Consider the following 144,179-nt stretch of genomic DNA (forward strand, 5'->3'; position numbering starts at 1 on the left):
TTCATGTCATATCATCCCTCTACAAACAAAAGTGGTTTGGTTCTATTTATTCTTTAAATATGCGCATGTATTCCATTTTCTCTGTTAATATACCATTTATATTCGTTTCGGTATCAGTATTATATCTAATGAATCATAAAAATAATCATGCATGACAGAAGAAACAGACTGCATTATTTCCTGGGAAGAACAGCTGAAAGAGGTCGGAATACGGTCCTAAAGCAGCGCAGATGATAAGCGCACTGCTTTGATGCAATTTATGTTTGTACCGATGCCAAATAATATGCACCACCCTAAACTTTATCATTATGCAGCTTGCTCTTAAGGACTTCATCGTTAAGATTTTGCAGTGCGATCCGGTGAAAATACCATCTGCAAAACTCCCTACCCGCCCCCACTAATATAACGGGACCGTGCACCGTAAAACTGCTGTTTTCAGGACTGCTATAGACAAACAGGGCAAATGCAAAGTAACAAGTTTGACAATGATCACACGGGCGCGGAGCACCGTTCCGCATTTCTCTCCACGCCGGACAAACGAGTGCGTACCTTGCACTTTAGTTAAGGTGAGCACCGGGCTGTTGCACGCAGTCAGCGGCGCCACCCTGGCTGAGTGCTTCTTCATGGTGGCGAGCTCGGAATGGCTGAGCTCTCCCCGCTTCGGCTACATCCCTGAAGCTGATGTTGCAGCAGTCACTTCGTCCGTGTTAAGCTTTAAACGGTTCTCCTGCTCTGCCTCACACTCCCCAGTCCGTCTTCCCTCACGCGCCCTCCCTCCCTCACGCTCGTGAATTCCATCCCCTCCCTCTGTCGCGGCTTTCTGCAGTACCGTTCGCGGGGGGTCGGCCAGCAACACTCAAAACAAGGGACTGCTGCAATTTAAGCGAGATTTGGCATACAGCCGCACTCCCCGCCCCAAAACAGGCCCCCACCCATTTCGGGCTACCTTACATCCAAGGGTAGAACTTAAGAATTTTTGCTACTAGCCAGCTGGTCTAGTTCAGTAAAAAACACATGTGCTCTGGTGTGAAAAATTTTAAATAGCAAGTGGGTTAGTTACTTGTATTCGCCCTTGGTCTAAATTACTCACCTGCAGGGGAATGGATAAGCTTAATTTCCAGCTGCTTACAGCTACTTGAATCCAGGTGCAGGGTGCTTTCCTCCCTGGGTGTGCTTGGGGAATGTAGCCCGTAAAGACACTGCAATATGCAGTGAGCAGTGTGACAGATCTGAGGGGCACCACGAGGGTAACACAGGGACAGGGCAGAGCTTCTAATCAGGCATATGAAATAATGTCACTACCAGTCCATGCGTGTGCCTGGTATAGTTATATTTGAGGGTGCAGGTGGTTACAATGTCAATTTAGCACTATACTGTCTTTAAAAAAAGACGTTATTTTCCCAGAGGAACCAAACAGCCACTGTGACCCAAAGATACACTCCGTGAGTGTGTGTGTTTCAACATAGCCCAGTGCAGTGCAGCCATCTGTTTCAACACAGGATGGTGCCAGGATAACAAGTCTGAAAATTGGGGAGGCTTAATTAAATAGGGAAAAGTAAGTCATCCACTTCCACAGAAACGTTTGGTGGTATAATGTTAATTTGAAGTCTGATACCTTCATTGAGTGTGTGCCACTACTTAAACCATTGGGACTGAATGATTGAGTGTTGGGGAAATGGTGATGATTCCAGGTGTGCTTAGGTCCCGAAGGTTAAAGGCAATGAGAGTGCAGGGGAGGGGGGACAATCAAGCACAGCATGAGGCAACAAAGCCAAGTGTGAATACACACTGAGTGTCAGAGTGCGTATCTCTACACCGACAGGACTGACTCCCTCTTAGTCTGTCAGAGTGCATACCTCTGTGCAGTTGAATGTGTCAGAGTGAGTACCTCTACTCTTTCTGAGTGTGTAGGTGTGTGAGAGTGAGTACCTCTACTCTTTCTGAGTGTGTAGGTGTGTGAGAGTGAGTACCTCTACTCTTTCTGAGTGTGTACTGTAGGTGTGTGAGAGTGAGTACCTCTACTCTTTCTGAGTGTGTAGGTGTGTGAGAGTGAGTACCTCTACTCATGCCAATGGGACTGAGTCTCTCAAAGTGTCAGACTGTATTCCTCTACACAGGTCAGTGGGACTAACTCTCTCAGAGTGTCAGGATGTGTACCTCTGGCCAGTGGGACTGACTCTTTCAGAGTGTATCAGAGTGAATACCTCCATTCTGGCCAGTGGGAGTGACTCTCTCTCTGAGTGTGTGAGTGTGTCAGAATGAGTTCTTCTAATCTGACCAGCGGGTCTAACTCTCTCCGATTGTCAGAGTGAGTACCTCTACACAGGCCAGTGGGACTGCCTGTCTCTCTGAGTGTCAGAGTGAGTACCTCTACACAGGCCAGTGGGTCTGCCTGTCTCTCTGAGTGTCAGAGTGAGTACCTCTACACAGGCCAGTGGGACTGACTCTCTCTCTGAGTGTCAGCAGGCAGACCTCTATTCAGATGATTTTCCTGAATAATTCAGAAACCAGAAAGTGGACCAAAGAGCTCCTTAAAAGGTTCTACTCCTCCAGTTTCAGTCTGTTTGCTGCCATTCCACCCCCCATCCCATAATACATCCAGTGAGAGCCCCTTCCGCTGCTCATCACACCTTTCCCTCTCAGAAGTGGCCATTGTTTAGATGACCCAATGTAGATATCACACAGGGAAGTGAAATAAATGAGGTGAAAATCTGGAAAGTGCCCAGACACCCTGAGTGTTTCACAACAGAATAAAAACCAGCCAATCAGAGCCAAGATCACAGTATTTTCAGTCAACAAGAGACATTTTACTCAGTGCTAAGACAGTGCTCTACACTTTACATAATTAATAGCAAAAACATATTGGGTTTTTATTGTTTTGTTGCATCTTTTCCTTTATAAGTATTCCTTCAGATTTCACAGGGAATCTCACTATATGAAAGTTCTTTATGACCTCCGTGCACCTTCGTATAAACACTCGCATGGATGCTCATGCATGGAGGAGCCCCAGAAAAATGCAGGACTCATTATGAAGCATATGGTGGCAATTACTTGGGACCAAAACTCCGACCCCACGTCATTTTTGTTCAGACGTTTTAAAGACCGAGTACTATAATTGTGACATCCCTCTGTCCAGCCCTCTCGTGGACCACGCCCACCTCATTAACCCCGTGTTTATTCCCGATTGTGATCAGCTGTTTGGTGTTGTTTCCGGATTGTCCAGTGTATTTCAGTCCGCGTTCAAGTCTGTTTGCCCAGGTCTGTCATTAACGTAACATGTCTGCCTGCTTTCCCCGAAATAAACCCCGTTTGCCCATATTCACAGCTCCCTTCGCCTACTTCCCCGTCCCAACGTGACAATAATTAGAATCTGCAGTATCTTTCATCCATCCATTTTCTAAAGCGCTTACCCTACTGGGTCGCGGGGGGTCCGGAGCCTATCTCGGAAGCAATGGGCATGATGCAGGGAACAACCCAGGATGGGGGGCCAGCCCATCGCAGGGCACACTCACACACCATTCACTCAAACACGCATGTTTTTGGACTGTGGGGGGAAACCGGAGTACCCGGAGGAAACCCCACGATGACATGGGGAGAACATGCAAACTCCACACACACACGTGACCCAGGCGGAGACTCGAACCCGGGTCCCAGAGGTGTGAGGCAACAGTGCTAACCACTGCACCACCATGGCGCCCCCAGTATCTTTCATACGGAATAAAAACTCCATACAATGGCAAAATCCCACCTTGACTGATATTTACACAGATAAATGCTAAGTGAGGTTCATGCTGGAGTGTTGTGTCAGTATGTTAAAGTTGAGTGGCTGCCAACACCAATTTCTTAGTAAACCATCCAGGTTCAGGTTGCAAAGTTGTTCTGCTGTATTTTTTTAAAGTGAATGTAGCATGTTTCCTAGGAAGTGCTACACCTGGACAACGGAGCCAGCACAGTCAACACTGAGCCTTTGGGACCATTTGTGGTCATGGTGGTCTGTCAAATATTTAGCACAGGGAGAGAGAGGAAGACCAGACCAGTTTCTGCAGAACCCACTGACATGCACTGGCATTTAGCTACTGAGCTGATTCTCTTACCTGAAGCTGCTTGCAATTTTCAGACAAATGTGCAGCTGGAAGATCATACTGCAGTTACTGAGCCGAAGTAGCTGGTCCAAGCTTAGGCTCCTGGGGAAGACTGAACCAGCGGCCGTGTGATTAACAGTTCCTGCACCAGTAACCCACACACCAATGGATGTGGATTTAGATCCTGGTTACAGACCATCTCCATACTAGTATTAATTTACAGAAGTGCATTTTATTGCATCTGGGAAGAGGGAAGGATAGGGAGCAAAGAAATCTAAATTAAACTAGAGTGTAAACTGAGCTTCATGTTGCTGACAAGACTTGAAACAGTGCATTTAAATTGATTTCTATATTCGTTAGGCTAGAAAATGGCCTAATAGTATATTGGCAAATAATGCAGCCTCTATGTTGTATGTTTCACATCCTTGAAGTTTTGGAACATTCCATAATTCACAGAGGAAATCTACGAAAGCACAATAAAGATTACTTTCTGGGAAAAACAGGCCAGTGTTGTCGCAATATATTTATGTTAAAGGATAAATATGTGGGGCGGTATGGTGGTGCAGTGGTTAGCACTGTTACCTCACACCTCTGTGACCCGGGTTCGAGTCTCCGCCTGGATCACATGTATGTGGAGTTTGCATGTTCTCCCCATGTCGTCGTGGGGTTTCCTCCAGGTACTCTGGTTTCCCCCCAAAGACATGCTGAGGCTAATTTGACTTCCTAAATTGCCAATAGGAGTGAATGGTGTGTAAGTGTGCCCTGCGATGGGCTGGCCCCCCATCCTGGGTTGTTCCCTGGCTTGTACCCATTGCTTCTGGGATAGGCTCTGGACCCCCCGCAACCCAGTAGGGTAAGCATTATGGATGGATGGATGGATGGGTGGATATTTTCTGCCATTCCAAAAATATGTAACATTGTAGGAGAAGATTCATGTAACTGTGCAATATAACAAAACATTAGAAGAAGCAGAAGGAACTCCTTCCCTTTATTATTAATTATGCAATGCAGTTCTTAGGCTCAAAATGATTTGGTGGGGGTGGGGGGGGGGGGGGATTGTCTCCGGTCAGGGGAGCGAACTGAACCATGTGACATAGGAAGCTGACAGCAAGGAACAGGTTTACAAAAATGTCCCCTTTAGATGGAGACAGGACAGGATCGGGAATAACACAGCACAGATGGAAACAGATAGCTGGCTTTCTGCTCGGAGAGTACGGAAAATAAACCAACTCCGGACTCATGCATCCGGTCTAGAAAGGGAAAGGGGAGAAAATGACAGGTCTTAGGCCTGGCATAGATGGGCGTCCAGCGACTGTGAGTGAAACAGAACAGGACACACCGATTTATACATATCCAGCAGAACAAGCGGAAATTAACATCGGAATAACCTCTTTGGGGGCTCTCTCCCCCAAAAAGGTGGGAGATCACACTCCTCCCACCCCACAGACCCTCAACCTAGATCCCTACATTGGTTCTGTACTCTTGAAGTTCCACAAAATTCAGGATTCAATTCGTAGTCCGTGCTCTGAACATCAGTTTACATCCATCACTTACAGCAACGTTTCTTAAACTTATTTGTCCTGGGGACCAGTCATGTCAGGGGGCTGTAGGGCCCAGCAGAAATGACCCCCCCCTCCCCCACCACCACCCACGGATGCATATCCGAAATAGATAGATAGATATTATTAGTATAGATAGCTAGTATTATTATTATTATACCTGACCTGATCTGACTGAATTTGATTCTTCTGATTGGTGCAGAAGCCAGATACCACCAAGACTTGGTGAGCCTGGGCCATGCTGCCCGCCTCTTCTTCAGGGTCTCCACTACAGGGAACAGTTTAATTAAAACTCTCCCGAGTGATGAGAGAGTCCTTGTGAGAACCAGGTGTTTAACACACATTATCTGGGACTCCAGGGAGCCGCAGAGCTCATTAGAGGCCGGAGAAACTGCCTGGCTGAGTGTGAGTGAGTCTCCAGCCAGCTGATAGGACCTCAATACCTCCAGCTTGCAGGGCAGCCAAAGATGGGGAGTGCTGAAGTTGGCATCAGCTGATTATCAAGGTGAGCATCTAATTTTACAAATAGATATTTAAAAACCATTTAGCAACAGTTATTAGTAGTAGATCGATGAAAAATTAAGCTGCAAACAACTTAATTTTGAACCATTCTGGGCGATGTTTTCTCTGCGTGTTTCTTTTGACTGTCATCTTCTATGACCGAGGGTGATTTTGGCTACTTGTGCCAGAGCACCGGGAGCTATGTGGGCGGGATTTAGAGGGACAGCAAGAGAAGGACAAATTAAAGTCAAAACAAGTGTAAACAAACCGGTGTGTCTGGGCTGCAATTCAGCCACGTCAACTTTGTTTCCTCTGGGAAACGAAGTGGACGCAAAACAAAAACCAGCCTGGCATCAATATAATAAGGTGATGCTAAACCAGAGAGATGTACTTATTGATTGAGCTTTCCCTGAAAAGGGCTGATTTTGTGTGACAAAGAGACACCTACGGCGGACCTCAGCAGCACACAGAAAGGATGAGCTCTGGAGAAACTGGCAAATGACCCACATTTGGAGAACGTTGCCTTAACAAAGGAGTGACCTTGATTACAGTCCGGTTCGGTTTCAGAAAGGAGGGAACGTGGAAAACGTAATGAATCATATTCTCCTCCTTTAAAACATTTTAATTTCCCAGAAATATTAATGAATGTAGCTTGTACTGTTCCCCACCCCCTCCCCTTTGAATGTAATTACACACCTGATGGAGCAGATTAGATATTAATTCACAGCAAGCCCATGCTGTTCTTTGTAAAGGGTGTTTGCTTTGACCGTTTTGCTGTCGTAAGTATTGTTTGTTTTAAAAAATAAAGAAGACCCAAGAGTATAAATCTCTTAACTGTTTTCTCATTGACTTACTTGTGAAAAATAATAAGGTAAACATACACATTTGCAAGCATGCAGATAAAGAATTAAAGCTAATTGTACAGCGTATTTCCCCAATCCACATTTGGTACAATCTGAAAGAGCCGGTCTGAGCTGACAGCAAATGCGCCCCCCCCCCCCCTTTTCAAGGGTCAGTGTTCTCACCCCTCCTGAACATGCTGTGACAAACTGGCTGGCAAGCAAGATGGAGAGATGGGGGGGGGAGACAGGAAGGACCTAGAGAGGAGTTCAGAGCAAAGAACAGCAAGGAGGATGGTGAGATCGCAGGAGGAGAGCATCCCAGAACTTCCACAAGTGTCACGGCAACAGACGGGAAAGTCATCGGGGTCACACCGTCCACCATCTAACGTTCATTGTTTAGAGCCACAGCTCAGAGGAAACCAAATGCTCTCAGCAGCTTGACGGCACTCAAACGCGACCGTGGCCAACATGAACCTTCCTCAACCGTAGGTCAGCTCGAGTCGATGGATTAAAACTGTTGGTGAGAGACACTTCTAATAAAAAAATGTCTATGCAAACCTAACCTCTTAAAAAACAACCCACTGCATGAAAATAAGAGTATATATGTCAAGTCTAAACATAGAAAATATACCCCATCCAGACATGCTTTTGTCCCTGTTGCAGAGACTTATTGGTCACTTGATCTCTTATGACCGTTTTACCCACTTGGTCTCAGTATAATGATGTTTTGGTATGTTGTTGCAGATTTACCATTAATTTGTTTGTATACTTCCTGCATACATTACATGCACAGCCCAAAATCGCAGCCAAAAGTCACATTTTGCATTTAACGCTACCTTCACATTACCAGGCTGAAGTGATGCAAATCTGATTAATTTTGCCTTTATGTGATACAGATCTGATATTTTCAGGGCTGTGTGAACACAGATATCCGATCGATTTGTGTCAGTATCATATGTGGTCCGAGACCATATATTTATCAGATTCATACCTATGCACCATAAATGAGAATGCTCAGATCAGAATTTATGGGATTTTCTGCGAGCATGCATGCCTTGAGCATTTTCTGTTGGTGGTAATGCAGACTCTTGCAAAAACATATCAGTGAACTCATGCGTGTCCTTTCAGAGGGCAGATGACACATTACACTTAGATACAGGTCACTAGTAATTATGAATGTGAATTGTGAAGATCTAAGCATAAAAAATGAGACATGAACAATGATGCTTGTATTATGAGCATAGCTAATGTGGCATCTTTTAGGAAAAACGTCTTAGCCAGAAATGGAGTTGGTTTTACAGAGTGCACATACTCCAGCGGAGGGCACCATGTGGATTTCAGGGGGACTAGGTGCTGTTCCTGGTGCTGAATCCCGCTGTGTAATCCGAACAGAGCATCTGCGAACACCTCAAACCACCTGGCCTCCATTAGTCAGAGCAGTCTGGTAGGATGCGCCCTCCCGACTCACAGTGAGCTGGTAGGATGTGAACCCCTGACTTATAGCGACCCAGTAGGGTGTGACCTCCTGACCCATGGCGAGTCTGTAGTATGCAACCACCTGACTCATAGCAAGCCAGGAGGATGCAACCATAGTGAGCCGTTACTGCGTGACCCCCTGACCTACAGCGAGCCAGAAGGATAAAATCTCCTGAGCCATGGTGAGCCGGGAACATGCGATCCTTTGACTTGCAGTGAGCCAGTAAGATGTAACCTCCTGACTCATAGCGAGGTGGTAGAATGTGATCCATAAAAAAGAAAACTAACATCCAGCCCAGGAAGAACAGTGCTGGGAAAAAGCGATCTAAAGACACCAGGTCACCTAATAACTGCATATATTTGGACTGAGGGAGGAAACTGGTGTCGCCTGAGAAAATAACTACAATACAGAGAGAGCATGCAAGCTGTCTCCATACAGAGAGAGCATGCAAGCTGCCTCCATACAGAGAGAGCGTGCAAGCTGCCTCCATACAGAGAGAGCGTGCAAGCTGCCTCCATACAGAGAGAGCATGCAAGCTGCCTCCGTTCAGAGAGAACATGCAGGCTGCCTCCGTTCAGAGAGAGCATGCAAGCTGCCTCCATACAGAGAGAGCACGCAAGCTGTCTCCATACAGAGAGAGCACGCAAGCTGTCTCCATACAGAGAGAGCATGCAAGCTGTCTCCATACAGAGAGAGCATGCAAGCTGCCTCCATACAGAGAGAGCATGCAAGCTGCCTCCATACAGAGAGAACATGCAAGCTGCCTCCATTCAGAGAGAGCATGCAAGCTGCCTCCATACAGAGAGTGCATGCAAGCTGCCTCCATACAGAGAGAACATGCAAGCTGCCTCCATTCAGAGAGAACATGCAAGCTGCCTCCATTCAGAGAGAGCATGCAAGCTGCCTCCATACAGAGAGAGCATGCAAACTGCCTCCATACAGAGAGAACATGCAAGCTGCCTCCGTTCAGAGAGAGCATGCAAGCTGCCTCCATACAGAGAGAACATGCAGGCTGCCTCCATACAGAGAGAACATGCAGGCTGCCTCCGTTCAGAGAGAGCATGCAAGCTGCCTCCATACAGAGAGAGCATGTAAGCTGCCTCCATACAGAGAGAACATGCAAGCTACACCATTCTCACTGATCTTAAGAATGGTGAGGGCTAACCCCAGATGGGAGGAGTTTGTTAACGATCCGAAAGCAGCAGGGACCACAGTCATCAAGAAAACCACTATCTTTTGCTGTTTAAATAAACATACCAGTGAAATTACAGACTTCTCAGTTCATTTATTAATTCTTTATTGATGGGTCAACTTAAGAATTCAGCAAGGGGTCAAATACTTATTTCCATCACTGTACATAATGGAAGCTTGTGTGCAGAATATATGCACATTAATAATGCTGAACATTTAAGCCAAGCCCTCTTAACGCAGCATATCTACTGGGATTGAGCAATAAAACTGAAACTCTGGCCAATATACTAATTAAGGTTTCACTCCTATATATGCGCGGTTTGGTGGTCAATCTTCACTTCAGCAGAGCATGAAGGTTGAATTAACAGAGCATTAGTACAGCTGTGCCTAAAATATTGCAATCCACGCAAAAAATGGGAGACATATCGGAGTCCAAAAGAGGACAAATCTTGCTGGCACATCCGTACTCAGGACAGCAGGTCCATGTGGTGCGTGGAGAGCCACATGTAACTGTGGACACAAGAGGAAGCCGTCTGAAAGCGATGTCCAGGTACTAACCTGGAATGTATCCAAAAAACACAAAACCACAGCTGCCCAACTCACTGCAGAATTAAATGCGCACCAAGGACTGCCAAACTATTCTGGAGGAACATGTTCACTCAATGCTTCGAACATTATACCCTAAAGGTGGTGCCATATATCAGTGTAATCATGCACCAATACACACAGCAAGCTTGGTGACAGAGTGGTTTGATGAACATGAAAGTGAAGCTGAATCTCACCTGCTACCTGCACAGTCATCAGATCTAAATATTATTGGGCCACTTCAGGTGGTGTTTTCCACGGCAGAGTGCTGGCTTTGATGCTAGGGATCTGTCCCAGCAATTGGAAAGTTGCTGGTTCAAATCCAGTGAATGCCAGGAGTGATCCTACTCCATTGGGCTGTTGAGCAAGGCCCTTAATCTGCAACTGCTTCATCCATGGTATGATGTTAATCTACATCCAGCCCTATAAGGAGGTCTTCCAACTTACTGGGAAAATTTGGCGGTTGGAGGCAGGATTGGCACTCCAGCCACTGGGGGGTGCACTCGGGTTCTCATCCCGAGGTGGTCCGTTGTGTGGTGAGTGCAGCGACGTGCTGTATCAGTGCGTGCTCCTTACCACTCTCTACCTCAGGGTGTTTTGGAGGAGAGAGTCAGGAAACACATCGCGTTGTGATCTGGCCACTGTTCTGCAAGATGAATGGCTCACAGACACTGAACAGGACTTGTATCTGTCATTCCCAAGATGAACTGATGCTGTGTTGGCCACTAAAGGAGGCTCTAGTCTAGTCTACACCATACTAAGAAATAATTGAGGTCTAAAACCAAGTGTTTCAGTTTCATTGCCCAACCCCAGCATATATGAGGTGTACCCAGCAACATTTATAAAAAGAAAAATGGATTGCAATTGGAATTGCAGTGAAGTTTGTCAGAGGGAGCAAAAAAATTTGCATAGCATTAAAGGGAAGGAGTAAAAGCGTGTTTTCAGAATAAATGTAGCAGGAAAATGAGCGTTTTCCCCTCTTCACCTGCCGCAGAGAAGCAATTAGTGTGTTTTTGTTGTGTTTCCTCTATCGTTGCACTCATTCTTTTTTTGGATATTTGCCCTTCAACATCAATACTTTCATTTATATAATCTATGGTCATTATGGGTCACTGCATTAATCACTGCCAGATACGTGAACTAAAAACGCAGCTTTATATCATCTTTTTAAAGGCGCCGGACCCATTAGTCTTTCAGAATGGATATTACTGTGTTAAAGGCACATGATGAATAATCACGCTAAAAGCTCAAAAACTACTCAGCTGCTCAGAGAGAAAAAACATCACACCAGGTTTTATTTCACATTACCGGTCCATTGGAAAAGCTTTTCAGAAGCTGCAAAACAAAACTGAATGGCCTGTATTTTATTGGAAATCTTGTTTCCCTGTTTCCTGACTCTTTCTGCTGTAAATGTTATTCGCTTTTCTGTCTGGACCTGACATGTATATTTGCATAATTTATACAAACATAATGTCAAACTCTGTCTGGATGCAATTGCATGATGATTGCATAATTCTAACTTGATTTACTACTAATATAAAACCAACAAATCACAAAGTTCCTCTAATCTCTGTTTTCCTCTCTCGTTTCCCTTTATTTTTATTACTACCTTAAGATTTAGGCATTTAATGTGGGGAATTTGACCTCTTTTAATCTTAAGTGGGAACACTACCCCACCCCTCCCAAATGAAAACAGCAGGCTAGACTGCAGCATAAATGTAAGCCTCTTGACATGTTTTTTGGTGCCATGCTGAACCCTGCTGGTAGAAATAGGAAGTACATATACCAAACATTTGCCTGCATACTGCCACAGCCAATAGTACGACAGACTATGTCGCAATTCTTGGTGATTCCACGCACACACACTTTTCTGCTCTGTGTCAAGGTTTTAAGAAACCTTTAGAGAACAAGACGATGTTAGATGAGTACGGCATGAGATACTAAAACAAAATAAAGGATCATCTAAGCAAGTGCAGCCTCCGAGTTTGCTTTTATTAACATCACTGTACCGTTGTATTACTCTAAGCAGCTCCAGAGATGCTGGATGCCGGGTCACCCTGCTTCCTGATGCCAGGCTTCCCTCGCTTGTATGTTTCATTGGACAGAGGCATCTACCAATTATGCAAATCTAAATCCACCAATCCCAGACGGCACCCATTCCCCTTCTTTACATTTCCTTGCCTGCAGATGGCGCTGACCACCCACTTTGTAACACCAAAACCCCGTGAAAGCAGTTCCCCTTTGGCTTCATTTAATGGTTTGACCAGAAAGTAGGTGTAAGGGTTTCATTACAGAAAAATGTGTAGACCTAATTACTGTCATCATAAACTATAATTAGATGGTTTGAATGTTATTTTTCCCCTTGTTTTATGATAAATTGAAAGGATGCATATTTATCCGAATGTCAGAGTCGTGACTCTTTACTGTTGTGAATCCGTTAATCAGTGTGTCTATGGAGCAAAAGGGGAAACAAAGGCCCTGCGACCTGTGAATCATCACAATTAACATTCCCAGCATCCGCGTGTCGCCCACCCAGATGCACCTGAGCTGTCATTAGAGGGCGCCTGTCGAGACAAAAAGCCCTGCTTCACAACAACCAATACCCATGGCCAAAAAAAAGGGGAGTGAGGCTCAACCCTCAGCACGAACAGCCACGTCTGTCACTCTAACGCACCAAACGTTAATGCACTGTGCACCACGCTTTCTGCTCTCGCACACGTGTGCTTGGCGCACCCCGGGAGACCGAGTTAGGCGAGAACAGGAGGCTCCATCTTCCACCTCCAAACAACCTGCCGCAGGACGTGCTACTGAGCCAGACCAGAACGTCGTGGCCTGATAACGGGTAATGGTTTGAAATGTGAACAGGAACTATTGGAAAGAGGTGCATTTGTTAAACCAATTAGCGACATGCGACGCCGGCATCCAAATCTAGCCATTGGTTTGTCCATAATTAACCAGCAGTGTGCCTTGAAAGCCCAGGGATAACTGATCATCTGTTGTGCAGTTCTGGACAACAAAGGAGGATGCTGACCCATCTTCCAGCTACAAAACGTGTCACTTCCTCTTTCCAGAAGGGCGGGCTAATTGTCTCCCTGCCCCAGTGGTACTCTGATGGTACGAGACGGTGGCTGACTTTCCTCTTGCTCCGCGGTGGCACGGTTTGATCTGGTGTCCCGGCCAATTAAATCAGGGTGGGGAGGGAACATCTTGGAGTTCTTAGTAAGGGCGAGAGGCCAGGAAGCCCACCTTGGTTTAGTGTGGAGTGTTGTTTGGAGTTCAGCCAGAGGAAATCTGCTGATCCGTAATGGTACAGCCCAGTTTGGACACTGAATTGAAGCAGTGAACCCATCCATCCATTTCCTTAACCGGGTCACAATGAGCCAGAAAGCACAGGGCACCGGCAGGAGACTAACTCAGGGAGAGGGCGCTAACTCCACACACACAGAACCAGGCTGGGAATCGAGCCTAAAAAACATGCAATTGTGTGAACGCTGCCAGCCACGGGGACACCGAGCCCCCCCCCCCCCCCCCCCCCAACGTCAAACCAACCTCCAGAAATTATTTCAGGTCATTGATCTAAAAGGTAAAGATAAAGACTAAGCGGTTGATTCTCCCTTATGCTTAAGTTAAAAACCCAAGTAGCTGTGAGTCTTTTTGATTTATGCATACTCTCCCGTCAGCAAGTCTGTGGCTTACTCACAAACCAGACATGAACTTTGGGCAGAAGAACAGCAAAACGTGGGTATGTCACATGTAAATGAGCCTTATTAAGCGCATTGAATTGTATTTTTCCCTACATGCTCAGGAGGCCTGTATTCATCGACCAGTCATTTAACACAAATGATTCGCTAACTAAACGTGTTCACAAGGCAGATGCCACTTGAATCCTGCCTAATGACAATATATTTGTATAGGTCTATACTTATATATTGTAATGTACTATTGTGTTATATAATACCTACATAATTTCTAGACGTATACTCGCCTCACTTAATGTCCAAGTTCCGTTCCTGCGACTAGTTCGTTAAGCGAATTGGTCGATAAGCGAGGAGCTGCCCCTACCGATATTTCAAGCATACTGGACTGGTAGTGGGTTTATGTCAACCATCTTTAGATATTGTTTTAATGTCACCTTTGCAGCATTAATAACACTTTTAGTATATTTATAAATGTTTATATAGTAATGTACCGTATACTCTAGTAAACAGAATAGAGGCAATCAGCTGTCATATAAGCTACATCAGGTGTGGACAGGTATGTGCCATCGAGGACCCCCGTCCAACTGCAAATCTCATGTGTATGCATGCAAAACATTTGTAAGAGTTAAGGTGCTGATGCCATGCATATTACAAAGATTTGTGACATGTTATTTTTAATTTTTTACGTATACAATCTTATGTTGGGATTCATAATATAAAAATACTTCGAACAACTTTGAAATTTGTAGCTGCGCTCTCCGGGGCTGGGGTGTCGGTGACTTTTGTTGGTCTTTTGTTTCTTTTCCTTTGAGGTGCTGTGTCAGGGTGTATTGGGGGGTGGGGTGGGGGGGGTGGAGAGTGTTCTATTCTGTTCCTTCTTTGTTAAAAAACCTCGAATAAAAATTTGGTCACAAAAAAAAAAACTATTTTGAAATGTAATAGTAATGTTTTGTACTCAAACTCTGTTGTCGAGGCGTGTCTAACAAAAATAGCATGTTTGTGGAATTTTCTAACTACTGCAGTGCATGATGGGTATGATATTTGGAGGCTACTTAAATTTCATCATCTACAGCTGCTGCAACTGGCATAGGCAGGTGCTAGGTGTAAATTTGGAAAGGGGGGGGGCATGGTCCATGTTTGCCCCAGGGCCTATTGTACATTTGTTCCACCACTGAGCTACATTACTTAGGTTTGCATATTGTAAATACAGATAATCAATATCGACTGGTCAGAAAGCTAGTCGTAAGTCCAGCTGGTCATTAGTCAGGTAGGTCATTAAGTAAGGAGTGTGTGTAATGTCAAACACTTCATTTCGTTACATGTTCAGCTTTCCAAAAAATACAATATCCTGTATGGTCACATAGAGTCGCATCGCTTTGCTTAAGTGCCTGGTAGGAGAATAGATTCCTAAATGAACTTATGCGGTAAACAATGCGAGGGGCTGCTCTCTAAATATTTAAAATTCTTCCTCCCAAGCAGAGACTTTGGCAGCATCATAAGAGACCGTTTTCAAGGCACAGACCTTCATCTCTTCTGAACAAGCGAGCCTGCCTTTAATCCTCGGCCCTTAGAGGCCTTTTGTGAGGATTTCAAAGGGAAGGTATTAGACAGGGCCAGTCCATAATGGGGGAACCAGAAAATGCTCCAGTACAGAGACTCCCGAGCTCCCCTCGTCCCCTGCCACCGACAAAGGACAGCTAAGAAAATAGGACTGCTAGCATGACCTTTTCTAATATCACTGGTGGGAAAAGTAGAGAAGCTTGGCTGCCAGTGTCTTTGAGCTCAGAGCTCGACTTGTGGAGGATCCAGCATCCGACTTCCCTCCTCAGTGGCTTTCATCCGCAAAGCCACATGCTCTGACGTACACTCACTTAGTCAGGAATGAATAAGACTCCAGAACAGTCATTTTTCACCTGCTGCTGCTATGAATCAGTGTTGACAGCCATCAGTGGCACCAGTACAAAGCAGCTTAAAATGTAGAAACTGGTTCCAGTACTATAGAACCCATTAAAGGATTTTTGGTATTAATACCACAGAAATCAAAGAATTCTTAGATGAGCTGTTTTCACTTTCTCCTGCTCCTTCAATCCTCTCTCTCTCTCTCTCTCTCTCTCTCTAAAAACTGACAGATGGAGGGCCCACAGTCAGATGTGATCTTCCCTTGCTCTACTGGTTAAGAGGGACACTGTCACAGTTAACATTTTGTCACTAGAACATTTTGTTTCTGTAAATGCCAAAAAATGTTTTGTATATATATGAACAAATCTGTAATAAAGTGCTAAGTGTTAGCCTGCCAATAAAGGAGCACCCAACCCCTTGACAGATCTCCTCAATGGCTGTCCTACTGCATAACTCTCCCCTGTGCTCCTAATTGTAATGCTCCCTGACCTGTGCTGCTCCGCTCTGCTCCGCTCCTGCGGCTCCCATGTTAAGCCACGGCCCTGACTAATGCTGACACAGGACTGGAGACACTTCTTGCTGCCCACTTCCTGTTTGGCCGCCCCTCACTGTCGTCCCCATCACAGCTGCTCCGCCCAGGTCCAGCCTACTCCCCCATTTCCTGCTTGCTGTTGTTCCTGCCTCCTTCGCTGCTTCTCCCTTTCACCCCCACCTCCTCCGTTCCCCAAATCTCTCTTCCTAATTCCTCCCTACTTCTCTCAAGTCATTCTATTCTCCTCCACTGTCCAATGTACTTCCATAGTACCTTTCCTACCTCCACAAAACCTACCCTTCACCCCCAACTCCCTGTCCACTTCTGTCTACTTGACTTCCTACTTTATATCACTCTGTTGTCTTTATTTTCTCCAAAGATCTAACACATCTTCACCCGTAGGGGCATAGCTCTGTGGAGTATTACTCAATCAGCGGCTGATTGTCATCTAAAAGAGTGAGCAATTAAGCTTCTCATTCAAATCAGTAAAACTCAACTCTGATTGGCCCACCGATTCAGCCATTCAACAGGACTTTAGACACCCGGAACGTACGTGAGGGTCAAAAATAAACCTTGATGCTCTCCAGATGTTGAACTGATTTAATCTTGAGGTGGGCTACTTAATATGAGAAGTAAACTGTACCACACCTGTGACCCCAAGGACCATGTGGTGATGTCATTCCACCCACCTCAAGTTTGATCATTTATTATTCACGAAGGAAGTCTCACCTCCATGCTCCACATAGTTATGGTATGTTAGAACCAGCAAATAACACGGCCCTTGGGGGGGGGGGGGGAGCTAATTCCATTAGTCAGAGCTAATTCCATGGCTTTGCATAAAATCCATAACAGATGGTCAAAGGTGATCAAGAATGCAGAATGTTTGAGTGGAAAAACTGAACAAACAAAATGAAATTAGATTATATTACTAAAGCACAACATTAATCTGCCATATGAATTATTCTTCATATATCTTTGTTAATTCTATGTAAATGTGTGTGAATGGGAAAGAGACAACAGTTTTGTATAATAATTAAATTCCTGATTATGTAGATTATCTTACAAACAATTAATGGGGGGAACGACACCCCACAAGGGGCCGGAGTTGGGTGGCCATATGACTCAGAATCCCAATAGCAAGCCGTTGTGTGAATTTCCCTTAATTTCTCAAAACTGCTCATGCACTCCAGAGCGCTTAGCGGGTAGCTGTGCTCTACTGCGCTGCTCTAGTTTCCCAGGCAACCAGCACCCGCCATCCCACAAGCCATGGGGGCAGTCCCAATGGTGCACTGGAGAGAACACTTCCCGCTGTACAACATACGTGTTTAACCATGAGCTTCCACTTAAGATGGTCACCGGCTGCTCACAGCTCCCTCCATCTCCGGCATCATTATCTGTTACTTTGCTAAACCAAAGCTTGACATCATTCACCCCACGGAAAATGAGGCTTAGAAAATCAAATTCAACTAGACGCCAAGACATATAATCTGACAGATGGATCTGTTTACAGCTTTATTGTGTCTAGAGCACAGGTTCTGTCTATCAAACAAACAGTGTAGCCACTAGAACCCTTACCTGTCCCTGACCGGCTCTCTGGGGAAATCAAAAGGTTCTGGCTTTGACAGGATTCACAGGGAACATGGTGGGAAGTTTGTTTTATTCCCAGAAGCAGCACAGCAAGACAAAACATAATGCAAGACATCTCCCCAAGACCACTCGATTTCTCTATTTTCTGTTAAGGTCTGTTCATAGGTCTGTTCATCTCCACTAACTTGGAGCCCACATTCATGTCAACTTACAACTTGATAATGTGCTAGAATGAAAAAATCCATCCATCCATCCATCCATTCATCCATCCATCTGGTTATAGGATATTGCCATAGAATGGTTACCAATTAGGCGAGTATCCTGGTATAGGGTTATAGCAAAAATGTATTTCTTTTCTTAATATGTAAAATCTTAATTATAAATTATTCAATTTTTTTCTATGTAGAATAAAACTTTGAACACTACAGTAAATCTCAAATATCCTAAAAGAAGATATAACTTATATTTATTTTAAGACTGTGATAGACTACCATCGTGGCTGTGGGTATTACATATTCAGCACAATTTCATCTGTTCACGGTTTCGTTTGCCTGCCAAAAACCTCTGCATTTTGCAGACCATTTCAAATAGTGTCTCTTAACAAAACAGTGATTCAGGAAACATGCAGATTCTCAGATCAATTATTGGAGAAGAGAGTATAGTTTCCCAGAGACATCATCCATTTGGAGAATGGTCTCTTAAAGGAAAAAAAAATCACTAAAATGTATGGTTTCATTTCTTCTCCCATCTCCTCATTCTCTCCCCGAGTCACGCTCCCATATCTAACAGATCTCCCCTCTTTGTCAGCTTCATGGAGAGGATCCTGACCTTTCTCCAGCGACTCCCCCTCAAGCCATCAAACTCTCTCTAAGCTGCAGCCTATGCAGGAGGTGTGAGTGTGTGCGTGTGTGTGTGTCTGTGTGCGCGCGTGTGCCCACACAGGGCATGTGAGCAGAGAATTCAAGGTCCTTAAAATGAAATATAAAGAACAGACGCATGTTTGCTACTTTCCTCCCTCATCCATCATAGCCACATGCCCATCCAACAGAACAATCTGAACCAGTCTGAGCACGAGATTTCCATAGCTGGTGGAGTGGAACCAAGACCTCTCCTTCCCTTTCTCTGTGCCGTGGTCGTTTCCTCAACTGGTTCGCTCCATTCCTCATTTAGCTAAATATACAGTAACTCGTAGCGATGACTGTAAGAAACAGAGATGATAAGTAGTGTAACGTGAGACCCTGAGCAGGTCCAGCTGAAGTATCGGATGAGGAGGTACAGTAGAGACAGGTAACTAGGGGGCTATGAAGGTGGCTGACATGACGGAGAAGGAGGTGACCTGATTTCAGCGTGGGAGCTGAGCAGGGCAGATAGTGGGAGACCGGTCGATGGATCACGTCGCAGCCGACGTGGGCGGAGGAAGGAGTAGATCATGGCTGCAGGACCTGAGTATCTGTTGTCTTATGAATCCTTCTCCACTAACTCCAGGGCTTTACCTTCCAGATTTTCCCACAGTGACTCTGCCTCCACCGTCTTTTTCTGCATCGTCCATAAGGTTCATCGGGGATGGAGATCAACCACCTCGTCTCTGTGAGTAAATAACTGCCTACAGCATCACGACACCAATGATCTTTTTTCCGAAATCTTACCAGGTACCTGAAAAACAAAATCACCACAAACGCTCTTACTGCTTAACTGAAGCTTTTTAATGAAACTGACTTTGAATTTTTCTCCAGCTGGATATTGTGAAGCTTCGAGGTAACAGAGTAGGGTGCCTGCTGGGTTGTGATCTGGCAAATCCAGGTTGTGGGACTGTGTCACCTGCTGCTCAGATCTCTGCAAGAATAACAGAACTAATACAACCACAAGTCCAGAAACCTACAGGACTGTTTCTGGGTTTTAAGAGGTTGGGAACATTGCAATTCCCTCAACCTCTTACCTGCTACATCAAAAACATACAAGCATAATCTGAATCAAGGGAAGTTATATACAGTGTACGGTCTTGATTAATATTTAGCTAAACAATCAATTACTATTAACAAAAACACAACCAATATTATACCAGATGACAACTAAACTTTACCACTGACCGACAGTATGGCATCTATCCGGCATCAGTTAAAAAGGAACCATTGCTTGCATACCCCCCACCGCTCTTTGGATTACTGGCAACAATCCTAACATCTACTATAAGCTGCAGTCCGCATCATCAACCCAGTGTGTTCAGCACCCCGGACAGCAGCCTGCCTCGCTCAAGCCCCAAGGTCCCTGCACATTAAGGACATTCTCCGCTGCTGTGTACCGCCTGGTTTCTGTAGGGGATTTAAAGGAGGCTGAGGACTCAATTCAGTGCTAAAACTCTTCTTTTTTCCAGCCCCACGGAGGGGGCCCTCCTGTCCTGTCCTGCTTTTACTCTTTGGATGCAGGACCCCCACTGGACTCGCTCTCGTGCCGAGGACGTCACATTAATGCCATTTCGTCTGTGACAATGAAAGGCTGCTCGGTGGCAGTGCGCCCCCTTCTGGTCTCCTTGAGTAGTAGGTGCTCAGACACTGCAGTAGTCCATCTGTAAGCCACGCCTGCCTTACCTGTACGCCACCATGGCTTTTGTAAAAATTTCATACATGCAAGTAATTAGCAGTAATGTTGCATTTTCAGCTGTCTACACGGTTAATTTCCCCACATAATGGAGCTGTTTGTTTGAAGTCCTCGTGCTCATTGTTAGGCCTCTTTGTCTCTTTTCCTTAGCACTGACTGTCAGCCTTTCATTCTCGCACACACCTACTCTTCTGTGATAAGCTGTGGGAGGACGGGTAAGCGGACCAATCACAAATGCTGGGCACTGGAGAGGATTGTTGGCTTTTAACCAAGGCTTCAGGATTAATTTACATGCATTCCAACAGAAACAACTAATTATAATGGAAAATGTCAGATTTCTCTTTAAAAGTAATGAATTTAAATGCTCGACATCTATTTCAAAGAATATGTCACAATCCATGGATGAATAATTAAATATATACAACAATTTTTCTGGTAGATTTATATAGATACTATTTTCTCTCAGTGCCAGTGTAAATCATCTTCGTCAACATCCAGAATGAGTATTGTAGAGTATGAATCGTGCCAAAGAGTAACATTAAAGATGAAACATCTTCCCGCTTCTCTCATTAATACTTCATAAATAAATATGAATTGAGGAGAGGACTCAAAACATCCACAGTATAGATAAAGAAAAATCTCCGGAGTTCAACAAGGATAGTGTTTCTTAATCAATGTATGGTCTAGACTGGTCAAAAACACTGCACAGGAGACCAGAATAAGCTCATCCAAAATCTGAGGAACTAACATGTAATTCTGCAGTGAAACCTTGAAAGGTTTTAGTCTTTTGTAACCACTGTTTATATGATCCACTTGGTAGAGACACAATCTAGAGAGATCAATAAAACATCAATGTGCTTTTCCTCTTATAATAACTCAATTTATTACAGGATATTATCCTTCGTTTGTGTATCTGTAGGTGTGTCGAACCCCTTCTGCTACCATGAGGCTGAAAACAGCTCCCCTACCCAGCTCCTCACGTCAGCTTTACAGAGGCGTCAGAGAGATTTTAGAGAGAGACGACGCAGCTGACTGAGTTCCTGGGTTCCGTGTGTGGAGTTTGCATGTTCTCTCTCTGCTGTTTCCTCCGGTTCCCCCCCCACAGTCCAAAGACATGCCGAGGCCGACTGGAGTTGCCAAATTGTCCGTAGGTGCGCTTGGGTGAATGAATGGTGTGTGAGTGCGCCCTGTGATGGGTTGGCGCCCCTTCCTGGGTTGTTCCCCTAGCCTCTCGGATAAGATCCGGATCCCCCACGACCCTGAATAGAACAAGCGGTCACAGTAAATGGATGGATAGAGGGACCAGGAAAAACTGTAGGGATTGTGACTGGGGACAAACCTAAGCGAACACAAGGAGCAGAACAGTATGAGCAGCACCACCGGCTGGTCAAACAGCGAACAACAACACAGGGCTTAGACACTTGGAGAATACAAGGACAGGAACTACACTAAAACACTAGGAAAGACCAGCAACATGTGCTGGTGAACCTGGAGAGAGCAGGAATCTGGGGGAAACGAAGGAAAGAATGTGGCAGGACATGGACTAATCCTGACAACAGACCCTGTGAGTATGAAAAAAAAAACGTATTTATGGATGTGTTTGCTTTGGACATCCTTGACAGATACGCTACAAGCACAATAAGCAAACTAAGTTTTATATTTGAATAATTTTGTATTTCGCGTGTCTGTACAGTTAGGTGTATTTTTTCTGTGTTAGCTGAATCGGAGGGTTTGAGAGGTTCAGGCATGTCTGTATGACCAGTCAAAGCTTTCAACTGTATCACCTTACAAACCCAAATGCCAGTGGGGTAGAGGCTCTGCGGCTTTTTCTACTGAGGATGGGGCACCTTTAATGCAGCTCCAATAAAAATCATTCCATATTATCAACAACTATTAACAATCTCCTGTCTTCGGCTATTTGAAAAAAGAACATTTTATGGGACTGATGCAAATTGCCTCGGTGAACGAAAAGCCATTAAAACAGTACAGAACATCATTATGTAAAATCCTTGTTATCTTCATCATTAACTACAAACGCAAAAGCATTTCAGACCCGAAGCAATTCTCCCCCAACACAACTGAATGGTCACAACTTACAAATGATCAACACTATCTTGTGTTTCTCCCTGGGGTGCATCTTCACAGTGATTCAGACACAGAAATGGGGAACGCATACATTGAACTGTGCTAAAGAAACAAAGAAAGAGTTTTAATATACAGCCAGGCTAGCTGCCAGGTATCGACAGCAGCATCTGAAATGCCGATATGGGATTCAGGAGAGAAGCATATCATGTGATCTTTATTTCCTCCCGGAAAATTCATTTATGAATTTATACGGCCTATGCAACAAAATCCCTTTCCTGTGTCAAAAGGAAAAACATACTTTCATGTATTTAGCAGAAAAGACTTCTTTTGAATGCCGCAAATCACATTTTACATTTAAAAAGACAAACGGGAACAGAAAAGCACAGATGACCCACCGACGCATGGTCACATTGACTCATCGGAAAAATAAATTGGAATGAAAACATTTAAGGCAAAAAACTGTCCCCAGATTAAAAATGCACCTGTTTGAGTTGGCAGGACAGAATAACCCCCCGGTGCATCTGCTCGTCAGACTGGCGTTCCACGTAGCCGTCCGGATGCCCCCCCGCTCCTGCTGGAAGTTTGCTCTTGCAAGCCCACCCCCCTTATCGCCTTAATTGGCCCCTATCTCCAGTCGTTAAGATCTGAAACTTCATTAGCAAACCATGCCTTCAAAATCACTGTTCAGTGCCAAACAAAGCAGAAAGCTTTTATGTTTAATTAATCATAAATGAATAAGATCAAGATCAATCAGTCTGAACAACTGAACCACTAAAGCAAACCCTATTAAAAGACTCTTGAGTAAATTAGAAAATATGCTATAATAACCACAAACACACAAGCACAATTCATTGTGCTCCTACCATTTCAAATCAATACTGCTGCAGGTGCATCTAAGTAACTTGTATGGTCAACTATTATGCTTCTCTGTATTTTGTTAGAACAATGTTATCAACGATTAAAAGGGATTTTAAAGCACTTTCCTTTCATGACTGTGCTTGACTGTCTATAATTTGCTGTGAGAATGGGGGGTAAAATGGTGTGGATCTGGTGGCTGATGAGCAGGACTTATAATTATATAGGCCGCCTAGGGCGCCAACTTCTGGGGGGCGTGTCAACTTGCAAGTCAATTTTACTTTGCCTCCGACAGGGGGCACCAGTGGTGGCGCTCGATTAGGGTGCCAACCAGTGGCAGAGTGGGCGGGCGGGGGGAGAGGGGCGCCTGGTAAAAATTGCCGACCCTGGGAGAGGGGCTCCTTGGTAAATTGTTGCAATTTTTGCGTTATCGTTTGTAATTAAAAGTGGCACTCTGTAAAATGTGCAGCGCAGAAGGGGGTGGGGTGGCCCCCCCTTAGAAAATCTTGCCGTAATGGGCCCCCACCTCCTCCACTCCTGGCACCAACTTCTGAGGGGGCACCGACTTTACCCAGTCTGTTTGGCTTCATCTCGGACAATGACCGCCTTGCTGTCACTGTGAAATCAGCTGGCTAAGTGGGCACCCCTAGAAGCCCTCGCGCTCTCTGTAAAGCTGGCACAGTACACCTAGGCCATGTGGACCACCAGCTTCCGAGGCGGCGATGACTTGCCAGCCGGCGGCGCTGGCTTAGGTTGCCACATGGGGTGGAATCATGGCTGGACTGAGAATAAAGTCCCTGGACTTTGAGGTTCCCAAGAATAATTCTTGTTGACCCAAAAACCCATCAGCCCAGAGTGTCAGGCGGCCAGTCCAGCCGTGGGCCGGACCGGCGCCGTTCGTGACAGATTTCTTTGTAGAATCAAACGGGACCAAGACAGACCTGCATTAACTCAATGTAAACAGGGGTGAGATTAAAGCAAAACTAAAAGAGTATAAGAAATAATTTACTAAAGATCGAAATTAACATTTTGGGGTTCTACAATTGTTTCCAGATTTCCCAAAACAAAACATAATGCACCAATAAATGCATATTAATCTCCCTATGCCATAACACCACCTCATCACACATGCGCAAATTTTGTGAATTCCAGGCGGCTGCCAAAAGACCCTGTGATTTCCATGATAGAGGTAAAATGTACAAGAATCAGCATAGAGACGTACTGACTGCCAATCCTTGCAGTGTCATGACCTGTGTGTGCTACGCCCCCTCATCATCCACGTGTGCTTCCCCGATTGTGCCCAGCTGTTCCCTGTTATTTCGCCCTGTCTTGCCTATATCAGTCCATGTCCTCACTTGGGTATCCGTCATTGATATTAGTGGACGTTATGTGATGTTTGTAGCTGTCTCCCGTTCAATAAATCCCCGGATTTCCCCATATTTTGCCTGCCTCCCTGATCCTTCCCTACTTCCTTCCTGCCTGTTTGTCCATCCAACCCTCGATTCATAACATGCAGTCTATTCTCCATTGCGTGTTCTGCCTGTGTCTCATTCAGCTTACTCACAAGAAAAAACATTTTGTAAGCCACGTATTTACACTGTGTCTGTAGTGTTATTTTCTGTTATTCATTTATTGGTATACACTGTTGAGTGTTGTTTAATTTCATATTCATACAGGCTCATATTTGTCTCTGTTACTCTATGGTTGAAGATAACTGGGCAGTATGTTCAACCCATTATTCCTCTTTATTCAATGAACACCAAACACCTCCCTCCTGCCACATGTTCTGAATCGGGGGATGTCGATCAACCACAGGGGGGCCGTTTGTGACTTCAATGTTGAGCAAAAGATTTGAAAGCAAAAGTCCATTGAGCTCCAAAGACAACAGGAGTACAGAAGTAGAAGGACGCGATTACAAATCACTTCATTATTCACCGTTACTTAAAAGTGAAATATTTAGGCTGTGCATTTTAGTTCAGTTCCTGTTCGTTCTGGTTAATATCAGTCACATTGAGGATTGTGGCCTGTCGGCTTGATGAGGTAGCGCGGTTCTGGCTGAAGTCTAGGAGACCAGTAGGTGACACAACTAAGCGATGTGCCGAGATTTGTTCTCACAAGTGTAATAAACACTGGCACAGTGTCAGAAGCCCCTGGCAGAGACTTACGGACTCCGAACATATTTAAGAATAAGTTAAATTCTAGATTAGTTCCTGCATAAAGATCATCTTTGGGTATCAAAACGATAACAAAAGCTGAGATGAGGAATCCCTAAAACGGCATTAAAGGGCTTCCCTCACATTTTAAAAATCCCCCTGACCCCATCACCGCAGAACTATTTCACACAGTGGGAATCCGTATAGATCATCTTCCAGTGCCTGCTGTGGCACGATTAAAGGCTGTCTTTCTGAAGAGACCAGGAGCAAATCCAGGACTCAGCGTCTGACAGTTGGAAAGGTCAGGTGTGTCTGCAACTGTGTGTGTCATGCAAAATACCCATGTAGAGTAACTGAAGAGCAGGGGCAGAGGACTGGGCACAACCCAGCTCAGGGTTTACTCGGGCTATATGTAAATCTATATGTGAAGGAGGCAAGAATGTTCCAGTTTGTCCATGCCACCCCACTCTAGATCCATCATGGAAAGTGAAGAAATTTTGTTACAGCGTCCAGCCTCACAGCCCCTGACCCTAACCCCCCCCCGAATCGAACAAACAACCGGTTAATCTGGTAAAGCCGTGATGGTCAAACAGATTTCCATTCCCGCTGCTTTTCCTTCATTAAGGTGCCTAATACAGATTACTCATCCTAAATCACTTACCCACCAAAGGATTATGGAGAGCCGGGAGCCAAACCCAGGCAGCACAGGGTATGCAAAGCAATTTAGAAATACCAGTTCACTTAAATTTGTGTTTTCGGAAAATCCGCAAAAAGATGGGGAGAACTAACAAGCACCACAAACAGACACACACAGACAAACACAGACACACACACACACAGCCAGTTGAGGGCTGATATAGTATGAATCTTCAAGCCTTAAGGTCTGTGGCTACAGTACTATAAGCAAGCCTCACATGAATCATTTTCATGAGCTAAACGCCCTCAGCGTGTAGGCAGATTTATAGATGATATTAGCACAGTAAATGGGATGCTACAAAAGGCAAAGAGCACAGTAAAAAAACTGGGATATATGTTCAGCAAAGAGACAGAAGGGATAAGCATCAGTTTTAGACTCCAAGCACACCTGCCCTCATGAGGGTGATTCGGTTTAATTGTTGATTTACCATTGCTAATATTGTAATGTTATTAAAGTCGAAATGAATGTAGATAACCACACAAGCTCTGACTCCTCGACTGAAACAATCAGAAACATCAGTCTTTTCGTCCGCATAGCAAAGCGGATCAGAGGGAAAAGCTGCCGTTGTGAAATGGGAACGATATGCGTGGTTAGTACGAAGTTAACGGTGCCGGTTACGTGAGCTTGGCGGAGCAGCAAACTGTTCTGCGATCAATGTAGCTTTACCAGCTAACAGAGCAAAGACCATGCACTGCACGTATACACCTACTGAAACGTTTCATCAGACTATTTGGAAGGACCAAGCTCACTCAAGTGTTTCAGAGCAGTTATGTATTTTTATATATTTCGCTATATCTATAATATATTCAAGAAACACCACAGTGCGATCACTATTACTTGACACGAAAATAGAGGATCAGAAAGCGCTTATACTGTTGACTAAGGCTGTATTATATACAGTGTATGGTAGCCGGGTAATTTACAGAACCCTATATAAAACATAGTCTCAAACAATATTAAAATTCAATTAATATTAAACAGTTTTCTCCCTCTAAAAAGACCTAGACTGTGCTAAGGCGTGAATAATCAGATACAGCCTTAGTCAAATTCCTAAATCTAATATCTACTGGGATCAGTTTAAAAAATCGACACAGGACTGTGCTAGACATACTTACTGTTATAAACTGCATTCCACGGCTGGTACCCATAGTATCCTGTGATCCTAAGGATGCGCTCCTCGATGGACGCGCTGTTGATGTCCTCGACTGACCGTGACGATTTCAGGTCCTCTTTGATCGATTCGTCCACAACCAGGTACTTGAGCTGTCGGAGTTGGGGGCTGATGTCCGACAGCCGCCTGGGGCTCACGTCCGGCGATTTCCGCATCCCGCTGCAAAGACATCACACGGGGAGTCGGGCTCGGGCGGCCGGAGGGGCTATGACCCACGGCGCTTGGATAACACGCTTTGGCCATGAGATGGACAGATAAGCGCCTGTGGCTGACAGCGATGAAACCACCAGCACTGGTAGCTGGCTCGACACCCCCGTAAAAACAAATCTATTCTCCCCTCTTTTGTGGTGATTGACACGCATCAATCACACTCAGTGCTCATATGCTGAGTACGGAGTTGCAGATTATGCAGGTGCATATTATCATGGTTACTATATTCTTCAGAATCATCGATATGAGCAGTAAATATGTAATTCGGCCTGTGGGTTATGTCCACTAATTAGCTAATTAAGTCGATTAACACAACGCCATTAGCGTTTGTTACATCGAACAAACAGCTCGACTGGTATATGATCAACAGGACAAAACATGGTCGCATCTTAATCTAATTTATTTTGCGTTTCTGCTTTTGACAGGCGTCCTTTGAGTTTATACCGAATGAATGGATATACACTCCTTAATACTGCGCGTACGCAGTTAATTTGAACCCTTTGTGACCGTCATCCAATGCACCTATCTAGTAGTTCCCGTGTTCTTCACCAGTAGGTAAACCGCGCTGTGCATGAGATCCATTTTAGAACCCACTGTTATATTGGCTACACGAGAACGTGAATTAATCGAGTGCTTTTACTCTCTAATCATTTTCAACGTTTTTGACTTCCAATGTTCCTCACATCTCTATTTGACTGCTACTTGAATAACTTTCAGTACGTGCCATAGGAAATAAACGCGGAACAGCCCGTATCCAAAGTTTTTTTATATATGCTGGAGCAATTTCTGCGTCGAATTACATAGCAAAGTGACACGTCCTTTTAAGAAAGACGAGGACTGTCATTTTTATTTGTACCTGTAGTTTTTAAAGAACTAACGCGCTGGAGACACCTGATGCTGAGTTTGTAAGCCACGACAAATCACCGCTATAAGCTCAAATGTGCACGATTTTGTGCAATAACATTACGTAACGCACATTTACAGTATGCAGGACACAGACATCGATCTACCATTCAAAAATAATAATCTCTTTCTATATTAAACGACCCAGAAAAATACATGTGCTTATTGTTTTTTTTCATCTTTATTTTTTGCAATGGCAAAAAATAAAGGCTCATTTGACCATGGGCAAAGGTGAAATAACTAAATAAATTCTTTAACTTCCTATCAATTGCAAACGAATGTCAAACATCAGTAAATAAAGAGTTTAAACTTTATTCTTACATAGGCATTAGAGTAGTCGGGGGTCCCAAGTAGCACATGCATTCCCGCCGTGGACGTCCAACTCGGTCCCACATGGCCGCTTCTCCATCGCCGTACATATTACTCGCACACAGGATTACAGCCAAGTGCTACGATATTTCCACCGCTCCCGCAAGACGGCCGGCAAAGAAATAGCATCAGCCGCTTTCTCTCTCACTCCCACACATATAAAGCGGTGGCATTTACATATTTCAACACAGATAGGCTATCGCGCCCTTCAACTTACGCCTCACACTGATAGCGCCACCTGCCGGCGGAAGGGGGTATGGCGATTTGGCTCGTACTGCAGGCGTAAAGTGGGTTGTGGTAATCGTGCTACATTAGCTACAGTAATAAATAAACCAGAAGCAATAACTGATGTTTTAATGTAGAGGGAGATGTGCGAGTATAACAGAGAAGCTCTGTGTTAAAACGGGACCGGAGGGATGTGGATCAGGTCAGAAAACCTGCTGAGAGACTAGTTACATCTGTATCAGAAAAAGACCTCTAGCTACCGACCAGCCCCTCCCCACAACCCTGAGCAGGATAGGCAGTTAGAAGATGGTTGGATACTTTTCAGTTATTAGTAAACTAATAACAATTATCTAATGGACCAACACTAATTATTAACGTTACTATAACACCCAGCCCCTAGTATAGAGAAACCAGAAGAAGACAATCTGTAAATAAACCCTCTGTGTTCCCTCTGCCTGGCTTGGCACTGTGTTATCAGAATACTTATCCTGATTGGCTGTCCTGCTTTGAACATGTGAACCAATCAGAGGGGCAGGTAACAGGAGAGTTTTGGGGTGGATGAGGCTGAGTGGAAACTCAGGGCAAACTCTGACATGTTTTCATTTTGCTGCTGTGGGGCACATAAAACCTACATTCAAGCTTTCCCATTGCAGGGGGAAAAGATTTAGAGAGTAAAATACAGGGCAAGTGAGAAGCATTAAAAAAACACTATTTGAAATTGCATTAATGTTAGTGCATCTGGTCCCTGGGTGAACTGGGGTAGTTGGCTAGCTGATGTCCCTCATCAACAAGTCCACTACAAGCCTCTGTTTAAGCAGGTCCCCCCCCCTCCCAAAACCTAGCCAAGCTGTTCCTCCTACGCAGTGCAGCCCGAGGGTCAGATAGGTAGAGTAGGAGTGAAGGGGCCAGGGGAGCAGGGAATACAGGTGTGTAGAGTGCAGAAAGGAAAAAATACACATAAACAGGCAGACAGAGAGGCTCACACACACACAGGTACACAGACAGAGAGGCTCACACACACACAGGTACACAGACAGACAGAGAAGCTCGCACATACAGATACAGACAGACAGACAGACAGAGAGGCTCACACACACACTCACAGATACACAGATAGACAGAAAGGCTCACACACACACACTCACAGATACACAGACAGACAGACAGAAAGGCTCACACAAACAGATACCGACAGAGAGGCTCACACACACACACACTCACAGATACACAGATAGACAGAAAGGCTCACACACACACTCACAGATACACAGACAGACAGAAAGGCTCACACAAACAGATACAGACAGAGAGGCTCACACACACACTCACAGATACATAGACAGACAGAAAGGCTCACACAAACAGATACAGACAGAGAGGCTCACACACACACTCACAGATACACAGACAGACAGAAAGGCTTACACAAACAGATACCGACAGAGGCTCACACACACACTCACAGATACATAGACAGACAGAAAGGCTCACACACACTCACAGATACACAGACAGACAGAAAGGCTCACATACACACTCACAGATACATAGACAGACAGAAAGGCTCACACAAACAGATACCGACAGAGGCTCACACACACACTCACAGATACACAGATAGACAGAAAGGCTCACAGAAACAGATACAGACAGAGAGGCTCACACACACACTCACAGATACACAGACGGACAGAAAGGCTCACAGAAACAGATACAGACAGAGAGGCTCACACACACACTCACAGATACACAGACGGACAGAAAGGCTCACAGAAACAGATACAGACAGAGAGGCTCACACACACACTCACAGATACACAGACAGACAGAAAGGCTCACACACACACTCACAGATACACAGACAGACAGAAAGGCTCACAGAAACAGATACAGACAGAGAGGCTCACACACACACTCACAGATACACAGACAGACAGAGAGGCTCTCACACACACTCAGAGATACACAGATAGACAGAAAGGCTCACACACACACTCACAGATACACAGACAGACAGAAAGGTTCACAAAAACATACAGACAGAGAGGCTCACACACACACTCACAGAAACATAGACAGACAGAAAGGCTCACACAAGCAGACACTGTACAGACAGAGAAGAACATGCACACAGAGACACACACAGAGTCTCACACACACATGCACGCACACACACAGTCAGACACACTCAGAGGAACTGGCGGTCCTCAGTCTTATTTCGAATCCTCCTTCTCACAAAGTCTTCTGTTTAATTTTTAACTTGGCTCACTCCTTATAAGGGTCCTCGTTGCATTTCTGTAATCAGTGGGGATGTGTGCACTGAGTAACATGACAGCTTCACTTATCATTATTCAGTTTCAGATATTTCTGTTATCGAGCTTGTGTTTATTTGAGGATGGCACCCATGCACAAAGGTGGAGGACAGGCTGGCTTCAGTGTGGGTGGAGGCTGACAGGCGGAAGCTGGGGCTCGGGTTGAAAGATGGAGAATGCACCATTCCCATATGCGAGACCTGCACTGCGTATTTATAGGCTTCCCGAAACATGCAAATTCCCCATTACATGGATTTCTATGATATGTGAGCCGAGTCTGATACAGGAACTGTGGGGATATTTTGCTTTCTCTAACCCACAATCCGAAGTCAAATTCCCTGCACTGCGAAAACATGCCATCTCCTAGTTGTCCCACAAACCTGAAAACATGAAAATTTCAATAACTGAATTTACCAAAGGAACAGGTTCACTGCAAGAAACAGATGTTTATGGTTTTCCAGTTTCAGTGCTGATCAGGTCACTGTAAAATTACCGTCATGCTAATCCAGCACATTATTCACTGACTGACACGTTTCAGCAAAATGTTTACCGGTCACTGCTCTGTGGCATAGAGTTCAGTGCATACCCATTTTCTGACTTGCTTGCCCATGATACAAGAAAGATTTTGGGGGAAAAATATAACAGGCTGAAGGTAAATATCTCCTCAAATGAGCCTCACACAGGAAAAAAAAATGACACCAGATATTCACAAGTTATGGAAAGGCAGGCAATGGATAGAATTCTGCAAGCTCATGGGTTCCCTGGCCATTTTCAAAAATCTTTTAAACCCACTTACCTAAAGGATGACAATAATAGAAAGCAAATGGTTGGTTTTTAAACTTTAAAGAAAACTTTGTCTCTGATTGTACAGAATATTGAGAATAAATGACTACTTGCTCATCTGGAGAGTGTAGATGAGAGTGATGTTAGGCGCGAGACCACATACCTTGCAGATGCAAGTGATGTTAGGCGTGAGATTACATACCTGGATGGCTTGGCGTGTCGTTGCTCCTGGATGCCTGTGCTTTGAGCCGGTCCCCGCATTGCACCGATATGGTGTGAGCTCTCGTGCCTGCAGTAGAGATGCGTTTAGCATCGATCAGGAGGCTCTCAGCACCTTGTGTCCATCACACAGACCTGTGCTTACTCTAGCGAAAAAGCGTGGACAGCGCCCGTCGATATCCCGGGCGACGTATCTCAGAGTGAGAGCGGGGGGGCGGGGGGGTACAGGGGATGGAACCTGCTCCACATCTGCAGAAAGTCCCACCTCTTGAAGTGTGTTACACCCAGTTTGCTGAAGCTTCACCACAATTCTTTGGCCTGTTTTCAGATAATAACCTGCAGGGCTGGTTTTCCTCTCAGTGAATCTGCACTTTGGCACGAACGATTTCCCGTCTCATCAGGGGCCAATGTTCCTGGAGGTGCGACTGCAGCAAATTTCGGAAAGCTGGGAGGGGGCACTTTCCGGAATGTGTTCGAGCCACTAACAGCCAGTCAGTAGTTTGGATGAAGGCCCCCCCCCCCCCCTCCTTCCACAAACTCGTTAGGGTGCTCTTTGCACTTGTCTAAATGGCCCCAAAATCTGACACACCGCTGCTCTCAGGTACCATGAGCATGATGCAACAACCTCAACCTGGGGCACCAAACTATAGAAGCTCCAATTGTCCCCCACGCACCAGACAGGCCACAGAAATGGAGCCCAAAGATCAAGTGAACTTGGCATAAGATGAGAATTGCCAACTGCTTTGAAGCACGGATCCATTGAAAGCATCTGAAACAACCTTCAAAAGCAGCTCTCAGCTTTTGCCAAATTTTTCATTTCTGGTAGCATGACAGAAAGTAGGACTTGCCTTGAATATCCAACAGCAGGGTCAAACATCACAGACTGCCAGAATCTTTGTCCAGCGATACGGAGCTTAGGACGGCTTAAAAATATTAGCATTTACTAAGACAGTAGAGTGAAAGGAATTCGAGGAATCAATACAGATGTTGTGGTTGCCAAATTTTTCATTTCTGGTAGCATGACAGAAAGTAGGACTTGCCTTGAATATCCAAATGTTTTAATTTTAAAACATTTGAAAATCTGTGGAGCTATAAAATAAAATGTACTGTTTTCCCTGGAATTGGCTCTTTTCCTAATTTAGAAACAAACTGTTTTATTGGTCCAACAAGCCCTGTTAAGACCAAATCACTAAGGAAACTGGACACTGGAATTAAAGTGTATTATTAGATGTGAATAATGTAACCATATTTATGCTTGGGCCATTAAAACAAACAATGTGAAACTGTGTGTGTGTGGGGGGGGGTGCAGAAAAATGCACAAAATTATTTACACTCATTAATTCCCAAGGGGCTCCATGACATAATTCCAGAAACTGGCGTTAAAGTGTAGCTCAGGCATGAAAACAGCATGTCAGGCAAACTCGTCAATGATCAAATAAAGTAATGAAGGCAATAAGACTGCAGATGCAAATGCTTCTATTTTTAACTTGTCTTTGTTGCTGGATGCGCACAGCAGACATCTGTGCTCACCTAGCGTGCGCTCTTCATGCTCCAGGGAAGAAGTTTACGTTCATGTTCTGTCCTTCTGCTAACCCTTAACCAAACGCACTTACGATGCATGGCTGTGTGGGTATCTTTATGCCTCTGAGGGGTGTGGGTTTGAATCCTACACCTGGCTTTGTGAGTCTGCAGCTTGCATGTTCTCTCTGTGTTTAGGTGTGTTTTCTGCAGGTAATCCAGTTTCCTCTCGCAGCCATAAAACATGTGTTCAGGGGAAATACAGTCTTGGAATGACCCCAAATGGGTGTGTTGCCTTGTAATTGGTTCCAGGCTCACTGCCACCCTGTACTACATAAGTGGTTATGATTGGGCAAAAATGTTCTGATACAGGTCAGCCGGATTTATTCAGCCACTGTGACTAATCAAAAAAATGATCCTAAATGGTTTGAAAGATGCGCTATTGAACTGGAGAGGCTATTATACAATAGTGGTAAGAACTGCAATAACAGCAGGAAGGAGTTTGGTTTTACATAATGGGTGGCCAGAGGCAGTGGGCATATGAGGGAGGGGCGGCCAGAGGCAAAATCACAGGAGGGAGGCGTGGCCAGAGGCAGCGGGCATAGGAGGCAGTAGGTATAGGAGGGAGGGGCGGCCAGAGGCAGCGGGCATAGGAGGCAGTAGGCATAGGAGGGAGGGGTGGCCAGAGGCAGTGGGCATAGGAGGCAGTAGGCATAGGAGGGAGGGGTGGCCAGAGGCAGCGGGCATAGGAGGCAGTAGGCACAGGAGGGAGGGGCGATCAGAGGCAAAAGTACCGGAGGAAGGGGCGACTGTAGGCAGCGGGCATAGGAAAGAGGGGCAGCCAGAGGCAAAATCACAGGAGGGAGGGGTGGCCAGAGGCAGCAGGCACAGGAGGGAGGGGCAACTGGAGGCAGCGGGCATAGGAGGGAGGGGTAATAGACACAGGAGGGAGGGGTGTCCAGAGGCAGAGGGCACACAAGGGAGGGCCTGCTAGAGGCAGCAGAAACAGGAGAGAGGGGTGATTGCACATTTTGATCACATGTTTTTATAAAATTAAGTTTAGTCTTGTGAGGACCGGCGTCTAACCTGGTGTTATGTCAGGATTTGCTGTCTTGTGAGGTCCTTTGGTCCTCACAAGTATAGCAAAACCAGGGCACACACACACACACACACACACACACACACACACACACATCTCCAGCTCTGTACTCCAAACCAGTCCTCTAACATACATCTTCTAACTGTCACATAGGCCTCAAGACGGCGGATACCATGTAAAGGACACCGGTTCAAGGGTTTGAAGGATGCGCTATTGAACTGGAGAGGATATTATACAGTAGTGGTAAGAACTGTAATAACGGCAGGAAGGAGTTTGGTTTTACATAATTAAAGAGAAAAAATGAAAATGAATGAAAATGGAATGTGATGGTCTAGGTCCTCATGGCCCTGCACAGAATTAGCAGCTGGGTTAATGGATGGAGGTTCAGCATCATGAACATCAAACATTTCTCAGGCAAAGAAATGTGCACATATTGGGCAGAGTGTGCCTGAGAGAGAGAGGGTCTTGTGGTGAATGTGTCTGTGCGTGGAATTGGGCTGGCTTCCCGCCCAAAGTGTCCCCGAAAATTGTGCCTTGTTCTTCCGGGGATGGGACAGACTTTTCAGGATCAGCACAGCCAAATACAAAATCTGAGGTTATGGGAGATGGGATAATGCTGCCTATTGAGACTATCAGCACAAGTTCCTCAGAGGTTTTTAATATTCACGATTGGGAACTCGATCGGGCACATGACTAAAAAGAAAACAAGATAACTATCACTTGATACACCAGACTATATCTCGGATGTCCCCGTTTTATCTAAGGGCAAATTCTGCTTGTTGACCTGTAGGCTCATCAATCTGTGTGTTTATTGTAAATCTCCTTTGCTTCCGGTAAAACAGCAGATTACTTGAGCAGCTCAGTTCATTTCAACAGTAAAGTAACGATTAAATTCGCATCCTGTCCCTGAGGCGGGGAGCCGCACTCTGCAGTGACTGTTTAGATGCCTCTAATTGTAAAGCAGGCTGCAGCCGGCTGCAGGGAGCTGGGGCTGAATGTCACAGATTTCCGTCTTGCATCTCTGTGCCACAGCAAGCCAAGGGATAATTGGCTGCCAGGCCCAGCTGGACCAAGAGGAGCGTGAAACAATAAACACCTACCCTACAGGTCATGTGCCGAAATGTTTTTGTCCTCCAAATATTCACGCAGCACCGTGAGAGCTTGTTAATGGGGCAGGGAGGGATGGAGGACAGAATGCAAATTATGAGGGGAGTGAGAGCTGGGCAAGAGGTATTTTCAGGCACTACAAAGTAGATAACAGGTGGAAAGCACTGAGACTGACAGGATGGAGAGGTGGCAAGAGGCAGTGAGCATTGGAGGGGCGGACAGAGGCAAAATCACAGGAGGGAGGGGTGGCAGCGGGCATAGGAGGCAGTAGGCATAGGAGGGAGGGGCGGCCAGAGGCAACGGGAGTAGGAGGCAGTAGGCACAGGAGGGAGGGGTGGCCAGAGGCAAAAGCACAGGAGGGAAAGGTGGCCTGAGGCAGTGGGCACAGGAGGGAGGGACAACTGGAGGCAGCGGGCACAGGAGGGAGGGGCAGCCAGAGGCAGCGGGCATAGGATGCAGTAGGCATAGGTGAGGAAGGCGGCCAGAGGTAGCGGACACAGGAGGGAGGGGCGAAAGGAGACAGCATGCACAGGAGGGAGGGGCAACTGGAGGCAGCGGGCATAGGAGGGAGGGGTAATAGGCACAGGAGGGAGGGGTGTCCGGAGGCAGATGGCACACAAGGGAGGGCCTGCTAGAGGCAGCAGGAACAGGAGAGAGGGGTGATGATGCTGCATAAATCAGGAATATCTCTTCTTTCAGGGGGATATGATGTTATGTGACTCAGATCCCAGAAGGCAAAAATGATGCCCATAACAAAATAAACCAAATAGCAATAATCCACATGGTACTCGTGCAGTTTGGAATTAAAATAGAATAATCTGAAGGATAAACTCACTATTAAATTAAAGAGCAAATGTCAGGAGATGGAGCCTTTTTCACCTTTATGTCATTCCAGCTGTCTTCAGGAGACTGAAGGAATTAATATTTAAAGTATAAGCCTCTCATTAAAGGGCAGACATGCCAGCAAACACTCTTTTAAGTCCAAAATTCACAACTCCTCCCCATTAGCTCGCATCTGCATCTATATAGATATTCTCTTCCAACTGAACTATTTTTTATTTTCCCTCATTAAATTTTCTTGTTTTTTTTAACATCATCTGTAAAAATCACTGAAAATCACTGCAAAGTTCACTGTAAAAACATTACAATAGCAGAAATTAAAATAACCAGTAGATTAATCTTAATCCGCATGTATGTCTTTACATCAGGTAACACCTGATCTCTCTGGGCTCCACGTTGGCCTCCTTTCCCTTTGTGACCCTCCTGCTGCTCTAGCTAAAGCTGTGTAACTTCCTCCTACCTCAGCATACCCAAACAGAAGGACAATCGCAGGGAGAACTTGTGTGCAATATTATCAATCTTCTTTTCCTTTTTGGGAGTTAAAGTCTATATAGTCAGGTGTGTGCGTGCCTGCGTGTGTCTATATATATCACAAAAAACAATGCCGACAGTTATTGCGTCTGCTAAATGAAAGCAATGTCATGCCCCAGAGGAAGTGCCCTGTTCCCTCGCCACTGTTTCAGCAGTTGCCATGGAGGGCGGGGGGGCTGTAAGAAAATGGTTTTGGGCAAACTACAGTCACGTGTCCCCCGATGGAGCCAGGGGCAGCTGCAGTGGCCAGGGGGGAGCAGAATGGTGTTTGGGGGGAGACAGGAGGTGCACTGCGTCAAAGATGGCGGGGATGATCACATGCAGTGCCAGCATCTCACTGCACAAACAGCGGCTCACAGGAAGCCAGAGGGATCTTCAAAACGGTGATAAGACGTGGGAAAGTGTCACCTACAAACAGAGTTGAAGATCTGATGCACAGCTGGCTGGTTGAAGACGCCCTGTCCACAAAAACCCCGCAGCTAAAACCACATTAGTCCGTTACCTATTACACTACACACAGAATACATAAGCTGCTCACCGTTGCCACCCTGTGGCCTTCAGAGATAAGCTCACCAGGAGGCCCGTCTCCGTCTGACGCATTTCGAGGCAGCGAGCCTTACAAATACATATGACTGCTTCAATCTATCAAAAAGGGAAATCGGTGACACCTCCCCGCATGATTCCTGGGGGCCTTGCCGTATCGTTTTCTGTAGCAGCAATTTGTCATTGAGGGTGCAGTGCCGATCACTTGTTGCTAGGCTCGCTGGAGAGTGTGTGGTTGCTAGGCAACCATAAGCAGGAGGTGTATAATGGAAACTGAAGCACACTGCATCTCGGAGGCATACAGTACTGGCCAGTGGCAAGAAGTTGGGTCACAGGTCTCCGCTGGGTGGGGCTAAGTTTTAAAATGCCTCGTGTATTTCTGCCGGTTCAAAACGAAACCAGAAACAGGAATTGTGACTGTTTCACGTAACACACTCACCCAACACTCATACACAACTGTTTTCTTTTTTTTTATCATTATATACTATAAAAACTAAAAGGAAAAAATCTGGGGCCCTCAATTAACTCGAAGGTCTGGGTCACAGGTGCATAAACATGAATTGGCCATCTTGCTCATTTGACTTTCTCCGAAACCCCTGGTAGCCCTTGGAGTTTGGTTCCTCCCAAGGCTTCTTCCTTCTAGGGAGTTTTTCCTCGCCACTGTGCCTCTGGCTTGCTCACTGGGACCTTTGGGTGGGGATCCTGTAAAGCGCTTTGTGACAATGTAATATTGTAAAAATGCGCTATACGCAATAAATTGAACTGAATCAAATAAGTATGGCCTTCGTCATACCACATCTTTTTCCAAATACCCATATACCCAGAAGTAAATAGAGAAGGGAATCATTAGTAAATATTCACAGTTCTTTCTTTTGCTTATTAGCCTAGAGCAGTCACAGTGGTCGTCTCATGTCAGAACACCCTCCGGTTGAAAATCGAAGTGGTGGGATGTCTCAGGGAGCCACTAGGGGGCTTTTGGGAGGATGCAGGCGTCACAGAGCCTTTCACTCACCTTTCTGTCTGCAGGCAGTGGCATCTGTCTAGCAGTGCGTTGGGGTGAATTCCTGGCCAACACAGAACAGCCGGAGATTATACACTGCGACTCCGCCCATCGGACCTGAGCCTAAGTAAGCGAGTGCATACCAGTACAGCAGTAACTCCCAACTCAGAATGTGAAACCGATACCGCATTACCATATCCTGTGACACATCTCACACCACAAGGTGCGGGTCTGGCTTAAGCAATATCAGCTTCATCTCTTGTTGTTTCAGAGAGAGAAAGATGGAGGGAGATAGAGGGAGAATGAGAGCTAGAAAGCTTGAGATCTGCACGTCCGGCTGCAGCGCAGGCCCGTTCGCCACGGCCGCAGTGGTCTTCCTGTTGCTTGATCACATAAAAACCATCACTCTGCGCTGGGGGAAGCTGCTAACACCCAAGATTAGATTGACGTTCCCTGAGGTTTAAGTTTTTGTTCATTTACTGTATGAGAAACTCAACCCAGTTATGGGCTTTTTTCATTGTGACATGGGAGGGGGGATCTTATTATTGCTGAAGCCTATTTTTGGGATTACAGAGACTGCCTGAGAGTGACAGGCAGGAAAAAGGGGAGGGTCAGACGTGATGTTAGAGACACAGCCGGGGAGAGAGGGCCACTCATCTTGGGGGCTTTAGTTAGTGTCAGACAAATTAAAGACCGTGCAAAAACCGCCAAGAGCAGTGGCCACTGTGGTCCTCCTGCATCTATCATTTCGGACAATATAACAGCCAGATGAATGAGTTTGCCACTTAAAATAAGACAAAGGTACGGTAAAAAGAGCAAGACAAAGGAGCTGTCAGATCACAAAACAGTGCGCATTCGTCACTGCCCTCATCAGCCTTTCCTGTAATAAAAAACTGTACAGGTCTTTATTCCTTTGGGTGTGCACAATATAGCACACAAAGAAAAAAAACACTCACAAAACTGAACTCATCTTTGCATGACTGGATGATGTACAATGATACAATGAACAGATGGAAAGCAGGCACTCGGTGAGTACATTAATGACTCAGACTGGCCCAGCCCTCAGAAGTGAAAAAAAAAATGATTACAGGTTCAGAATGTACCATTAGCAACCTGCGAAAGGAACAAATAAAGGTTTTGAGGTTAGAATGAGCTGCCGAAACCATGTCCATTTACCAGAATTCCACTCCAGCTTCAAGAAACACCTCAAGACACATCAGTTCCATGCATTCCTCTACTAGCCTGATGCCTCTACATGTTCCTCGAATGTTCATATGTTGCACTTCTGGTCCTTGAATTAGGTTCTTGCTTTTGAGTTGAGTCCTGCTCCTATATTGCTTGCATTTGTACCTGGGCATTCACTGGAAGCTCAGCCTAGTTGTACCTATACTACCAGTTTTTGAACACACTGAGATCTTCTACATTTGCATGTTACTCATTTACTAAAAATATATATTTTTTAATATATAAATTAATATTCTTTGGCAACAAATACATTTACAGCATGTTCACCATTAGAGTTCCTTTATTAGCAAGAAAATGTCATATCTTTGATTCATCAAAGTAACCTCCTCTAGCAGTTATAACAGGAGAGAAAATTCAAGGCCTTCTTTCTGCAAGGGACATTAAATACTGCTCTGTTTCATAGGATGAATCAGATAACTAGTGCATTTAAAGCTAAAGGATGGCCTGGAATTTGACTATGCCATCACCACATAACCAGTTAATAGGATGTCAGACACGCACTGTTACATACCCTTTCCATGTTATAAAGGGAACTTGTTTTGACATATTTTCATTTATACTTGTTCACTCAACTTTCCAATGCTTAACAACATTCAACAATCTAGTTTATAAAATAAATGAAAAAACCTGTGCTGTGCAAAAACGTTTGACTGGTAGTGTAGGCCTGGTCGATTACTTGATAGCACGTATGTTTTTAGCGTATTATTTGCCTCACATGTACGTCACTTTGGGCAAAAGTATCTGTTAAATATATAAATGTAATTTAATGTAATGGAAGACGCTGGTGAAATGTGTCCCTATTCTGGCATCTTGATGTGTGTTTTTCATTATTGATTATGAAGCCCAGTGTAGATCGGACAAAACCAGGTCACCCAGCCACAGGCTTAAACTCGCCCCCATGAAATCAGATGTAGATGAAATCAGTATCGGCAGGATCAGATTTAAACCTCTGTCTTGAAAACGTTGGGAGGCTCAGGTAACATTTCCTATGAAACTGAAACCCCCGCTGGCACCTCCGTCTGTCATTGTCTTCCAAACCCTTAAACATTCCCCACAGGCACAGTGCTGGTGTGGTAACATCTGTGTACACTAATGGGTAAAACAAGGGCAAACCTGAATAGCACTGCATTAAGATTCGGGCCATTTTTAGATAGTCTAAGGTGTAGAGAGAGTAAGGAAAGACTACGTGAATTAGTCACACTTTAGATTAAACCTATTTAAACTTTTTTTTTTTGTGGGGGGGGGACACACCTCTCGCATTTAGACTTGACGCTGAGCTAAAATCATTTATTGCCATCTGTATGTATAATTCTGATTATTATAATCCCGTACATTTTGCTCATTTCCATTGTCTCCTTTTGCTGGACCTTAAATTCATTCAGAATGTATTTACTGGTGAGGAGCCCACAGCCAGATACTGTACACTGTCTTGGGGGCTTAGGTGTGCAGGTTACTGAAAGTCACGTTAATGCTCTGCCATTCTCCCCTGCGTCTCCCTCCGCCCCCATCTGACAAGGTGTCATTAAGGTGGCACAAAGTTGGCAAGATGAAAGTGGTTCATCTCTTCCCTCTCCCCACATCCCCACTTTCTATTGCCACTTGTCGGCATGGAGATCCATCCTAAAGGTGGCCAGGTCCCTCTCCTCCCTACTGCTGCAGAACGGGTAATATCAAACCCTGACAGTATCTGAGGAGCAGAGCAAATGTGACAGGCATCACAATAGCAAGGGGTCATGTGACCGAAGAGAGAAGAAAGGCATGAACTTAATCTTACATAAACCAAATTTAGACTGGATATGATGACAAGGTTCACTAACAGGAACCAGTCCCAGAGGAAAACCAGTAATATTAAAACCGAAGTAAAACTGACAACTTCTCCCATTTCAGAATTGAAAAAGGCAACGGAGACAAGGCTGGCTATTAAATTTAGTCACTAGGAAATGTCAGAATTATTTGTGTCGTGTTAAAAGCAAAGTAGCCAAATTAATTACAAGGAGGGCTATAGTGCATGTCCTAATTACTATATGAGCACAAAAGAAATGATGAAGAGACTGTTATTTTATAAACTGCGTGTGCTGATTGCAGCCCTTTTCATCAATACAGTGATTTGGGACAAGGATACAAACTTTACATTTCATTCCGGAATACACAAATTAGGAGAGTCATAGAAACGAAAGCCAGTATACATACAGTTCGAGACCTCGTGAAATGAACACAAAGGCTTTAATGAAGAAAGGAAAAAATTCAAACACGCTGTTTATGTTTAAGAATGCACAGAACACCAGTGGGATATAAAAAACAGTGGTTTATTTCAAAGACACAGAAGTTTAAAATGCATCAATTTGCTGCATTTTCATTGAGATATTTACGGACCCCTTTGTGCGGAGACTCACCCTATAGCAAATCAGTACAATGCTGAAATCGCTCAAAGCATGCCTGCCCAAAGGCAGCTATGGCCTTGCCAGTGGAAGCAGAAGATCCAAGTGTGCCGCCCATCTGTCGCATCTACTGCACCAGAGCTTCGCATGCTGCTCACCTAAGAGTTAGAATCTCTATTTCCTACGTTAAACACCTAAAGTAACACCTAAATACTAAGGAAAAAATAACTCCTTACTGAATACGCAAGTTCACGTTGGATGGTGAAGTCTGGGACAGCGCATGCATTATCGAAGCAGACAGTCACAGATGTGTCGCATAAAACACACATGCTCTGCCATTTCCATGGTAATAAATAGGTCACAGTACAAGAGACTCAAGTTTCCCAGGACTGGGTCGCAACTCCTCACAGGTCATTGACACAGTAATATAACAGCAATCAACATCAAATAGCGATTAAATTACGATCACTCTGTCGACTTACTCAACGGATATACCAATACGTACACAATACCAAATGCTGCAAACTAAAAAAATATCCTGCATTATTTCACTGCATAAAGGAATGAGACTGTATTTTATAACAGATACTTTATTGGGATTTGTTTAAAGCAGCAGGACCGGTCCCGTTGAATGTCACAATGTTAATTGTATACCCAATCTTCACTCAGTAGAGTCTACTATACACTAATATCAGCGCAAATAAGCACGCTCGAATTGCGCTTTAGACGACCTTTGAAGCAAGGACGTAGGTTTGGTTTCAACATTGATAGAGACCAAATCAGCCCTGAACCCCCAAAATACACACCGTGCATCTAAAATATGTCACTACCATCCACACCCAAATCTACGCTCTTGCTGTTAAAAGCTCTTATAAGTCAACTTACCCAAGGATGCATAACTATATTGTAGACTGACTGTCTCTTCTTTACATTAATGTTAATCAATGAACAAAACACCAGCATGGCAACAGTGTTCCACTGAGGTACCCATGTACTGGTGAAATCTCCCATGCGGACACCCGCATACGTACATGCAGGAGGTCGACTGTCGTGTAAACAAGGACCTGCATCTTGGTTTTTTTTTTCGTCCATGTGAAGGTTTGCGTTAATTATTTATCAGCGGCCCCAAACACATCCTAGAAACCCACGACCTGGCACAGATCGTTAATGGGTTAATTAACACTGTTGCTCCTGCACGGCATAGATGTGAAAAAAAGTGAACTGGTCACTAAAAACAATGGTTGGCCACAAAGTGCTGTTGTTCCAAAACGTTCCCCAAGTCCTTCAGGGATGCATCCGCTTTACACCAGTGTCAGTATTACATGCTTATCGTGTACAAGCTATGAAGTTGGTCAAACTCCAGCACTGAGCTTCCGTTTTTAGGTGTCTTAGTGATTCCACACACTGCAGTAATAACTTGTATAATAAGTCAAACTAACAAACTAATCCCGAATTTTCATTACGAAAAAAAGATCTACCGGACAATTCTCAATTCTTTTGGCCGATGTGAAACCCTTACAACCCTGACTAATCGAACTTTTATTTTCAGTTCATCTAAATGCAAGAATCTCTTTAAATTTACAAATATACGAACTCACAGACATACGTTAAACTGCTCCTTTTGCTCTATAGACACGTTTTAAGGGGCCAGCCCCTGGGCCTTAATGATAGATAAAAAAACACCAATGCTTCTCTATTGTTTCAGAAAGAAAGAAAAGAAGCTGGACGCCTAGAGGCATCGGTGTAATGTTAAATACAGTGCATCTTACACATCGCTTAACTGTCAAGAACAAGGTAAAAAAATACCAAACCGAGATGAAATTCAATCAACCAGCAGCTTCAAGTGCACAGCTACTATCTGACTGCCCTGAATAGTAGGATGATCGGTGGAAATCCACACACTTTCCGCCAGTACAAATCCTTTAAAGAATCAAACCTTCTGCTTTCTGGTTGCGAGGCGACTTTAGACCGTTTATAATAAAGTCCACAGGCAGAAGCACTAATTAGAGCTACGTATTACTACACAGACAGAAGTGAGAGCTAGCGTTGTGCTATATCTATCCCGATCGTCTACCGTTAAGTGGACCACACAACTAGTGAGGACAAAAAAATAAAAAAACGCTTTATGCTTTGAGTAAAAATGAAATGAATCTCTGAACAAACCTTCACTTTAACGGATACCAGTGCTCATCTGCTCCAATGCATCTCTGAGATCACATGCAAAGGTCACCAGTCATGTAATGCAACCAGCTCCCCTTGACCCCCCTTATCTGATCATAGGGTCATCCCCAGCTGGGGAAGTGAGGACCGGTACATCCACAAACGGCTCTGTCTTGTCCTCCTTGAGTGGGTTCCCGTGCTCAGCCACTGAGGTGAAAGATAGGTGATCGTGGTCGATGATGTTCAGCCGGTCTTGTGGTTTCTCCTTCTTCAGGTAGAACATCTTCCTGAGCTGTTTCAGCTGCTGGAGCTCACAGAAGGTCTCCAGGACAACCAACATAGCGATGAGGCCCAAGATGAGATAGACTGGGTAATACAGAGAGAGAACGAGAGAGAGAGAGTGAGTTTCACTTCAGAAGCCAGAGAAGAAAATTTAAGCTTCCCACAAAGCACAGGACGAACTGAAATTTACAGAGAAGCACATCATGATGCTACTAACAGAAAATGACGTGCAAAGACACTCATGCTATCTTTATAAAACAGGCAAAAATCACAAATCTGCTTGGTGCTTAATTCTGAATTACTACTGCGATCACATGTTACTGGTAGGTGTCTGTTGTCATTTGAGGGTCCCTGGTTTAAGAAAGGGTTAAAAACCACTTTAAAATCCTTATTATCACCAAATAGACTCAAGATTTATCAACAGCTCTACTGGATGGGAAAATCAATCAGAGAAATGACAGCAGAAAGCCAGAGGAGTTATGTGACATATCACTAACAATAATGGGCTACAGTCTTTCGTATTTTTAGCAATAACATCAACCACTAACATTCTGTGAGAATTTGAATATTACAAAGATATATATATAAAAAAAACAGCTTGGCATCAAGAAAGACATATTTATGTGAGCGTCAGCTGCATATGAAGTGCATTTATAAAAATTTTTTTTAAAAATCATGCTATTTCTGGCCACTGCTGAATTGAACATTCATCACAGGAACTAGGAGCAAAAATGACAGGCAACAGAAGACAGCTGCTTGGAATGAGCTGCCACCTTTAACAACAAGGCTCCATGAGACACACAATTACACAGATGGGTTCTTGGAGGAGTGGTGAGTACAACTTGGGTGACCAGCTGCTGTCCTGAGTCGGACGGCTTCAGAGAAAAGGTCAACGGAGAAATGACCCCGCCCCGTTCGGGGACTGTTCAAACTGGCTGACGAGAGAAGGGATGGGTGTTACTGTCTGCCTTCTGCTAACGCTGACAGAGAGCAGGTGGTATATAGAAGGGCATAGTGTACTTACCGGCTACAAGACCAGCTCACTGTACACATCTTCTACCATGTACACATACTCTTAGTATTTGATTTGGCTTTGCTTATAATTCATTCAGATGTGTTTATAAAAATGAACAGATATAGCATTAATAAGTACAGGAAAAAAAACACTCATTGAAGAGATGGATGATGGGGTCTACAGAACCCAGGAGACAGACAGCAAAAACGTCCTGTCCTAGATTTCACTGGAAAATTGGTTGTGCTGCATATAGCTGTGGAGTACCACCGGGTTCTGTGGTTTACTTTATTAACATTATGTATTATCATCATTATTATTATTATTATTATTACTCGAATATGATTACAATTCTTTTTACGCCTCCCCCAACTGCAAGTTGGCCATGAAGGGCGGCCACCCATAGCAGCACCCAGGGGGCGGGGGCTTCAGGGCCTTGCTCAAGGACCCACACATGTGCCGAGGCCAGACTGGAACGACTAGAACCTTCCGATCACAGGAACAGAGGGTTAGCCCACTGAGCCACACGCTGTTAATAAAAGCTGACAAATTTCTACAGAAGGCAAGTCAGGAAATGCCTTTCATTTGCTATATTAAAAATGTAACTGCAACATTTTTTAATCTGCTTTGGATTAATTTCTCCATCAGCATGGAACAAGGCGGCCAAATACATTAATTATAATAAAATTAATTAATAATAATAACAACTGATACTGATAAGTGTAAGTTGGGGGTTAAGGGCCTTGCTAAAGGACCTGCAGACGTGCTGAGGCTGGGTTTGAACTGGTGATCCTGTGATTACAGACACACAGGCTTAGCCCACTGAGCCACATGCTGCCTCCAATTACCTGGAAGGTTCTTTTCAATCAATACTTGCACTAAATGAGGGAAAGACAGAACTCGCAAGATTGTTGGTTTAAAAAATAAAAGGCCCAGTATGGAAACTAAACTGTGAATGTGTTTAACGTACCGAGGGCAGCTCCATAAAATATTGAAGCACCCATCTGAAATAAAAATGTGTCTCTTCAGAGAGGACAGGCAAATCCCACATTATTTCTGAAGACTATAAAAAATTTTACTGAGTTTGAAAGTATTGTTTGATAGAATTGATTTAATATAAAATATCTATTAAAATGAAAATATACAATGTAAACCTTAGGCCATTGAATCGCCCTAACAATATATGTGAAACATACAGGTAGCACAAAAACTATAATTTGTCATATAAAAAATTCCATAAACTCTGTATATTATCATATTCTGTGCGCGTGAATTTCGACTCCAAATCCATCACAGTTTCTCAGCACTAACTCCCTCGCCCAAATATACTTACCAGTGATGCCCACTTTGTAGAGTTCACGGAATTTCTGATTGTACCCCTCCCCCGGCACGTAGTCGCCCAGGCCTATGGTGCTCAGGGAGATGAAGCAGAAGTAAAATGACTCCAGGAAGTTCCAGTCTCCCTCCAGGGCCGAGAAGATGGCAGCGGGGATAAGGAAGAAGCAGGAAGTGATGACGACGGCCAGTAGGGCGGCGTGGACGGCAGCGACCAGTGGCTTGGACAGGCCCCAGCGTGTGTGCACGTACATAACAGGCCTTCTCGTACTGAAGACCATGATCCTCTGGACCACGGCCGTGAGGAAGAGGAGGGTGAATGGGATCCCAATGACAGAGTAGACGATGCAGAAGGCCTTGCCCCCATCTGACAGCGGTGCCGTGTGACCATATCCTGCAGGGATATACAACATCAGCACATTAGTCATGTGTTCTCACACCGTAAGAGATCCATCCGAACTCCTGAAAACCTGGATGTTACCGACTAACAAACTGCTCCAATCAACACCTCAATGTTACTCCTCTGTAAAGTCCCTACCCTACAGAAAGCTGCCTTACAGAATTGGGGTGCGTTTAGTTATGTGATATGCAGAGAAAATAAAATGATAATCTTAATGAAAAGTACTTAAAGAAAAGGTGCTATTCGCTATAATGGTTGGCCTTAATGCATAATTACACAATAAAAACAAAAAGAAATAACACAACTATGGTTCAACAGATCAAAAAATCCATTAGAAAATCCTCTGTATAACATTCTGAGCTGTAATACCTTTCTGGGATACAAAGAATTAAAAAAAAATCTGATTAGCACATGAGCTTAACTGGGGAAAAACAACTTCCAATTTTATCCATTCCTTATTCATGTTCGCTGGAAGTGCCGATATAACCACAGCGGACAAGTGCGGCCAGTTTATTTATGAAACACCAGGCCAACCCTTAATGCCCAATTATACGTCCCTGTAGTGATAAAGTTCAGTCTGGAGAAACGTGACCCTGAGCCATCAAGCACCAGAAGGTCATGAATTTCTAACAGGCTCCTGTTAATGAAAATAAGCATTAAGACAAGCCCCACGGCAGAAGGGCAATTCCAGCATTATGGATGTGACATTGAGCCTGATACAGACAACCAAAATGCCTCAGACAAGCATGGTATCAATGACTCAATTCACATATCGTTTCATGTAACCACAGACAAATCCTCAAAATGTATATTTTATTTTACATATTGGAAATAGCTGGCATTTAATCAGTGTTATGGATGTGGAAAACAGACACAGATGTTTATGGGAGACTACAGGTTTTCTAAAATTGTTGCTGTTTTTTTTTAAAATATATATTAAGGAATAACTGGTGTTATAGATGTGACTAGTCCTCCACAGAGTAGAAACCACATGCTTGCATGCGTAATTTTAAACAAAACAATTAAAATAAATGTAAAAACTGAACATTGAAACGAAAATACTGTTGCATATACACAGTTGCCCTTCTTTGTCCAATGATGTTCCATTATATACTCACGTGATACAACACAATAGTAAAGTTAGAACTCCTGTTCCTCTGCAGCAGAATGCTTATTTGGTTAACCACATAAAGAGACATTATTAAGAAGAAAGTTTCCTATTTGTTAAATATGGTTTGGCAGTTCCTAACCTCAGCCCATGAGTTCACCCTGTATTATTGTTCCAAAAGCCGATGGATCACATCGGTTTTGTTCAGATTACTGGCAACTAAATGCTGTCACTGTCCCCGACTCTTTTCCGATGCCTTGTATGGAGGATTGCATTGACAGTGAGGGCGGGCCCTCAATACATCACAAAACTGTCTCTGTTAAAGGGTCACTGGCAGGTAACTTTGACTTCATCTGCGTCAGATCTTTCTGCTTTTGTTATGTCCGACAACTTCCTGCAATATGCAGTGATGCTCTTTGGCCTTCGAAATGCGCCTGCATTTAGTGGAAACGGTACTTTCCGATGTACCAGACTGTTCGGCGTACCCGGATGACCTTATTATATGCTCTCCTGATTGGTGCAGCAACATGCACACTTTGAGGGAGGTTTTTGAACGGTCGAAAAAAATGCTTCGCTGACAATCTCGCGAAATGTGAATTTGCCAAGATGACGGTTACGTATCTGGGATATCAGGTTGGTCAGAGTCAAAAATAGAGTGGACCATCCGATGTGACGTTTATCTCAGAAGTTTAATCAGCATCATATAACTACTTGGTAATCGAGAAGGAAACCCCTGCTTTACTGGGGGCTTTGCAACATTTTGAAGTTTATCATGGTTCCACCCACCTTCCTTTTGTTGTATATACTGATCACAACCCACTTGTTTTTCTGTCCCAGATGCACAACCACAATCAGAGACATTTTGGACATTACTCACACAGGACTACTACCTTAATATCAGGTACAAGAAAGGGTCTGATAGGCAAAGCATCTGCAATGATGTTAAGGCGTGAAGGACTCTCTTTTGCCAAATGCGCAAACACATTTGTTTGTTTGTGGGAGGGAGCGTGTTACGTTTCAGAACGTAAAGACAGAGAGACGTGTCTCGTAGGGTGGTGGTTGGGTGGATCAGTTATATACGTTTCAGATTGCAATTGGGAAACCAGAACTTGGATGGACCAATCGGGTGGGAGTGGTTTTGACAAGGTAGACAGGGTTTACCGTATTTCCCCAACTCAGTCACATGCTTGGCTGAGTTGGGGATATACTGCCATCATCGCTCTTTCTGGAGACGTGTGAATGCCTTATGACACCCTAAGGTTGTGGAGGAAAGTCTAGATGTGCGTGTACCTACACCCACCCATAGGAAGCCTTTGTTAAGCACACCAGGGTAGAAGGCGAGCACCGACCTCTGTATGTTTTCGAGGTTAGCCTAACCATTGGGGGGGAACGGGAGGGCATATAAGGAAGCAGCGCAGGTTTTATTTAGTTCATTCCATTGGCACTGTCCAGCCTCCTGTCCTTAGCGGACGGTATCATGGTCGCCACTGGGTTAATAGAACTCTCTCGTTCTGTAATAAAACTCTCAGTGGGTGATCTTTGAGTCTTTGCATGTGTTGCTTGCGGTTCATGGCACAACTTACAGGAGATCATACCATTTGTTCAACCCTGACCTAGACCAGGGGGTTGTAACAAATACCCCTAAAATCCAAACTCACACCATCATGAACATTTATTCATATGAACAGAAAAGCAGAATAAATTAAAAATATAAAATGCATCAAATATTTCTATGTATGGGTGCACTGCTTCTATAAGATGCAAATTATGCAATATTCTTTAGATCAGAGCAGTTACACACAAGAAAATACAGAAAACATTTTTAAAACAGTTCTGTTCCTGTGCTCACAACAGAATTACCCAGAAACTGCCCCTCTCCGGTTAACCGCGTCATATACTTGCCATTCATAATATGGGGGAAAAAAAATGCACTATACTACTACATTTTAGGGGTGGCATAACGGGTAGCATTGTTGCCTCACACCTCCAGAGTTCACAGTCCGAATCCCAGTAACGCTGCGTCTGAGGAGCTTGCATGACCTCCCTGAGTCACATGGGATTCCTTCTATAGACCACAAACATGAAGTTAGTCTAATTGGTGTCTTTAATTTGCCCACTGCATGCGAGCCATATACTGGCATCCCAACTTGGATGTGGCCTGGTCTGGGATAATGTCCAGGACCACCGAGACCCAAACCAGGATCAGCGAAGGTGATACAGAGAGATATTAGACATTTTACATACAGTATATGTTGTGTGAACCTGTATGTGTGTCAGCCTGGGGGAGATATCTGGGGGAGGGGGCTCTCTCTGGGGAGAACTGGACTGCAGTTGAAATAGGGGAAGAGCCTCAAACACACCACATGCACAGCTGCCTACATGCCTCAAACCCAGTGGCCAGGCATCCTCTGCCAGGGCACTAAAGAAGCATCACCTTAGCAGGGAACACAGGTCAGGAGTTCACAGCCCAGACATTTGCTAGGTTACCCGGTTGGATTAAGGATGCACTAAAAGGTGCTGCAGTCACACTGCATTACCACCATGATAAAGAACGTCTGACGGGGGACTGACCGCTAACGAGCGCTCCGCATGACAACGGACTGTGATGGATACAAGCATTATGCAAATTGGGGACCAAATTCAGCATTTAAGTAATGCTACTGCATCAGTTGAAGTATATTGTGTGTGTGTATATATGTGTATATAACACTAAAGATAGAGAGAGAGAGAGATAGAGAGAGATAAATAGACAAAGTGATATAAATATTTATATGAATTGTGTGCATATATATTTTTAAATTCATCTTAAATGTCCTGTGTTAAAACGAAAGGCATACAATTAAGCATTACAACGATGGTTCAAAAGATTAGACAACATAGGTAACTAAAAAACGATTCTCTCCACTGGTAAAATTTAGGTCATATTTCCTGTTATTGCCCCAATAAGACGACAGGCACAAAAAATGTGGTCTAATTAATTTTCATTTTCCAATGTGGCTTTACTGTGGTAGGAAAATAATTTTATCTGTTTTTGTTATATCGGAAATATTAGGCTATAATTAAAAATACGACCACCAGACATGCCCAAAAATAACCACTGACAAACATGAAATTACTTCGGCGCTGGTGTTTAATCAGGTCATTTGACAGCAATTCGGGGGTCAGTTATTTTTAAATTTAATTTAATATAAGCAAGTTCTTATTGTGTACATAGACCCGATGTGAGTAGCAAATGTTTTAAAACACATTTTTATGCACTACATTGAACATCGGAAAGCTTTATGATGAAAATTGTGTTTAGAAACTGATAGATGACGTTTCCGAAGGACTGCTGTACGTTTCAATACAATGGAGCGCACAGAGCAGAACATGACATGAACTTAATCTCGTTACAGGGTCTTTCACCTGCGGGCCAGGTGGGTCTCTATTATTTTTCAAAGTCATAAAGGCGCAATTTATTTATATGTTGATGAAAATCGCGTAACGGAAACGGGCCCGATTCATAAGTAGGGCATTTCAGACAAAGCCAATGCTAACGTAAACGCGCCGTGTGTGTAGGATAATGACGCCGAAACGTGGGTGATTTTCAATTCGCGCGTCCGCCGATCAGCTCGCATGCGGAATGGACGCCCTTTCAAGCATTTACCTGTGGTGGAGAGCACGGTGCTGGCGAAAAATAATGCGGAGGTGAAGTCCCAGTTCCAGTTGGCAGACGCGTTGTTCAGGATCGATACACCGTAGTTGCTGGCATCCAGCGCCTTGGCCAAAAACTCCTCAAGCCTCTCCTCCGACAAACACTCGTTCTCCTGTAGAAACTGCCGCTTGATTGTCCGAAGCTCCTGCCGCAGGAGATCCTCGTAGGGCAGCTCCACGGAAGAGAAAACCACAGCGCCGAAGATGAGGTAGAGGACGTAGCCTAACACCAGGAACAAGAAGTACCACGTTGATCTGTTGCTTTGTATCAATCGCACACAGGAATTGCTGGTGAGAGACTGCAACATCTTCCAGGAACCGTGCCTACGTTTTTTCCTGTAGACGAATAGGGTTGTTTTGACCTTCTGTTATAAATATATATAAAGCGATGCTGTTTGAAGAAAAACGTTTCTATTTCATGGTATTTTGTCTCCTACTCGAAGAGTATCAGATGTAAAATTAGGGCCTTTTCTCCCTTTGTCGCTGTGTCTCTTCACTCCTCGATCTTTCTCCGAGGTTGATCGTTAAGCCAAGTACCGAGATGATGTGGCAAATGACTTCAGGGGTGAACGAGTGACGTCGCCCGGTGTGTGCGGTGCGGTGTGTATGTGTGTGCGCATGTGCGAGCGTCTCTTCTCCCAGGTAGCTGTTTAGAAGGAGAATTAACAGTAGGAACATGGTATTCCGCTTAACATTGGCACCTGTAAACGCGTAATAGCGCATTTCTCTGTTATTATTACTGTGCAGATACCGCTGTGTATTTACTTAATTTAAATACGTCTTTCTTACTTAAAGCGAAAGTACTCCGCAAACAATGGATCTTCGTTCTGCTCACTAAAGTGACACTTCTCAAATATAGCAGGTATTGCTTCAACAGCTAAATTAGTTTTTAGTAAGTGGCAACCCGTTTATTAATAACAACCAATTAGGAATGTACGAATCCACTTAATGCGCAGAACTAAATTAATGTTCCTGCTACATTTATTGCCGAGGCCTAATATTTCCGAAGAGATAAAATAGATATCTATTATTAAATATCCCATCCGTGATGAAAGACTTTTGATTATTGTCGTGATTCATGAGAATCATTGTGGGAAATAACGCTTACAGGATGTTCAGACTTATCGACATACTACATTACGTGTGAAGTACTCTGCTTTAAGGTGGGTTTGTGCTATTTTTAAAGCAAATATTGGTTGTCCTATTCCCCAGTGGGACCAGTAATGCAGGTTTTAGTCAGTGAGTGGTTTATCACTGAAATGCCAACTAACACGAAAAAAGACCTGAATGACCTGCGTAAGGATCGCACCTATACAAAAAAACTAGTATATCCTGTTTTTAAGGATGACAGATTTCTTATTGTTAATGTCCCCACCTCTCTGAAACAGTAGCCTGTCTGTGGATTGACGCAATACTGGAACTAGAGTAGGAGTTGCGGTTTGATACCGATTTCCTGGCAGGTCAAGTGTACTAAGCCGATTAGAGGAATGGCTGAGGAACCCAGATTTTGTTCCTGGGTGCTCAATCATGATCCCGACATGTTTTCTGGTGCTTCCTAAGCTTCTGAACAATCACTGTACTGGCTGGAAAGGCAGGGTAAATACGTACACTAGGATTAGGTTTGTGTTTACTTTGGATGAATGGAAACCAAATATACATATGGGACTGAACAGATTTGGGGAACCCTGATTTAGTTAATGCTACAGATTCCCTTGAGCTATTTGCTATAGGAATAGGGTAAGTATAATTGCCTCCCCCCAATAAATTCCCACACGTAGAGGAACAGAGAAATACATACTTCCAGGTTACATCAAAGGTAAGGCTGTAAATCTGCAAATAACGCCAGTATTTTTGCTGTATGATGAAATAGCCATCATTATCCTCCACATATTATATTCTGACCGCAAACTTGTTGTTGCTACTCTGAAGAATGAACTTAGGTCCAATAGGCTACCACCTACCAAGAGAATGAAGCTGGACCTGGCCAGACTCCAAGATCAAGCTGTTTCTAATGAGTTTGCACACAATTTGTGTGAGAAACTTGCAGACTGCCAATTCTAATGTGACGCGAGAGACCTTTTGTGACAAAACCCTGAAGATTGCTGAAGGTTGTGTTGGTGTTGCCAGTGTTCCCAGGGGAAGGTGTTTCATCTCGCTGGATATTATTGAGATGAGTCGCAATATGTGGTTTGATGGCAGCTCCAGTGTGTACTGGCAACTAAGAAGGACGGCTGCGAGGACCTTAAGGACAGATAAGAAGGTGTTTGTTAGAGGAGTCTATGAGCAAGTGACACGCCATCTATGGTCTAGCGACCCACATACTGCTTACAGAAGAACTCAAGCATTATGCAAATCCAAATCGGTTCCCCAGAGAGTTGCAGTCAAGGCGATCTTCTGGGTTGTCTACTTTGAGCAGCTGTTTAAAGCTGATCCTCCGGCTAGGACTTGGACATCTCAGAGTCCACAGCTCTTGAGGTTGATCTTCCAATTAGCTGTGAATCGCCCAGTCTCATTGAGATGCTCAGGTGGTGAACCAGCTGAGGGTTGGGAAGGCTGCAGGAATCTGTGGTATCTGGGGTGAATTTCTCCAGGCTAATGGTAAGGCTGTTCTCCTGGCATTGCAAGCAATCTTTGCTTCTATTTGGGAGACGGGCATCATCCCAACTGACTGGAAAATGGGACTTGTTGTACCTATTTGGAAAAGGATGGGTGATCCCCTGGATTGCAGCAACTACAGTGGTTAACACTGAACAACACCCCTCAAGAAACTTTAGGTCAGTGCTGGGTATGGTCCTTGCTAGGGTCATCCTCAAAAGAATCCATGATTACTTGCTCAGCTATCAGTGACTGGAGCAGTCTGGTTTTATGCCTAAGAAGTCTACCGTCGACTGCATCCTGGCACTGAGGGTTCTCAGCAAGCATAAACTCGAATATTGGCAGAGTATCTTTGCAGCCCTTGTCGATTTTCATGAAGCGTTCGAGTCAATTGATCGAGCTGCCCTGTGGGACATGCTGAGACTTTGCGGGATCCCCCTGAAGTTTGCTGGATGTCACAACTGGCCTGTACACTGGTACTGTGCAGAGTGGAGGCAGAATCTCTCCATTCTCCCAGTTGATTCTGGGGTTCCTTAGGGGTGTGTTCACCGCTTGCATGAATTGGGTGTTGGACAGGGTCGTGACTGCAGCAACTGTGGGGCAGCTGTTGGTGAAGAAAGATTCCCTGATTTTGACTTTGCCAATGATGCTGTGATCCATGGAGGCTCTGATCAGGGCTCTCGAGAGAGAGACTGAGTGAGGAGTTTGAGTGTATGAGCTTGCAAGTTTCCTGCATAAAAACTCCAGGCCTTTACTAACGTCTTGGGCACAGCTATTAGCAGTGTGTCTGTCTATCGAGAGAATGCTGACCATGTCGAAAGGTTCACTTACTGTACGTTAGTAGCGACATTCATGTCAGGTGACTCTTCCAGTAGATGGATTGGGAGACCATGGGGGTGATGAGATCGCTGGAAAGAGGTGAGTGTCTCTTTTTTGCTGTTTGACGGCAAGACATGGATGCTATCCAGGGACCTGAGACGAAGATGGGACTCGTTTGGTACTGTGATTTCGAGGAGTCCCCAATGAGGTTCACGGTTACGGCACTACGGCCATGTGGCGTGGTTCCCTGAGGGTGATCCAGCTTGCAGGATCCTCATTGCTGAAGACCCGGGCAGCTGGACCAGGCCTAGGGGAGGCCCATGTAATACCCGATTGCGGTGGATAGATGGCCATTTTCTGAGGGTGGGACTGGATCGTGAGTTGACCTGGGGGGCCGCCAACTAGGATCCCATGGTGTTTTACCACGTAAATGGAGTGGCAACACGCTATACCAGTGCATGCTCCCCAAACTGACCTGACCTGTGAAATGTCTCTCAGTTCTTTCTTTGATATTTCATAATGTATTATGCAAGGTTTGGAGCACTTTCATTGTGCATCAAAGCATTATTTTTCTCCTTCAGGAACTGGGATTTTGTTACCTGCGACAGCCCTAGAAATAACTTTTTTGTGACTATGGGGAATATATAGTCTAATGCAACATGATGTAATGTCTGTACACAATCCATGGCCCAGCTGGTTCTCCCTGCCATTTTCCCGCTGTCCTGATTGCCATTTCCATGGCAACTGGCTTTACAAAAGCATCATTATTTTTTGCTGATGTTTTGAACATGATTGAGGTGAGTTAATCTGTTCCCTTAGCTATAAAACCAATGACCCGTTACAATTTTTGAGTAACTGACTGCAGTTTTATCAATTGTAATCAAAAACAAAACATCTTCCCTCAGCCATCCCCTATCCTATCCTGTCCTGTCCTGTACTATTTCTGTGAGGCGTCTCCCAGTGGCTGCAGTACTTGTGAAGGCAGTTTAATTCTAGATATGAAAATCTCTGTTATCAGTGAACCTGCATATCTGAGGCCAGGGTGGGTCCCTTATCTCATGTTTGCCGTCAGAAATGACACACAGAGCAGCTGGACGGGGTATTTGCATAAAATCCACCTCCTTCTCCCAGTTATTAGTTCTACATTGCCCTGGTTTCTTTTCTCTGATCAGAGGAGAATCACTTTGTCGCGATCACGATGAATCCTCATTCAGAAGGACGACTCCTATTTTTTTTTATATTGGGAAAACTGGAACGGGCCACTTTTTGGATATGTGGGTAGGTTAAAATTGATTTTATTGGAAGAAAAGCACTGAAATGTATAGGTAGGTATACGTACGTGGCATTGAAAGTTTGAAATGTAAATTGGGCTTCCTGCCTGAATGAATGATGTACAGCAGAGTTCACTATGACACTCCAGCATGAAACAAACACCATTTTCATGGGGAGCACTGTAGTGATATAGTGATCAATGATGTGGGGGCAGGGGGATTATAGTGGAATGCAAAGCTTGTACACAGTAGCAAGGACAAAACCTGCCGGAGGCCTTTAAAGCAGACAAATGAAACTGAAGTGTGATCACAGAAAGACATTGTGCATCATCCAGTCATTGTTCATTATCACTTATCCAGGGCAGGGTAGCCGATCCCAGGAAGTACATACAGGGCACAAGGCAGAGGGCACTGTGGATGGGATGCCGGTCCACTATGGCACACACTCAGGAACACATGATGGGCAATTTGCAGATTCATGTAAACTGCATTCCGTTGCACTTCAGGTGTTAGGCTATAGCGGCCCACTGTTAAATCTGCCATGCTGACTACATTAAAATGTTAATCTGAACAGATACACTGGATTTCATTTGTATTTTGTTTGTTAAAAGCTATTGTCTAGTTTCCATTCTATTAGTGGTTTCGGCTGTTGTTATAGGTGCCGTTTTTGCTACAAACGGCGCAAAACACATATACTGACCGGAGAACAAGTTGACCTCCTGAGAAGTGAAAAATCACTGAAACTTTTTATTTATATAGTATGAGACAGAAACAAGGTAGCTGGTTGCCTCAGTGGCTGCGACAGCCATGATTAGCAAAAAGGGAAGCCTGACACCCCCACGTTACCCCCCTCCCAGGCCTGCCGTTCCTGCTTCTCCCTGCCTTTTCCCCTAGTCCGGCTCTAGCTCCTCATTAAGAGACCTGCAGAAGAACAGACATCACTCATAGGCTGCACACCCACCCCCGTCCTCAACTCCAAATGGGTTTGTCTCTATTAGGCAGAAGAGGAAGTGAAGCCACGAATCTGGACCTCAGAGGACAGGAGGGAAGAGACTGCTGGACATGTAGGTGTTTTATTTAGGAACTGTTGCATCTACAAATTATGACATTAAATCATTATGCATTGGCTCTGTGGCCTCATGTCTCCTTTATTGGGGGGTGGATGCCACCTCTGCTCTGTGTGTAGGTGGAGTTTGAATCTTCATCCTGTGTTTGCAGGGATCTCCTCCCACGGTGTAAAAGCATGTGGTTCGGACGACCGTCGCATCTACATTTCCCTCACTCTGAGGACTGTGATGGACTGGCATCCCATCCAGGGTGTGCCCTACTTTGTTTGCTGCCTGGGATGGACTTGGGGCTCAGCTTGCTTCTCTAGTCGATAAATAGTTATGGGTGATAGATAGATATTTTGATGATGACACCCAAGACCATAATCATGTGGATATTGCGCAGAAAAAAATGAAACTGCACTCTTAGCAGCAGAGAGCCTACACTCCCCTCACCATCAACGGATCTCCTGTGGAGAGGGTGAGGAGTTTTAAATATCTGGATGTCCACATTTCTGAGGATCTGAGGTGGACTGTTCACAAGTCCAGTCCAAAAGGGCTAAGCAGCACCTTTACCACTTGCGACAGCTGAGGAAGTTCAAGGTCTCTCCAACAATCCTATGGACTTTCTACTCAGGCGCCATGGAGAGCATCCTGACTCAAAACATTACTTATTGGTTTGGGGATAGCAGTGTTCAGGATCGCAAAGCCCTCCGGAGGGTGATCTGTGCAGCAGAACTTCCATCTCTTCAGGACATTCACATTATGAGATGTAGGAGCAGGGCCTTCAGGATCATGAAGGACACATCCCACCCCAATAACAGCCTGTTTCAGCTTCTGAAATCAGGAATGAGACTCGTGAACATCATGGGCAGGACTGAGAGGCTTAGGAGGAGTTTCTATCCCCAGGCCATAAGGCTTCTGATCCTGAACATGCCACTGCACCGCACACCGTGATGTACACTGTGCTCTTTTACCCCTCACCATATCCGCACTGCCGCACTAGTCACTGCACTGTGCTTGCACTTTTATCTTGTATTTTAGATTTTTGCACTTTAACCAGTTTACATAATTGGATTTTAACTTGCACAGTTTAAAAAGAGCGGTTCAGGATGCATTTCACTACGTGTTGTACTTTGTATGATTATGTATGTGACAATTAAAGAATCTTGAATCTTGAATAAATATCCTTCTATTTTCCTCAACTTCCGTCACCAAAATGTGCGTCATAGCTGATGGACACCTAGCTTGTAGATGACTAGAACACTAAAACACATATTTTAGGTTTTCAAAATATCCCTAATGTGTTTTTTAAAAATACACCACTTAGATGGTCCATGTTTAAGATAATAAATGCTAGTTCATATTAAAAATTCACCTGGTTGAATGTTTTTATGCAGGGTGGTGTGGTGGCTCAGTGGGGAGTCCTGTTTAACTGGGAACTTCAGCAATGGGGGGTTGAATTCTGCTGCATCATGTGTACAGTTTGCTTGTTCACCACGCGGTTATGCTAATTGCTATCTCTAAATTTCTCAGTGTGTATGGAATGGCATCTTACCCAAGGTGTTCCGCTACCTGCGACAGACTCTGGGCTCTGCACATCCTTGATCAGGATAAGTGGTTAGAAGATAGATGCACCAATAAATTTCTGCACAGTCTAGCCCATCATCAATGCCGCCATCATTCTGGCTCGAGTGACATTTTGACATCGGAACATAAGCATGAGCCTTTAGACAGTGACAGTGGTCTGGACTTTTTGAAGCAGTTTCCCTTTAAGGGAATCATTTTTTTTCCGACACGCTACCTGCTCATCCTGATGTCCTCTGAGGTCTGCAGCCTATTTTCAGCCTCAGTGTGTCTCGCCCTAAGGTCACTGCGGTAATTTCAGCGCTTCTCTTTCACACAGGCGACGGTAAGGAGCCCGTTCCCTGGAAGCACCATCTATTTCACATGCTTGAACATCACAGTTACTCCCCACTAGTGGCTGAGAAGAACTTGCGTGATTTTGCACCGGGAGTGCTACACAACATTCTTTCAGTTCTTGTATTACGTCATAAGAGTTACGTTTGGGAATTTGTGCTTCTGAAGACTGGTGTTTAGTGAATGTGACTTCTTCTTCCCCACACTGTGGTAGCAGCAGCCCAGAATAGACACTATTCTATTGCAGGGTGTTATTTCTAGATGCAGCATTGGGAACATGAGATTCCTAACAGGACTTTGGCAATTAGAAGTCAGTCCAAGGTTGTCTACTAAATGTTTCCATTCTGTTGAGCAAGACGACAGCATGGTGAGAGGGTGGAAGGACCCAGAAAGCTATGGTTAACCAGAGAAGCAGAGATTAGAAAACGAGCACAGCCAGGTTGGGTGGGGCCAGTCATGCCAATGCTATCTTTTCCTTCTCCATCAGTCACGAGCGTAAACAGACTGAGCATGTCGTGAGCAGGGCTACCACAGTCTGTGGTTAAACATTCCTGTAATTTTCAGCTCGGCTTTTGCGTCGTGATAGCCGGACTGAGAGGGAAAGCCGACGAGTAATAATGACAACCTGATAGCTTGTTGGGTTTATTTTTCTTTATGTTCTGTAGGAAAAATTGGAGGGGAAGTTGTCTAAGTCACCATCTGATCATCCATAATTCAATAAGTGTGTCATGGTTATGGAATTTACTGTAGCCCAGTGAGAGCCATGTTCCTCCCTTCAGAGCGGTTAAAAATAGAGGGTACATGAGGCCTAGGTGACATCAAATTTTTCTACTGGAAGTTTAGTTTTTTGCAGAAAGGATATTTAAAGAGAGGCATTTTATTCGTGAGGAAACAAACGGGAAGACCTAGCTGTGGGTGATGGTGAGTGGTAATGGTGAACTTTGGGGAATTACTGGTGTTTAGTTTTGTTCAGAAACACAAACACATTTTATTATTATTATTTTAATATTTCTTTAATAACTATTTGCAGGTACATCCATTTGAGGTTCTGGGGAGCCTGGAGCAAATCACAGGAGGCATGCTGTTTCCCCTTCTAAATTTAAAATTTCACTGTCCTGCGCACCGCCCACAATTTGTTTGCTAAAGCGTTTAAAGTGCACAGGCACAGAGGTGTCTCAGCATATGCAGTAGGACCCCCAACCATGCGGGTGTGTGACCACGGTGCTGTCACATTCAATATATGCTTGCTTTTCCTTCCATTTGACTGCCTTATCATTTAGAATGAAGCCTCCATCTAGAGGCATTGAGTAATTTGTGTTGTTTTTTAATAAGGTAACATATAACCAGCCTGTTGTTGGCGTGTAGGTAATATTCATATGGATCATCTCATCAGCTGTACAATATAGGGTATGTTATGAATTCCAACACATTGGTTTAACTCTAATCGCTACTTCTGCCTGGGCAGCAGTCCAGTCCAAAGCACTGCATGAGACCATTTGATAGGGAATAATTGGGTATCAGTGGTGAACTAGTGTATTCTGGCGGCTATCCATTTAAAGTGTGGGGACACGTTGTATTGTGTGGGTTGCGGCTATCAATCCAGGTAAGTGTGGATGGGAGAGTCCATATATTACTATGCTGCCAGACTGTAAATTGCTACTTGGAAATGCCTGATAGAGGGAGGGGAGGAGAGGAGAGGAGAGGAGAGGGAGTCTGCCTCTCACCAGTCAGTTTGTCTCTCCCTCACCTTCATCACTGGACATCACTGGCAAATCCATAAATACACCGGAAACTATGAAGCATCCCATAGGTATCTCAACCCCTGAATATCATTAACAGCGCATAATTCATATAATATTACTGTATTTCCCCACCATAACTACCACCTTCTGAAGGCCACAGACCTTCACAAACACTGCAGATCTTGAATATCCTGATATTATTCACATCAATCTCCAAGGTGTACCTCTCTTCATCAGTGCACGATTAGCAAATCAGTTCTACAATCAGTCGCAGGACAGATGCCACCTAACTCAATGTTTCGGTGGTTTAAATATGTTTCCTTTAAGTATGTATGATAAAGTGTGTTGAATAACAACTATTTGAAAAGTTCAAGGTATGTCCTATATCTTTTACAGAGACCTTTACCATCTGGCTTTTGCTGGGACAATATAAATAGCTTGTAGGCTCTTCCAAGCCCAGAAACAGGCTATGGTGTTGTGGAGTCTTATGGGAAAATAGGGACTAGACCAGGGACAACACATTCCTTATAGGTGTGTATGTGCAGTAGCAGAAATGCTTGTGCATTGCATGTCCTTTGTAGAGTCTGAGAATGTTTTGGTTAGGCTCATCCATCTTTCTTAGCAGGCCTCAAGCCATCCATATATTCTCCATCAAATCACTTTTATCTATGTGTGATGCTTCCAGATCACAGGAATGGGCTAAATCAATGGCATCGTTAGTCACTAACTACATGGCGTCAACAATGGAGGCTGAAGATTTTGAAGGCACTTCAAATCCCCACTCGTGATGCATAGCATCTTCTCCTCATCCTCCTCATCATCACCATCAATATGTGTGATACAGCCACAGACTCCAAGCCAAAGCAAGTACCTCTATACGGTATATTGGCATGATTACGTGAAACGAAACTGCAAACTACCTGGAACCTTAGAGACACCCGACTCTCATTTTCCTATGAGAAAATACACTATATGGACAGAAGTATTGGGACACACCTCTTAATCACTGAATTGAGGTGTTTCATTCAGACCCATTGCCAGAGGTGTAAAAAATCAAGCACCTAACCATGCATGAATGGGTCATTCTGAATAGGTCAGTGAATTCAAGTGTGGTACTGTCAAAGGATATCACATTTGCCATAAGTCAGTAAATGAAATTTCTTCACTGCTAGATATTCAGCTGTAAGTGGTTTTGCAAAGTCGAAGCGTTTAAGAACAACAGAAGCTCAGCCACGATGTGGGACCACGTAAAGTAACAGACGGGGTCACTGAGTTCAGAGGCGCATAGTGTGTGAAAGTTGCCAGCACTTTGTTGCAGTCCAGACTTCCTCTGGCACTAACCCCAGCATAAAAACTGTGCACCGGGAGCTTCATAGAATGGGCTTCCATGGCCGAGCAGCTGCATTCAAGCCTCATCAAAGTGCAATGCCAAGTGTCAGATGGAGTGATGTAAAGCACACTGCCATCAAACTCTGGAGCAGTGGAAATATGTTATATGGACTGAAAAACCATACTCATCTGTCTGGCAGTGTGACTGATGAGTCTGGGTTTAGCAGATGCCAGGAGAACATTACCTGCCTGACTTCACTTTGCCATCTATAAAGTTTGGTGGCAGAGGGATAATGGAATGGGGTTGTTTTTCAGGGGTTGGACTACACCCCTTAGTTCCAGTGATGGGAACTGGGTTAATGCTTCAGTGTACAAAGACATTCTGGACAATTCTGTGCTTCCAACTTTGTGGGAACAGTTTCAGGAAGGCCCTTTTCAGTTCCAACATGACTGTGCCCCAGTGCCCAAACCAAGGTCTATAAAGACATGGTTGGGTCAGCTTGGTGCAGAAGAACTTAATTTGCCTCCCTAACCTCAAAACCATCACACACCGCTGGGATGAATCAGAACAGAGATTACGAGCCAGACCTTTATGTTCAGCATCACTGTATGACTTCTCAAACCTCTGCTGGACAAATGGGCAAAAATTCCTACAGACATACTCCAAAATCTTGTGTAAATCCTTCCTAGAAGACTGGCAGCTGTTATAGCTGCAAAGGGGAGATCAACTCCATTTTGATACCTATGTATTTAGAATGGGATGTCATAAAGGTTCCTGTAGATGTAATGGCCAGGTATCACAGTACTGTTGTCCATACAGTGTACCTTTCCTGGGAGAGCCACTTAGAGAGGTTGTGACCTTAGCGCAGCAGATTCCCCAGCAGATCTGTCAGTGCATGTGTCTTATGAAAACAACATTTTAAAAATTAAATCCAGGATGCACACTTTTTTGAAAGTGTATGTGGACAGAGGATCCGTGTAGCCAAGGAACTGCTACTGCCAATATACTGCTCAGCATGCCCACTGACTTTGGTAGGGGTTTAAAGGGGGGGCGGTCTGCAATTCAAGATCATTACTTATACAGCCCCGTTTCTGAAAAAGTTGGGATGCCGTGTAAAATGTAAATAAGATGCAATGATTTACAAATCATATAAACCCATATTTAATAGGAAATAGAACAAAGACAACATATCAAATGCTGAATGAGAAATTGTATTGCTTTTTTGACAAATATATGGTCAATTTGAATCTAATGCCAGCAACGTTTCAAAACAGGGGCAAGTTTAGCACGGTGCTGCATAACCTCTTCTTTAAACAACACTCTGTAAAGGTTTGGGAACTGAGCAGATCAGTTGCTGGAGTTTCGAAAGTGAATGTTGTTCCATTCTTGCCTGATGCAGGATTTCTGCAGGTCTGTACTGCAGGCAGGTCAGTCTAGGACCCAGAAGCTTCTACTATAGTGCCATGCTGTTGTAATACATGCAGAATGCAGGTCTGCATTGTTTTGCTGAAATATACAAGGTCTTCTCTGAAAAAGAAGTCCGTACGGCAGTATATCTTACTCCAATACCTGTACATATTGTTCAGTATTAATGTTGCCTTCCCAGATGTGCAAGCTACCCAAGTCACTAATGCACCCCCACACCATCATGGATGCTGGATTTGAACTGTCCACTGATGACATGCTGGATGGTCTCTCTCCTCTTTAGCGCGGAGGTCATGGCGTCCATGATTTCCCAAAAGAATTTGTAATTTTGATTCGTCAGACCACAGGGCAGTTTTCCATTTTGCCTCAGTCCATCTTAAATGAGCTCAGGCCCAGAAGTGTCAGCAGTGTTTCACAATCACGTTTGAGATGTGTTTCCTTCTTTGCATGGCAGCATTTCATCTTGCATTTGTGGATGCAGCGATGAACTGTGTTAACAGACAGTGGTTTTCAAAAGTGCTGAGCCCATGCAGCGATTTCCACTGTAGAATCATGTCTTTATGTTTATAATGCAGTGCCACCTGAGAACCTGAAGATCACAGCTATCCAATATTGGTTTGTCGCCTAGCCCTTGTGGAATGTATTGCTGGCATCAAATTATAATTAAACACATATTTGTCATAAAACAATATAATTTCTCTGTTTCAACATTTGATATGTTGTCTTTGTTCTATTTTCAATTAAATATCGGTTTATATGAGTTATAAACATTGTACTCTGTTTTTATTTACATTGTACACAGCATCACAACTGTTTTTTGGAAATGGGGCTGTATTTTAATTTTATTACCCATTTTACCCGTAAGCATGAAGTTAGACTTCCTGGAACTGTTCTAAGAAATTTTGATGTGAATAATAACATAACAGAGGGCAACAGAAAGAACTTCCCCTAAAAAGTCAAACATTGTCTGTAATTCACACATTATGCTGACACATTTACATAATCCTGGAGGGGACTCGAAGCACTGGCTGCCAGACCCGAGTCGTAGGGCACGTGGCACACTGCCAGCACCGCAATGACTCAGCGCCAGCAGACGTCAGCTTCTCAGCGGGCTTGGCATCCATGGCATTCCGGCACCTTCCGTGGAGGGGGCTTCACCTGCTGTCTGTTCATCTGGGTCCAAAATTAAGAACATTACTGTAAAAAATGTAGCTACACAAGTTTCATGTTTTACATTCATTTTTTTCTCTGTGTATTTACCCTCAGCAATGAAATAGGTAAAAACAAAAAAATCTTGTGAAGGATGAATTGATTAAGTTTAGAATATAACAGGTTATTTAAAACAAAATACACAAACTCTTCACAGTAGTTATCCTTTATTCTAAAGCAGTGTTTCTCAACCTGGTCCTCAGCGACCCTGAGACAATCCACATATTCCTTCCCTCCCAGTTCCTGGTAGGAAGCAAAAACCTGGACTGTCTGGGGGTTTCTGAGGACCAGTTTGAGAAACTCTGGAAATAACAGGTTCTTATGATTACATGTTTTAGATGTGGCCATAGTAACCACCAAATTTATCCATGCTGCTCTGAGAGGTGATGGCATGACATCGGTGAGTCTCTCTACCAGACCCATTCTCAGCTGAACAGAGCAAGGCATTGTGGGAGTGCCCGGTGCCCTGTATCATTAGCATGCATTCTTGGATTGACGCCATGATGCTTCTGTTTCCAACGCAACCAGAACATGCTCCGTAAGTGTGGCACAGTGTGGGTTGCCTGGAGACAAGAAAATAGTGAGTAGGTTTCATGTTTGGTTTCAGAACTGAAATTATCTTCTCCCTTGTAGATTGATACAGGACATTTATATGGGAATTTACTATTTTATATTTACTACCTTTTATATTGTCTTGCTGAAAACTGGAAACCTGGAAAGTCACTAATGTGTCAAGATGTGTCAATTTTGTTAAAACCATTTTAATTTGCATTTTCCAAGGTATTGTCAAAGTAATCAGATATAAAATTCACACATTTCTGTCTACCAAATCACACCTGATCCTATTGTTGCAAACATGACCTCATGTGTTTTTGTATTAAGTGTGAGAGAAGACACTCACTCACTCCTGAGTATCAACTGAACTTGAAACTGTTGTTCAATCCCAACTCAGGCTGAAGTCCAGAGTCCACTACGCCTGGTGTTATAATCACTACAAACAATTAAAAAGATCGGCTTCTTTTATAATGTCATGTAATAAAATACTAGGGGAGCCAAAATGAATGAAATTTCAGTGTATTCCAAATGAGCATTACAGGTAGGTGAGTTGGTGAAAAACACTTGCATCAAAACAAAACACGTGACACTATTCAGCCTTTTACACCCTTCTTTATGTTATAAGCTGTTTCAAAATCAGTCTTTTGTACGTAAATGCTTGGCTTGTAATTAAAACGCTTGAGTCCCTGCTAAAACGTGCCTCCATAGACGACTTTTTTTTTTAAATGCCTGTTTATTCTTTAATAACACGATTATCAGTAAATAAGCATCTTAACCTGCACAGATCCGATTGCAACCCCGACACCAGCGTATCAGTGACACCTAGTGGTTACACTGTAGAACTTTTACAAAGTAATACAGAACATTGTAAAATTAGGTTGCATACAATTATCATATATTGCTAACAAATAAACCACAACTATTAGATGTATAAGGAAAAATAATTCTTGCTGTGATAATCAAGACACGTTTATGTTCCAGTTCACAGTTGAATTCACAAACCTATCACGGTGTTGAAGCAGTTTTATGTCACTGTCTCGGCACTCGCATTACTGGGAAATTAACGGCGTTACAGTAAGGAATTTATTTTCCTTTGCGCTCCCAAAAACGAGGGCAAGGTCACGCAATGCCTTGTTATATTTGATGAAATACGGAGACTGCAGCTGCCCAGTGAGCTCTTGAAGGTCTGGCCGCTCATCTCTTTGCCAGCCAGGGTATCAAAAGAAAAACAGGAGAAATAAATTCAACCGGCCTGTTAAAGGTGCAGGGTGCATCCCAAGTACATTACATTTGCTGCTCAGCCAGAGGAAGCACGGGCTGTTTATCTTTGGACTTGAGACTCAAATATCATGGTTGGAATCACACGTCTGACTCCATGCTTAATAAATGCAAGCAAAACACGGATCCACACTCCTTTTTTCTGAAATATAGAACTGATTATTTAATTAGTATATGGAAAGACATTTGTCAAAATATAGGCTTATTCTCCGAAATTTGAACACTTTAGATTAAGACATCACGAATTTAGGATTTCTGTGTGATCATAATAACTCCAGTCTTATCTTTATCAATTGGCATTAGCGAGCCACAAATTTATTTTCCGCAGTAAACATGATGCTACTGGGCTGCGTCATGCTGCCATTTCCACAATGACGCAGCAAAAGTAACATTATGACTTATGTAAAACACTAAATTGTTAAATATCGAACAGTATAAACGTTTAATATGTAAGTGTAATACCATATGCAACACTATAAGCTCCTTTATAGTTCCCTTTATTTCACCTGAGACAAGTGTATTCGGTGTAAAGATCTGCTCGTGGTCGGAGTTTGGGGGAGGGGGGGGGAGCGGCAGTGGATGGAAACTGTAATTAATTGGCAAGACCCACATGTTTCATGCTAGCACAGAGGCAGTTTATTGGTACTCTATAGGTATACAAAATAATAGGTCATAAATATATGCATCAGAAAGGTGCGTTAACACATAAGGTAAGCAAGATACCCCTTTTTCCACCCAGGTGCAAACACTAACTTATGCCTATGGATTTGCCCTGTCACTCGGAAACCAATTTGAACCATCTGATTATGAATGTAACGTGGCATTCGTTTTATATTTGGGGGACACTGCTGCTTACTATATTTATGCTTAAATGGTTAACATGTTTAGACACATTTCATCACATAGGCCTATATGGAAGGTCCTGTTAAAACGGCTATTTAACAGTCTTAATTGATGGCTGTGAAATACCAAGGAATTATTTCCCATAAAGGAATGTGGTCTTTTCCGACAATTGGTGCCCTGCATCGGAAACGCAGTTTGGAGATTCTTATTACTGGCATGTGAACAGAGACCCCAGTGACCTCAGATGACTGGTCCCATTTGAAAGACCCGTTGTTCTGGGCGGCCCTTTCCTGGGAGTTTACCGGAAACGTCCCAATCTGCCCAAGCAGTCGGTCTACTTGCTGTGACAGAGCGAGATCTGTTCCCACTTCTGCAGCTGGACTGACCACTGACCTGGCAGGAAGCAGAATGATCTGAGAACGAGTGTGATTCCCAAGATGAAAAGGACATTTCCGTATTACGAAATATGAAAAAGAATCCTACAGACTCAACTGTACAATCTGCAATGAATGGTTCAGTTTAAGTGATTTGTAGTTTTTACTTTTATCCACGGGGGTAATAGGCTACTAAGTACTATTGTGCTGCATAAATACAAAAGTTGTATTAATATACTTTAATAGTTTTATATGTCACAAATCACGCAATTGAAGTTGCTTCAATGTATGGAAAATTAAGTATTAACATTAAAGCTATACAATACCCTTGGAGTAAGATGGGTCTGTCCAATAAAGTTGTAGACTTTCGTTGTACATTAACGTGGCACTTTCACATTCCTGAAAATACCTGGAGATATTCATCAAATTTTGTAAAGGGAAAGCATGCTAATGCTTGTGTTCACGGATGCATGTCCCCTGCTTTTATGAGAGCGTGACTGCTTTTCCTCCTGCCCCTTTCCTGGCATGCTGATATCGCAACCCGGTCATGCAGGGCGACACCGCGGGTGTTAATTTCCTGGGGGCTTGTTAACATGGACTACATAGTAACTGAGATCAGACTTCAGCGGCAAAAGCGGGGACAAACAGTCAGCTCTGAAACGATATTAGCTACTACTACACTCACTAAACTAACGGAATTGGATTTGGCAGTCGATTTAAATGCACCCTCAAGCAAAAATTAGGTCAATTACAATGTTCAAAGTTAAAAAATGACGCTGCAATATTTTTTGTGTTAACATTTTGTCACATCTATTGAGAAAAAAAATACATGGGCATTCATTAATCACTTTTGTCTGAATTGATACAATGACGTAATCGTTTTTACATGCCAGAATGACATAATCACTTTGTTAAATTTATGGTACTGCATGCATTGCAAGTTGTGTGTAGATCTAGAATTTTAAAGCATATTTTCTATTAGTCCTAAATACGGCGTTTTCCTACGTTGCAACCTCGCGCCTCTTTTGGTTAACAGGTCCCACGCCGTAATTGGAGACTGCAGCAGTTCAGAAGTCGTCACGGCGGCTGGCTGATGTACTGCTCGGGTTGCCGTAGCAATGATCTCTGTCACTCTCTCAATGAGCGCTGGTAAGATGGCGTCCGCAGGCACACGGACGAGCTTGGACTCTGCAGGCGGCTAGGGAAAGCAAGCAGCCAAGCAGCCAATTTATCCAGCTCTTGCATAAAAAACAGTGCAGATCGAGGTAGTCTCTGGTCCGTCATGGCGGGTCTTGTGCACGGTTAGATCCGAGCCTACCTCGCATCGGTATGGAGCCCCCGGACAGCGGCGAGCCCAGCAGGTAAGCGGATGGGAGTAATCGGTGCGGTTTGCGAACATGAACTACACGGCCGGGACCTGACAGCTGCCAAATAGTGAGCCGCAGGTGAAACGAGGCCGAAGAGGTTGCTGCGCCTGCGCATTGCATGGCTATTGTCTTCCTGCCAAATAGTGGTCTGCGTGCAGTTGCAAGCTCAAGTCAATTTGTGGTGTTGAAGTTTGTGAACTTTTGGAGGAAAATCTGCATCCGTGTGCACATTTGCATGGGCGTAAAGCACTCTTGCGAGTAGAAGGGGAGCTGGCGAAAATGCTTGTCTTTTGAAAAAGGTAAAAAATACTGCAGAAAGCACGCTTGACACATTTCAGCACCGGTAAGCCGATAGTTAGCCGTTTAGTTAGCTACTTCTCGCCGTAGTGTCTGCACTATATTCAGAAAGTTTGTAGAGCAATCAAAGGCGATCTGACGGTGAGGAAGAACAAATGCATTCGCATCCTGTACTCTGCGATTGCAGACACCTCTTTCAAGGCGATCCAGATGTGTTTGCACGCAACAGTTGAGTGCCACCGCTGCCTGGTGCGACTGCTGGGTTTTTATTGCCAGCCGTGCGTCTTTGTCTGACTTTCCGCTGCGCTAGGTGGGCAGAATGAGAAGAGTTAAAGTTTGCAGGGTAGTTTACAAACGTTCAGTTTGTCCCGGCTGATGCCTGAAACATCACGCCGTGTGCGCAAATGGTGCTGGTGCGGCAGCCTGGTTATTTTTATACTTTTTTTTTGCAACTGCGATCTGACTGCATCAGTTAACTGATTTGAATTGCAGGTCAAGTGTGTTGTGTATTTTCACCAAAGCGCAGTCCACTGCTCCCAGCGTCCAGTTTTAAATAAACTAGATGGTCTCGTTTTTTATTCTAAGAATTTTCGGACTGGAAATGCGGCACAACGGAGCGGGTCTTTTGTCCGATTGATACAAAACTCGTTGTGTGATAACAAAACCACCTAGCAAACTGATCAGAAATGAATTTATTCGTGCAGTTTTGAAAAGCGTCGAAAGTAGTTAAACGTGATTTAAAAATGCATCAGGTTGCCCCAGAATTAAATCGCGTCAACATATTGGTTTAACAGTTTAGTAATGGGGGAAACACCGCTTTTTGTTTTTTGATTAAATGCATCTCATGTTTAAGTCTGTGGCTGATTACTCATGACCTACAGATTGAAGCTATTGGTTTGTTTAGTTATCATCAGTGAAAATGTTATCCTTTTGTTATGAACAGATCACCGTGCATGAGTGTGTTTCGACGTTCCTCACGTTTCTCATTTGTATTTTTGTCAGTGTTTTGCTTGATCCTGTCACTACTTGCACGTGCCCTAGACTTATAGCGAAACTATCTGCACATCCGTTCCTCGAAAATGCGAACGTTAGCTTTTAATGTGCATGTATGTTAAAACTACACATAGATTAGGTCCCGTGTTGTTGTTTTTGCTTCATGTGTGGTTAACTGCCAAACCTCAGTCCTATACGGCAGCAGTGTGGTATGTGAGAGATGCTAACTCCCTGGCAGAGCCACTTCAGTACGATGGATCCTCAAAAGGCTGCTGGGAATTTGGGTCATGGCGTGTCTAAAGTCTCCTTCTGGAACCGCCTTTGTTTTGTGTGTTTGTGCTTGCACTGTGTGTGTGTGTATGTGTGGGTGGGGGGGGGGTGAATACTTAACAGATGATGTGACGATAAGCTCACTCGCATACTCCAGGAAAACGGGGCCTTCCTGTAACACTCAGGAATGTCACAGGCGACGCTACGGAAGGAGGGCAAACAAAGCGCACGATTGTGCAACTACCAGTGCCTCGCGGCATCTGCGCGGCCCGTGAAACTCTCAGTGTTTACTGTACGGATTGACATCCACGGCTCACGCCGGTGTCGCATGGTGTCAGAGTAACGGTCTTACAGCCCCCCCCCCCCTGGCTGGTGTGCATTTGCACGTTCGTTCGACCCCAAAGAACCTGGGGACCCTGAAGTTCGTAGCTGTTGATTCTGCCCGGGTCCCCTTTAGCATGCACAGCATGTAATCACTTACGATCCAGCAGAACATGCTGTCTGGTGCTCTTGGGGTGGGGGGTGCGGTCACGATTAACCGTGCTGTGATTCTCAGTCCACTCCTGTGGTTATGATGTGTACTTGGGGTAGGGACATGCAGGGTGTTTTGTTTTTCTTAAAGGGAGAGACCCATTTTCAGCGATTGGGGGGTTCCTGGCTCGGTGCCTGCAGCTGGCAGCCTCCGATAGTGACTTGTCGTCTGTGTCACCCTGGACCTGGGAGGTGTTACACTTGTGCTGACTTGGGAAGGGTCAAGGTCATTTTGAGGATGGGGAAATTACCAAGAAGGAAATCTATTGCCTGGGACTCCCCCCCCCCCCCCCGCCCCACCCCCCACGGCCACTGGGAGGGGCCAGACCGTCTATCAGTCTGTCTATCACCAAAGCTGCCTGATACCTCGCGCCCTGGTTTACTGTACATTTGCTGTCTGGAATGCTTGGGAATTGGCCTGCAGAAGGAGACTTCTGGCTGCCGGGGGGTGTTAACTTGTGCTGTTGCACGCCGTGCCTCAGCACTGTTATATAAAGGGTCTGACAGGCTGTGCCTTGCTGGAGTTAGTGGGCTGTTTTTCTCCTGGAGACATTGCAGACGCACAGGCCGGCGGTGCTCGGCACTGGGAGGAAAACCGGCTGTCCCACGGCCGGCGGTGCTCGGCACTGGGAGGAAAACCGGCTGTCCCATGGCCGGCGTGGTTCTGCACTGGGAGGAAAAACGGCTGTCCCGTGGCCGGCGGTGCTCGGCACTGGGAGGAAAACCGGCTGTCCAGTGGCCGACGGTGCTCGGCACAGAGAGGAAAACCGGCTGTCCCATGGCCGGCGTGGTTCTGCACTGAGAGGAAAACCGGCTGTCCCGTGGCCGGCGGTGCTCGGCACAGAGGAAAACCGGCTGTCCCGTGGCCGGCGGTGCTCGGCACAGAGGAAAACCGGCTGTCCCGTGGCCGGCGGTGCTCGGCACAGAGGAAAACCGGCTGTCCCGTGGCCGGCGGTGCTCGGCACAGAGGAAAACCGGCTGTCCCGTGGCCGGCGGTGCTCGGCACAGAGGAAAACCGGCTGTCCCGTGGCCGGCGGTGCTCGGCACAGAGGAAAACTGGCTGTCCCGTGGCCGGCGTGGTTCTGCACTGAGAGGAAAACCGGCTGTCCCGTGGCCGGTGTGGTTCTGCACTGGGAGGAAAACCGGCTGTCCCGTGGCCGGCGGTGCTCGGCACTGGGAGGAAAACCGGCTGTCCCGTGGCCGGCGGTGCTCGGCACTGGGAGGAAAACCGGCTGTCCCGTGGCCGGCGGTGCTCGGCACAGAGAGGAAAACCGGCTGTCCCGTGGCCGGCGTGGTTCTGCACTGAGAGGAAAACCGGCTGTCCCGTGGCCGGCGTGGTTCTGCACTGAGAGGAAAACCGGCTGTCCCGTGGCCGGCGGTGCTCGGCACAGAGGAAAACCGGCTGTCCCGTGGCCGGCGGTGCTCGGCACAGAGGAAAACCGGCTGTCCCGTGGCCGGCGGTGCTCGGCACAGAGGAAAACCGGCTGTCCCGTGGCCGGCGGTGCTCGTCACTGGGAGGAAAACCGGCTGTCCCGTGGCCGGCGGTGCTCGGCACTGGGAGGAAAACCGGCTGTCCCGTGGCCGGCGGTGCTCGGCACTGGGAGGAAAACCGGCTGTCCCGTGGCCGGCGGTGCTCGGCACTGGGAGGAAACCCGGCGAGGCCTTTCCTTGGCTCAAGTGAACCTGCAGCAGGTTGCTGCTGTGTCCCAGAGGAGGGGAAGTGAGGATTTGCTGGAGGTTAGGAGTGTAGGGGGATGGCTTTGAATCAAATTTGATCCTTGAAAGTGACCCCCTCTTGGTTCAAGCATGAGTGTTTGGGCCTGAAGTGGATGTAGGCCATATTGCTTTCAGGTATCTTGCCTTCATTGAAGAATGTTTGTTTAATTTTTGCCTCGTTAAGAGCCTCGCAATGGCTGTTGCGGTTAGACTTTCGTGTGCTGGGTGTCCTGAAAATGCAATGTCACCCAGACTGGAGTCACTTCAGTTTCAAAGGGCACTATGGGAAATGCAGGCAATCAGATTCCTTCCTGTTAAGGGCGTGCGGTTTCCTCTGGAGCAGGGAGCACTCCTCCCCCCGGCGATGGGAGAAGAGACCTGTCTGTGGTTATGGAGCAGGGAGCACTCCTCCCCCCGGCGATGGGAGAAGAGGCCTGTCTGTGGTTATGGTTACGGGCAACTGCACGTGCCAGCCAACCTCCTGGACAGGGTGGGGCTGCTTTTCCCGTTCTCCCTGAATTTCTTCACCCTCCCATGAAGACGGTGCTCTGACTGGCTCCCGGCTTGTCACTTTGCATTCTGAATGTGTATTATATGGGCAATAGGGGAGCTAGTGGGCAAGGCATCATGGAAAAGTGAACGGATCAGAGGCAGGAGGAGGGGAGGATGAGCAGCAAAGGGGTCTGCAGCTCGCATGGCTGACATGAGCCTCTGGGAGACGCCAGTCAGCAGAGAAACGGGGGCGAGGCCCTGGGGCTGGGTGATGTCATTCGGACCTTGACGTGTGCTCGGGGCTGTGGCTGCTTGGCATGCTGGTGGAGCCGGGTGGGTCAGGAGCCCGCAGATTCCCGTAAACGGGGGCGGCCTGCATGTTTGGGAGCGGGGCGATGCCCAGGAATGGACATGAAAAGCTTTTAACCACGATGGCTGGTTGACCGAACAGAAGCAATTATACAAGTTAGAAATGTCTAATAGTGAAGCAGTGTTTCAGTGAAGTGGGTGTTGGGTGCACCTTGGTCTCTTAGATACTGGGTGTGTGGAGATCCCCAATCTTTTTGCGTCCTGCCCGCGTTTGCGTTTAAGGCCTTGCGTGTGCGTGCTTGGGTGCACGTTCCTGCTGAGATGGACACAGTGTGAGAGTTAGTCATTAGTGTAAGAGGTGAAGAGTAACTCGTAGTTTGTTGGGCCGTCATCTGTGCCAGTTGACTTGCTCGGCCTGATTTACGTTCAGTTTAGTAGATTCTTTTGTAGCCGGTGGTGGCATTGGTCTGCCGGCCACGGGATTCGCACCAGTGACTTTGTGATCATGGACATATATTCTTAACCTGCAGAGCCACACACACGATCCCACTTTATTTATTTTTTAGCCCTCAATGTTTGGGAATGGCCTCCCGGATGCTATCTACCTAGCAACGGGCTTCTGTGGCAGGCCAGCGTGTTGACACGCTGTGTGCATGCACGCACTGGGCCTGGGCTGATGCATTGGAGCGTGCTTGGTTTGAGTCATAAACCGCCTGAAATCCCGCCCTGGTGGAGTGTCACCTTGGTGCTTTGCATGATCATGAGACGTGTAACGTGAGATTGCACCAATCACTGGATATAAAACATGCCCGGTTTTGGAAAGATTTTCTATTCAACAATCCCCCACCCACCATTGTCTTAGTACATTCTCTCCTTCTTTCCATCCTTTATGCTTCCTGTTGCTGTGGATATTGTAGAAGAGGGGGTGTGGATGTGGATGTGGCTCGATTAAAATAACTCTAGTGTGATTTGAAAAGCGACTGCTCTCCAGTAGGGGCTAATTTCGATGTACTGAACTGTACACCTTTTGTTTTAGTCACAGTTTCCGCGTTAAAAACAGCAATTGTGTTGCTTCAGTGGCCATGAGTCAATAAAAAGTGACATTGTTAAGAAGTGTTTCCTTTGGGTGCATAAAGCAGGTTTTGTTAGCGCATTATGTGGCCTTACTGGGGGGGGGGGGGGGGGGGTGTCCTCTTTGTATATGAATTCCTCTCTTCCTACTCCTCCCCCTTCCCCAAAGTGCCGGTTCCTCGCAGTTATCCGTCCGCTGCCCTCTTAACCTTACGGGAAGCTGGGGCTTCTGAGAAAGCTGGGTCCTGACGGTATCTCTGGGCTGCCGGCCCACCCTGGCCGTGGCCCTGCTGCTCGCAGCAGCTTTACATAATTGTATTCATCTGTGCGATTGGCACAGAGACTTTGTGTGTATCTCAGCGCCACATGCAGCCTGTAATTGTGGGATTTTTTTTGCCTCGGGACTGAGAGTGTGATCGCTGTAACTTAGCCTGTTTTATTTTTCCTTTGACCAATCTAAAGCAGTTTCCCTCTCTCTCTCCCTCTCTCTCTCTCTGTCTTTCTGTGTCATGCCGTTTCCTCTGGGTTGCCTTAGCTTGGGAGGTGTGCCCGCACGCCCTCCTGGTGTCCCGTGACAACCAACCAAACAAACGCACAACAGTGAAGGAAAAATTCAGCACGATTTCTCCCGATGAGCCCATTGCTGGGGAATGATCCTCGCGATGGCGCCACGGCCGCCGCTGTACAGACATGCACACGAAAACACTGATTGTTGGAAGGGTTAGATATGCTTTGTTTGTCTGGGGACTTTTGTACTCGCCCTGCTGGTGCCGGTTGTGGGTCTGATAGCCGGGTGGTACCATCTCCCAGTGGTCCTGCTGTCACTGCCGCCCTTTTCCACGTTTTAGAAAGCACATCACGCATATGCTACTTGGTTTTTATGGCACGTGTCAACGTCTGCCACCCCCATACCCTATCCCCCCCCCCCCCCCCCCCTCACCGAACCCTGAGAGGCTGCTTTGGCGGGGCTGCTGTTGTTACCGCGGCAGCGGTGGTGAAGTTTTGGCCGTGAGACGCTCGAGTTTTGACCCTGCTCTGGGCGAGCAGCTTAGTGGGCTCAGCCTGCAATAAATACGCCCCGTGAAAGTGATCCCGCTGGCTCACCAGGTCCCGGGGGGTGGGGGGCCCTGGGGGTGGGGTGCTGCTGGAAGAGGTGAACAGATTGACGGGAGTGCGTGTGGCCGGGCGGCAGGCGCCGACTCCTTCCTGCCCCCTTTGTCTGCAGCTCGTGCCCCCCCCCCCCCCCCAATCATGTTTAAAAAAGCGCCGGTCGAACAAAGGCCCCCGCGTGTAATCTGCCTGCTCGCTGCATTCATTGTGCTTCTTTTTTCTCCTGAAAGGAACCTTTAAAGGGGCTGACCCCGCCCCCCCCCAATTCTTTGTATCTGAAAATATAACTGGCCCCCCAGCTGATCGCGCTCCTTTAAACTGTGGAGCTTGGTGGCTGGCATTATTGGAGACGGGCTCTTCTGCATCCTTTAAAAGCTCTATATTAGCCTGCTGACCTTTTGACCCCACGCAGTGGTCAAGGAGATGCTTGTTCGATGCTCTGGCTCATTCCATTGACCACAAAGCTAAAATCAAACCCAGTCAGGCTCTCAGTCCTGTGTTGTGTCCTGTCCTTCCCCCAGACAGGAGGATCCCTCTGAAGATGGTTCCCATCGGAGCCCCGAGGTGGACGACCTGTGGGACGAGCCCAGCGAGGAAGAGGAAGCACTGTACAGCACCTCCCCACCCCGCACCCCCCGCCAGATGAAACGTATGTCCGGCAAGCACCAGAGGAACAGCCTGGCCAGAGTTCCTGGACGCTCCACCAACAAGGGTGAGGGTCAAAGCTGCCACAGCCTGCAGGGATGCTGTCCTAGTTAAAGGACCAGAATTCTTTTAGACCCCTATTGTAATCCTCCCAGGTTGCTGAACGTCTTGATTTTTTTTTCTAGTAACCATTACAGTACTGGGCTGTAAAGGGAAAATATTATTCTCCTGGGTCATGGGGCTCACTAGTGGCTATCTGGGCTCTCAGAGGACTAGGATCCCCTGTTAGAGAATATTAAGTGCCTGGGTCGAACCTGTAAGCAATTGAAATATCACCTTTTTCACATTGTTCCATGCCTCTGCTCCTCGCCTGCACTGATGGTGAATGCTGTCTTTTGCATAATAAACAGAACAGCGTTAAAACTTAATATTAGTTTTGTGAAGTAATTTCTTCAGGATGATTTTATATGGACAACTTGTGAATTGACAGACTGGCGCCTCCACAAGAGTGATAAGGAAACCCCCCCCCCCTGGAAGGCCGTCATCCTGAAAGTTGCCTCAGTGATTTTGATTGAATTTTCCCTCTGATATTGTTAAAGTTCAAGAGATGGTTAGGTTGATAAACCAATAACGAGGAAGCAGGAATCTGCCTGCAGGAAATAACTTTATTGAGAAATGATTTTTTTTATTTATTTAAATACATGAATAGTCAGTCATCACACAAGTTAGTCAAAACAAAAGTGATCACACTCAGGCTCCCTGTGCAGAAAATCCAAATAAGTCGTATGTCTGATGATTCCCGGAACACAGAATCCCTTGCGAGAAAGAGTGGGAAGGCTATCTTACGACCTCAGATTCAGTGTTTGCTCGTTCCAACATTTAATAATTTTTCTCATTTTTAATCCCCGACCCCCTCCCTCCCCCCAAAAGCAAAGACTCTGATCGCTGGTTTCTTCTTGTGCTCCAGTAGAGAAAGTGACCCCTCCCAGCCAGTCGGAGCCCCACGAGGAGTACAGCTACAAGCAGGACAAGAAGCAACGGGACACGCTTCGTTCCAACCAGCGCGACCACAAGAAGACCTTCGAGGGCTCCTTCATGCTGGAACCCCTGTCCAAAGCCAGCCCCTTCGGAGTCCTAAGCATGGAGCCGCGGAAGCCCTACCTAAGCCTGGGCTGCAGTAGCAGCAAGCTTCCACTCAGCATGCCGCACCATGTGGGACGGACGCACCGGCAGACCTCGCGCACCGACTGCCCTGCCGACCGCCTCAAGTTCTTTGAGACGCTGCGGCTTCTGCTCAAACTCACCTCCATGTCCTCCAAAAAGAAGGAGAAGGAGCAGCGTGGCCCGGAGAACTCCGCCTTCATGGGCCAGAACAATGAGGTCATCTGGCTGGAGCTACAGGCCTGGCACGCCCACCGCAGCATCAACGACCAGGATGTCTTCCTGTACACTGCCCGGCAGGCCATCCCCGACATCATCGAGGAGGTGCTCCGCTTCAGGGTCAACTACCGCAGCCTGGGTTTGCTGGAGGACACCAAGGAGGCGGAGCCTGAGCAGGGGGATGGGACTCGTGATGCGGTGGCTGGTGGACCTGAAGCTGAGGAGGGCGGAGACGCCGCTGGATCGGGTCTCTGTGGCCTCCCGGCTTTTCAGGGCTGCGAGCTGGAGGGCCACGCGGCGGATGCCTTCCGGGGGCACGTGCAGAGGCAGCGGCTAGCCTTTGAGCAGGTCAAGCAGGTCATGGAGACCCTGGAGTCGGTGGAGGCGCTCTACCCCTCACTGCAGTCCCTTCAGAAGGCTAATGAAAAGTATGCAGCCCGCGACTTCCAGGCCAGGGTGCAGGCACTCTGCCTGTGGCTCAACATCACCAAGGACCTGAACCAGAAGCTTCGGGTCATGGGCACCGTACTGGGTCTCAGGGACTTGTCCCGCTTGGGCTGGCCTGTTTTTGAGATGCCGTCCCCCCGCTGCTCACGGGGCACCGAGGAGGATGAGGAGGAGGATGGTGAGGAGGATGAGGAGAACGACTCCACCGCCACCTACACGGCCGACAGCGATGTAGAAGAGGGACAGCCAGCGAGCGAACGCACATCGAGCCTGACACCAAAGCTGGCCCGCCTCTTCTCGGAGGAGGACTTCCTTTCTTCCTCCAATGAGCCGGCGGGAGCCGGAGAAACCGAGGTGGGTGGGGGGACAGGAGGAGGAGGAGGAGGAGGCCAGCGCTGCACCACCTCCATCTACAGGCCCTTTGTGGACAAGGCGCTGAAGCAGATGGGGCTAAGGAAGCTGATCCTCAGGCTGCACAAGCTGATGGACCGCTCACTGCAACGGTCCCGTGCTGCGCTGCTGAGTCACACTGAGCCAGTGCAGGAGGTGAGGGCAGGCCGGGGGTGGGGCTTAACATGCTGGAGGGATGTTGTAAGTAACCAATCAGACCCCTGAATGAGCAGACCTGAGTCAACAGCATCTGTCCCCATAGCATTCAAATGCTTTGTCTTTTCCTTTATAATACTGTAAGTTTTGTTGAAAATACAAAGCATGCAGATTTGCTAGCTCTTCTGCAAAGTTCACAAGTCCTTCTAGCAGTGTTTGATCACTGGCCTTCCATGCATTACTGCTCTAAAACCTGGTGTGATCCGGTGATGTGCTGGGGACGTGTTCTGGTCCTCCGTCACACGGTCCTTCCGTCTTTGGATGTTTTTGGGTGAACTGATCTGTGTTCTAATGCGCGAATGATGTGCACCAATGCTTTCTGAATGAACCCGAGAGCTTTGAATGATGACCGGAGGCCCGTCATCGTAAAATAGATGAGAAACTGACGTACAGTGATCCCCCGCCTATCGTGGAAGTTACGTTCCAGACCCATCAGCGATAGGCGAAAATCCGCAATATATAGAAAGACCATATAAATAAACATTTTTTTATAGTTTAAGCCTTAAAATACCCCTCCCACACACTTTAAACACATGTAAACCTATTAAAACAACACCCATGATATGTGGATGTCGGACTAAGGATATAAGTAACATTTTAACAATGGCTTTGCCACCCTCTTAATTCCTGTTTGACTAAAGGAAAGCGATGCGGTGGCTCTTGTATTCTTTTCATCCTTCTTGATGTATCGTACCATCGATTCCATTCAAGCCATAATGGCGAGCGACGTCCGCGTGACGCTTTCCTTCCCGAAGCATGTCCAGGAGTTTTACCTTCTCCTGAATGGCCAAGGTCTTCCTCTGGTGCTTAGGCTCACTACTACCAGAAGGCTTAGAAGGTGCAGGACACTTGGGAGCCATCGTAGGGCTTAAAACAAAATGAAAACAATCGGACCACAAGCAAGGTACACGATACACAGAGAACTGTGACGCGTCGGGGAAAAATCTGCGATATAGCGGGCGCGCGATAGCTGAACCACGATATAGTGGGGGCACGATAGCTGAACCATGATATAGCGGGCGCATGATAGCTGAACCACGATATAGCAGGGGATCACTGTACTGTTCTGTATGCGCCATTTCTCTGTCGAAGGAGACTCTCACGTTGCTCTGTTTTTCTCTGGTGCCCTGCAGTTCTCCGAATGTGCCGACCCCCGCCTGAACAGTGACTATCTGCCTGAGCTCTGCCGGAACCTGTCCTGCAGCAGCCCCGGCAACGAGGAGGCGGAGACGGGACTTGTGTCGTGGGCGGAGCTTCTGGCCATGGACCTCCCCTCTTTCCAGCCCGCCTTCCTGGCGCTTTGCCGGGTGCAGCTCAACGTGATCCACGAGTGCCTGAAGCTGAGGCTGGAGCAGAGGCCAGCTGGAGAGCCGTCACTTCTCAGCATCAAACAGGTCCCTAATTAAAAAAAAAAACTACTGATAAAAGAGTAAAATCTGCTTAAAAGTAAATCAAAATAAAATAAATCTCCATTAAGGGGCACATTTTAAAAAATTAACTGTACCTGACCTGTGTTGTATTCACATTAGCAGCTTTTATATTAGAACACAAATATTATCTCAAAAAATACCAAGCATAACAAAATAAATATCCATTATGCTTCAGCATTTAAAATAATACCTGTACTATACTAGTGATAGTGCAGGATCTTCAGTACTAGTTTACCCGTATTCGCCGTAACTAACCGCGCACACATTGTGGCGTCATCCGCTCATTTCCGAATGTTGCTTGGGGAAAACGCACAAACACACAGAGGCTCTGCCTTCGCCCCATTCGTACGGTACGTATGCATGTACCGTCACACTCCTACTACCCATGTAGTCGTCTTCTCGTTTTTGTGCTCATGATATTAAGCCATTGAAGCCTGGTTTTCTGCATGTGTCCTTGATTTGCTCTGAGGGGCTACAGTAAACGTACTTTATTGTGCATGGGAAGTCGCCGGCTGGAAATGCGTCCTTTCTCTGTGTGTTGTAGTTGGTGCGCGAGTGCAAGGAGGTTCTCCGAGGGGGGCTCTTGATGAAGCAGTACTATCAGTACATGCTGCGTGGCGTGGTGACGGACCCTCAGGGCCTGCAGTCCAACACCAACATAGACGACTTTGAGGAGGACCTTCACAAGATGCTCATGGTAGGACAGCCCACTGCCTGGAGGGGAGTGCAAGGATGCTCTGGAAAGTACTTTGAGCTAACAGCTAACCCAAAGGGCTACTGGATTGACCTCCTGATTGTTGGGCCTGAGGTCATTGCAGCCCGCCTGCTTCATACTGTAACCTGACAACTAGCTTCCTATAAAAGACACGATTAAACAACCACCAACGGTAACTTGCCAGTCTGCTAAGTGTATCTGACAGGTGGTGTAATGGATATTGAGCTGGACAAAAGGTTGCAGGTTCAGGTATCTGCAATGGAGCTGCTCTGCCTCCCTCGAGTCCAGCAGTTACCCGGTTGGGTAAATATGCAGTAATATAAATGGGTGGAATCTGAAACCAAACACGAGTCCTATTCGCTGAACAGTTTGGCTTCTGAGCAGCACAGACCCAACTGTCGTGCTCAGCTTTTTTTTGCAGATGTAACTCCCCTAGGAGTCGGGGCAGGGATGTTGCATCTTCGTTTCAGGAAGCACCTGAAGGACAAAGTTCACTGGCATTGTTTTGAGGCCATAAAAGATCGTTAAGTTAGCCGCTGAATGATACTCTGGGGTGGGGGTCGTGGGGGGGGGGGGGTAGATGGAGGGGAATGTCCTTGTGGCGTCAGCTGACGCAGATTAGTTTTTATGGCATTCTTTTGGCTGGCTTTCTATTGATTGGAGGAGCTTTTTCACACGTTATTGGCGAAATTCCGAAGCAATGAGGTTAGATGTCTAGAATACCTAGAGCAGAGTTTCCCAATCCGGTCCTCGGGGACCCACAGTTGGTCCATGTTTTTGCTCCCTTCGAATTCCCTGCCAGACAGAACACATATTTGGTCCCTCCCAGCTCCCAAGAGGCACAAAAAAGTCCCCGAGGACCGGCTTGGGAAAGACTGAACTGGAGAATATGGAGTGTACGTGTTTGCAAAGGCTGATTTAAAATAAACTTGATAGTGAGAGTTTCAACAGGAATTTAAACTCTGTGGGGTATGTATGTGGAAAGTACCTTCTAATTGTCACTTAACAGGAGAGAAGGTTTGGTTGGGTGACTCAGTTCTGTCCTGGAGCGATCCAAGAGCACAAGAGCAAGGAGATTTTAACTGAATTCGGTGTGTTAGTTTGAGTTTATCCTGCATTATGAATTTACATTGATAACTAGGTGTAGAAGATGCATGTTGGGCTGTACACTGTGGGAATTACCCCTGCCCCCCCGACCGCTCCAGGTGTACTTCGACTATATGCGAAGCTGGATCCAGATGCTTCAGCAGCTGCCCCAGGCATCTCACAGTTTGAAGAACCTACTGGAGGAGGAGTGGAACTTCACCAAGGTCATTACGCCCTACATCCGGGGCGGCGAGGCCCAGTCAGGCAAGCTGTTCTGGTAGGTGCCCCCTTGTAAGATTTGCAGTTTCCCAATATTTGTCTGTCTGTCCGTCAATCCATCCATCCATCCATCTCTGGGTCACGGTGAGCTTAGCACACATTTCCATCTGTTTTATTTACGTTTAATTTCATTTTGGCTGCTCAGTCTCGGCTCTTATGCAGCCAAGCTGGTTTTCTTAATGCTCAAGTTTGTGTTATTCAGAAAGCGGTAGCATTTCACACCTGAAGGATTCTTTCACGTGTTTGATGGACCACTGGAAGTCATTTGCCTGTTAGCATAGACAGAGATGCTTTGAATGAGGGATGCTTTCAAAATGCGGAGGAAATTCCAGATCCATTTTTACTGCAGTACATCATTAACCGTTATGTCCATCTCTTATACTGGTCTTAATAATGATAGGAAGGAGCTTGTATACCAAAAAAAAAATTAATTTCGCAGAGTAAATAATAAGCTGCCAGTTAGACTGACAGCTAGCCACAGCTGTAATACCTGAGATGGGCCCTGTGACAGCACTCCGCCTGCTGTGCCCGTCTGATATCTGTGTCTTTCAGCGACATCGCTGGAATGCTGCTCAAGTCTACCGGGGACTTCCTGGACGCTGGGCTGCAGCGGAGCGGAGACGAGTTCTGGGAGTGCGCAGACGACAGTGCCGCCTCTGATGAAATCCGGTAAGGTTGGAGTCACTGATCCCACGTCAGTTGGCGAAGTTCAGGAACTATTCCGGTTACTGGATCTCGGGATCTGACATCGGCTTGGCCAAAGGCATTCATGCAAAATAATGATTGATTAGCGTCTGTAGGAATTATGATCAATTAGATTTGGTCCAGAAGTGTTGGCAGATGGAAAATTTTGGATCAGATTAATAGATTTTTACTTTTGCGTGTTTGTTTATGATAGCCATGGACCCTCCATGATTCGGCAAATGGTCTGTGTTTCTTGGTCAAAAGTGCTTCTGTCTAGCGTGGAGGCCGTGTCCCGACTGACTCTGTTCTCTTGGAAGGCGTTCTGTGATCGAGACTAGCCGCTCTCTCAAGGAGCTCTTCCACGAGGCCAGAGAGCGGGCATCCAAAGGCCTGGGCTTTGCCAAGATGTTACGGAAGGTGAGGCCTCCACCCCCACGGCGTGACCTAGTCCCGCAGTAGCCTGTCTCTAACCTCCACCTTGGCTGTGCTACACCAACTTCTGCAGGACTTGGAGATCGCAGCAGATTTCACCATCGCCGCTGGAGTTCCTGACCTCCTTGAGGCCCTCAAGGAAAAGAACTATGTGAAGGTAGGAGGAACTGGGTAGACATTCACTCACGCTCATTTTTGAGAAAGATGCTGGACCTGGTCTTTTAGCCTTAACAAGTACAGAACTCATGCATATTAATGCATCATAGAGATGCTCCCTTGACTATTTGTTATATAACACATCGCTTCTTGCTGCCTGCCTTGTCTCCTGAGTGCTGATATTATGAACTTGCCCGTTTTAATGCCTGAGCCTCCATCTCATGTCTCATCTCCTCTTGGTGTCCTCAGGTCCAGATTCTGGGGCTGGACGAGCTGCAGGTGTTCGTCCCCTCCGGCCTGGTCTCCCAGCGTCCGATCATCCTTCAGCTGCTCAACGCAGCAGCGGGCAAGGACTGCTCCAAGGAGCCTGATGAAATGGCGGAGGATGAGGCCTACCTCCTGATGAGCAAGCAGGGAGCCGGGGACTCGCCTGGCGAGGCCAGCTGGGTGCAGTGGGATGGGACCCTGCTCAAGCTGGTGCCTCAGATGGAGACGGTGGACACGCTCAGAGCCATGAAGGTTGGAGTTTGTTGTAGCTCTCCCTGTTCGGTATTCTAAATTTAGTGTAATGCTTTTGTATACCTCGGTAGAGTCTGAGGTATAAGAAATGCCCTTGTCATCACGGGTTTGGCATGTGAAGCCAGATTTAGGTACATTGTTTGCATTCTTGGCACTTGTGCTGGGTTAGTGAAAAGATAAGCTGCGTAATGTGTGAGACTGAGGAGTCTGACTCGGGGAGGACTCGATGTGGGAGTGGATGACTCGCCTCAGTTGCTCTCATCTTCCCATGGCCCATGTTGTCGCCTGCCCTCTCTCCGCAGATCGACAACCTGCTGCTGGTGGCGATGCAGTCGGTCCACCTGGCGGCCCAACGCAAGGCCTTCCAACAGTCCATGGATGACCTACTGACCCTGCGCTGCGAGCAAACCTCCAGTCAGCCCCTTATCGCCAAAGCGCTTCATCAGCTTAAGGTAGCTCATGCCTCTATAAGCTTGACAATGTCCCTGTCTGGTACTTTCCCCATCTACGTGCACTTTCATTATGACGTACCGAGGTGCTCGCAGCCTAAATCCCAAAGTGTGTTTTGCAGCATTTCAAAATTGCTAGTTAAGTGCAATTTTTGTGGCTTTTTATATAAATAAACTTATGGAAAAATAAGTGCATAAAATTCTGCATAAACTGTGGCCACCCTAACTGCAGAGAAACTAGTTTTACCGGAATATACTCAATGGCTCATGATTTGGAGCTACGATTTCCTCTCTTGCTGGTTGGGTTCAGTGCTTCCTGTGCGGTGGCGTCGTGGTCGAGGTCTGGCCTAGTTAAAGGATGCTTGCGGGACGCCATGTGCTTCTGCCGTCCGGCGTGAACTGCCCTGCCGAGAAATGGTGCCCCCCTGGCGTGAAATCTCACTCGTCCTTGCAGAACGAGGCCCTGCAGCTGTGCATCAAGATCAACGCCGTCATCGACCGGGTGGAGTACATGTTCACGTCTGACTTTGAGGCCGAGGTGGAGGATTGTGAATCGACCACACTCCATCACTATTACCGTGAAGCCATGATCCAGGGCTACAACTTTGCCTTTGAGGTCAGTGTTCAGGGACTGGCTGGCCTGTGTACTCAGTATGGGATTGAGCACGACACCCCCCACCATGCCAGAATGTTCTATGATCTAAACTCTAGAATTGCATCAGTGAACTGGGATCTATACTTCTTCAAGCTTCTTCCCTCATTTTAATCACTTGTTTGTTGACAATGTTGAATATTAATATTATAGTTACATATGGCTCCTGAACACTGTTACCTAACAGCTTTTCATTCATTCATTCATTCAGTCAGTCATTCATGGTAGTACTCAAAGTATTTGCTGTTTTATTTTAATTTTGACTTCATTTCATGGGAGTTTTCTGTGGGGAAACATCCGGGGGATTTCCGTTAACCCTTTCATTGGGATGTAATGAGCTTGCTATGAATGATGCCGTTATCCTCAGTGAGATGTCCGGCATTCCTGGTGACGCTGTGAAAGGGCAGGACAAGCATCACCGTGGGTGTTGCAGCCATTCAGAAATGCTAATTCACTGCAGCGCGGCGCCTCAGCTGTGGGGTTTCGGCATGTTAGTCATGCCGTGGATTTTTTTGCTTTCTCCTAAAAAAAAATGAGAGCATTGAGCTTCGAGTCAAAGATAAAATCCCGAATACCAGAGTCAAAAATGTGTCGGATTCTTGCTCTTTGGCATAAAAGGCGATTTATGAAAATGCACATGACCTCTGCACATTTCAGCCTTCTTACAGAACTTCAATGCTTCAGTTTCATCCGCTGATTCACATGCAGTTTGATTAGGCGCTAATGACGCTTATTATATCAAATACTTAGTCATCAGTATTCAAGTTCTGAGCAAGCAGAATCTGAAACATCTGCAGTTGGTTGTTGAAGCTTGGCGACGTAGCTTCGGTGATGTAGCTCCAGATAGGTAACCTGGAGCAGACTGGATGTGCGAACCCCCTCCCCTCCCCGCCCCCTCCCCTGCCTGTCTCTCGTAAAGTGTTGCGTTTGTGTCACAGTACCACAAGGAGGTGGTGCGCCTGATGTCAGGGGATTTCCGGCAGCGCATCGGCGAGCGCTACATCGCCTTCGCCCGCAAGTGGATGAACTACGTCCTGACAAAGTGCGAAAGCGGGCGTGGCACGCGGCCCAGGTACGTCTGCCCGCTGGAACTGCGGGATCGGGCACATGCCGGGTGCCTGTAGCTGCAGTGACACCCCGCGACACTGCTCTTCACTTGCAGGTGGGCTACGCAGGGCTTCGATTTCCTCCAGGCCATCGAGCCCGCCTTCATCTCGGCACTGCCTGAGGATGACTTCCTGGTAAATGCCGTGCATCACTCTTCTCTGTTTTGTTCGCGGGGTGTAAATCGATTGTCTTGCCCATCGTGCTTTTAGGCCTTTTAGGGCTGCATTTTTAAAATCTACATATGCATCACTGGCACAGCCTGACTTAACTGCACTTCAGAAGGGTCCGATATGAAACTTCAGAGGCTTCGGTTTGTTGTAAAACGGTGTGACACACGTCTGTTTCTCTGTCCTTCAGAGTCTGCAGGCTCTGATGAACGAATGTATCGGTCATGTGATCGGCAAGCCCCACAGCCCTGTCAGCGGCTTTTACCTCCGTAAGACCCCATCCACTTCTCTCCCCGTGCTAAGCATAGAGTACCCAGCTCTTCTCTGAAGTTGTGTGATGGATCATTCGTGTACAAATGTCTGTGAATATACAGCAGTGACACAGCTGATTGCCATTGGGTGGGTGTGTACAGTGTTTTAGCTCCCTCTGGTGGTCGCAAGCAGTAATCGCAGCACCTTGTGGTGACCCTGCGTCTTAATCTTGAGCTTCTGACAGTGTGTATATTATGGAGATGGCTGCATGAGTATTATCTCGCCTGTCTGTTCAGCCCCCAGGAACCCTCGACCCGTGAAGGTGCCTCGCTGTCACAGCGACCCCCCGAACCCCAACCTGTTTATCGGCAATGCTGAGGGATTCAGGTAAGACTGGTGACGTTCATACTGTCACAGCCCACCCACCCCCCCCCCACCAGTCTCCATGTGTATGTCTGTCCCTCATTTCTCTGCATGGGTCTTCTGTGTCCTGCAGTTACTGGGTTCTTGGACAGGTGGTTTAACCCTTAACCTAGTCCTAATGCTTAGTTTTCCAGTGCTCTGCATATTAACGTTTTGCGAGGTGTGCGAGTCACCGTTCCTCCAAGCAACACCCGTATCGCCCTTATCTTAGGGTCGGCCTGGCTCGTACGAGTAGCTAATTTCGCACATGTGATGGCATTCAAATGTAAATTGGGAATCCTGCCAGAGTGCCCCGTTTTCTGAAGCCCTCGGTATGTGTTCTCTGTGCCCATTCTGGCCATCTCGGAGTGTTTGCTAGCCTGTCTGTACCCACCTCTGAAACGGGGTGCTCCGCGCCCAGGGCCCGAACCCCCAGCCTGTCCACCCGTTGGGGTCCTTCAGCCTGCTTTTTCACCACAGCTCTCGGAGTCTCCCCTGCGACCTCCGGACCCCACCGTGCCCCACTGGCCCCCGCCCTGCCCCGCAGGGTCCCGGGGACCCAAGCCTCACCAAAACACCCGGCAGCACCCCCAATGACCTCAGGTAGCGTTGTCCCTGCCCCCAGTGGCCTCTTCTCGATCACCTCCCCCAACCCCCGGTGGTGCTTCGCCACCTCCTTCCCCGCCAGCAGGCGGCCCTCTGCACGTTAAGCTCCGCCCATGTTTGCAGTGGCCCCGCCCCCCAGCTCATCTGTTTGCATTCAATTAATTGGCAGAATAATGGAGAACTGCTTATAAGATAATATATTTAGACTAAACTTTACAAACGGATACCAGAGTATGGTATTGTTCGAAGCTTATATTAAAACTCCCCATGTAAACTTCAGCAGCCCCACTGGATGAATGCCTGGACTGCTTGATATGTTTAGAAAACCAATGGAGTTAACATCTTTGCCCGAGTTCTCCTTTAATCAGCAAATTGATTAATGCAGGCCACACTGAACGTACTTTAGACGGCAGATTGACACAAACGCTTTCGGTGAACCCAGAACCACATTCATTTCCAAACCGGCGCAAAGTCCGTATGTCAAGTGAACGCGCCTGAACATCGGAGGAAGACGCCTGGAGACCAGGAGAGTCTTAAAGGTTGAGTTGGTGGGAGAAGGGATGAGAGGGGGGAGGTGAGGTGTTGTTTGAGTTGTCAACCTGAAATTTCACATGGGCTCATCCGGACCACGACTACGTGACGTGTGATTTTCAGACGGATGTGGAGGCCGTGTGAGTGACCGGCCCGCCGTATGTCTGTGTTAACCTGCTAATGCCAGGAACTGCTTTTGCACCTAACACTCTCCTTCCTCTGGGTCTGCTCCTGTCTCTCCATTGTGGCAGTGCTAACACACTCATGTGTCTGTGCTGTAATTCGGGACGGGGGGGGTGTTGCAAAGGGGGGGTCGGTGAGACAAGAAACACCTATCACCGCAGGCTTACGTACCGCACTGGCTGGCAACTCGTCATGTGTTTTTCTGGAAAAGTGTGTGTGTGTGTCAGTGTACCGTGTCGATATTGGATGTGTGTGACGATTGACTGAATGTAGTTGCTAGAGTGTGAACCAGGGGGAGGTGACCACAGGTGAGTCTGCCAGCAAGATGAAGTTTAGATTAGATTAGATCAACTTTTATTCATTCCAGGGGGAAATTCTTCAGTTGGTTTAATTGGAGCGGATGGTGACTATAGTGAAGAATGACACTGTGACTGAGAGTGAGTTTTTGTTGGTGAAAAGAAGGGGTATGAGAGCTGGGAGGGGGGTGGACTTGCTGTTTTGGGGAAGATGCTCTGCTGTTTTGGTTGACCGTGTCCAACTCGTCCGCACAGAAGCTCTAACCTCCATGACAATGACCGCCTGTCATCAGTGGCGGCGGAGCTACATTTCAAATCCCTGAGTCGACACTCCAGTCCCACCGAAGACCGGGAAGGTGAGGGGGCTTAACTTCCTCTCCTCTGCCTTGGACTTCTTGGATTCTACCATTTTGAACATTGCTTGTAGTGATTCTTCTCACAGTTTGTCGTTGCCCATTTGTTGAACCAATCGGAAGCCCGTGTATTTCTCTGATGTTCAATTCTTTCTTTCTTTGATTCCTTTTCTCCGCCCGTCAGAGCCGTCGTACCCGAAAGGTGACCCCAGCACAACAGCTAGGCGAAGCTGGGAGCTTCGTACCTTCATCAGCCAATCAAAAGGTGGGTTGGAGCGGCTGTTCAGCACCTGCCGCATGCTTTATCTGTTTCTATTGCGTTCCAAGCACAGAACCTCCCAGTGCAACCACTTAATCTATTTACCGATGAGGCGAAAAGTTTGATTCCTTGGGTTGTTTGTTTGCGTACATGCTGTTCTATCATTAAACAGTAGGGGGCCATTTCTTGACCTCCGTTGACACATTTGATTCCTCTCACCCTAACTGTGAACCCCCGATCCCTGCCCTGGCCACCTCACCGCCTCCCACAGATGTCCGGCAGAGCCCCATGGAGGCGGTGCGCCGGTCCATCCGCACCTTCGAGGACAAGCGCTACGGCATCATGAAACAGCGCAACATCATTGGCCAAGTGTGCCACAAACCCAAGTCCTATGACAATGTCATGCACGTGGGCCTGAGGAAGGTCACCTTCAAGTGGCAGAGGGGCAATAAGATAGGTACGCTGCCACGTCCCCCTCCATGGTGCCCTCTGCTTAGCTTGACTTAGGGAGTCCAGTTCTGATGGGTCAGATGGTTATACATCTGCTGTTGATGGGTTTGGTAATGCTCTGTATGAAGCATAGCAGGGTAGTAATGTTTGGCTTGTATAAGGATGTAACGGTGCATTTGTGGTTCAGTACAGACCTCATAATGTGCTTTGAAATGATCGATTTTTGAAATTGCAAAAACATTTGGGAAAAGTTGTACGCCAAAGGCAACGCATCTGTCAGCGTGTCTGAATAATTTGAGACGCTCACTTGCACGTTTACATATTTGTAAAAATATGTAAAACACAAACTAAAACCCTGTGTTCTCTACTACCAAGTATGGTTGCATATCTGTAAGCATAGACACCCCTGCAACCATAAATATTTCCTGACAATAATGCATTAAATACCACGGTGAGACTAACTTGCTCTGGTCATGCTGCTGATGATGTGGTCTGAAATGAATTAGAACACTGGGTGTGTTTCTAGCAACATTATCCGATTTGTTTAGTATAACAGAGTGGGGTGGCATGGTGGTGCAGTGGTTAGCACTGTTGCCTCACACCTCTGGGACCCGGGTTCGAGTCTGGCCTGGGTCACATGTGTGTGGAGTTTGCATGTTCTCCCCATGTCATCGTGGGTTTTCCTCCGGGTACTCCGGTTTCCCCTCACAGTCCAAGATCATGCTGAGGATAACTGGACTTGCTAAATTGCCCATAGGTGTGCGTGTGATAGTAAATGGTGTGAGTGTGCCCTGCGATGGGCTGGCCCCCCATCCTGGGGTGTTCCTTGCCTCGTGCCCATTGCTTCCGGGATAGGCTCCGGCTCCAGTAGGATATGCGGTTTGCAAAATGAATGGATGGATATTAATCAACTAGCAACCGCTGTAACCAACTCAAAGAAATTAGCATACTGTGCATACAGATTTGAAAATGACGTACTGAACCATATATGACAGATATGTGTACCTCACACTGTCGGAAATGACTAAAAGGAATTTGCTGTGTCTGTAGGCGAAGGGCAGTATGGCAAGGTGTACACCTGCATCAACGTCGACACTGGAGAGCTGATGGCCATGAAAGAGGTATGAATGGCCACTTCTTGAGAAGATGACCCTTGCCCCAAAATCCTGCGACTGTCATTTGTTTGGAAAATGTATAAGTACCGTTTGTTTGCAGATGGTTAATCTTTAAAATGAGCCCTTATTGTTTTGGTTAATCTAGATCAGGTTCCAGCCCAATGACCACAAAACGATAAAGGAAACTGCAGACGAGCTGAAAATCTTTGAGGGCATCAAGCACCCCAATCTCGTTCGGTACTTTGGTGTGGAGCTCCACCGGGTAAGATGGCTGCGTGTTTGCGGACATTGGTCGAACGCACCATTAAGGAACCAATCTCCCGTTCGAGCTACACATCTCGGAACAAACATTTCTGCCTCCATGAACACACTGTCGTGTGTCGTTGCTTTAGTATTTTAGCACATTTGGAGTGAGATTCTTTTTTCCATGAGACAAACAAGAAACACGAACTAGTAAAACCACATTAAAAGCTTTATAATATTTTAGTAGATCCATATTGATATTCTTTGTTCGAGAGGCAAACAAGCTACATACAAACAAGACACTAACAAGTAAAGTCTGATATTGCATGCTAGGATACTGTTTACGGTCATGATATGGTATTCTGCAAATCCAACACGTGCAATTATATTTATAACTATTAATACATTTACCAAAATAAACATTTAAAAATATTTATAAAATGGAATTACTGTTGACTGTGTAAGCTGCCATGTTGAAATGACGTCACAAGGGAATATCGGACAGCAGAATTCTGTCCGACATCAACATCGGAAAGGAGGCATGTCTCTGACAGGAAGTGGCATTTTTCATGACATTCTTATCCGAGTTCTGACTTGGAGAGAGGGAATCGAACGCAGGAGAAGGGTTCCTTGCAGATTTGATGGGATGTGGGCGTTAACCGTACTCCACACTGCTCATGTTTAGGAGGAGATGTACATCTTCATGGAGTACTGTGATGAAGGCACCCTGGAGGAGGTATCCAGGCTAGGTCTCCAGGAACATGTGATACGCCTCTACAGCAAGCAGATCACCACGGCTATCAACGTGCTGCACGAGCATGGAATTGTGCACCGTGACATTAAGGGTGGGTGTTGTCTTCCACACCCCCACATTCTGTATACCGAAACTTCATTAGAATTTAGACTATTTAGACTTTGGAATCCCCTCGGTCTCTTTGACGTCCCTGTTCTCAACTTTTACTCATTGTGATTCAATTTCATATGATTCCGGTGTGTGTATTTAAATGGATGTGGTTTATGGGGACGCTTTGCCAGGTACCGTTAAAATCAGCCAAGCCCTACTTCGGCATCGGGATCTGCCACTGGCAAAGCATTTTTTCAGGGCAGAAACTGAAAATAGGTGTCAGGAAACGGATGTTTGTGCAAGTCCCGCAGACCAAAATATTTGGTTCCTGGTAGAATGTCATGGCAGGTATTAAGATGCAAACTGAGTAGCAGAATGACTTAAACAGCTGTTCTCGGTTGAGGCAAACGCCACTATTATAACATGAATTAGAATGTTAATTGTGTACACAGTGTGTACTTATTGTAATGTATATTCATACTGCAGAATGTGTGCTGTTGCAGTTTCCTCTTTGCGTCTAAAAACCAGATTTTTTCATATTTTTTTTGCATTTTCATTCCCCAATCCCCCACATAGGTGCGAACATATTCCTGACATCATCTGGCCTGATCAAGCTTGGCGATTTCGGCTGCTCAGTCAAGCTGAAGAACAATGCTCAGACCATGCCAGGGGAAGTGAACAGCACTCTGGGAACAGCAGGTAATGGAGCACAAATGTTAATGAAATGGACTTGACCGTGAAACTCATGACTCCTTTTCCGGGGGACCTTGTCCTTCTGTTGAATTCGGGTCGTTAAACCAGAGGGACACTCATTCACATATTGGTCGATGTCACTGAATAAGTGATTTTATCACAGTCTGCAGGTGGCGCCATTTTGCCTAATAGAATGTCTTGTAGAACATGGTCTGTTTCTCTATGTGGACTTGGGAGGATCTATCTCATATCAGCTAACTGTGCTTTGCTTCACCCCCACATCCTAACCCTTACCTTCCTTAGCGTACATTCCTTAGCGTACATGGCACCAGAGGTCATCACCAGGGCTAAAGGTGAAGGTCACGGTAGAGCAGCTGACATCTGGAGTCTAGGCTGTGTCCTGATTGAGATGGTGACCGGAAAGGTAGATGCTGATTTTTCCCATCGTCTACCTCCCTCTTTCTCTCTCTCTGTTTGCTTCCGGCTCCTGGAAAATTGAAAAAACCAGATTTTTCTTAATGCATTTTCCAGTTGCGGAAAAGTGGAAAAATGAAAACGTCCTAGAAAATAAATGGATTGTCCTGAATATTTACATACACGATAAAATAATAACCTAGTCTTGTTCTGAAATATTGAAGGAGGGTTTTTATAAAAGTTGATGGCTGTGTATGTATACCAGTTGTGAATGCAGCAGGTCGGACCCACCATATTTCCCTGAATATAAGTGGAGGCAAAAAATCCCTATACGTTTTTTTTTTTTGGGGGGGGGGGGGGGGGGGGGAATATGGAGAAAAAATATGGAGAAATTATACATAGGATTATCTCTCTCTGCCAGTGAAAATGAGTTGAGCAAAATTTCAGGGGGTGAGTTCTTGTGTGTCGTTTGATATTTCTGATGATGAGATTGGAAAGGTAATTAATAATAGAACAGTTGTCTAACCTGGCAACCACAGCCATCTCCTGTCTGCCCCCTTTCTGTCATTTCTGATTATTGGGCAAATATTTTCGTATCATGATCACAATTTCTTAATGCACACTCATGCAACTGAATTGTGTTTCATAAACCAATAAATTCACTGAATAGTTAAAATTTGAATCACTGTGATGTAAAATATAAAAGTACTGAATGATGTAAACGGGCCACTGATGAAGTATTTTATAAGCGATGTTAAAAACAAAGACCATATTGGTTAAACTGTCACAACACTAAATGCATAATAATTATTATCACACTGAAGTCGTTTTTTTGTTAATCCACGCATTCTTTCCTTAAACATTATCAATTATGCAGCAAACAGAGACAAAGCAAAGACTGTTAGAGTTTAATTGGCATGGTATTTTAGAGTGAAATTCAGGTGATTCTTTGATAGTGGCCTACGTTTCACTCCAAGATCTCAAATTTTTAAAAGTAACTTTATAGGCAACCGTGTCAACTGAAATGTGTCCTTGAGTGTGGGTCGTAAAAGGTACTGGAAAATATTCTGAAAAGAGCGGGACCCCTGGCTTCCTCCTGTTTCTTGTTTAATTGCATTTTCACTATTCCTCCCTGTAAAGCCTGCCTGCTACTGATCCAGAACCGCATGCCCTGCAAGGTCCCATTGACGTGATTCTGGCCGTGCTGGTTAAATTAACTGGCCGTGCCTTTGAAGATCATATTTCTAGCTAAACCACAAAAAAGGCCTGAAATTCCTGCCCACGCAGGTCGGGCCGCCCCATCCTGACGCTTAGAAACAAATATTTACAGCTGGATCTGCCCGACTGGTCTTCCGTCTTCCCTGATTCGGATCTAAATTATGTTTTCAGTTCAAGGGGTGGCATGTTTTGGTTACCTAGCAACCATAGAAGATCCTGCTGAGTGGCTTTCTGGATTTTATTTTTTCTCTTCTAGGCTATTTTTGAAGCTCTTGTGGTGGTCATACGAGGCGGGCTGTGTGTCGCGGCTGTGCGCATTAACCCGACCGTCCCCTTTTCCTGTTTGTCGCCCTCCCTGCCCCTGTGCGATCAGAGACCCTGGCACGAGTATGAGCACAACTTCCAGATCATGTACAAGGTGGGAATGGGACACAAGCCGCCTATCCCTGAGAAGCTGAGCGCCGAGGGCAAGGACTTCCTGCAGCACTGCCTGGAGAGCGATCCCAAGCAGCGGTGGACCGCGAGCACGCTGCTGGACCATCCCTTCGTCAAGGTGAGACGCCCATCTGGTCTGCGTGCTGCATAGCCACCTTCACCTTCTCATTCCAGGGCCCTTCACCTATACCTCCCCAATCCACCTTCATCCCCTGGCCAAGCATCAACAGTCCCACATCATCTGGACACCTATGCACTGGAACTTGGGAATGGTCAGGTCTAAGGGAGGCCCGAGACTCTCCTCCTCAGGCATTTATTACATTTCTGTTTAGCTACACTGAACAAAAATATAAACGCAACACTTTTGTTTTTGCTCCCATTTTTCATGAGATGGACTTAAAGATCTACAATTCATTCCAGATACACAATATTACCATTTCTCTCAAACATTTCTCACAAATCAGTCTAAATGTGTGATAGTGAGCACTTCTGCTTTGCTGAGATAATCCATCCCACCTCACAGGTGTGCCACATCAAGATGCTGATCTGACATCATGGGTAGTGCACAGGTGTACCTTATACTGCCCACAATAAAAGGCCACCCTGGAATGTGCAGTTTTGTCTCACAGCAAAATGCCACAGATGCCACAAGCATTGAGGGAGCGTGCAATTGGCATGCGGACAGCAGGAATGTCAACCAGATCTGTTGCTCGTGCATTGAATGTTCAGTTCTCAACCATAAGCCGTCTCCAAAGGCGTTTCAGAGAATATGGCAGTACATCCAACCGGCCTCACAACCGCAGACCACGTGTAACCACACCAGCCCAGGACCTCCACATCCAGCAGGTTCACCTCCAAGATCGTCTGAGACCAGCCACTCAGACAGATAATGCACGGCCCCATGTTGCAAGGATCTGTACACAGTTCTTGGAAGCTGAAAATGTCCCAGTTCTTGCATGGCCAGCATACTCACCGGACATGTCACCCGTTGAGCATGTTTGGGATGTGCTTGACCGGCGTATACGACAGCGTGTACCAGTTCCCACTAATATCCAACAACTTCGCACAGCCATTGAAGAGGAGTGGACCAACATTCCACAGGCCACAATTGACAATCTGATAAACTCTATGCGAAGAAGATGTGTTGCATTGCATGAGGCAAATGGTGGTCACACCAGATACTGACCGGTTCTGAGTCCCCAGACCCCCAATAAAGCAAAAAACTGCACATTCCAGGGTGGCCTTTTATTGTGGGCAGTATAAGGTACACCTGTGCACTACCCATGATGTCAGATCAGCATCTTGATGTGGCACACCTGTGAGGTGGGATGGATTATCTCAGCAAAGCAGAAGTGCTCACTATCACACATTTAGACTGATTTGTGAGAAATGTTTGAGAGAAATGGTAATATTGTGTATCTGGAATGAATTGTAGGTCTTTAAGTCCATCTCATGAAAAATGGGAGCAGAAACAAGAGTGTTGCGTTTATATTTTTGTTCAGTATAGTTTGGTTGCTGAAAAGCGCAAAAATGCTATATCAATGTTTTTCCATGAATGACAAAATTTCGGATTTTTTTTTTTTTTTAAAAAGCTTTTGATTCTCAAACAAAATCAGAAAGCCAGCCTAGGACCAAATAAGAAATATTTATGAGAGAGACAGTGGATTTAAGAGTCATTGAGGTCAGCTATGAGCTGACGTGGTGCATTCTGGGTAGTCTTACTGGGTTGACATTGGCATGAGGGTGTTAAGGGGATCCAGTGGAGGTTGGCCACATGGTGGTTTCCTGTCATGGTAATTCCCTCCCCCCACAGGTTTGCACGGATGAAGAGTGACGTCCCCCCCCCCCCACACACACCCTCCGACGCTTCTCACCTGTACAAACCCCAAGCACTACTGTATGTAATATTTACAACACTGTTGTCAAGAAAGGAGGGGTAGACTGGTGATTGAACTATTGAAAAGGGCATCGAGCCATCAGAGAGGCTCACATGGACTGGCAGGAATTTTCCCAGCATGCAACAGGGCAAGTCTTACATGTACAGTTCCTGAGGGGGAAACGTTGCATTGTACATATTGTAAGAACTGAATTGGGAAAGGTTCTTGTAAAATGAGTATTGTAAAGCTCAAATAATAATAATATTAGCTATTGTGGGTGTGTTTCCTATGGTGATGTCTCATGAAGCAGCATGGAGAGGACACGTAAAAGAACAAAACTGAGGGCACTTTGCATGGGGGGGGGGGCAGACTTAGGGGGGGGGAAAGAACCTTGGGCTGTTCCTGTTGGGGGGGGAGGGTGGGGGCTACTAAACCATGGAATTGCAAATGTACTGATGGGTTTGGTGGCTGTACGGCAGGGTGAAACAGCTTGCCTGGGGGAGTCTGAAAAGCCCCCTGCAGAAACTGAAGCCTGAGCTAAACCTGGGGGGGGGGGCACTGTGGCCAGAGAGGATTTTATTAAAATTTTCTTTTCTTTCCTTTTTCGCTTTTAAAAGTATTGTATTTTTTTTCCTCCTTTTGCCATGCTGCAAGCCCAGTCGTTAATGTCTGTATTTAAACAGTGTGTGTGTATGTGTGTGGAGACCCCCCCCCCCCCCCCCCCAATGGACTATGGGAAAGCACAAGTGTGCCAGGGATAGGTATGTATGCGTGAGCATGTCTCTGAATGTGTGCGTGTGACTGGAACCCAGCCTATTGATGAGGGAGGGGGGAGGGGGGGCCCTTGATCTGACTGCTGCTGAACACACTCTTTGGCTCCTGCTGCTCATTCAATGTTTGCAATGTAAAATAATAAATAAATACATTTTTAAAAAACGTGGTGAATCGTGACGTGACTGTGTGGGTGGGCAGGGTGTAAGCATGTTGCAGGTGACACAAGCTACCTACTTAGTCCCATCATGCACTTAACTGCATTTTCATGTATGGTTTTAAGCTGCTCTTCTGATGAAACTGGCTTCCCGTGGCTTAATCTCATCTGCAAAGGGCTGGTGTGTGTGCAGGTTTTTGCTACAACTCCCTAATTAGATTACTAATTAGAGGACTGATTGGCTGAAGAGTCCTCACACCTGGGTGTAAACAGCTGACCTACAGGTCATCCCAAAAACCCGCATGCGCACCGGCCCCTTGCGGATAAGACTGGCTACCCCTGAACTAAGCAATAGTACTTTTTCAGAAGTGTGTCACACGAAATGGACAGAAACAGAACCAGGACAGCAGGTACATGCTATTAATAACCCTATTGATAAATTTGTTTCACAGCTGGGGGAAGCAGGTAAAGCGGTTCAGCGTCCAGCTTTGCAAAACAAGTTTGAATATTTAAGTAAAAGGAAACGGGGAGCATTAAAAGAACGTTCATTTGGTTTATTGGTACTTCATGGAACAAATACTCATTCGCTGTTCACCAAAACAAAAAAAAGTGGTTCCTTTCAACACTTCCACAGTGGAGCACACATCTGAATGGAATATGTGTCATAATGAGTTAGCGATCTAACACACACACACACACGCACGCACTCGTGGCTTCTCTGGGGTGTTAGCTATCACCCAGAACACACTAGTAAGCGCGTGCCCTCCCCCTCGGGCAGCTTGTCAGACAGCCCTGGATCTTTGCGCTGTCTCTGGGGTCCTCTGGAGCATCCCCGTTTCTGCATAGTTAGTCATTCGGACCCGCGGCCTGGAGTTGAACTCTGTCCGGCGGTACTCAGGCTGGCAGGAGGCGTAGCGGCATGGGGATGCTTCCCAGTCCGTCCCGTTTCTCTTTTAGTTGTTTAACGCGGAGCCTTTGTTTCCGTAGCTGGAGCCCTTTTCAATCTCGGTCTGCCCAATCATCCAGCGCACACAGACAGAGGCTGCAAGCACAAAGTAGGTGAAAGGTTGGTGGTGGGGGTGGGGGGGGGGAGGTGGTCGGGTATTTCAGATGGGCTGTTAAATCAATAGACCTAGAAGTCTTGCAATAAGTCGGTCTACCTTTCAAAACAATTCTAAATACATTTCTTAATACGTTTCTAAGAGATCTATCCTGGGCTACACAGTGAACAGCCATGCCCAGATGCTGTTCAGTACTTGGTTGTGATTGGCCGGGAAAACTGTTGCATTAAATAGCAAAATTGTGCATGGTGAGGATGCTGTAGAACAGGCATGCACATTCTCAGAGAACTCCAAATGATGTGTATATTTCACTATGTACTTATTCAGTAAATGTGACATTGTGTGAAATATATACACAGTTTCGAGGAGTTTGCGGATCGTATGATGACATGCGTATGTTAAGTCGTCGGACTGGTTCCTTTGTTCTTATTCTTTTATAACGTCTCCCTTGTGGTTTATTCCTGAGGTTCACTAGCCTAGAATTGCTGGTTAGTCTTTCAGGTGATGATCAGGTGTATTTTTCTTTTTCACTTGCTGATAAATGGTACTGAGCGGGGGGGGGGGGGGGGGCAGGAATGAGCATGCAATTCATCAGCAAGGCAGCGTGCTTCCACAATTTTTTCCCCCATTTTTCATACTTTAAGGAAAAGGAAGTTTTACTTACTGTTTAAAGTACCTGACCTGCTCCCTCGTGAAATATTTAGACAAAAGCGAAGTGATTAAAACCTGGAAACGAGCAATTAACCCCCGCGGCACCATACGGGACTCCGACACACTACAACCGCCAGCCCGCCTCAGCTCTAGAAGCTTCTCCGAGCTTGACAACAACGTCTTCATCTGCTCGCGTACAAACGATCAGGCTAAAAATAAACGTGGACCATTGTGCCCGAGAGACAGAAAAGATCAGAGAGCTTCAGCTAGCAATGGGTCACATTGTGTTAGGTTACCTGCTCCTACTTAAGGCCCTGAACTTCATGTCCCAATTAACAAAACAATCTAGGTGCCCCACATGCAGATACAGATCCTAAAAGATAATCTCAGTTGGGTTAAACAATATGGGGAGCAGCCTGGCTCTACAGGGGGGCCTGGGTGGGTCTGTGATCCACCCAATCACAAGCTTAGCCAATCCCAAGGCTGGGAGAACACCAGCCAATCGCAGCATCTTTTTTCATCATTATAACCATTTCTTAGTAAAGACGGACTTGAATTCTCACCCCTTGGAGAATCGTGTCGCCCACCCTACAAATTAGATCTGGAGCCAGGCCCGCCAGGGAGAGGCAGAAAAATGATAAACTGAGCTCCTAACACGATGTATTACCCTTCGGTGTAGCAGAGTGTGCCGTCCCTGTGACCTACCTGCCACGCACAGTGCCACGGTACCGAGGATGGTGACCCAGGAGCCGGTGCCAATCAGGCGCACCACCAGAAGGCCCAGCGGGTACAGTAGCAGAGCTGCCCAAAGAAGCCAGTTCAGCAAAGCCCAGGGCCGCTGTGGCAAGCTCGCTGTGGGGCCCGGGAAGCGGCCCGTTTGGTAGTACTGCTCCTGGAATTCATCCTGTGGCACATGGGGCAGGAATGGAGTAACTAAGCAGGACTGACTCACCAAACCAAAACATCTATATTATGTATTAATCTAACACACATTATCATGTTAAAATTAAAACACCAGATTCTGAAAGTGAGACCATACTAGTCTATTTATTAACATGATGTATACATTTGTGGATTGCTATTATAGATGTCCATATGAAGACTAAGTTTTCGGTTTGGTGGGGCTACGTTCTAGCTACAGGGACACACCTGCCCTAAATCCCATCTCCACCGAACCCACAGGATTTACTCTGTGCCCACGCACCTTTTCCTGGTAGAGTTTGTGAAGCCAGGCGGAACATTCCACCTCGTCATCCGGAATGGATTCCAGAGGAATTCTCCTAGAATGACATCAGAGTGAGGGGAGCCTTTCGTAAATTTGTTTGTACTGCATTCAGAGTCAAGTGTGGGGAAAGTCCCTTTGTGGAGGAATTGTGCGCAAACATACCCCTTATCAAAACATCTGTCTAATCCCAGCAAACAGAGAAGCTATCGCAGGCATTGCCCCCCCTCTGTTGCCACAGTAATTACAGAACGATTCCCACGTGCGTTCCGGAACACAGCTCTCACCTTACATACAGATCCGCGTGATACTTCTTCCCATTTAGAACTCCCAGCAGAGTTGGAGTTTCATTGTTTCTGAAATTAAGCGTAGAATCGTACACAGCGCTGACTACGGAGGAGGAGACAGAAACAACAGACGTGGGCAAGTGTAACAACGTTGAGCACAGAGCAATGACCAACAGGTTGAGACCCCAACAAGACATGGTCCTTTTCTTTGCTTAATTTTTCACAAGACATAGGAATCTATTCCCCTTAACTCGCATGCAATCTGCTAGTGCTAAATATCATTATCCCCGGTTAGAAAATACCTCATAGGTATTTGGTCTTGCAAGGGGAAGGGTTAAATACAAAAAAAAGAAAGCCCACCCCTAGGTCAGGTGTGCCACTCGCAGCCCCCCTCACCTGCCCCCCGGAGGTTATTCACAGTGATACAGAAGCCCTTGGTTCGGGGGCAGGAGGTGGTGCTTCAGCTTGGGCAGGCCTTTGCTCTCTGCCACCTGCATGCTGATCTGGTGTTTCTTCTCGGTAAAGCGAGTGCCTTCGCAATGCAGCAGGAACTGGGAGGGAACGAAAGGGGCTCCATTAACTGCAGCCTTGAGCAGGGTCGAATCTAGGCAAAATTTTACAAATTGAGACCCCTATACCATTTTAGGATATAAAAGACATCAAAACTGTAAAATAACATTTACTGAATAATACACTGACCAAAGAAGTATTTAACAAAAAAAATGCATTTGTTGGGGGGGGGGGGGGGGAGGGGGGCTGGGTGGTCAGTCCTGTGGGTTGGGAAACGGAAGATCGTTGGTTCAAATCCCTGGGCCGTCACAGTGATCCCACCAAGGCCCTTAACCCCAACTGCTCTACTGTATTAATTCAGGTGGCCAGGTCATGTGGTGCGACACAATCACTTTCCTTTGTAGACAGCTTGGGATGCCCAAAATTTTGACTGGTACTGTACATAATACATATGTTTTGTTCAGGACTTTTTCTGGGCCGTCTCGAGCCAATCAGGCCCCAAGCAGCTGCCCACTTCGCTTACGCCTGGATCCGGCTCTGGCCTTGAGTAAATTCTGACCTGGCACAAGACGGCCCTCCTCTTAGGCTGCTATATTAGCACAGACAATTCGGTTCCGCTAGTGAAATCATTTTCATTCAACGGCCGCAGGGGTGGAACTTTGAGGTCTGTGGGGGGGGGGGGGGGGTTCAGTGTAATCAGTTGCTAATTAAAAGGCAGCCTCTGGGGTGACAGTGAAGCTGGCACTTGAAGTAGCCAGACACGCATGCGCATGCACATGCGCATACACATGCACATACGCATACACATGCACATACGCATACGCATACACATACGCATACACATACGCATACACATACGCTATGCGCAGAGTTATTAACCGTAATTCGATCAGTGGCTGAAGGGCAAATTCAAAGTAGGTTACACCAACACTGTTCACGCTCAAGCTCCTAAGTCAAGGTTAAGCAGAGATGATGCTACACCTTCTGTCTGCGTTAAGGAGCGAGTCCTACAAAGTTAAACCGAGTTCAGTCTAATTCACACCTGGGGGGGAACGTCAGGTGGTATAGTATTCAAATGTGTTACAATGAATCCTGGACTCACTCATGCCTGTCATCCAACACTGGATGACTTATGACTTACGAAAAAGAGCCGTGGATGTACCACACATATCAAGTTAACCCAAAGACGAACAAGTGAGTCATGCCAATGTTTTCAAGAACACCCGAGGGGTGAAGATGATGATGATTAATGCGTTTTGATGTTTTTAAGATTAATACTGACCAAATTGCATTCAGGGACTGAAGGCGATACCACATCCATTCCCACTTGAACAAAGCCATGTAATCTCTACAAATGTCCACCTTAAGAGTCAATGGCGGCTTATCAAAGCTGAAGACGAGCTTGCACAGTCTTGGTCCTGCTCACCCAGAAGTTCTCGGGGTAATTCCGCAGGTTCTGGAGACTCTGGGCCACAGTCTTACGATCTTCTTCCCACTTCCTCTTGCAGAAGACAATCTCCAGGAAGTACCACATCCAGCCAATCAGCGGCACAAATGCTAACTCCTTTTTAGCTAAAACCTTGGAGCTCTGAAACAGCAGAGGATAGCAAGACTACCTGCAATGTCCACATCAACCAAATCACTTGCTAATCTCTTAAAAACTCGCTAACCAAATGTCTGCGTTTTGGAACATAATTCACACTGTAATCGGCATTTTACACTGCAGTCATACGACTGGTGTTTCTACAACTCAGAGCATCATTTGGCCAGAATAAAATGTACATCCCTCCTGCCTTACCCCGAGGACACCAAATCGTTCACAGAAGGTCCATCCACACAGAAAGTCTATTTCAAAGTTGTGATTGAGGATAACGATGGCGTTCTCCTTGCCATACAGCTTGGAGGTCTGCGGGTCCGAGTAGAGAGTGCATTCTGTACCAGACCACCACTCCAGTAGCACCACCATTTCTGAAGACCAAAAATCAGGTTAGTGGGGGTGTAGGCACAGTCTGATAATTACCACACAATTTAACTTTATATGAATAAGCTGCAGTGTACGTTGGTGATACAATGCAACAGTACGGGATGTTTTTGAGAGGTCGGCTTTTTTGCTGAACCTGTACAGAAACAACCCAGTGAGTCCTTTTCATTTTTTGTCTGTTTGTATGATACACAGCAGTAACTCATCCATTTACACAGTGGAATGTCTCTAATGAAGACATCTCATTTGGCTTAATTTTTGACAAGGTAACAATGGGACATGCATGAAAACTACAACTACCTGAGGTAAGCACTACTTGCCTGAAGAACAACTTATCCGGCTCAGCGTAAAAATACCGCAGCAGAACACACATCAAATGATCGTCACAACTTCCTGTTACTTTGTTGCCAAGAGATTACCGTGACAACAAACATTATGAATTTCTATTGTTTGATCACAGGAACATTATGAAGGATGACATCAAGAAGTAATGGTTACTGCTGTCATAGCACCAGTAACAACCGGAGAATACAAAGCTTTTTTGGAAGTATTTGATAATTTGGGGGGGGGGGGGGCGCTGTAAGCTAGGTCCAAAACTATTGATTTTTACAAAACACAAATAGGTTAGCAAGGATGGGACTTTCCAATAGTTAACTGTTAACTTACTCAATTATAAAAACTAAAAAAAAAATAAAAATAAAAAAAAAATTTTAAATGAAAAAGTCAAATGACTTGCTTTATGAAAATACAAAATGATATTTCACACAAGGGTCTTAGGGGTTTTGGGAGGTGGGCAGGCCATCGTAGAACAAATTTATTCATCGTAATCAATTTTACCAAAAAATTAACATGGATTTCCCACTACACTGATGCGTGTCGGTTTACAGTTTCACACCACTTGCACGATACATCACATCACTACATTTTACGAGTGGCCTCTCATTATCCATAATGACCAGAGAAAATGATGGCTTTCACATTTAGCTCAGAGCTAGACAATTTTATATAAAATCACTGGCCTTTCGAGAGTAAACCAGGCAATGAAATCAGGCTTATTCCCAATGTGGAAGTTATGCGTTCATTTGCTTCTGGTTCAGAATGGCTTAACGTGTACGAGCATTTCAGCACCGCTAAGCTCCTGGAAACTCGGCCCCAGGGAGCAACGAGAGCTTTCTGATCCTGACATCTCTCGGTTCCCTTTTCATGTGTGCTAACAGCATTCTCACTTGTTATTTTCAGATTTCAAACCTGATATACAAATCAGCTAATTTTCTTGCCTCCATGTCACCCTAAACACAATGCTCATATTCTAGATGACCACGTATGTCTTCATGCAGCTGTACTAACTGTAGCCTTGATTACCCAGACAGTGCTCCACACCAGGAAGTGTTAATAGTTGTTAATGTTTTGGTTCAGAATGAACACATCAAGCACAAGCTAGGAGATGAGGTCAGTCATTAGAATGATAATGTATACAGGAAGTGAGGTTTGCAAAGGGCTTCTGCAGCTTCTGCCTCATCCTGATGTTAGCTTTTGACAGTCTAGTTATGTGAATTGTGACTGAAGACACCACAATCCAATACTGGGCTAGCAGTTACGGATGGATGGATAGTCTTATAATTTCACTGTACCTTGTGCAATTACAATAAAGGCATTTATTCATTCAGAGCAATCAACACTATTACTATAAGGACAGAACAAATCAACCAGTGCCTGTAGCGTGATGCCTGTGTGTTTGAAGGCTGCAACAGTGAAAATAAAACGACTTCCGCCTGCATAACATCTCGGCACAGTTTACACGTCACTTCTTTGTCAATTATCTCTCCCAGTCACTCTCAATTTAGTGACTAGATCTACAACTGAAAACTAACTAGTCAGAAAAAATAAAGTTAACTTGGTTAAAGACCAATGGTGTGTAAATGATGGTAAATATACCATCGGACTGCTAAAAATATTGCATTGCGTGTCATGCGGTAAACAGCACATGGTCCATAGAAGAGTCAGCTACGCTGTCAAATAAACAGAATGTGTGGCATGGCTGCCGAGGAAGAATTACCTCTGAAAAAAAGGTTGTCCTTTGATTGGTCCATATTGGATTTAGCAAATCCAACTCGTTTATACACAATCTACTTTATTATTATACATTTCTATTTGTTGTAAATGGAGTTCAGAAGTGCACAGTACGTAACCGAGGGCTAAATGTCCATTTTTAAACTTTAGCATTAAAAAAGAAAGTTAAACAGCAATTTTGTGATAATGAGTCAGTTTCGTTTACATGTACAGCATTTTACATACCTTTTTACAGATAAAGTTGCTGGGTAAGTGTTTAAACAGCTAATTAGCATAACTACAAGCGCTCCAGTTTGGTTGGATTAATATGGCAATATGACATTTCAGACATACCATCCACCCAAACATAGCATGCATTGGATTACAGGCATTCAACACCCACCATTCAGGTTAAACAGGTCCAGTATATAATGGACTTTGTTGCAAATAAACCAGACAGGCTGTATATCCTTACATACTGCGACATGCTTAAATGCATAAAAATCTGGGTTATTCTCAGTGACATGCCATCTACTACTGGTGATCATCTGTTTATTTTCAAATGTGTTGCAACTCTGAGAAGATCACACACTCCTGGGACACCAGCCAACCTTCCCACTGACTGTACCCTGAAATTCACACAGACCACCACAGCATCCACATAATGCTTTGGAAAGGCAGCAAAAAAAATTTAAATTGTACATTCACTCATAGCGAAATTTCCAAGAAATGCTTCAAATTTTAAACAAATTAATCAGCGACATCATCATCATCATATGCAAATGTGTAACTGACTGGTGGCAGCCCTGCAAAGCCCTGTCCCTAGAGGGCTTTAGCCTGTGCTTGTGGTTGTCCAGCCTTGGTTAACATTTTAAAGCACCTAGCTGTATATCAACTTTCCTTGGTTGGTCCGCCTGGGCAGCTCTGGCTGCACCATTCTTGGGACTGGAGGTTCTCCCATCTTCCCCTGGACCTGGAACTGTTTTGAGACTTCCTGAACTGAGGTGTCCGTCCCTAACATTACAAATCATTTTATGAAAGTTTGTGTAGAGCACCTGGAGGGAGGCGACCCTCTTTCCTATGTGCCCTTATGAAAATTTGATTGGGTCTTTTCATTAGCCAAAAGTTCAATGGCTCAGTCACTGGAAGCAGGGCTGTTGGGGGGGGGGGGAGGTGGTGGAGGCTAGACTGCTGGAAAATCTCTTTCCAGTCACTCTGAGCAATTTAGTAAAACAAACATGACCAATGGACTGAATACATACATGTCTGGCGGATACATCACAAGAGGCAGTTTCTGGCTCACATAAATGGCCCATTGTTTTGACGGGGATACGGTCTCTAATTGAGTTGAATAGCTGCTTACAAACATTATTCAGAAGTGTACGGTCCCAGAGGCTGATGTGAAGTCGCTGTTGTACAGTGTTTTTTGCTCCTCACAAAACCCCGGGTTGTTCCTCCAGCCACTCCTCTGATGCAGCTGTTAGCTGCTTTGCCGAGTCAGGCACTACTTTGACTGCTTGGTGACCTTGATAAGGTTTAAAGGTTATTTTTAGAGCTGTTCCAGGGTGCACGCTCAAGTAGTATGTGCCATTACCATACTGTTAGCACAAGGAAGGTAGCAAATGCTACCTGGAGTAGATGGAAAGCGGGAAGTAATAGGAGATACTCGCAATAGACTGTATCATGCTCCCAATGCGATACCTATATGGCTTCTGTATATGGTGGCGATGCATAAGGCTAGTCGGCAGTAATACATAGTGCATGTTAGCATAGCATAGCTTGCGAATGTAGCCAAGAAGACTGAAGAAGGGGAAACCAGCGGAGCAGGCCCAGCTTGGCCCCAAGATAGTGGGCAGCACTCACGGCTTGTGATGGAGTAGCACAGCCGGCAGTTGATCCTTCGAGCCAGCTGCTTGTCGATGACCCAGAGCGGCAACGTGCACACCTGGAGCATGTTGATGATCAGGCCGCTGAGCAGGAAGACGTAGCAGATGAACAGGTGGCAGAGGAACTGCGACTTGAGAGCTCGCAGCAGGCCCATATTTCCTGAACCGTCTTCCCTCTATAGCTGAAAGGGAGATGGAGACCTTTGGTCAAGGAGCATTGGGCAATCTACTCAACTTTGAATATCTGTGACTCACATATTATAATTCATTGATCTGTATCAATGGGAGTGGCAGCATGAGTGGACCAAACTTGTGTAAGCTCAGAGCCAAGCCCCAAAATGCAAGCTTTATAAATGTACTCACTCAGAGTGCATTGCAACTGCACAAAAGAACATACTTTCCTGAATCATGGTGAATGTACAGTCCAGCTACAAATATTTTCATACACCTGATGGTTGAACCTCCTTTAATTCCTGTTTAACTGACAGTCAGAGTGAGCAGACAAGTTTCAAAATAAGAACATAAATTTACAAACGAGAAGAGGCCATTCGGCCAAATCAAGCTTGTTTGGGGAGAACTTAATATTTTAACAGCTATTAGTTATCTAGCTCTGATTTAAAGGAACCCAGGGCTTTAGCTTGCACTCTAACAGGGAGACTATTCCATACTCCAACTAAAGAAGTGCTTTCTCAAATCCATTTTAAAATGTTCCCTGGCTAATTTCCACCATGACCATGAATTCTTGTATTTGAAGTAATATTGCCGTGAAGTGCCTCAGTTTAACCACGTCCACCATGACGTCCGTGCTGCATGTCCTACACCCGAGGAGAGTAAGAACCAGGTAGCAGTATCAGAACAAGAGATCATTTTTAAAGCATTTAAATGCATTGGTTGGTCTTTCTGCATTCATCGGTTTGGAAGCATATACTTTATACTTATCATGGTGCATATTTGAGGAAGGAAGGGAGGGGGGAGTGACAGATGATCAGAAGGTCAGTGCCGATTGGAGGATAACCATCATGTCTGTCACCAGTGTCCTGAACACCAATGAGACTGAACATTCAAATGCACTGTCAACTGTGTGAGGAAAACTGATAAACCTGTTTATCTTGGCTGATGCAGGAAGTAGACTCTGATGCAGTAAAGCACAGCACTACACAACCTTTGCCCACAGTGACCCATAATTATGCATGTGACTTGAGCACATTGGATTTGTATTGCTTCAGAAAGCCTCTTATTGGACCGGCGAACAATCCAGCGTGTAACCTGATCCACAATCAGCAGACCTCCCTTATTAGCGAACTCCCTTGGGCCACCCTTTTAGGGCATCCATCACAGAGATGATACAGCCGTCTGGGAGGGCAGGCGATCTCTGGGAGAGACTGTGCCCTTGAGAAGACCGAGTCAGCATGGATTTCACACCTCCGGTGCTGGGGAAGAGGTCATCCAGGTTACGCGAGCCGGGTGCGGCACTATCGAGAACCGAAACGACCCATAAAGCTCGTCTGCACAGGTGCAAGTCTGCACACATTATTTTGTTCTTGAGCATCAGCAACAGAGCATAAAAGCAGAAATGCCAGGTCAACAGGTCAGCACTGAGGCTTCCCTAGGGGCGTGCGGGAAAAGATTTTACCCTGCTAATGCAACCGTGACCCCGAGCTCTGCCAGCAGCAGCGTAGTGACACGTACGGTCCAGACATGGCAGAGAGCCGTGATAAACACACGGAAAAACCAGAGTGAAGTGGGAGCTGGAAACTGGTTATTAACAGGCCACTTAATGACTGAAAGGCATCAAAAAAAAAAATAAAAAATGAGTGAAAACCTACAATAATAAGCCACCATTTAAATGACCAGAAGAGTTATGACTAAATGACACATTAGTTACAATGAACAATTAGTTACAATAACTCAACTTAATATAAGTGGAGCACTTATAATAAGGGGGCTCTACTGTACATCTATTCGTCTTTATAAATTAAGTCTTCAAAGCATTGGACAGCGATGCTAGACAAGGGTGGGGTCAAGTAATGCAAAACAGACCTGCCCATATTCATACAAGCTCCAGCCTGCCATTTCAAAGACACCAAACAAGTTTGGAATCCTCCTCAAGCCTTCAGGGGAAACCGCCGATCTTCCATTTGCAACGGGGCTAATGTACCCCCAATATCACACCCCCTACACCCCCCCCGAGACCGTGCATTACCATCCTAGCTTCAGTTCCTCAGTGAATGTACTGGAATAATGACACGACAGAAGCTGGAATGCTGGGGGATCCCACCAATACTGGTCCGGAATACCTGACCACTCAACGCTGTATTCCCCATTCATATTATATTATATACATATATTCTTCCATTTGGAAACAAAGCAAATAGACGTTTGCTTTTGGGTTGACACTAACTCATGTCTTAATGTCCATGTCGCTGTCATATAAGATGTGTGTCACATGGTTACTCAATTCGATGAATTCCCACTAACTAGTGTCACATGACACAGTCAATTCAGGAGGAAAAAATACCCAGAAATGCAATGGGGGGGGGGGGTATTAGTTCAGTCAGTAATCTCTTAAGTGCCTTATTTGTGACAGTACCATTTACACAAATCTTACACCTCTTCAAATTCACATGGACTCACACACATTCCAGGAATGATTCTGCTCCACTGGCTACATTCTTCAGCTGAAGACCAGCACCACAACGCAGCTAGAAGGTAACCCACAGTGCCTCAGCAGAAACCCACAATCACTTTTCAGAGCTCTTTACCTGCTGTATGGTCCAAAAACAAGTTTAATGAACCGAGTCTTTACCCTGGCCTGACATCACTTAAACTTTACAAGGGCTGATGGAAAAACCAAAGCAAATGCAGCCGGCATGGATAAAGGGCGTGCTCAGGGACAAGCCTGGCCGCGTAACGCTCCTCCTCAGAAAGACACGCAGATTCAGATCCCCCCATCCACACTCCATACACATGTGCCTGGGCTACGCCGGACGAGAGAAGGGGAACTGCAGTCTTTACGCAACAAACAGAAGCTGTGCTCAAACAAGAAGGTGACTGACACTTCCCATGGTTGATGACACACCGTTATACGGCAGTGAGACCTTCCCAGGAAATCGGCATGCCACTACAAGATCACTTCCTGTCATCCGCGCGGCTGAGAAAGACTCCTGGTGGACAAAGTCGCCGTGGAGCAGCCTTTGAGAAACAAAGTTACTCTGGGAAATAACATGTTTTTATATGACTCACAGGGACAGTCCTTTGACTTGTGTGATGAATGTAGATTTTAGTGTATTTGGCACAAAGGTCACTCAAGTGCTAGACCCAGCGAAACGCAAACAACCTCATAACAATAACTTGCTTTAAGAATGTAAAATTCCCTGGAAGAACTGATTATTATCTTTTACACCTTCAAACCAGATCTCACACATTTTTGTTCAACCTATTTGTCCTAAAAAAGGTGGAAGACTACTTTTCCAGGCGTAGACTGACAGCACCACACACATTTTGTCTATTTCATTACAAAGGCACGGTACATAAATGACTCTGATGAGGGGACGTAATAAAATCCAAGACAATTGCAATATGAATCAGCTGAGTACATGTTCTCAAAACGTCTGTTTCCTGGGTAACTGGTCTTTTTCTTTTTTTGCAAATCTTTCAAATCCGACAGGACAATGGGGAGCGCAAAAGCAACTTCTGAGATGAATCCCATTTCAATTCCAAGATACTCCTGCCTTGCGTTGGAAACAAATGTAAAATCCTTAAACTGAATTTTATTAGTAAACACAGACCGAAGAACATTCGTTTGCACCACTAGAGATTACAGGAGACTGGTATATATATTGTATTCTTACACAATATTGGTACATTATCCCTTCTGGATATAAGACAAAAACAGACACTTAACGCAAATCTGTGCCTCTTGCTGGGGTCATTGAGACCGTCGGACGTGGTTGCCATGGGAGCCCGGCTCCGCCGGCAGGGCGGCCTCCCTCCCCCCTCCGCCGGTGCCTGGAACATTCTCGCCCAGCATCCGGAGCGCAGGGCCGGGACAATGAAACGCGCTGTCCGCGTCGCCCCAAGCGGTACCGTCGGTACGCCTCCTACCTCTTCACAACTAAGCGTCATTTCCATATGTTTTTCACAAACTTCTGTTTTTTACCCCGAGCCCAGCCTCCGTGCTCCATACCTGGCGTACATTCATGGATAAATCTCGCTGTTTACATTCCACCACGTTGCCCGATTATAATCGTTCGCAAACCTCATTTGCAGAACGTTACAAACACATCCTTGAAGCGCAGTACTGAGCTCCACCACCGACCGAGGGTGATAGGCAAACTAAAACAACACGAAAGAAATATTAAACGTAAAGCAAAAAAAACAAACAAATCAAAGGACCATTACTATAAGATCGCACTATACCTTGTGCCCGCTACCACATGGGCGGCACGGAGCGTCACCCAAAAGGGAGGTGTGGCGAGGTATGGAAAGAGTAGAAGCAGTTTGGCGGCGACCACGGATCAGACAAGCAACGTGCTCGGCAGCCCAGTCTAATAAGCAAGTTGGCTGGTGGTGCGGACCACACCCGCTTCGAGGAAACTCCACCCCTAATCACAGCAAGACGGAGATGTGAAAAGGTGGACGCACACTTCGCCAGCACATATCATCCCCTTCCAGTTCCAAACTTCGCGCTGCCCGTGATGAAAACGAAACTTCTTTACGCGTAGTTTTAAATTACACTGAGGGTGTTGCCTCTTAGACAGTATTGAACTCTTAGGGCGCCATATTCCGGGCAACAGCACCCTCTGCAGGTCACTCATAGTGGTGTGATTTCACTTGACAACACGAGGCATTTCTTTCTTCGGTTTGAATTCCAAAGCTTATATCATCTACCTGTTTTTGTATTTATGGAATACAAACATTTCCGTATAATATATGTGCGATATAGGGGACAGAAGTCACAACCTAATCGCCAAGGATTTGTGACGAATTTTTCAGTGATTAGTAAACAGAACCTATCGGCGGTGGAAATTTCTGTTGTAGGCTTTTTCTGGAAGCCCCCCACCACGGGCTTTTTTTTAGCATCTCTGCGTTTGTGTCGGACCACTGTTAAATGAGCCATATAATGATAAAAAATTCTGCTATACAACGTTGTTTGAGAGTTACGAAGAGGTCTGAGGGATCGCAGGGAAAAACACACAAATCATAGGCTATGTATGGAAAGTGTAACAAGTTTCAAGATCAGTACACCAGACCTGTCATTAATGGGCTGAGGGGTCGCAGGAACACACATGGACAAGTCTCAGGACGGATTCACCAGACCTCTTGTCATTGGACTATAAAAGCGTGAGTCTGTCTTTTAACATTGGCACATACCTGCGCAGTCCTATCACTTGGATATGCAGGAATATTGTCAATGAGTTATGTATTTCACCCCCGGTATCTCCGAGTTCCCGTTGTGGCACACAATCTGTCTATTTTAAAGCCAGTGGTATTTCACCAGGGTTGCCAGTTTTGTTGAGTTGGCTGGAGCGGGATTTGTAATTCGAGAAAAGTCTGCACACGCATGCGCACACATTTACATGTATGTAACAGTTTTGTTACCTTGTAAATAGTCGGTAAGGTTTACAAACTACCCCGGTGCTTTTGATGTAGCTAATTATAGGTTTATAATGGAATAATATATTGTAGATTTGCCATTAGATTTCTTGCATGTGCATGAGAATCTGAAAGTGGGAGTGTCATGTCAGATGTGTCACTAGTTACTGATGTCATACACTAAGAGTAATTTTGAATAAGCAGTCCATGGGAATTACACGTTATGGGCAAACCCTTGTCTATGAACACCTTGAGAACAGAGGGCTCTTGGTGGCAAGTTTTATTGTGAACGTTTTCCAGATGGGCTGAAGTGGGTTCAGCCCAACAGTCAATGCAAAAATTAAATCAGTCGGGAAACAGACTAATGCTTCGAAGACAGATTTGCAGTCAGATGAACAAGGAGAGATCTTACATTTTAAGAATGCTAGCATCCGAAAATCTACAGCTTACTGACCAGTCCAGGGAATCAGCCTGCCCAAAATTGGTCACTCACTGTAAAAAAAAAATAATAAAAAATTCCACTTAATACATGTCTAGTGGTGCTTCTGTTACTGAGAGTAAGGGACACGTGGAATAAATCACAGGTGATCTCAGACACATGCTATCATACCATATAGACTTACAGACACTTGACCTAGGACCAGTTTGCAAACAGTAACTGTGAAGTTGTAAGGGAATACCTGAAATAACTTTACCAGTTATGCTTATCAGTTATGCCATCCTTTTCCTCAATCAGTGTTTCCAACAAATTTCAAGCATATCTGGCAAAGTTAAGAGGACCCTGCCCAACTGATGAGATCTACCTAGGTGGACCCCCCCCATTGGCAAAAATTACTGAGGGGGACCCCTTCCAAAATTAATATCTGGCTATGAACCCCCTTGCATTTCTACTCCAGGTCACTGAATTAAACACGTCTGGACTTTAACTAGGACACTTAAGGGCCTCGACAGACACTTCACTGTTGCTTTGACCTTCACATCAGGTAATTTTCTTGCTGAAGTGTGAATTTTCTCCTAATACTTAAGTTTTTTTTGGATTTGAACAGGCTATTTTGCCCTGCACTTCACACTCATCCACCCCCCTCATTTTTAACCAGAAACAGCCCCTACTGATGAGAAATCACGTTAGGCTTGGCAACACACACAGTGCTTTGAATTCTGGCAAAACAAAGAAAGAAAAACATGTAGCTTATCTAACTGTTAAATCAGTTCACAGCTCAGACGTATCACTCTAGGACTGTCTGGGAAAACTGCAGACAACTTTGAGATGAAGCACTTTTTCTACCCTACCAGAGAAGCCTTAGCTTTTAATGGTAATTAAACTTCCTCCACTCTCTGTCACTACAATCTGTCCTAGGCTACCACTCACTAGGATATCAAACATTTTGTTGTGGCCTTTCCTTAAACTTCCTTATCCGTCTCTTTTAGAACCAGCATCTGAATTGTGTAGTGGTGAATAGGCCAAGGCAAACAGGAAGGCTGTTATCTTCATTAAGACGAACATTTTCACCCATGCATTGAGCTGCCATAGCACTGCAAGTGAAAACTTATAAAATGTGGTTATATCCATTGATTTTTTAAAAATATGTTTTTACAATGTTCACTTTATTTTTATGTGGATGAGAATGCATTTTTGCAAGTTTTTTTTAAGTAGTGCAAATCTGAAAACTTTTACAAGGAATAATTTTATCCATCCATCCATTTTCCAAACCGCTTATCCTACTGGGTCGTGGGGGGGTCCAGAACCTATCCCGGAAGCAATGGGCACGAGGCAGGGAACAACCCAGGATGGGGGGCCAGCCCATCGCAGGGCATACTCACACACCATTCACTCACACAGGCACACCTACGGGCAATTTAGCAACTCCAATTAGCCTCAGCATGTTTTTGGACTGTGAGGGGGAAACCAGAGTACCCAGAGGAAACCCCAGGATGACATGGGGAGAACATGCAAATTCCACACACATGTGACCCAGGCGGAGACTCGAACCCGGGTCCCAGAGGTGTGAGGCAACAGTGCTAACCATTACACCACCATGCTGCCACGATTAGTAAACATTTGTTGTTCAAATAAATGTATTTTTAAAGTGTTCCACCCAATGCAGATGGTGCGAGGCAACAGTGCTAACCACTGCACCACCGTGCCAAAATCATTTTAGTTTTAGGTATATTGAGACAGCAGAATATATAAAAGAAAATTTAAAAAACCTTTATGCTGCAGGCAAAACAAGAATATGAGTGACTGAGATGATGCTCAATGTGTCATGACCCGCTCGTCCATTCCTCCCGTGTGCCACGCCCCCTCATCTACCCCATGTGGATTCCCCATGTTCACCAGCTGTTTCCTGTTGCTGTCATTAGTTCAATGCATTTAGTCCGCGTTTCAGTTTGTTTCCCCAGTCCAGTCATTAACGTTACATGTGTTCTAGAGTGTGTTAGTCCACAAATAAAACCCTTTTCGCATCCACGGCTTCCTTTGCCTGCTTCCCTGTGCCGATCATAACACAATGCAGATATGAATATTATCAAAAGCAATGTGTGTATAATTTATCAATGTATATTTTTGCCAACAGCTCAGACATCTGTGTTTTTCCATTGCAGAGGACAGCTGAATAACACATTTCACATTATTTTCGGCTCACTAGAACAATCTGCATGCACACTGATGCTGATGGCATAACAGAGATTGGAGGTATGAGCTTCTTGCTAATTGTCAGCAGTGGAATTGCAGTGGAGTCCTATGGGATGGAAAAATCTGTGTGTCATGAACTTGAGTGCAGACGGGAAAAGGTGATGATCCACTTTGTGGCTCTGAGACAAGGGGTTGATTAAAGAAAATGAACACACTGAAGTAAACAATGAAACCAAAAGACCATAATTGGTCAAAACAAACAGGGAAAAAACCACAGACCTAAGAGGCTAAATTAGCACAACCAGGAAAACAGAACACAGCAGGACTGAACTACAAGATACCAAAATGAAAAAAAATGCAGGGAAACCAGCAACATCAGGAGCAAGAACAGGAACATAATACAGTAACTGACTAACAAACTGAGTGAGAGCAAGCGCTTGAATGCACACAGGAAATCAGGGCAAACAAGGAACAGGTATAACTCAATCAAATCAACCAATCAAGAGGGAACACAGGTTGACAGGAAAGAGGTGGGGTTGATTAGAATTAGCTAGCAGAAACACTGCTTTAGGAACTATGGAACACTAAAGGGGTGACTACACTAGGAAACACTATGAACAAATACAAGTAACACCAAAATCATACAGGACACAAGCAGGGCAAACTTAGGACAGAAAAACTAAGATGGAAAATTTAACAAAACACTGGGGAACAGAAAGCCAAGTAAGTAATTAAACAGATGAGGTAGGTCTGGAACCAGCCTCAAAACCCATGATGGATGGATTACAGACTCTGTGCCACACACTCAACCCATAGAGCAGGGGTGGCCAATCTTATCCGCAAAGGGCCGGTGTGTATGCAGGTTATTGGGGTAACCTTTAGGTCAGCTGTTCAAACCCAGGTGTGAGGACTTTTCAGCCAATCAGTCCTCTAATTAGTGACCTAATAAGGGAGTTGCAGTGAAAACCTGAACACACACCTGCCCTTTGCGGATAGGAGTGGCCACCCCTGCCATAGAGCCTCACGCCACTCTAGGAAGCAGGAAAAAAACACTGGGGTCCACCACAAAGCCAAAGGAGGGAACAGGATGGCCAGCGACACCTGCTGGCCAAATGGGGTGCTGACCCTGACACTATGACAAAAATGCTCTTAAAATTAAATGTGAAAACAAATAAATAAAGTGAAATAACAATAAATATAAGGATTTATACCTGGGATCTCCTCTCACATCAAACTAATGCTTAAAGATCATTATAGACAAAACATTTATACACCTCCCACTCTCTTCTTAACAGAAACTCCCCATAATATTATTTAAGGCATATTGTTTGCACAGTTATATTTTCTAACCTTTTTATCCCTGCATTTTTTAGAAACAAGTGGAGACAAAATAAAAGTGTCTAATGTCAAATTAAATTGAAGTGTAAATTCAAAAGCACAAATAATATCAAATCCTGCGTCTTTTAGAAGAATTCAAATGATTACCCCAACATGAGCATATTCAAATTAATCATTCCGGATTCTGACACCATTTGTCAGATTTTATCTCTGTATTTGTGTTCACTATAAATGTAGCAGAACTCTATATTGCTGATCCTCCCCCTGCTTTTGGCCAAGAGAAAGTCAATTGTTTATGCATGCCAGATATTTTTGGTCATCATCCTGCAGTGACAGGGCATTGCACACAAGACAGCTGGAGAGTCCATAAATCCATTGATTAATTCACACTTGAAGTGTGAGTCAACCTGCTACCCACCGAGCCACTGGACTATCCATTTTTTATTTCAAATTTTATTTCTTAGATAATATGGATATATTATTTATTAATGATGTATTCAGCACATAAACATTAAAGCATTTTAACATTGGACTATTTGTGTAACAGAAACCACCATCAAAGTGATTGATCTAACATTTCCTCCCTTATGACCCAAAGTACTCGTAAACCTCATGCATTTGAACTGTCACCCAACTCGTTTCCTGTCTTAGGATAGCTTAATGAACATTTCCATCGATCACACAACACTACCATAATCTCAGGCAATGACGAGAGACACTGCTGCTTAGGGCTGGATTACATGGTGACATTGGGCCTTATGAAAATGATGATCAATACCTTGAAAGCAATGGAAAGACTCACAAATATCTGAAAAAATTAAGTAGGTCAAAACCTCTGTCAAATACCCAGATGGAGCAGTGATTAAGATAGATTCTTTATAATTCCTCTCCACCTACATTAGTAATTTTCAGTGTTCAGTGCCAACTGCATCACTAGGAAAGTCGGCCAACTTAAAATCACAGGGTCAAACAACATTTGCATGTCCGGAATTATGCCACTGTGATTCAGGATGTTCTGACATCATATATAACATGCTGGCACAGAAGCATGAACAGTCATGCTAAGAAGTGGCTGATGAATTATGTCAGAAGGCTCTAAAATCATGAGCTATCAACTCCTCTCAGTGGATTCCTTACATATCAAAGCAACTGTACATGCTATACATTTCATACCCTTGCTTGCCTCTCTTCATTGATTACCAACACACACCTGCATCAAGTTCAAGTCCTTGTTTCTGACTTTCAGAGGAATGAATGTGTCAGCACTCATCTGCTTCAAGCTGCTCATCATGATGTGCCACCCATTATGTCCTGGTCAGCCAGTCAATGCTGTCTGGAGATTCCTCCACCTCTGGGGGTCAGTGGCATCTGGCCTCGTCCCAATTGTTTAGTCTCTGTTTGGCCAGCAGGTGTCACTAGCCATCCTGTTCCCTCTGTCTTGTAGTCCTTGTAGCTCAAGGGATTGAGCGAGTGGCTCAGACATTAACCTTTCTCCAGTCATGGGTTCAAGGCTGGTATTGCTTAATTTATTGGGTTTTATTTTATCCGTAGCTATTGGTATTGTGTATCTTCATCTTTGCTTGCGTCCCTGTTTATACTGTATCCTGTCTATGTCTTGTTGAATTATATTCTATTTAGGTTCCTAGTCTTTCCTAATTTAGTTAGCTCTTAGCATTTGTTAATATTTTCTAGTTTCTTGTGCTTGTTAATTATAACTTGTTCCATCTGTTTGTTGTTGTCCCGTGGCTGTCCTGATTGGTTGATTTGAGATGTTCCACACCTGCCCCTTGTTATCCTTATTGTCTGTATGTTTTTAAGGGTCTGTTCTTGTTTTGTTACTTGTTCATTCATTGTGGCTATCTATCTGTGTTGCTATGAGTTTGTTAGTTATTTTATTGTACTCATGATCGTGATTCCCTGTTAATTATTGTAGTCTTCCTGTGTTTTTCCCTGCCTTTATTATTGTGGTTCCTGGTGCTCCCTGTTATCAGTGTTTGTTTTGACCCCTTGTGATTCCTTTAAGTTCTAATTCCCCATTTGTGTTTTGTTTTTGTTGATAAACCCTGATTTACTGGAGCTGCAACATGGATCGTCCTTCTCTCATACCCAACCGTAACACCACCACGTAAAAAGTTTCACTCTAGACCAGGGGTATCAAACTCCAATCCCGGAGCCCTGCTCAGTTTTTGGGTTACCCTCATTTAACACACCTGATTCAACTCCTTGTGCTAATTACAGTACAGCTCTTGAGCTGAATCATTTGTGGGGGAACAGGGAAAGAACTAAGCTACACAGGGCTCTGGCCCTCCAGGACTGGAGTTTAACACCTCTGCTTTAGACGTTTCCTGTTTGTGGTTCCTTGATGGTAGAACGAGCTACCAATCCACATTCCCTCTCAACCTTAAAGAACCACCTCAAGACTCCTCTGTTCCAGGAATAAGTCTACTAGCCTAAGCCATCCTGCTCTGTAATCACTCAGCTGATCTCTTGTGTATCATTAAGTGTTGCACATTGTCTTGATTGGAATAGATATCTTATTAGGTTCTTGCTATGTGTGTAGATACTGTATAGCTATTGCCACTCATGGACACTCATTTTAAGTTCAGCCTTGCCACACTTAAACCTAGTGGGCTTCTTGATATCTGCATGTTTGTAACATGCTATCCTAACTTTTACATCACTTTAGACAAAGGCATCTGCTAATTAAATCAATATAAACATATAAGCATGTATGGGTGCATGGATGTTACTACATATCGTTGCCAGCTAAAGTTGGTCACTAGTATTTTTTTTTCAGTTTTACTTAAACTCAAAATGTAATTGCAGGGAGGGCAAAAATAGCTATGGATAAACACTATAAATTAATTTGAAATTTTTCTCAGAGTATCCAGTCTAGCCTAACAGTATCTAGTCTAAAAGTTTCATTGCTCTTGTCATTTTATGTCTGGTACTTGTACATGACCAAAAAATATATACAGCCAGTGATGAGATTTGAACACCTAAATCATCAGTGTCCATGGATCCCAACACTATATAAAACAATATTTTTTATATACAATATACAATATTAAATTGTATGAATGTTAGATTCCGTCATTCACAATTTCAAAGTTATTTAGAGAGGTTTTGATCCTTGACGTGAATGAACTGATTCAGCATTTTGCAGATTTATTAGAGGAAGATATTCTGCGACATGAGGGCAGCAGCACAAGTAGTTCTGTTCCATCTTTAACATTTTAAAACTTGTAATAATATTTTTTAAATTCTCAAAATTTACTTTTTACAATAAACTTTGAAAATTTTGGCAGCTTAAAAAGTTGCAGAGCAAATTTGTCATATTTACAGCACCATCCTGTGTTTCATGGCTGAACCTATTAGCCTTGGGTTTCTTAAAGATAAATGTTTTATTGTTTTACCAGGAGGGGGCATTCTTCTCTCTAGAAACCCTTGAAGCATGGGGAATTTGACTAATTCATCTATGTACTTTCATATTCAGTCAGGGATATAGTACAGGGTGGAAGGCTCTGCAGAACCATTACCTTAATGCTAACACTATATAGAGAATTTGTCCATTGGAGGTCACACACATATTCACTCATCAACTTAGTAGGGCTCAGGGAAAGCAACAAACTGCGACTGCTTAGGGTTTTAAGTTTAGGTGAAGAGTTTTGAAATTGTGGGAAGTAACCCAGCAGCCCCCCTCCCCACAGCAGGAACACTGGGGACTTTGAGGAATGTGCTCTCAAACAGAGCTGATAGATGATTTTATCCCATAACACAGAGGTTGTGAGACGGTAACAACTATAGGGACATATAAGGATATATTGTCAATACAGTACTATGAATGTATGTATGCGTTTCATTAATACCTAATTTTATTGTTAAATGTATCTGACCTTTTTTTCTTCCTTTACCTCATGGAAGCATGCATCACACTGCATTTTGGATTAATAAATTAATTCATATATATATATATATATATATATATATATATATATATATATATATATATATATATATATATTTGGATTAATAAATTAATTCATATATATATATATATATATATATATATATATATATATATATATATATATAAAGAATATCAACCCTAAACACACCATTTCATAGTATTTAACATTAAAAAGACTCATTTGCCAAGAACTCTCTGACATGATGTCTAACTACAGTAAGATTTCCTGTTCATTACCAGAAGTGTGCTGTTATCTCTACTAGAACAGGAGTCAATATGGAGTCTGTAATCTTAACAAACTTGCAACCAGAAGGCTGATACTTGTATCATCCTGTCCTTGATTGGGGCCAACAGCAACAACACAAGCTGAAGTTACGGTCAGTTTTTAACCAAGAATACAAATTGATTTGTCTAATTATTCATTCATCATCAGACGACTTCTCCTGGTCATGGTCAGATTTATATAAACGTCTTGAATGAAAGCAAGTGTTGTATTATAATCAACTATAGGTAGCTGTTGTATAAATAATGAAATGGGAAATAGCAAAAAGCAACAAACAAACATTATTATTAATATTATTATGTTTAGGTAATGCTTTTATCTATTAAAGCACCAGGTGGTCAATTTATGGTAACAAAAGCGAAGTTCCCCATGACCTCAAACTTTTGCGATTACGAAGCTGTATACGTAACTGCTAAGATATTTTCAGCCCTCTACACTCCACATATCTCATCAGTGTAGGAAATGAACCTACATTGATTGGACTATGAACAGGGAGAAGACTTACGTCTACATTACAGTCAACTATGGGAAATCACTACATCTGAGGACACCCCTAAAAGCAAGAGTCAGCTTGAGGGAGCGTAATGCTTTTCAGCTGGTCATGCCCCAGGTTTTTTTGTTTTGGAGGGAGGGGTGGTGATTATCTCTGAAGTGGCTATTTGTGTTTAATCTTGATCTCTCTGTTATGGTTGGCCAGGGCCTTCTCCTTTTACTGGATCTGTTTAGTGACGTTCTTTAGTTTCAAGCTAGAAGGTTTCATAAATTACTACTGACCGTCTACATGCTGTGTATTCTGAAATGCGTATTCGTGCACCAGTTATGCGGAACCCTGCACGTACTCTAGATACAAGACATATTTACATTCTCATAAAAACATTCTCAGAAGAACATGACTTCAGTTTGAAAGATGGCATCCCATCATATCCTTGGGATCCTGGTTTTTGGTTAAAAGATTAATCAGACGAGAGCTGCCCCAAAAAAGACATGACTGCCCCCCCTGAAAAGCAAAGCTACCATTATCCACACTCATAAACTTATGATTGTTACATGTTACATTCTGATCTGCAACCAACAACCAAGACAAGGTAAACGTTACAGGGTAGCTTTTAAACTCACTGACTTAAAATGTCCACTGAGGATGAATTTGCTTAAGTGCATCACAGGAGGCAGTGTTCTTTGTTCTTACGGCCCCAGTTAAGCAAATTAATTGTGCTAAATATTTATTGTCCTCTCTCTGGGAACCTATGTTTTGTTAACAGAGACAGGGAATAGTTGCTGGGATGTAGCATACATGAAAGGGCACTAAAATGATCCTTGTAAAACATTTACACTGCAAACAAGTCCAATAAAACTTACTATGAGTGTCTCTCTGATTGTCTTAGACACTAACGTGCCCCTCGGGCAAAGCTGGAGGGGAAGATTGAGGGCGAGAGAAAGTAGGAGAATGAGCCAACCCTAGATCAGGCCATTTGGAAAGGAGTGCCTAAACTGGAATCGTCAATCCGGCCACATGTCGGCAGCAATCGATCTGCAAAGGAAGAGTGGAAAATAAAATGGCGGCTGGCATAGTCACATGCAGGAGGGCAGTTTTGATGTAGGCTCATTTGTGTGAATAATCTTCCTCTTAGCTCTTGGTTCTGAGGAGAAGGCTGTAGGATTAGCCTCTTTCTGTGTCATGTGACACCACAAAACCCAAAGAGCTGGACAACAAGCCCAAAAACACCAAAAAAGGAGAGAAAGGCATTGGGCCATTCTAGCACAACTCCTTTCCAGTAGGCATTAAATAGATTACGCATTTTGTAGTATAAAAATGGATTGATGTTGGTGAAAATGTGCTGTTTGGGTATCTGGGGCTGCCTGAAAACATTCCCACAGACTGGAAAGCTTAGTTCTAGTCCATCCATCCATTTTCCACACCGCTTATCCTACTGGGTTGCAGGGGGTCTGGAGCCTATCCCAGAAGCAATGGGCACGAGGCAGAGAACAACCCAAAACTCCACACACATGTAACCCAGGTGGAGACTCGAACCCGGATCCTAGAGGTGTGAGGCAACAGTGTTAACCACTGCACCACCATGCAGCCCCGCTTAGTTCTAGTCCTTTCTGATAAATCAGTAACCTTTGATCTTGTCAACAGTAATCCATCCATCTGAGCAACAATTTAGAAACTTTCAGTGGAAAAGTCCATAATATTTTACTGGTAGAAGTAACATGCTTATGATATAACACTTGTCACATTTGTTTGCGTATTTATTATTTACTATCCATGGTAAATCGAGAGGCAATTCCCTCATGCAGAGTTCATGGCTTTGAGTTATTGGCTGGAAAAATAAAATAAAATAAAATAAAAATACCCCAGAATGATGACTTTTTTATGCTTAGACTTGTAACACTGTATCATACGGCTGTCTGTAAGACCAATGATGTGTCTGTTGTTACAGCCTGTGTGTGAGGCCACAGCAGATTCTTGTTGGCATGAGCTTCAAATCTCTGATGGGTCTTTCTGGCAGTTGGGGTGTTGGGACCAGGCGCCCCCTTTCCATGTTTGTGTCTTCATGGGAGGCGAACTTAACGTCAAGGCCCCACAAACAGAACCTTGGGGCTGACTCCCTTGTCATATTTCACAGTTTTTAGACGTTAAACCTCTGTCTTGTTACAGTTGAGAACAAGAAGAATATGAGCCTCATATCTGTTAAAAGGGATGAAAATGACAATCTGTTCCATGAATCCCTCTAATAACCTGACCTCATGTTGCATTTCTGGTCCTTGGGTAGGTCCTGTTCCAATACTGTTCACATTTAAACCTGGGAATTCACTGGAAGCTCAGCCTAGCTGCTTTAAGCCTAGTTGACTGCATGACAACATATATGTTTGCAATTTGCTATTTGCGTCACTTGTACGTTGCTTTGGACAAAAGCATCTGCTGAATGTAAATGTAAACTGCCACTATCTAAATCCAACAAATTGTGGGACGCTCCAGCTGACAATCTTCAACCCCAGGTTCGAGGAATGTTTATCCTTTGCCTCACTCCCTCGGCGGCCTGGTTTATTACTTCACATTCATGTGAGAAAGTCCCTGACAAAACGATCCTGTTTCCTCGCACTGCTGGCTTACACTGGAACCGGCTAGACGCCGAAGATATTTCTAACAGCAAACAAATGGTACTGATGATGTCCCGCTGAGGTATCTTGCCCTGACCCTAACCCCTCCTGAAAAAAGACTCATGTCTCAGACGCAGGGTCATGTCCGTAGCTTAAACGCATTCATACTTTTTACCTGTGCCTGTTACAAATTAGCATTCACAAATTTGTTTAACAAGAGAACAGCGGTAACATGATTTTCATGGCAGTGATTGACATAGGAAAATAAATGCAACCGACATGTGTTTGAAATTTTCCAGATGTATATTTGAAATTCCTATCAGCACCCAGAATAGTGTGATTGCAAAGGATGTTGACTGGAAAAGATTAGATCATCTTGCCAGTGACTAACTTTACATACATTGATTTTGTGCTATTCATTTTGATGCCAATGAAGTATTTTCTAGCTATAGATAATTTCTCTGCAACGTTATACTTTTTACCTCCTTAAACAAGTATATACATGAATTAATAAAGAAAAACATAGGACTTACAATTTTTAAAACAAAGCTTTTGAAAGGCATTTTAGTAATTTCAAATATTCAACAAAAAAATAATTTACCCTCTCTTTGATTACTGTGATTGAATAATTTTATTTGATCACAAAAAGGCCTACGATGTGATCTACATAGATTTCCAGAAGGCCTTTGATGTTGTCCCCCACAAACGACTCTTACTTAAACTCAAGGCTGCAGGGATTTTAGGAACTGTAGCAGCTTGGATCAAAAACTGGTGAACAGACATGAATGAGTACTTATTAGAGGCACAATGTCACAGTGGGCCTGCGTTCATAGTGGGGTACCACAGGGTTCAATGTTAGGACCACTATTGTTCCTAATTTACATTAATGATATTGACATCAGTACATATAGTAAACTGGTTAAATTTGCAGATGACACTAAAGTGGGTAGTGTAGCAGATACTGATCTAGCAAGGGAGAGGCTACAATGGGATCTGGATTTAATTAGCGACTGAGCTGCTACCTGGCAGATGAAATTTAACATAGAAAAATGTAAGGTAATCCATGTAGGGAGTAGAAATAAAGTACAGATATTTTATGGGTTCCATTGAAATAAATGTAGCTGATTGTGAGAAAGACCTCAGTGTTTATGTTGATGCTTCCATGTCCCACTCTCGCCAGTGTGGGGAAGCAATTAAAAAGGCCAATAGGATGTTGGGTTACATCTCTAGGTGTGTGGAGTTTAAGTCAAGGGAGGTGATGCTACAATTATACAATCGTAAGACCCCACCTAGAATATTGTGTGCAGGTTTAGTCACCATACCGTAAAAATGACATTGCTGCCTTAGAGACGATGCAACGTAGGGCTACAAGAATGATTCCTGATCTTAGAGAAATATCTTATGAGGAGAGGTTAGCTGAACTGAATCTATTTAGCCTCAAGTAAAGGAGACTAAGGGGGGGACATGGTCCGGGTATATAAGATTCTAACCGGTCTGGATGCTGTTCAGCCAAATGGCTACTTCAATATTAGTTTAAATACTAGAACTCGTGGCCATTTGCGGGAGAACATTTAAAAATGAATATGAGGAAGCATTTATTTACACAGCGTGTAGTTAGAGTATGGAATAGTCTCCCTGTTAGTGTAGTGCAAGCTAAATCCCTGGGTTCCTTTAAATCAGAGCTAGATAAGATAACAACACTGAGCTATTAGTTAAGTTCTCCCCAAACGAGCTTGATGAGCCGAATGGCCTCCTCTCGTTTGTAAATTTCTTATGTTCTTAAAGTTTTCCTGTTTTGTTCTGAAGAGGGAAGTTTAAATCTTTATAAGTTAAATGTGATTTAGATTTAAAAACACAACACTGTCTGAATAGCATGAATTAACTAGCTACCATTCAAGACCATTTCTAAACATTTATAAAATATAATACTGTTCCCTTCATTTCCAGAAGTCATGTCGCTATGCGACTATAGGAACAAAGTGGGGAATAACTGGGTAGTCATGGTTACGCTTGAAGAGCGACACAATTCTGGTGTGGAAAACAAGCTGGGTGGAATGGAAGTGCTCACAGTTAAAGGCTGAAGCTTTGTAGTTCAAACCACGACACTTAATATTCTTGCCCTTCTAAATGATGAACTGGATATTTACATAAAGTTTTTTTTGTTTGACTTGAAACAAGATCCAGAAGGATGATAACAAGGCGATAACTACGGCCTGTAACAACTAAAGTTATTATGCTATAATAAATTATCATTTGACATTTGACCTTCTGAGATTCGTTAATTGCTGTGTAAATAGTGCGTGGTTTAACGGGTTTGGATGCGGTTCCTGTCATGCAGGTTCAAATCCCCGGTTTGCCGTTTGGCGTTTGGAGTGATTTGCTGTTGGGTCCTTGAGGTAACCCTTTAACCCTCGATTGTTCTAACAAATGGCTGACTCTGGTTTCTCAAAAGATATATGTTGCTTTGAAAAAAAAAGTGTTGGCTAAATGAATGTGAGGTAAATTATCCCTACTGAAAAACCTTAACATGATACTCTCTAACTTCTCTTTACCAACCTGATCACAAGGTCTTCCTAGCTGCACCTAATCAGTTAGCTGAGTGGAGGAGCGCTGTGGGGCTCCGTGTCAGGATCGAGACTTTTCCATCGATATCTGACCAAGAGAGTGAACATGTTAAGACTATCCGCAAGCGGATAAAATGTTCAAAATGAGCACCAAACACAGGTGATGATCTGAGTATAGTGACAGGTTAAACACGCAGGATGTAGAACACAATGCTATTCACACTTATATCACTTGTACAAGGTATCAGTCACTCATCACACTCAATCTCCCTCACTTTTGTCCCTCATCATTCATTTTTCACTTATTGACAGCGCATGAAGATATTAGACTATCAGCTGTTTTGCTTGTCCAAGCCCCCGACTCTGCTTTCTAAATGAACCTGTTTGACGTCCAGCCACAACACTGACTAATGGTAGTGGTGGTGTGGAGGGTGGGGATAAGGGATAATTGCCACAATATATTTTATGAACCGTTTAGGAACACTAATATGTTTTACGAAATCATCGCCACTGTTGACGTCTGTGCCACAGGAATATCTCCAGCTGGCTACAGCTACGGAAAGGCCTGGAACCTGGAATATGCCAGAGAATGTGGTAGGTTTGGAAGAAAAATGGATACACTCCTATTTCAAAAAGGCAATTAATGAGTTAGATCGCTTCAACATGACAAGAGCATCTTCATACACAAACACACTTACACTCTTGAGGTTACAGCTCCCTAAAGTATGGCAGAGAGGCTTGCTTAACCATATGATTAATTTTACAGCATGATTCATTTTACTTAATGCCAGTGAGCGAGGTTAGATGACAAGGAGTGTAGTTTTACCCTGTCTAGCGATACAGTTGCTGACGTGCGCTGTCAGGGAGTGAGGCCTCGCAAAGCGTGATGGCTGAATTGTTTCCACCCAGTAACCTTGAATTACACCAAAAGACTCACAATAGGATGCAAAATGTTTTTCCTTCCAGCACCATGCCAGCAACGTGGAAGGAGCAGCCAGAAAAAATAGCCACACAAGAGGGAAGTGACTTTTTATGTCAGATAAGCAGGGGATGCTAGCCTTTGTTTTTATTTAGTGCATTTCAGAGTAATGACAGCAGCAGCAGCAGCAGCAGCAGCATCAAATAAACAGAAAACGGTCATTAGCGGTAAAGCCGCCATAGACCTAGATGTTTAACAAGCACTTGCAGCATTGATTGAATGTTGTTTTTTTTTTTGATGAATTCCCATATGTCTCTTGCTGTTTAATTAAGACAAAAAGGTGGGAAAACAGCTGAAAGGAGCAACAGATTCATGCATCAGAGAATTGCCGTGATGTTTCGGTATTACTTATTTGGTTTTCTCTTCCCCAGTGTTTTGTTAATTTTTCTATCTTAGTTTTTCTGTCATAAGTTTGCCCTCCTTGTGTTCTGTTCTGGTTTTGTTTTATGTTTATTTTCCTATTATTGTATTTCCCAGTGTCTCCTTAGTTCCAGGTTTGTAGTTCCTTAGCTCTGTGCTTCTTAATTGTTAAGTTCCCCTACCTGTTCCCTCTTTCCCTATACTGTGTCGATTGAGTAATTGTCTCTTGTGTCACACTTCTTCCTCTTGTTAGCCCAGTTCCCTACTGTATTTCAGTTCCTGCTCTCACTCAGTTCTTTAGTCTGTTCATGTTCATGTCTATGTCACTGTGTGCTGTCTGTCTGCTTGTTTTTTCCAGTTCCTGTTCCCTGTATTGCTCTTTTACCTGCTGTTATTATTTTATGGTTTCTTTACTTAGTTCTTATTTTGTTCCATTAGTTTTTGACTCCTTGTGGTCCCTTTAATTTGTACTTTTCGCCGGTGCGTTATGTTTAATTCAAAAAACCCTTTCTTGTCTTGGAGCTGCATGTGGATTATCACCTATTTCCTGCCTGTGCCGTGCTGTGTCGTGAGATCTTAATGCCATGGCTGTTTTCCCCTTAGCAACTAAATTGCTTGCTTCAGCTGATATGATGCTGACTCCCTAACTATTTTGGCACTTTGCAAGGTCACCATACACTCCGCACCACCTCTTGACTTTCGAAATTCTCTGAGTTGCAATTCTTGTTTTGCAATGCTTCCCAGACTCTCCAAATAACCAGATCGTTGCATAACTTATGTCTCAAACTTGGGATATTTTGGGATGTTTAGTCTTCTAAGATTGGTCTTGTCCTTCTACTGACCTTCATCTTCTTCTCTTTGCCACACACTGTGTAGCAGGCTTGGGCAGACACTCTCAGCTATTTTTATCATTCTTGCATAAGCACCTTTATGTTTTTATCAGTTTTATCACCTAACATTTGGTAAATTGATCCAATCAATCCGCTTCACAATATCTGTGAATATTTTTAATTGGTTCACTTATGAAAAAAAGGTTAGTCACTTTCTTGCTTTGAAGTCAAACTATTCTTCCTCACTGGAGCTCATTGCCTTATGGAACGAGGTGGAAGCTCCTGCAATGACAGCAGACACATGCTGACAAAGACAGTAATAAATTCAGGGTGCTGAAGTCCTTTCCTACATTTCTTTCAGCCACTGGGGTCTTACAGCACCAAAGAGCAGAATGACTCCCGGAGAGTGTGTCTTCGGATTTGTTGTGTTTATTCACTCAGGGCATTCTCCCCTTCCCACCCTGCAGCCAACATCTAGCTATAAACTACCCAGTAAACATCGTTTTCAAGCAGCCTGATAATTAAATAAAGATGCTGTCCAAAGTGCATGTATGGCATCGAGGCAGATATTCGTTAAGGCGTATTTTGTATTTGGGCGTGCACACACCTGTGTCTGCGTGGTCTCCATGGACACGGTTCTCTGAAGCGGCCGTAATTCGGGAGAACGTGCCTTTCTTCTCAAGCCAGCAGGAGCAGGTGGCATGAACAGGCCAGAGTAACGTCTGCCAAGGCCATGCGCTCCAGGGCCTCACGAGGGCTCGCCGATCCCAACAGACTCTCTCCCGGAAAGAAAACCAGCAAATAAAAGTGGACCTTCAGCCAGCAGCACTGAGCTGCTACACACTCTGGCTTCAAGTGGCTGACAGTGATGCTCTCAGGAGAGGAGACCCCCACATGAGGCATTGAACCTGCATAACAATCACAAGATGTTTTGCAGGGAGGAAAGTCAACTGTCTCGCTCTTTTGAATAAATATACATGTTCAGCCAATCAAATAAAAACACGGATTAAGCCATCCCTCTTCCACAACCACTTATCTAATATGGTTTTGATGACATCAATTCATCATTAATAACTATAAAATGTTTCAGTTCTCCCAACACGGGCCAAAGTTTTCTCTTATTCACTTGAAAAGTACTGATTTTGCTAAATTAATTAGACTTTTTTGAATAGACCTGTAACACCTAATTGACCGCAAGTCATGAACCTTGCTGAAGTCACCATTGGGTGATGATAAGGAAAGGGCCCATCTTTTAGGCAGGCTTTGGATGCGCTTATCCCAGTCCCATAAATGGAAGCAGGTGGCTATGACATCATCGATGCATGGGTTTTAAAAAAAAAGAAAGGCACGACCTTTTCTAAATGGCAGTTCCACTGTCTAATTTCTCAGACTTGGCACAGCATGCATTAATGCAGCTTACGGGACGTTAAGTCACGCATTTGCATCATGGTTAACCTCACCCCTGCACACCTCTGCCAGCGTGGCGGTGGGCATGAGGGTAAGTGGATCATACCGAGCCGGGACACGGCAGTCTGCAGCACTACAGCCAAGACCTCAGTCTGGCTCACCATTTTGGCTTTGAATCTCTGGAAGAAGGTCAGGGATTTGGCGACTTGCAGATGTGCATACAATTTCGAATGAACTAAAGTGCGTTTAAGATCTTTGCGCTCCCAGTAGGAGACTGCAGATTATGGTCGTAGCCGGCCTGCTGTATACACACCTCATATTTATTCTCTCACACTAAAGATACTTTAATGAGAGGCTCAAAAGACATGGATCCATCATGTGATACAAAACTCTCCACCAATAACATTCATGTATATGATACTGTAGCCAGTCAGAAAAGAAAAAAACCTGGATGATCACCAGGTGTAGGGTTACCAAATTTGGTGAGATGAAAAAGAGGACATTTCCAGGGATCAGAATATTCATGAGTTTTCACATTCAGCAACCAATCAGGTAGCAATTCCCTTATGAATATTAATAAGTCTTCCCTAACCACCCAAAACTAAAATTCACGTCCAGGGAAACTTGGACGTATGGTAACCTTCCAGTTAACTCTCGTTTCACAAAAGTACTCACAACTGACACAATATACAGTACGTGCATGCAAGTCTTTTTCAACAAAAGTTACAAAGCGCTAAACTAAAGTTTGTTAAACTGCCATCAAATGACATGATTCACTGTTCACACCAAATCAAAAGGGTCAACGTGCCAGCGGTTTCCAGAAGTTGCTGTCACTTGTGAGCAGTGTGACATGCGGGGATGTGGATATCCTTTAATTTTTAAAGTAAACGTGTGCACAGACCTTACAGACACTGTGTGATGATCCAGAGTGGCTGCTATATATTGAAGGTTGGTGCCTTTTCCTTCAACTGTTACTCCACTGTAACTTTATTGTAACATTCTCTAACACACTGTAACATTCGGTCATACGGGTTGGAGTACCGATTTTCAAAAGAGGATGTGTCCCAGGATGTATGGTAACCCTAAGCAGATGCCCATCTAGTCAAGCCCTGCATGCTTAATGTAAGTCTTGTCTTATCTTCTTATACTCATATCTCTTGACATATTCATGTCTGGGCAGCCTGTGTGCCTGTAATCAGAAGGTCACCGGTTCCAACCCAACTTCAGGAAATTTGTGGGTCCTAGAGCAAGACCCTTAACCTCCTGCTCCCTGTGCACCTCTATGGGTGGCTGCCCTTCTCAGGCAGCTTACTCTACAAAGAGCAAGTTGAGGGAGACGTGAAGACAATTTCCCTATGGTTATCAATAAAGTATCCATCCATCCATTTTCCAAACCGCTTGTCCTACTGGGTCGCGGGGGGTCCAGAGCCTATCCCGGAAGCAATGGGCACGAGGCAGGGAACAACCCAGGATGGAGGGCCAGCCCATCGCAGGGCACACTCACACACCATTCACTCTCACATGCATTCCTACGGGCAATTTAGCAAGTCCAATTAGCCTCAGCATGTTTTTGGACTGTGGGGGGAAACCAGAGTACCCGGAGGAAACCCAATAAAGTATCAATTATTATTATTAAATGCTAATGTATTTTATACTTCTGTTCATTGTCTGGAGCTGTGCAGCCAGTGCATTTCACTGCACATCGTACAGCGTATAACTGTGCATCTGACAAATAAAGATTTGAAATTTGAAACATGCAGGAGATACATCTGTACGGATGACCTTTGTGACCTTTCTGAGACCAAGAGACCACACTTAGTCAAAATGTTAGCATGACTTAAGGTTATAGATATAAAAAGTAGGATTGGGTAACAACAGAACAGCAGGGCATGTAGCAATGACCTGTCACACACATCTGTGATTCCAAAAGTAAGCTATATTTTCTGTTCTACAGCCCTTCATGCTCTGCTCGCATCTGAAAAAAGGTAAGTGGTTAAACTTCTGAAATTGTTGATTGATCCATGAGCATGCCCCCTCCCCCCTGGGCGTTTTACTATGAAATTTCTTGCATGACGAAAACCCGTCCATGAACATCAAATGGTTGGGAACCCCAAACTAGGCCCAATAATCACTCCCTGAGAAGCAGCCAAATTATAATGAATGGAAGTCTGATCATTAGTAAATCACCAAGTAGACAGAGATGGAATGCTTCTTCTGGGAGTGGACCCTGCGTCTGTGACACTCTTATTTATGCATGTACACACCCAAGTGCGTTTAGAGGAGACGGGTAGTGGTGGGGGTGGGATTGACACATCCTGCACCGATCCAGAACAGTCAGCTCAAAGACTTAGTGCCTTGGCATAGTCGGTGGAAATCGGTGGCATGTTTTCCAACATCTCTCTTAATAGGCTCTGGGGGAAGGAAACAGAAAAATTGAAACGACCAGAAGAACCATTAGTATCTTCTGGAAGTTCTGTAGTTGCTGGATGCCCGTGATATGAGAGTCATGGTGGAAGGTGATCCTACGTGACCTATCCTTCGGCGCCTGCACTGCGTTTGGCGGTTTCCTGAAACACATCTGAGGCTGCCTGAGATTCAGGCCGTTTGCGCGTAACGGATTCTCACTTTGGTGTTTATTTTTTATTTGTAGCACAGCAGTGTTGCTTAATATTTTAAAATGGCGGGAAGACACCCTTGGGTGGGGATCAAACAGGTCACACTTGGTTTGCTTGCTACCAATTATAGATGATTGAGTTTTTTGCCCCCACTCCCACTAAGCATCCTCAGAGCTTGATAACCCATGCAGCTCGGAGCTCTAGTCCTTCCTCGACCCAATGCCTGCCTCTGTGGATGACAACCATAAGATTTAAAAATAAAAAAATAGCCAGTTACCTTATTATATAAGTCTAATTATTAAGCCTTATCTCCAAAGAACTTACAGCGTATGTTAGGTACATAGCTTGTGTATTGTGTATTACATATGGTATGCTGGATAATATAGTATGCTTGACAATACAGCATACTTGATAAGAGGGGTGGCATTGTGGCTAAATGGTTAGTACTGTAGTCTCATAACTTGAGGTCTGGAGCTAAAAGCCTTGTCTGTGGAAATGAAATTTCACCCGCTGTTTTTGTGGTCTTACTCCAGGTACTCCAGTTTCCCCCTGCAGTCCAAAAACATGCAGTTATAAGAACTCAAAATTGCTCTTTGTGTGTGTGTGTGTGTGTGTGTGTGTGTGATTGTGTGTGTGCTGCGGGGTAGACTGACATCCTGTCCATTGTGTCCCTTGCCCGATTCATTCTGGAATAGGTTTCAGACTCAGTACTGAGTGTGGCTATGGGTGATGAATGGATGTATGGATAGTTAATAGGATAAATGCTTTCTCTGTGAAAAAGTGGCTTAACTTTTGCATGTATTATAGTGTATTTATAATAAAGAAATAAGTTAGTAGCACAACAATGGAAGTCATTGTCTTGCAGCCTTCAAAATAAATGATGGGAATGCATGGATCATTACAAATGCTAAAGTATGCCAGACTGCAGGAACATTGGAAACCTAAGGATATGGTGCTAATTATATTCGTTCAATGGTAATCTGTGCTCTACCAGTTTAACAATTTTTTGCAGCAATAAACACATCATATTGAAAGTGCACTGAAAGAAACCCACTTGTTTTAAGAGACTTGGTTTTTGAAAAAGAATGTGAAAGAATGTTGTCGCTCTCAGAGCTCATTCTCCATTCACCAGCTGACAAGGCAGTTACGTAATTGTAACAATCACAGATGCAAAGGGTTTTTTAGACTATAAGGGAATGCTAAACATGGTCAGCGACCTTGCAGTTTTGATATTCTAGACACAAAATAAAATGCAAATTCATTTCCTTTTTACAAACCAAAAATGTGTTTTTCCCATTTGTTCCCCAAATAGAGAATCTCTTTTCCATCTCTGTCATTTGTAATGGACTGTTTTGCTCTTAAGCTCACTATTATCTTGTCCAAACTCACTTATTTGTTTTCTTCCACTTGTTTTTGAGCTCTTTTCTGACCCTTGGTTTTCTAAAAAGTTGTTTTGTCTTGTTGCTGTGGGTCATATGCCATCGCCAGCAGCTCTCATTTCAGAAATCTCTTTGAGGATATTCCTCCCATTTTTCTCTTAAACTGCAATTTTATAATTTAAAGCTCTTCCAGTTTCCTGGATAGAATATCAGAAATTACAGATTTTGCTTATTTAGTCTGGTCTGCATAATTTTCACAGCAGACTAAATATACGAAGCCACAAAATTAATAGTGATATTTAACAAATAAACAGAACTATAGAATTTACATTCCAAACCCCAATTTTTAAATATGATAAGGCTAACATCTCACAAATTATGGGCCAGATCAGGGTGTGAACTTTGAATTCTCATAATAAAGAATTTAAGTAATTTGACGTGAACTCAACTAGTAACACCACAACAAAGACCGGTACAATGATGATGCACTGGCTGTTTATCACACACCTCCTGACTCGGCTGGCAAACTTGTCCTTGTTCTGTTTTCCACATTTCCAAGAGTGATGGTGCCATGTGTGCATGCCAGGCGATGGCGAGAGCTGAATGGGCATGGGCAGCATCCTCAGAGTTTCCCCTAACCGTCTCCCTTTACTTTGTAGCACTGAGACCTTATGCTTCAACAAGTTTACTTTAACCACTTTCTCTCCTGTGTGCCACTTTGACATGATGCACTCACAGTGTCTCACTCATATCCAGCACCCCCTCCCTCTTCTTTACACACTCCCAAAGCACACCAATTCACTTGCTGTTTCCCCACAACGCCAATCGATGCCAGCAAGAACCCAAAATCATCCAGAGTCATCCCTTGTAACCCACCTGTCTTTTATTTGCAAACACATGCTTATCACACAGCAGGATGACATCCCTGCACTTGGTCATGTTAAACTCCTATGCTGCACTTCTACATTCATATGCTATGCTTTTGCAGTATGCTCCTACATTGGGCACCTACACTACAGTTCTGTGCTATGCAACTACACTATGCTCCTTTGCTCCTATGCCATGTAACTACACTCCTATGCTATACTACTATGCTATAGTCCTACCTCCCTAAACTACTCCTACGCTCTCCTGCTATGTTACATTCCTATGCTCCTACACTTCTATTCTTCACTCCTATGCTACGCCGCTGTGCTATGCTCTTACGCTACACTCCTGTGCTCCTAACTCAGCTTGTCCATGTTTACTCATACAACTGGAGGTCAGCACCCTAGGGAGGCTGTCAGGCCTGCAGGCATTCCTGACAGATTTTTAACCATAATATATAATAAATGTGCATGATAATGAATTTAACAGGCTGTTTAAAACATGCATTTTCCCCAGAAGCTCAGTTAATGCTCGACATTTACGATTACTGGCCAGTAAGTTAGGCAGTAGGGGCTGAAAGCAGGGCAGCGAGGAGAGAAGCACGAGTGTTTTCCATTTCCATTTTACAGCTATTCAATTTGCCTTGTGTGGTTTGTATCTGTAAATCACACAGTAACATGGCCCCGTTTCTATAGATATATGACATAGATTCATTGTAGCACTGTGGTGGCCAGTCAGCCACTGTGTATCCAAAAGCATTCATCTAGAGTATTTCTATATCTGTTATAAACGTATATACATCCATGCATGCATACACACACAGATGCTCCATTTGAACGATTATGATGGTTCAATTAATGATATTTCAACTTTAAAATGGTAAGATACTGATGCACATTCAGTGTTCAGCTTTGAATTATGATCTGTTTCCGGGCTAGTGGTATATAACCCTATTATAAATGGAGGAGTACATGTATTTATATAATTCCACATTACGTCTGTGTATTAGCGGCAAAACAAAAATGATAACAATAGAGATTTACTGCTCTACCGGTCTAGTTACATTACCCATCTGGATTGTAACACTGGGGCAGCCCATCGCAGGGCACACTCACACACCATTCACTCACACAGGCACACCTACGGGCAACTTCGTAACTCTGATTAGTTTCAGCATGTCTTTCAACTGTGGGGGGAAACCGGAGTATCCAGAGGAAACCCCACGACGACATGGGGAGGACATGCAAACTCCACACACACGGAACTCGAACCCGGGTTCCAGAGGTGTGAGGCAACAGTGCTAACCACTGCACCACCATGCCGCCCCCACTTTGAATCAAACAGCAGCAAATCAATATCAAACAGTAGCTGTAAATATTAAACATAAAGAGTACCGTACCACCACCGTTAGATATTTATCTTCATTGAAGTATATGAAAATTCCTCATAGAACAACATCTTTGGAGGTATCAAAACACAGTGCATATTATCTATCCTAATAACCACCTATCAGGGGATGTATTATTGAGAATGGCTGAAAACACTACGCTCTGAAAGGCAGCTCAAATACAAATCAAGGACAGTTCTTTACCCCACTTTATACCCCAAAAGACCCTCCCCAAAAAGGAGGCGTTGTGAGTGAATTTGCATATAAATGGTGACCTCGTGGAGTGTGAGGATCCTGAGACATGGAGGTTTCCCATGAGAACACATGCTAAGTTAGACTGACCACTGGCCTTCTCTGGCCACTGTAAATTCAGTTATTATTTTAGCAGCCCATCTCCTGGAGCCGACACATTATCGTGGTGGAGGGGTTTGCGTGTTCCAATGATCCCAGGAACTAAGTTACTCGTTTCCGCGACCCGACCCGGAAAAGCGGTAGATAATGGATGGATGGATTTTAGCACCCTAGTGGTGCCAAATGGAACCCACATTCTCTCCCCGACTTCCTCCATCATCATAATCTGATAGCACTGTCTGTATTCGAATGGTCAATCAAGAACACTGGGGCATCTTTACTACTCTTCCTTACACACCTGATTTATTAGAAAAAAATGCATTAGGTGGGTGAGTGGCCAGGGACAACCTCGGGAAATTTCCTTACGAATCAGAGCATCACGCCTCAAAACAAAGCATGCTCTGCTAGCTGTTCCTTTGCTCATCACTGAAGGTTATTTAGTTTACAAATATTTTTGGCCAAAGTACCATACAGGTGAGGCTCAGAGAGCAATGTCAACGAATACCTGGAGCAACTGGCGAAAAAGGCCTTTCTTAAATGATGAAATCACTTTGCCAGCCCTGGAATTTGAAACAACAACCTTCCGATACCAGCCAAAGAGTTCTAACCCACAGAACTGAGAGATAGACAGAGATGCAGGTCAGAGTCAACAGTGATAGTTTCATCCTCCTGTTTTTATCAGGGTTCTGAACCGGCAACCTTCTGATTGTGGGCCCAGTTCAAACCAGCACAGTCCTAACCACTACAGCATCTGGGTTGTTCTTGCCAATTTCAAATTTTTCTAAAGCTTTTTCTTGGATGGAGTGGTGTATTTTTTTTGTTTATTTTTATTTGTTTATATCAAGTGCGCTCAGGGTTTCCTCGGTAACCTGGCTCACATTCCCTCAACCCGATGTTTCAGCTCGGAACCACTTAGGCCTGATTCCTCAATAATGTGTGACCCTGATGCTTTTCCCCGCTCTCTCTCTTTTGAGAAGATCGGTGGAAGTTTAAGCAAGACAGGAGCAGGGCTGCCAAGACTGCGGAAACCTGTAGTTTCCAAGAAGAATAATATATCTGCGCCCATGTGACTCTCTGCTATTAAAAGAAAAAAAAAAACTTTGTAATGTTCAAAGAATGTGTATTAGGAGAAGCAATCCACAGAAAATACATGCACAATGCGTCAAGCACAGCATGATTGAAAAGGTCCCACTTCAAGCTGGGACCTGAACTCCTGGAAGGCCCTTCGACGTAGGTGTGTGTGTAAAGGGCCTCTGAATGGATAAAGACCTTTTTCTCAAAGCATAGTCAGAATAGAGATTTAATGTGCATGCTGAGGGGGTAGAACTGCTTTTTAAGGAGCAGAAGCTGCACAGTGGGATTGGTTTACACTTTTGATAGGGGCTAGACAGCCCTTCAGACCTCCAGGGGGCATGCTAACTGTGGAGGACATACAGTACATATTGCCCTCTCGGAAAACTAACCAAAGTGAGCAGCTCAGGTGGAAAGTTCATGCCCAGAAAGTACAAATCCAGACAAAGATTTGTTTCAGCCTGTGAGTACTCAGAGTGTCACGGTACTCAACGCTTGGTTGAAACAAAAATTACGGTCTGAATTTGAACTTTTTGCCTCTGGTGAGCAGTGTGCACCAGGTTGTACCCACAGTCCCAAGTGTGTGGCTGAGCTGGTTAGGATACTGTGATCAGAAGGTTACTGGTCCAAATCCTGTGGTTGGTCAGGTGGTTTCACAATTTCAACCCCTAGCTCCAGGGACTGTTTGACCCTGATTTCCCTCAATATGTATGCGTTATGTACTCAGACGGATTTGGCATGTGGCCGAGGTATGCTGCAGGCAGATAGGAAGGAGGACGACCCTCTAGCAGCTCACAAGACAAAGGTGGGTTTAATAGAACAGAAAAACACTAGAAATACTTCCAAAAATAAACCAGACCTCGAGGGGTCAAAACTAAAAAGGGATAACTAAGGTAAACAAACAAAAGGAAAAGGGCTACTAGAAGCAGGTTGGCAGGCGGGTGAAGAACTAAACACAACTATCTTTAGCAACATACGAACTTCAATGACTTCCAACATACAACGAACCACTGGGGAACTGAACAGAGGCAGGAACTTAAATACTGAGGGGGAAACAAGACTAACAAAGGGCAGGTGAGATTAATCAATGAGGGATGGGTAAAACAGGTTACAGGTGAAACTAATAATTCATTCAAACTAAACCAGGTTAATTAAGAACTAACCAAGAAACAAGTAAAACAAAATCTAACACTGGGAATAAAAAAAGACCGATAAAACACAACTATGGCTCAAAACAAGAAACCAAAACTGAATACAAAATCACAGGACTAAACAGATACCCTAGGAACAAAATACAAAAACTAAGGAAGCAGGACTTGAACACAAGACAGAGGGGTTTACAGGCAACCGCATACTCAATGAGTTGAGCCATGCAGCCGACAGGGAGGAGAGGGAAACACAAGGACTGACAACAGGAGAGACGGGATGACCAGCAACACCTGCTGGCCAAACGAGGAAGGGAATAACAGGAGCTGACCCTGACAGTATGTCACTTTGGATCAAATAGTTTGCTAAATAAATTAGAAGGTAAAGGCATTAAAGCAGTTGTCACTGAAAGCCATAGCACCTCCATCTGACCGAGGCACGGATGGAACGTTCTGTAAAGGGGTGGGTATCTAGTGTCTGCCGATGTGTCTCTCTCTTGCAGAGACTGCAGGACAACAATACAGCACTCTCTTTAAGTTTGCACACTACTCCCTGATAAAACAATTTAGCAAACAGCTAGATCCTCCAGAAAACTTGCAGAACCCAGTCTTTCAAATCTTCAAGTAACCAAGTAAAAATGGGGTCACATGACTTTGTTTGGGGAGCAGTAATGTTTGGAATAAGAAGCCCACAGAGTGCTCACATATCCTGCGATTTGTGTCGAGCGGCATATAGTCCTGGAAATTACTGCTGCCTCCCAGTGCTTCCTGGATGAGGGAAGAACGTGGCATTTCCAACCAGAGGCTGGTTGTTAAATACAAGTCGAACCACAAGCTTTGCCATGATTACAGGTACTTGATTTAAAAACAAGATAGCGTATGTAATTAAAAGTTTTTTTCTTTTTTTTTTTAAAGGGTTCGTTTTAGGATCCATGGGTATGTAAAACTCTTGGATTATTCACTGGCTGTTTGCTTGGTCGATGCAGACCACCATGTACTGTAGACTCCTTCATGTCATGAGATCTAATGGTGCCTTGTACTCCCAGGATTCTGGAGGTTAGACCTGCAGCCAGGGACTCGCTTCAAGCCCCCTACGTCGTAGGGGATTGGCGCTTGGAGAGGCCTGCTATGGCCCAGCAGCCTTCTGGCCAAACCACACAGCCTTTAAGGAGATACAACCCTGGACCCCCCAACCTTTTACCTCTGGTGTTCATCTCACATGTAATCATCCTTGAGCCACAAACCCTGGCTGCTAACCCACCTCAGATCCTGAGACAACCAGGGCTCCCTGCTGGCTGCACTTCCTGGAGTCCTTTCACCCAGCAGCTCTCCCTAAGTATTGCCATCCCCGGAAACTCTTCCCAGTAATCCCAGTGACAGGAGTCCAATCACCATACCGTGTCCATCACCTGTCCAGTCCCCTGATTTTATAAAGTACCAAGTCAACTTCACAAGTCCTCAAATTTTCAGCACAGAATGTCCTGCTGCATCCCATGGAAGCCTTGACGGCTGACCTCACATTCAGCTTATGTTGATGCATGGTCTTTTAATACAGTCTGTTTTGTAAACTTTGCTGCTTCAGAATTTCCAGATTATTTTTTTACATGTTACTATGGTATACTGAATCACAATTATAAACACTTCAAAGGCTTCTATTGGCAAATACATCAATTTTATGCAAAGATGATTTATAGTGTTTAATGTATTGTTCTTCTTCAGTTTGCCCTGGAATAATGGATATCAGCTTCCTGACTGATGGCGATCCATTTATGTCTTGTTAGTGCTTGAAGTTGATCACAGTTTGTGGGCTTCTGCTTCTCCACCCGCTTTTTGAGGATTGACCACAGCTTCTCAATGGGATGAAGATTTGGGGAGTTTCCTGGTCACGAATCCAAAATTTCAATGTTATGATATCTGAGCCACTTCATTATCACTTCTGCCTGGTGACTTGACACTCCATCTTGCTGGGAAATTCACAGATCATCACCAAATTGCGTGTGGATCATTGGAAGAAGTTGCTAATGGCTGATACCATTCTATATTCATGACAGTGTTTTTGGGCAGAACTGTGAATGAGCCCACTCCCTTGAATGAGAAGCAACCCCCCCCCCCACACACACACACACACAAACACACACATGGATGGTCCCAGAATGCTTCACTTTCGGTACGACAAAGGATTCATGGTAGCGTTCACCTTTTCTTCTCTGAACAGTCGATTTTCCAGGTGTTGGCAGGAGGCTTCATCAGATAAAGTAGCTTAGTACCAGTCTTCTGAAGTACAAGGACTGGACAACAGAAGACTGGGGCACAATTATTTTCTCCGATGAAGCCCCCTTCCTACTGTTTGGCATGTCTGGAAAATAAACAGAAAATAAACATGATCAACATCGCAATTGATCAAAAAAAATTAACACTTATAAATGATGCGTATCTCCAGAATGAATTAAATTAAATTAAACCAAGAATTCATCCTTCTTCCAGTGAACGCAGAGTCTCTTCCAGGCAAGGGAGCCCCTGGATGGGATGCCAGCATATTACAGGATGCAGGCACTACAGGTAAATGACATAAGCACTTCGCCTAACTGCAAGAGAAAACCCACGCCATCCCCAGGAAGGGGCCGGAATCTATAATTCTGCCGTAATGAGGACTCAGCACTATCCACTGTGCCTCCATTACCCCTTTAATAACTAAACTTTGCAACAGGAGGAAGATTTATCTCCGCTTGCTCAAGTTGTACCATATGGAACAAAGTCATAGCATAACATTCATACATGTTCTTGTTATGTGTTTCTTAAGAATTCATTCTGCTTAAGCCTTAAAAGGTCCATGAACTTAAAATATTGTCTGTAATAAAATTGAGGTCCCGCTGTTTATAGCAGTTTAGTCAATGACTTTTGTAATAAGTAATATGTAATGTGGCATCATAAATGTATGGACACTGAGCGTAATTAGATCTGTTCATGAATTCTGTTCCTTGGCTTCTCTCTCTGTTCCACTCATCTCCACTTTTCCTTTTATGTACCAGGACCCATGGGGGCCAGATGGAGAACATTCACATTCTTCCCGAAACATGTATCTCTCAGGTGACAGCGGCGAGTCGGGGAAATCCCAGGACAGCCAAGCTGATCAAAAGAAGCGGCACAGTGCGCTTCTGGGAATAACCGGGAGTGACACATATGCCGGTGGTCAGCTAATTGAATCAGGGCCATGTATAGAATACCAGACATACGCCACCATTCCAGGAGTTCCAGGGAATGGCAGTTGGACAACAAAGACAACGATGACAAGCCACGGGGTTGGCCTAGGAACTTAGCGCGATCTGAGGCAGTCAAGAGTCAAAGCATGAAGCTGACAAATAGCATCCTGTCTCTGCCAGTTTCATTTCTCTTTATTTGTCCCTCCATTCTTCTTGATTGCATCCTGGAAGCAGCACATGAAAAACATATTTCGCTAAAG

At 44.8% G+C, this 144,179-nt stretch overlaps 4 protein-coding genes and 1 long non-coding RNA gene across 17 annotated transcripts in view; 2 read left to right on the forward strand and 3 right to left on the reverse strand.

The window, feature by feature from the left end:
• slc35f3b (solute carrier family 35 member F3b) overlaps positions 1-29,113 on the reverse strand; it is a 56,589-nt gene extending 27,476 nt beyond the window's left edge. For 2 of the 3 annotated variants that reach the window (XM_049009520.1, XM_049009522.1), the window contains exons 1-2: positions 28,944-29,113; positions 27,454-27,668 (exon numbers count right to left, since the gene is read on the reverse strand). In XM_049009520.1, the coding sequence (XP_048865477.1) occupies positions 27,454-27,668; positions 28,944-29,041 (313 nt within the window). In that variant the 5' untranslated portion in view covers positions 29,042-29,113. Of the gene's footprint in view, positions 1-549; positions 749-27,453; positions 27,669-28,943 lie in introns of those variants that run through there. The other variant, XM_049009523.1, reaches the window with a different exon arrangement.
• Positions 29,114-42,703: 13,590 nt separating this feature from the next.
• Positions 42,704-53,403, reverse strand: kcnk1b (potassium channel, subfamily K, member 1b). The gene is made up of 3 exons (XM_049009527.1): positions 52,735-53,403; positions 47,579-47,974; positions 42,704-45,317 (listed from the first exon to the last, which is right to left on the reverse strand). The coding sequence occupies exons 1-3, from the start codon at positions 53,087-53,089 to the stop codon at positions 45,058-45,060; spliced, it is 1,011 nt and encodes a 336-aa protein (XP_048865484.1). The 5' UTR covers positions 53,090-53,403; the 3' UTR covers positions 42,704-45,057.
• Positions 53,404-53,417: 14 nt separating this feature from the next.
• On the forward strand, positions 53,418-59,691 carry LOC125739419 (uncharacterized). 2 transcript variants are annotated; one of them, XR_007397139.1, is made up of 3 exons: positions 53,418-53,944; positions 58,465-58,530; positions 58,685-59,691. It is a non-coding gene; the product is annotated as an uncharacterized LOC125739419 (long non-coding RNA). The 2 variants fall into 2 exon arrangements; XR_007397138.1 differs by lacking the exon at positions 53,418-53,944 and adding an exon at positions 56,645-56,992.
• Positions 59,692-70,365: 10,674 nt separating this feature from the next.
• map3k4 (mitogen-activated protein kinase kinase kinase 4) lies at positions 70,366-98,639 on the forward strand. Of its 10 annotated transcripts, none has more exons than XM_049009454.1 (27): positions 70,381-70,549; positions 77,866-78,056; positions 78,957-80,362; positions 81,556-81,816; positions 82,397-82,549; positions 83,773-83,930; positions 84,485-84,601; positions 84,934-85,033; positions 85,122-85,205; positions 85,454-85,723; positions 86,026-86,175; positions 86,627-86,788; positions 87,763-87,896; positions 87,987-88,065; positions 88,289-88,367; positions 88,647-88,737; positions 89,233-89,355; positions 90,624-90,724; positions 90,906-90,986; positions 91,252-91,437; positions 92,481-92,551; positions 92,691-92,807; positions 93,474-93,633; positions 94,209-94,331; positions 94,643-94,749; positions 96,331-96,510; positions 98,206-98,639. In XM_049009454.1, exons 1-27 carry the CDS (start codon positions 70,518-70,520, stop codon positions 98,224-98,226), a joined length of 4,737 nt encoding a protein of 1,578 aa, XP_048865411.1. In that variant the 5' UTR covers positions 70,381-70,517; the 3' UTR covers positions 98,227-98,639. The 10 variants fall into 10 exon arrangements, with proteins under 10 accessions (XP_048865414.1, XP_048865413.1, XP_048865411.1 ...); XM_049009462.1 differs by having other exon boundaries at positions 78,960-80,362; XM_049009457.1 differs by lacking the exon at positions 89,233-89,355 and having other exon boundaries at positions 70,366-70,549.
• Positions 98,640-99,736: 1,097 nt separating this feature from the next.
• Positions 99,737-113,508, reverse strand: agpat4 (1-acylglycerol-3-phosphate O-acyltransferase 4 (lysophosphatidic acid acyltransferase, delta)). The gene is given in 10 exon segments (XM_049009526.1): positions 99,737-100,239; positions 101,615-101,813; positions 102,114-102,189; positions 102,419-102,521; positions 102,815-102,863; positions 102,865-102,969; positions 104,355-104,516; positions 104,727-104,896; positions 108,822-109,026; positions 113,489-113,508. Coding segments are annotated over 9 exon segments (1,131 nt in total). The 5' UTR covers positions 109,000-109,026; positions 113,489-113,508; the 3' UTR covers positions 99,737-100,150.
• Positions 113,509-144,179: the final 30,671 nt, after the last annotated feature.

Source organism: Brienomyrus brachyistius, chromosome 3, assembly GCF_023856365.1.
Source record: "Brienomyrus brachyistius isolate T26 chromosome 3, BBRACH_0.4, whole genome shotgun sequence".
NCBI classification, from domain to species: domain Eukaryota; kingdom Metazoa; phylum Chordata; class Actinopteri; order Osteoglossiformes; family Mormyridae; genus Brienomyrus; species Brienomyrus brachyistius.

What these genes read in the sequence shown, in the direction of transcription:
- map3k4 (XM_049009452.1), top strand. Translation starts at nt 70,518, where the DNA reads ATGGAGCCCCCGGACAGCGGCGAGCCCAGCAG. An exon ending in AGGAAAAGAACTATGTGAAG is followed by an intron (nt 85,206 to 85,453) that starts GTAGGAGGAACT and finishes TGGTGTCCTCAG; the next exon opens with GTCCAGATTCTGGGGCTGGA. An exon ending in AAGCGCTTCATCAGCTTAAG is followed by an intron (nt 86,176 to 86,626) that starts GTAGCTCATGCC and finishes TCGTCCTTGCAG; the next exon opens with AACGAGGCCCTGCAGCTGTG.
- kcnk1b (XM_049009527.1), bottom strand. Translation starts at nt 53,089, where the DNA reads ATGTTGCAGTCTCTCACCAGCAATTCCTGTGTGCGATTGATACAAAGC. An exon ending in CACCGTGCTCTCCACCACAG is followed by an intron (nt 47,975 to 52,734) that starts GTAAATGCTTGA and finishes ATATCCCTGCAG; the next exon opens with GATATGGTCACACGGCACCG. An exon ending in CTACAAAGTGGGCATCACTG is followed by an intron (nt 45,318 to 47,578) that starts GTAAGTATATTT and finishes TGTATTACCCAG; the next exon opens with TCTATCTCATCTTGGGCCTC.